Raw genomic sequence first — 144179 nt, forward strand, 5'->3', positions numbered from 1 at the left:
TCCTCCTCCTAAAGGCCCTCTCCGCTGTGAAGAGATGCGTGAATCCCAACTGCATCGGCTCAGTAGTACCTGGTGACCCAGGACCAGGAGGCATGGGAGGAGAGGGAGGCATGGGTGGGAACGAACAAGTAGGAGACAACTGAACAGGAGGCTTCCGCAAGCGCTCCTTGAAAGAGGGCCTCTTTCTCAATCTGATGTCAATTAGGATCAAAAAAGACACCAATGCCTCGAGATCCTCTGGTAAATCTCTGGCAGCAACTTTGTCTTTAATCGCATCAGAGAGCCCATGAAAGAAGGCGGCAACAAGGGCTTCATTGTTCCAACCTACCTCTGCGGCAAGCGTACGGAACTCAATAGCATACTGAGCAACAGATCTTGTACCTTGCTGAATGGACATGAGTCGTTTAGCAGCAGAGGAGGAGCGAGCCGGAACATCAAATACCCTTCGAAAGGAGGCCACAAAGTCAGGGTAATTTGAAATCACAGGTTTATTAGTCTCCCACAAGGGATTAGCTCAGGCAAGAGCTGTGTCAGAGAGTAACGAGATGAGAAATCCCACCTTAGCTCTGTCAGAGGGAAACGCCTTAGGTAACATCTCAAAGTAAATGGCCACCTGGTTCAAAAACCCTCTGCACTGAATAGGATCACCTCCATATCGCTGAGGTAGAGGTGCAGAACCGGACATGCTCCTGGTAGGACTAGGTGCAGCAGCGGAAACAGGAGCAGCCATAACTTGTGGGACACTTTGGTCCAAATGTGCATTGCTAGTCAGCAGGGTTTGCAGGGTTAGTGCAAATTGATCCAAGCGGTGATCCTGTTCATCCATCTTAGAAATTATGGCAGGTAAAGGTGGATTATTAGCACCATCAGGATTCATTGCCTTTGCGTAATGTCAGGGTGCCAGGAATCAGACTGAGACGAGAAGTGCAAAAATAATCACACCATTATTAATAACAAAAAAATAATAAAAAGTCCACAAGTCAAATAAGGAGTCAAAACCAGATCTGGTAGTCAGACGAGCCGAGTCAGGAGCCAAAGCGAATAGTCAGACGAGCCGGAATCAGGAACAAAGAAAACAGCAGAGTCAGGAACAAGCCAGGGATCAGGAACCAGGAAGGACGTCAGACAGCCAGGTAATACACAGGAACTCTCACAAACAGGTCTGAGACAACGCAAAGCATACTGAACAGAGGCCCTTTAAATAAGTGATGACATCACAATTCTGCATCCTGTCTCACACAGATGATGCACACCAGTCTGGCCATAAAAGGAAGTGCAGAAAATGAGCAGCATCCCTCACAATGCACCATAGTCAGCAAGAGGTGAGTAAAATGGCTGCCAGCAGCACATAGCAAACAAAACAGGGAAAAAACCCTGACAGCATCACACAGAGTGCTCTTTTTATCTGCCACTGGCTTATTCAGGTTTATTATGTGGATCCAATATAGTTGTAGGGTTGTGGTACGTATCTTACTAAAAAAAAAAAATGCCCATTTGAGGTTTGTTTTTATAGATGTACTTTTTAAATTAATATAGTTAAAAATAAATCACCAAACATACAAAAACCTTTATTGTAGCATTTTCAATTAAAAATATTACACACACTTGATCTAGCCCTTAATTAGTTGTTATTTTGGAAATATAACTATTTTACCTATATTTTAAATTATATTACATATTATTATCTTTGTATTGGGGAGGAAATGCTTTTGTTAATATGAAGTAAATACAAATATAAGTCTTCTTAATATATAGTATTTTAATTTTATTAGGATGTATATTTTAGCAAAACACATTAGCTGTACAAATGTTACTCTTAAATAGTGCACATCACATAATAAAGCAACTCTTAGTTCTACAGTATAAAATACATTCTTTTGCTTTTTTGTATATATTATTAATTCATGAAATCAAACATGATTAACTTCAGCAACATCAAGCACTGTTTTAACAGTACAATAAATAATTATATTAATACATATGTTACAAATAAATATCTGTATTATATATTATTTTAAAGAAAGAAAAAAAAATGCCATTCTTTTGTTTTGGATACTATACCATATCAGCCCAGATATACTATGCGTTAAAATGATGTAACATACTTAGAAAAGGCACACTTTCCCCAAGGGTCCAAAATAAAAGTTTGTATATTCAGAAAGAACAGGTGCCTCATAGACACACCTTTAGCCAATGCAAATGCTGGAAGGTATGTAAATCCACTTCATAGAAGTTAAAAGGACATGTATTTAAAAAACAATTTTGCTCTCTGGTGGGTAATGGGATATAATGAAAGTAAACGTTTTATTTAAAGGGATACTAAACCCCATTGTTTTCTTTTATGATTCAGATAGAGCATGCAATTTTAAGCAACTTGCTAATTTACTCCTAATATCAATATGTCTTCATTCTCTTTAGTGATGCACTGAAATGGAAATTCTGGACCGAATCCGAAAATCCGGGATGGCCAAAAACCGAAACCGATACCGAAAATGTATTTTTTTTTAAAAAAAATGTATTTATTTTTTTTGCATAATTAGAGCCAATACAAAAGCACACACTTTTATTGAAAGTAACACACTAAAATTGGACAAAAATATCTTAAAGCAATAATTGCTACACAATAACTTTACCAAGAAAAAAAAAAAAAAACAGGCAAAAAATAATGCCATTTTCGGCCACAATCTTTCTGCGACCAAAATTTTGGTGCATCCCTACTTAAAACAATATTAAATATCAATATACTGTATTATTCTTCATTTAGTTCTATGTAACAGAATCATATTTAACAGGTTTGTTTGTTTTTTTACCAATTATCCAAATAAAGTATAGTCCTAGAAAACTCATATGCAGAACAGTAAGTCAAGTAATGAACTTAAAGGGACACTGTACCCAAATTTATTTCTTTTGTGATTCATATAGAGCATGCAATTTTAAGAAACTTTCTAATTTACTCCTATTATCAATTTTTCTTTGTTCTCTTGCTATATTTATTTGAAAAAGAAGGCATCTAAGCTTTTTTATTAGTTCAGACCTCTGGACAGCACTTTTTTATTGGTGGATGAATTTATCCACCAATCAGCAAGAACAACCCAGGTTGTTCAACAAAAATGGGCCGGCATCTAAACTTACATTCTTGCATTTCAAATAAAGATACCAAGAGAATGAAGATAATTTGATAATAGGAGTAAATTAGAAAGTTGCTTTAAATTTCATGTTCTATCTCAATCACGAAAGAAAAAAATTGGGTTCAGTGTCCCTTTAAACAGCAGCTCTACGCTAGCATCAAATTTGAAACATGCTACACAATAATTTTACCGAAAATAACAGGCAAAAAAAACGAAATAGCCAAAAATGCAATTTTCGGACGAAACTTTTCTGCGGCCGAAATTTAGGTGCATCCCTAGTTCTCTTACTATCTTTATTTAAAAAGCAGGAATGTAAAGCTTAGGAGCTGGTCCATTTTTGGTTCAGAACCTAGGTTATGCTTGCTTATTGGTTTGCTAAATGTAGCCACCAATAAGCAAGTGCTATCCAGGGTCCTGAACCTAAAATTGTCTGACTGCAAAACAATAAAGAACAATTGATAATAGGAGTAAATTAGAAAGTTGCTTAAAATTTCATGCTCTATCTGAATCAGGAAAGAAAAAAATTTAAATAACCTTACATGTTTGAAAAACAGGAATTTAAAATATATCTTCACTTAAAAAAATGATTTCAATAGTCCAGTATTTTTATTTCAACAATAGAGAAATCAGATTGAGGTCCTATCAGTATTTTCGTATTTCTAGAAAAAGGAAGGTGATGGTATTGTGTTTTATACACAAAACATAAAAAAAAAAGTACTGAAAAGGGAGAGGGATTACTGACCTATATAATTACACAAAAAATAATTAATTAATTGCTAAATGTAACAATCAAACATGTAACAAAACTTACAATAAAATAATTATGGTAAAACTCTCAAACTCTATAAAATCTCTCATTTAATTAATGAAAACAGAATAATAAGGTCCTTATTTTAGAGTTAGACTGGAACTTTAGGACATTTTAAATTAAGTGCTTTTTGTAACTAACAAATGTACTTTTCTTTTCTAAGAATCCATATATGCCACTTTTTCCTCCAAAGTTCAGTAACACTTGCAAGGTTAATTGTTGACAATTTTTACAACCGAAATATTAAAAAGGGACATTAAACACTTCCCTCTAATTATGAGTGTCGCCATGTTGAAACTTAGATTACACTGCAATCAAAGGTAAATTTCAACATGGTGGCACACCCAAGACTAGCAGGAGGCAGGGAATAACCTCAATACACATAGTAAATGTATGTAGTGTTTAATGTCGCTTTAAGTACATTTATAAATGCCTCATTTTATTTGCTTGGATACAATACCACTTAAAAACAAAATTTATGCTTACCTGATACCTGAATTTATGCTTACCTGATAAATTTATTTCTCTTGTGGTGTATCCAGTCCACGGATTCATCCATTACTTGTGGGATATTCTCCTTCCCAACAGGAAGCTGCAAGAGGATCACCCACAGCAGAGCTGTCTATATAGCTCCTCCCCTAACTGCCACCTCCCAGTTATTCGACCGAAGACAAGCAAGAGAAAGGAGAAACTATAGGGTGCAGTGGTGACTGTTTAAAAATTAAAAAACACCTGCCTTAAAATGACAGGGTGGGCCGTGGACTGGATACACCACAAGAGAAATAAATTTATCAGGTAAGCATAAATTTTGTTTTCTCTTGTAAGGTGTATCCAGTCCACGGATTCATCCATTACTTGTGGGATACCAATACCAAAGCTATAGGACACGGATGAAGGGAGGGACAAGGTAGGCGCTTAAACGGAAGGGACCACTGCCTGCAAGACCTTTCTCCCAAAAATAGCCTCCGAAGAAGCAAAAGTATCAAATTTGTAGAATTTAGAAAAAGTATGAAGCGAAGACCAAGTCGCCGCCTTACAAATCTGTTCAACAGAAGCCTCATTTTTAAAGGCCCATGTGGAAGCCACCGCTCTAGTGGAATGAGCTGTAATTCTTACAGGAGGCTGCTGGCCAGCAGTCTCATAAGCTAAGCGGATTATACTTCTTAACCAAAAAGAAAGAGAAGTTGCTGAAGCCTTTTGGCCTTTCCTCTGTCCAAAGTAGACAACAAACAATGCAGATGTTTGACGAAAATCTTTAGTAGCTTGTAAATAAAAACTTTAAAGCACGAACCACGTCAAGATTGTGTAATAGACGTTCCTTCTTTGAAGAAGGATTAGGACACAGTGACGGAACAACAATCTCCTGATTGATATTCTTATTGGATACCACCTTAGGAAGAAACCCAGGTTTGGTACGCAAAACTACTTTATCTGCATGGAAGATCAGATAAGGGGAATCACACTGCAAGGCAAATAACTCTGAAACTCTTCGAGCCGAAGAGATAGCTACCAAGAACAGAACTTTCCAAGATAAAAGCTTGATATCTATGGAATGCAGAGGTTCAAACGGAACCCCTTGAAGAACTTTAAGAACTAAATTTAAACCCCATGGTGGAGCAACAGGTTTAAACACAGGCTTGATTCTAACTAAAGCCTGACAAAACGCCTGAACGTCTGGAACATCCGCCAGACGCTTGTGCAAAAGAATAGACAGAGCAGAAATCTGTCCCTTTAAGGAACTAGCTGACAATCCCTTCTCCAATCCTTCTTGGAGAAAAGACAATATCCTGGGAATCCTGACTTTACTCCATGAGTAACCCTTGGATTCACACCAATGAAGATATTTACACCATATCTTATGATAGATTTTCCTGGTGACAGGCTTTCGAGCCTGAATTAAGGTATCAATGACCGACTCGGAAAAACCACGTTTTGACAAAATCAAGCGTTCAATCTCCAAGCAGTCAGACGCAGAGAAATTAGATTTGGATGTTTGAAGGGACCTTGAAGTAGAAGGTCCTGCCTCAGCGGCAGAGTCCAAGGTGGAAAGGATGACATGTCCACCAGATCTGCGTACCAAGTCCTGCATGGCCACGCAGGAGCTATCAAAATCACCGAAGCTCTCTCCTGCTTGATCTTGGCAATCAGACGAGGGAGCAGAGGAAACGTTGGAAACACATAAGCCAGGTTGAAAGACCAAGGTGCTGCTAGAGCATCTATCAGCGCTGCCTTGGGATCCCTGGACCTGAACCTGTAACAAGGAAGCTTGGCGTTCTGATGAGACGCCATGAGATCCAGTTCTGGTTTGCCCCAAAGTTGAATCAACTGTGCAAACACCTCCGGATGGAGTTCCCACTCCCCCGGATGAAAAGTCTGCCGACTTAGAAAATCCGCCTCCCAGTTCTCTACTCCTGGGATATGGATAGCTGATAGATGGCAAGAGTGAACCTCTGCCCATAGAATTATTTTTGAAACCTCCAACATTGCTAGGGAACTCCTTGTTCCCCCTTGATGGTAGATGTAAGCTACAGTCGTGAGGTTGTCCAACTGAAATCTGATGAACCTGACAGCAGCTAGCTGAGGCCAAGCCTGAAGAGCATTGAATATCGCTCTTAGTTCCAGAATGTTTATCGGAAGGAGTGTCTCCTCCTGAGTCCACAAGCCCTGAGCCTTCAGGGAGTTCCAGACTGCACCCCAGCCCAGAAGGCTGGCATCTGTCATTACTATTGTCCAATCTGGCCTGCGGAAGGTCATACCCTTGGACAGATGGACCGAAATAACCACCAGAGAAGAGAATCCCTGGTCTCTTGATCCAGATTTAGTAGAGGGGACAAATCTGTGTAATCCCCATTCCACTGACTGAGAATGCAGAGTTGCAGCGGTCTGAGATGTAGGCGGGCAAACGGCACTATGTCCATTGCCGCTACCATTAAGCCGATTACTTCCATACACTGAGCCACTGAAGGGCGAGAAGTAGAATAAAGAACACGGCAGGAATTTAGAAGTTTTGACAACCTGGCCTCTGTCAGGTAAATCTTCATTTCTACAGAATCTATCAGAGTTCCTAGGAAGGAAACTCTTGTGAGAGGGGATAGAGAACTTTTTTCTCCGTTCACTTTCCACCCATGCAACCTCAGAAATGCCAGAACAATGTCCGTGTGAGACCTGGCAACTTGAAAAGTCGACGCCTGTATCAGAATGTCGTCGGGGTAAGGGGCTACTGCTATAGCCCGCAGCCTTAGGACCACTAGAAGGGACCCTAGAACCTTTGTAAAGATTCTTGGTGCCGTGGCCAACCCGAAGGGAAGAGCCACAAACTGGTAGTGCCTGTATTGACCCTCCTGGATCATAGGAAGGATGGTTCGAATAGTCTCCATCTTGAAGGATGGGACTCTGAGAAATTTGTTTAAGATCTTGAGATCTAAGATTGGTCTGAATGTTCCCTCTTTCTTGGGAACAACAAACAGATTTGAATAAAAGCCCTGTCCCTGTTCCTCCTGCGGAACTGGGTGGATCACTCCCATAACTAGGAGGTCTTGAACACAATGTGCGAATGCTTCTCTCTTTATCTGGTTTGCAGATAAAAGTGAGATATGAAATCTCCCTTTTGGGGGAGAGGTTTTGAATTCCAGAAAATAACCCTTGGACACAATTTCCAATGCCCAGGGATCCTGGACATCTCTTGCCCAAGCCTGGGCGAAGAGAGAGAGTCTGACCCCTACTAGATCCGTTTCCGGATCGGGGGCTGCTCCTTCATGCTGTCTTAGAGGCAGCAGCAGGCTTCTTGGCCTGTTTCCCCTTGTTCCAATCCTGGTTAGGTCTCCTGACCGGCTTAGACTGGGCAAAAGTTCCCTCTTGTTTTGTGTTAGAGGATATTGAAGCTGCGCCACTCTTGAAGTTTCGAAAGGGCCGAAAACTAGACTGTTTGGTCCTTAATTTGTTGGACCTGTCTTGAGGAAGGGCGTGACCTTTTCCTCCAGTGATGTCAGAAATGATCTCCTTCAGTCCAGGCCCGAATAGGATCTGTCCTTTGAAGGGAATGTTAAGAAGTTTAGACTTTGAAGTCACGTCAGCTGACCAGGATTTAAGCCATAGCGCCCTACGCGCCTGAATAGCAAAACCTGAATTTTTAGCCGTTAGCTTGGTTAAATGAACAACGGCGTCAGAAACAAATGAATTGGCTAGCTTAAGGGCCCTAAGCTTGTCAATAATATCTTCCAACGGGGTTTCAACCTGTAGAGCCTCCTCTAGGGACTCAAACCAGAAAGCCGCGGCAGCAGTGACTGGGGCAATGCATGCAAGAGGCTGGAGAATAAAACCTTGTTGAATAAAAATTTTCTTAAGGTAACCCTCTAATTTTGTATCCATTGGATCTAGAAAAGCACAACTGTCCTCGACAGGGATAGTGGTACGCTTAGCTAGAGTAGAAACTGCTCCCGCCACCTTAGGGACCGTCTGCCATAAGTCCCGTGTAGCGGCGTCTATAGGAAACATCTTTTTAAAAACAGGAGGGGGAAAGAACGGTACACCTGGTCTATCCCATTCCTTAGTAATAATTTCAGAAAACCTTTTAGGGATTGGAAAAACATCAGTGTAAGTAGGTACTGCATAGTATTTATCCAATCTACATAATTTCTCTGGGACTACAATAGTGTCACAGTCGTCCAGAGTTGCTAAAACCTCCCTGAGCAATATGCGGAGGTGTTCAAGCTTAAATTTAAATGTAGACATATCAGAATCAGACTGAAGTATCTTCCCTGAATCAGAAAAATCACCCACAGATTGAAGCTCCCCTGCTTCAGCTTCATTATATTGTGAGGGTGTATCAGAGATAGCTACTAAAGCGTCAGAGAGCTCTGTATTTATTCTAGTCCCAGAGCTATCTCGCTTTCCTTGCAATCCTGGCAGTTTAGATAATACCTCTGTAAGGGTATGATTCATAACTGCCGCCATGTCTTGCAAGGTATACGCAATGGGCGCGCTAGATGTACTTGGCGTCCCCTGAGCGGGATTTATAGGATCTGACACGTGGGGAGAGTTAGACGGCATAACTTCCTCCTTGTCAATTTCTTCTGGTGATAAATTTTTTAAAGCCAGAATATGGTCTTTGTAATCTATAGTAAAATCAGTGCATTTGGTACACATTCTAAGAGGGGGTTCCACAATGGCTTCTAAACATAATGAACAATGAGTTTCCTCTATGTCAGACATGTTTAAACAGACTAGTAATGAGACCAGCAAGCTTGGAAAACACTTTAATAACTGTGAACAAGCAAAAAATAAAAACGGTACTATGCCTTTAAGAGAAAAAAAACAATCACAGAAACTGCTAAAACAGTGAAAAAAGCAGTAAATCTTACAAAATTTTTACAGTGTGTGTAATAGGCTGAAAGAGCATTGCACCCACTTGCAAATGGATGATTAACCCCTTAGTTTCAAACCCGGATCAAAAAAACGATATAAACGTTTTTAAACAGTCACAACAAAGCTCTACTGTGGCCCTACCTGCCCATAAAACGACTTTGGAAGGCACAAAAACCCTTTAGAGAGGTCCTAAATGTTCAGGGGACTCCTTCAGGGAAGCTGGATGTCTCAAGTTGCAAAAACTAATGGAAAATAGGCCCCTCCCAACCTGTACTCACAGTGAGAGGGCCTTAAAAAACTATCCCTAGGCAAAATCTAGTCAGCCATGTGGAAAAACTGGGCCCCAGAATAAAGTTTTATCACCAATATGAAATAAATGTTTATACGCCTCAAGCAAACGTTATATCTATTCAGTAATGTGAGTAAATAATAAAAATATTACCCTTTACAGCAAGCATGATACCAGTAGTTATTAAATCACTGTAATCAGGCTTACCTTAAATAAATCAGGCACTGTCAGCATTTTCTAGCTTATCATCTCTCTAGAAAAATTTAAAACTGCACATACCTCAGAGCAGGAGACCCTGCACGCTTTTCCCCCAGCTGAAGTTACCCATCTCTTCAGTTATGTGTGAGAACAGCAATGGATCTTAGTTACAACCTGATAAGATCATCAAAGACCACAGGCAGACTCTTCTTCAACTTTCTGCCTGAGGCTAAAATAGTACAACTCTGGTACCATTTGAAAATAACAAACTTTTGATTGAAGATAAACTACATTAATGCACCACATCTCTCTAGCTGCTTCCCTTGTCGAGAGCTGCAAGAGAATGACTGGGAGGTGGCAGTTAGGGGAGGAGCTATATAGACAGCTCTGCTGTGGGTGATCCTCTTGCAGCTTTCTGTTGGGAAGAATATCCCACAAGTAATGGATGAATCAGTGGACTGGATACACCTTACAAGAGAAATTCTAATGAAAAAATAAAATGCTTTAAAACTATGGTTGAGTTTATATTGCTGGTAATAATCTTTTTCAGCCTACCTATAGTATAACTTCTGAAATCTGTCAGTTTACAATGCTGCTGGATTATTGTCTTGAGCTCACCAAAGTATGAAAGTGAGTCTATGGGAGCCCAAAAACATTTGTGCTCTGTTTACATTGGATCCATTAACGGCCTTCTGCTTATCAGATGCTGTAGTTTTATATATAATATAGACATATAGATTAAGTCAATTGATTGTAGGGCATTTACAGGACTTAACTAAATGATTTTTTATTATAAATCCATTTTATATAGTGTCGACGTTTCGGCTTCTAAATAAGCCTTTGTCAAAAAATTAAAAAAACAAACAAAGTTCTATAGCATAGGTGCTGCCATTAATGTATCTTCGACTTATCAATTTTTGTAGTCTCATATCTATATTTTATATATATATATATATATATATATATAATTCATAATATACAAATATTGTTTAGAGCCTTGAAAAAAAATATTAACTAAACATAGGATTCGAATATAGATGTATCAACAAAGAATACTATAAGAACTCAAGTGAGCGTGTAAAGCCCGCCCCCTTCTTTCACGCAACCAATCACGTGAGAGAAGGGACTGTCAATCACTCGCTCTCTGTGATTTCTCCTCGCCACCTCAGAGGTGGTGTATAGTATAAGAAGCCGCGGTCTAATGATGCATATGCGAACTTGCATTGCAAGGGCTCCGGAGCAGCTTACGCTGCTTAGTACAGAGCCCATTCTATAGATTATTTAGAATATATATATGTATATGTAGGTGTGTATGTGTATATATATATATATATATATATATATATATATATTATCAATTTTACCAAAATACCATCAGATATATGTAAAAATGTTGTATTTATGAATTACTAGAAAAACATAATTTATGTAAGAACTTACCTGATAAATTCATTTCTTTCATATTAGCAAGAGTCCATGAGCTAGTGACGTATGGGATATACATTCCTACCAGGAGGGGCAAAGTTTCCCAAACCTCAAAATGCCTATAAATACACCCCTCACCACACCCACAAATCAGTTTAACGAATAGCCAAGAAGTGGGGTGATAAGAAAAAAAGTGCGAAAGCATAAAAAATAAGGAATTGGAATAGTTGTGCTTTATACAAAAAAATCATAATCACCACAAAAAAGGGTGGGTCTCATGGACTCTTGCTAATATGAAAGAAATGAATTTATCAGGTAAGTTCTTACATAAATTATGTTTACTTTCATGTAATTAGCAAGAGTCCATGAGCTAGTGACGTATGGGATAATAAATACCCAAGATGTGGAACTTCCACGCAAGAGTCACTAGAGAGGGAGGGATAAAATAAAGACAGCCAATTCTGCTGAAAAATAATCCACACCCCAAACAAGTTTGAATCTTATAATGAAAAAAACTGAAATTATAAGCAGAAGAATCAAACTGAAACAGCTGCCTAAAGTACTTTTCTACCAAAAACTGCTTCAGAAGAAGAAAACACATCAAAATGGTAGAATTTAGTAAAAGTATGCAAAGAAGACCAAGTTGCTGCTTTGCAAATCTGATCAACCGAAGCTTCATTCCTAAATGCCCAGGAAGTAGAAACTGACCTAGTCGAATGAGCCGTAATCCTTTGAGGTGGAGTTCTACCCGACTCAACATAAGCATGATGAATCAAAGATTTTAACCAAGACGCCAAAGAAATGGCAGAGGCCTTCTAACCTTTCCTAGAACCAGAAAAGATAACAAATAGACTAGAAGTCTTTCAGAAATCTTTAGTAGCTTCAACATAATATTTCAAAGCTCTTACTACATCCAAAGAATGTAATGATCTTTCCTTAGAATTCTTAGGATTAGGACACAATGAAGGAACCACAATCTCTCTACTAATGTTGTTAGAATTCACAACCTTAGGTAAAAATTTAAATGAAATCCGAAACACTGCCTTATCCTGATGAAAAATCAGAAAAGGAGATTCACAAGAAAGAGCAGATAACTCAGAAACTCTTTTAGCAGAAGAGATGGCCAAAAGAAACAAAACTTTCCAAGAAAGTAATTTAATATCTAGAGAATGCATAGGTTCAAAGGGAGGAGCTTGTAGAGCTCCCAGAACCAAATTCAAACTCCAAGGAGGAGAAATTGACTTAATGACAGGTTTGATACGAACCAAAGCCTGTACAAAACAATGAATATCAGGAAGATTAGCAATCTTTCTGTGAAACAGCACAGAAAGAGCAGAAATTTGTCCTTTCAAGGAACTGGCAGATAAACCTTTATCCAGACCATCCTGAAGAAACTGTAAAATTCTAGGAATTCTAAAAGAATGCCAGGAAAAATGATGAGAAGAACACCAAGAAATATAAGTCTTCCAGACTCGATAATATATCTTCCTAGACACAGATTTACGAGCCTGTAACATAGTATTAATTACGGAGTCAGAGAAACCTCTATGACTAAGAATCAAGCGTTCAATCTCCATACCTTCAAATTTAATGATTTTGAGATCCTGATGGAAAAATGGGCCTTGAGATAGAAGGTCTGGTCTTAACGGAAGAGTCCACGGTTGGCAACTGGCCATCCGAACAAGATCCGCATACCAAAACCTATGAGGCCATGCTGGAGCCACCAGCAGTACAAACGAACGCTCCTTTAGAATCTTGGAAATCACTCTTTGAAGAAGAACTAGAGGCGGAAAGATATAGGCAGGATGATACTTCCAAGGAAGCGACAATGCATCCACTGCCTCTGCCTGAGGATCCCTGGATCTGGACAGATACCAGGGAAGTTTCTTGTTTAGATGAGAAGCCATCAGATCTATTTCTGGAAGACCCCAGATTTGAACAATCTGAAGAAATACCTCTGGGTGAAGAGACCATTCGCCAGGATGCAACGTCTGGCGACTGAGATAATCCGCTTCCCAATTGTCTATACCTGGGATGTGAACCGCAGAAATTAGACAGGAGCTGGATTCCGCCCATACAAGTATTCGAGATACTTCTTTCATCGCCAGAGGACTGTGAGTCCCCCCTTGATGATTGATATTTGCCACGGTTGTGACATTGTCCGTCTGAAAACAAATGAACGATTCTCTCTTCAGAAGAGGCCACGACTGAAGAGCTCTGAAAATCGCACGGAGTTCCAAAATGTTGATTGGTAATCTCGCCTCCTGAGATTCCCAAACCCCCTGCGCTGTCAGAGACCCCCATACCGCTCCCCAACCTGTCAGACTCGCATCTGTTGAGATCACAGTCCAGGTTGGAAGAACAAAAGAAGCCCCTTGAATTAAACGATGGTGATCTGTCCACCACGTCAGAGAGTGTCGTACAATCGGATTTAAAGATATTAACTGTGATATCTTTGTATAATCCCTGCACCACTGGTTCAGCATACAGAGCTGAAGAGGTCGCATGTGAAAACGAGCAAAGGGGATCGCGTCCGATGCAGCAGTCATAAGACCTAGAATTTCCATGCATAAAGCTACCGAAGGGAATGATTGAAACCGAAGGTTTCGACAGGCTGAAATCAATTTCAGACGTCTCTTGTCCGTCAGAGACAAAGTCATGGACACTGAATCTATTTGGAAACCTAAAAAGGTTACCCTTGGCTGAGGAATCAATGAACTCTTTGGTAAATTGATCCTCCAACCATGTTCTTGAAGAAACGACACAAGTCGATTCGTATGAAATTCTGCTAAATGTGAAGACTGAGCAAGTACCAAGATATCGTCCAAATAAGGAAATACCACAATACCCTGTTCTCTGATTACAGATAGAAGGGCACCGAGAACTTTTGAAAAAATCCTTGGAGCCGTTGCTAGGCCGAACGGCAGAGCCACAAATTGGTAATGCTGGTCTAGAAAAGAGAATCTCAGAAACTGAAAGTGATCTGGATGAATCGGAATATGCAGATATGCATCCTGCAAATTTATTGTGGACATATAATGCCCTTGCTGAACAAAAGGCAGAATAGTCCTTATAGTTACCATTTTGAATGTTGGTATCCTTACATAACGATTCAATATTTTTAAATCCAGAACTGGTCTGAAGGAATTCTCCTTCTTTGGTACAATGAAGAGATTTGAGTAAAACCCCAGCCCCTGTTCCAGAACTGGAACTATTACTCCAGCCAACTCTAGATCTGAAACACATTTCAGAAATGCCTGAGCCTTCACTGGATTTATTGGAATGCGAGAAAGAAAAAATCTTCTTGCAGGTGGCCTTACCTTGAAACCTATTCTGTACCCTTGTGAAACAATGTTCTGAATCCAAAGACTGTGAATCGATTTGATCCAAATTTCTTTGAAAAATCGTAATCTGCCCCCTACCAGCTGCGCTGGAATGAGGGCCGCGCCTTCATGTGGACTTGGGAGCTGGCTTTGGCTTTCTAAAAGGCTTGGATTTATTCCAGACTGGAGATGGTTTCCAAACAGAAACCGTTCCTTTAGGGGAAGGATCAGGCTTCTGTTCCTTATTCTGACGAAAGGAACGAAAACGATTAGCAGCCCTATATTTACCCTTAGATTTTTTATTCTGAGGTAAAAAAGTTCCTTTCCCCCCAGTAACAGTTGAAATAATAGAATCCAACTGAGAACCAAACAATTTATTACCTTGAAAAGAAAGGGAAAGCAAAGTTGACTTAGAAGACATATCAGCATTTCAAGTTTTAAGCCATAAAGCTCTTCTAGCTAGAATAGCTAAAGACATATACCTGACATCAACTCTGATGATATCAAAAATGGCATCACAAATAAAGTTATTAGCATGTTGAAGAAGTTTAACAATGCTATGAGAATTATGATCTGACACTTGTTGCGCTAAAGCCTCCAACCAAAAAGTGGAAGCTGCAGCAACATCAGCCAAAGAAATAGCAGGCCTAAGAAGATTACCTGAACATAAATAAGCTTTCCTTAGAAAGGAATCAATCTTCCTATCTAAAGGATCCTTAAAGGAAGTACTATCTGCCGTAGGAATAGTAGTACGCTTAGCAAGAGTAGAGATAGCCCCATCAACTTTAGGGATTTTGTCCCAAAACTCTAATCTGTCAGATGGCACAGGATATAATTTCTTAAATCTTTTAGAAGGAGTAAAAGAATTACCCAGATTATTCCATTCCCTAGAAATTACTTCAGAAATAGCATCAGGGACAGGAAAAACTTCCGGAATAACTACAGGAGGTTTAAAAACCGAATTTAAACGCTTATTAGATTTAGTATCAAGAGGACTAGAATCCTCAATTTCTAAAGCGATTAAAACTTCTTTAAGTAAAGAACGAATAAACTCCATTTTAAATAAATATGAAGATTTATCAGTGTCAATATCTGAGACAGAATCCTCTGAACCAGAAAAATCCTCATCAGAAACAGACAAATCAGAATGATGATGTTCATTTAAAAATTCATCTGAGAAATGAGAAGTTTTAAAAGACCTTTCTCTTGTTAAGTGTATCCAGTCCACGGATCATCCATTACTTGTGGGATATTCTCTTCCCAACAGGAAGTTGCAAGAGGATCACCCACAGCAGAGCTGCTATATAGCTCCTCCCCCAGCTGTCATATCCAGTCATTCTCTTGCAAGCCTCAACCAAGATGGAGGTTGTAAGAGGAGTGTGGTGTTTTATACTTAGTTTATTCTTCAATCAAAAGTTTGTTATTTTTAAATGGTGCCGGAGTGTACTGTTTATCTCAGGCAGTATTTAGAAGAATCTGCCTGCGTTTTCTATGATCTTAGCAGAAGTAACTAAGATCCATGGCTGTTCTCACATATTCTGAGGAGTGAGGTAACTTCAGAGAGGGAATGGCGTGCAGGTTTTCCTGCAATAAGGTATGTGCAGTTAAAATATTTTTCTAGGGATAGAATTTGCTAGAAAATGCTGCTGATACCGAACTAATGTAATTAAAGCCTTAAATGCAGTGAGAGCGACTGGTATCAGGCTTATTAATAGAGATACATACTCTTATAAAAATGTAATATAAAACGTTTGCTGGCATGTTTAATCGTTTTTATATGTATTTGGTGATAAAACTTATTGGGGCCTAGTTTTTTTCCACATGGCTGGTTTGAATTTTGCCTAGAAACAGTTTCCTTAGGCTTTCCACTGTTGTAATATGAGTGGGAGGGGCCTATTTTGCCGTTTTTTTGCACAGCAAAAATTACAGACACAGACATCCAGCTTCTTCCTGCATGATCCAGGACATCTCTGGAGGGCTCAAAAGGCTTCAAAGTCGTTTTTGAGGGAGGTAAAAAGCCACAGTAGGGCTGTGGCAGTTGTGACTGTTTGAAAAAACGTTTTTTGTCATTTATTATTCCTTTTTGGGTATTAAGGGGTTAATCATCCATTTGCAAGTGGGTGCAATGCTCTGCTAACTTGTTACATACACTGTAAACATTTCGTTAGTGTAACTGCCATATTTTTCACTGTTATTTCAAATTTTGACAAAATTTGTGTTTCTTAAAGGTGCAGTAACGTTTTTTATATTGCTTGTAAACTTGTTTAAAGTGTTTTCCATGCTTGCTAGTCTCATTGCTAGTCTGTTTAAACATGCCTGACACAGAGGAAACTACTTGTTCATTATGTTTGAAAGCCATGGTGGAGCCCCATAGGAGAATGTGTACTAAATGTATTGATTTCACCTTAAACAGTAAAGATCAGTCTTTAAATGTAAAAGAAATATCACCAGAAGATTCTGACGAGGGGGAAGTTATGCCGACTAACTCTCCCCACGTGTCAGACCCTTCGCCTCCCGCTCAGGGGATGCACGCTAATATGGCGCCAATTACATCAGGGACGCCCATAGCGATTACCTTGCAGGACATGGCTGCAATCATGAATAATACCCTGTCAGAGGTATTATCCAGGTTGCCTGAATTAAGAGGCAAGCGCGATTGCTCTGGGGTTAGGAGAAATACAGAGCGCGCAGATGCTGTAAGGGCCATGTCTGATACTGCGTCACAATATGCAGATCATGAGGACGGAGAGCTTCAGTCTGTGGGTGACATCTCTGATTCGGGGAAACCTGATTCAGAGATTTCTAATTTTAAATTTAAGCATTTAAGCTTGAGAACCTCCGTGTGTTGCTTGGGGAGGTATTAGCTGCTCTAAATGACTGTAACACAGTTGCAGTACCAGAGAAATTGTGTAGGCTGGATAAATACTATGCGGTGTACTGATGTTTTTCCTATACCTAAAAGGCTTACAGAAATTATTAGCAAGGAGTGGGATAGACCGGGTGTGCCTTTTTCCCCACCTCCTATATTTAGAAAAATGTTTCCAATAGACGCCACTACACAGGACTTATTGCAGACGGTCCCTAAGGTGGAGGGAGCAGTTTCTACTTTAGCAAAGCGTACTACTATCCCGGTTGAGGAAAGTTGTGCTTTTTCAGATCCAATGGATAAAAAATTGGAGGGTTACCTTAAGAAAATGTTTATTCAACAAGGTTTTATTTTACAGCCCCTTGCATGCATTGCGCCTGTCACGGCCGCGGCGGCATTCTGGTTTGAGGCCTTGGAAGAGGCCATCCATACAGCTCCATTGACTGAAATTATTGACAAGCTTAGAACACTTAAGCTAGCTAACTCATTTGTTTCTGATGCCATTGTTCATTTGACTAAACTAACGGCTAAGAATTCCGGATTCGCCATCCAAGCGCGTAGGGCGCTATGGCTTAAATCCTGGTCAGCTGACGTGACTTCGAAGTCTAAATTACTCAACATTCCTTTCAAGGGGCAGACCTTATTCGGGCCTGGTTTGAAGGAAATTATTGCTGACATTACTGGAGGTAAGGGTCACACCCTTCCTCAGGACAGGGCCAAAGCAAAGGCCAAACAGTCTAATTTTCGTGCCTTTCGAAATTTCAAGGCAGGTGCAGCATCAACTTCCTCCGCTTCAAAACAAGAGGGAACTTTTGCTCAATCTAAGCAGGCCTGGAAACCTAACCAGTCCTGGAACAAAGGCAAGCAGGCCAGAAAGCCTGCTGCTGCCTCTAAGACAGCATGAAGGAACGGCCCCCTATCTGGCGACGGATCTAGTAGGGGGCAGATTTTCTCTCTTCGCCCAGGCGTGGGCAAGAGATGTTCAGGATCCCTGGGCGTTGGAGATCATATCTCAGGGATATCTTCTGGACTTCAAAGCTTCCCCTCCACAAGGGTGATTTCATCTTTCAAGGCTATCTGCAAATCAGATAAAGAAAGAGGCATTCCTACGCTGTGTGCAAGACCTCCTAGTTATGGGAGTGATCCATCCAGTTCCGCGGACGGAACAAGGACAGGGTTTTTATTCAAATCTGTTTGTGGTTCCCAAAAAAGAGGGAACCTTCAGACCAATTTTGGATCTAAAGATCTTAAACAAATTCCTCAGAGTTCCATCTTTCAAAATGGAAACTATTCGGACCATCCTACCCATGATCCAAGAAGGTCGGTACATGACCACAGTGGACTTAAAGGATGCCTACCTTCACATACCGATTCACAAAGATCATCATCGGTTTCTAAGGTTTGCCTTTCTAGACAGGCATTACCAATTTGTAGCTCTTCCCTTCGGGTTGGCTACAGCCCCGAGAATCTTTACAAAGGTTCTGGGCTCACTTCTGGCGGTCCTAAGACCGCGAGGCATTACGGTGGCTCCGTATCTAGAAGACATCCTGATACAGGCGTCAAGCTTTCAAGTTGCCAAGTCTCATACAGAGATAGTTCTGGCATTCCTGAGGTCCCACGGGTGGAAAGTGAACGAGGAAAAAATTCTCTATCCCCACTCAAAAGAGTCTCCTTCTTAGGGACTCTTATAGAATCTGTAGAAATGAAAATTTACCTGACGGAGTCCAGGTTATCAAAACTTCTAAATGCTTGACGTGTTCTTCACTCCATTCCGCGCCCTTCGGTAGCTCAGTGTATGGAGGTAATCGGCTTAATGGTAGCGGCAATGGACATAGTGCCATTTGTGCGTCTTCATCTCAGACCGCTGCAATTATGCATGCTGAGTCGGTGGAATGGGGATTACACAGATTTGTCCCCTCTGCTAAATCTGGTTCAAGAGACCAGAGATTCTCTTCTCTGGTGGTTGTCTCGGGTATACCTGTCCAAGGGTATGACCTTTCGCAGGCCAGATTGGACAATTGTAACAACAGATGCCAGCCTTCTAGGTTGGGGTGCAGTCTGGAACTCCCTGAAGGCACAGGGATCGTGGACTCAGGAGGAGAAACTCCTTCCAATAAATATTCTGGAGTTAAGAGCGATATTCAATGCTCTTCTGGCTTGGCCTCAGTTAGCAACACTGAGGTTCATCAGATTTCAGTTGGACAACATCACGACTGTGGCTTACATCAACCATCAAGGGGAAACCAGGAGTTCCCTAGCGATGTTAGAAGTCTCAAAAATAATTCGCTGGGCAGAGTACCACTCTTGCCACCTGTCAGCAATCCATATCCCAGGCGTGGAGAACTGGGAGGCGGATTTTCTAAGTCGTCAGACTTTCCATCCGGGGGAGTGGGAACTCCATCCGGAGGTGTTTGCTCAATTGATTCATCGTTGGGGCAAACCAGAGTTGGATCTCATGGCGTCTCGCCAGAACGCCAAGCTTCCTTGTTACGGATCCAGGTCCAGGGACCCAGAAGCGACGCTGATAGATGCTCTAGCAGCAACTTGGTTCTTCAACCTGTCTTATGTGTTTCCACCGTTTCCTCTGCTCCCTCGACTGATTGCCAAAATCAAACAGGAGACAGCATCAGTGATTCTGATAGCGCCTGCGTGGCCACGCAGGACTTGGTATGCAGACCTAGTGGACATGTCATCCTTTCCACCATGGACTCTGCCTCTAAGACAGGACCTTCTGATACAAGGTCCTTTCAAACATCCAAATCTAATTTCTCTGAGACTGACTGCATGGAGATTGAACGCTTGATTCTATCAAAGCGTGGCTTCTCCGAGTCAGTCATTGATACTTTAATACAGGCACGAAAGCCTGTTACCAGGAAAATCTACCACAAGATATGGAGTAAATATCTTTATTGGTGTGAATCCAAGAATTACTCATGGAGTAAGGTTAGGATTCCTAGAATATTGTCCTTTCTCCAAGAGGGCTTGGACAAAGGATTATCAGCTAGTTCCTTAAAGGGACAGATTTCTGCTCTGTCTATTCCTTTGCACAAGCGTCTGGCAGAGGTTCCAGATGTCCAGGCATTTTGCCAGGCTTTGGTTAGAATTAAGCCTGTGTTTAAACCTGTTGCTCCCCCGTGGAGCTTAAACTTGGTTCGTAAGGTTCTTCAAGGAGTTCCGTTTGAACCCCTTCATTCCATTGATATTAAACTTTTATCTTGGAAAGTTCTGTTTTTGATGGCTATTTCCTCGGCTTGGAGAGTCTCTGAGCTATCTGCCTTACAATGTGATTCTCCTTATCTAATTTTTCATGCAGATAAGGTAGTTCTGCGTACCAAACCTGGGTTTTTACCTAAGGTGGTTTCTAACAAGAATATCAATCAAGAGATTGTTGTTCCATCATTGTGTCCTAATCCTTCTTCAAAGAAGGAACGTCTTTTACATAATCTGGACGTAGTCCGTGCCTTGAAGTTTTACTTACAAGCTACTAAGGATTTTCGTCAAACATCTTCCCTGTTTGTCGTTTACTCTGGACAGAGGAGAGGTCAAAAAGCTTCGGCAACCTCTCTTTCCTTTTGGCTTCGGAGCGTAATACGCCTAGCCTATGAGACTGCTGGACAGCAGCCCCCTGAAAGGATTACAGCTCATTCTACTAGAGCTGTGGCTTCCACCTGGGCCTTTAAAAATGAGGCCTCTGTTGAACAGATTTGCAAGGCCGCGACTTGGTCTTCGCTTCACACCTTTTCCAAATTTTACAAATTTGATACTTTTGCTTCTTCGGAGGCTGTTTTTGGGAGAAAGGTTCTTCAGGCAGTGGTTCCTTTCGCTTAATCCTGCCTTGTCCCTACCATCATCCGTGTACTTTAGCTTTGGTATTGGTATCCCACAAGTAATGGATGATCCGTGGACTGGATACACTTAAAAAGAGAAAACATAATTTATGCTTACCTGATAAATTTATTTCTCTTGTAGTGTATCCAGTCCATGGCCCGCCCTGTCCTTTTAAGGCAGGTCTAAATTTTAATTAAACTACAGTCACCACTGCACCCTATGGTTTCTCCTTTCTCTGTTTGTTTTCGGTCGAATGACTGGATATGACAGCTGGGGGAGGAGCTATATAGCAGCTCTGCTGTGGGTGATCCTCTTGCAACTTCCTGTTGGGAAGGAGAATATCCCACAAGTAATGGATGATCCGTGGACTGGATACACCTTACAAGAGAAATAAATTTATCAGGTAAGCATAAATTATGTTTTTACGCTTACTGGAAGGAGGAATAACAGACATAGCCTTCCTAATAGATTTAGAAACAAAATCTCTTATATTAACAGGAACATCCTGAGTATTAGATGTTGATGGAACAGCAACAGGTAATTGAATATTACTAATGGAAATTGAATCTGCATTAACAAGTTTATCATGACATTCATCACAAACTACAGCCGGAGGAACAGATACCACAAGTTTACAACGAATGCACTTAACTTTGGTAGAACCAGCATCAGGCAGCGTTTTTCCAGAAGTAGCTTCTGATCCAGGGTCAATCTGAGACATCTTGCAATATGTAAGAGAAAAAACAACATATAAAGCAAAATCTATCAAATTCCTTAAATGACAGTTTCAGGAATGGGAAAAAATGCCAATGAACAAGCCTCTAGTAACCAGAAGCAAAAGAAAAATGAGACTTAAATAATGAGAAAAAAAGGTGGAGACAAAAATGACGCCCACATTTTTTAGCGCCAAAAAAGACGCCCACATTATTGACGCCTAAATGCTTTTGGTGCCGAGAATGACGCCACATCCGGTGACGCCGACACTTTTGGCGCAAAACGTCAAAAAAATTACGCAATCACAAACAACTTCCGGCGACAAGTATGACGCCGGAAATGACAAAGAAATTTTTTGCGCCAAAAAAGTCCGCACCAAAAATGACGCAATAAAATGAAGCAGCCCACAGAGAAAAAAGTCAATTTAAAGGTAAGAAAAAAATTGATTATTCATATGCATTATCCCAAATAATGAAACTGTCTGTCTGAAATAAGGAATATTGATCATCCTGAATCAAGGCAAATAAATGTTTAAACACATATTTAGAACTTTTACATAAAAGTGCCCAACCATAGCTGAGAGTGTCACAAAAAATAAGATTTACTTACCCCAGGACACTCATCTACATGTAGTAGAAAGCCAAACCAGTACTGAAACGAGAATCAGTAGAGGTAATGGTATATAAGAGTATATCGTCGATCTGAAAAGGGAGGTAAGAGATGAATCTCTACGATCGATAACAGAGAACCTATGAAAAAGATCCCGTAGAAGGAGACCATTGAATTCAAATAGGCAATACTCTCCTCACATCCCTCTGAGATTCACTGCACACTGAGAGGAAAACCGGGCTCCAGCCTGCTGCGAAGCGCATATCAACGTAGAATCTAGCACAAACTTACTTCACCACCTCCATGGGAGGCAAAGTTTGTAAAACTGATTTGTGGGTGTGGTGAGGGGTGTATTTATAGGCATTTTGAGGTTTGGGAAACTTTGCCCCTCCTGGTAGGAATGTATATCCCATACGTCACTAGCTCATGGACTCTTGCTAATTACATGAAAGAAATATTCTGGTATGTGAAGAATATTGTAATGTGAAATAATTAATATTTCATGTCGGGTTAGCGCACTTGAGAAAATGAGATTGGGTTTGTGCGCGAGTATGTTAGTTTCCCCACACACACTTTTTGCACGCCATTGGAGTCTATGGGAGAATATGTTAATGCAGTCACGATATTCTATCTTCGGATTTTTGCACACAGGTTAGCGCCCAAGCAAAAACATTTTACCTTCAAATTGTAATACGCATGGTATCTGACGCACGCAAAAAATGCCAACGTTGAGCGCAATTAGCGCAGGAATGATAATTAGCGCGCCCCTTGTATACTAGTCCTAAGAGACTTATGTCTCATTATTGAGTATTAAAAGGGACAGTAAACACCTTGTAATTACAAGACATTTCTGTTGTGTTGCTATAGAAAGACATATCAGCCAAGTCTAAACCTTTTTTAAACAGAGTATACTGCAAAGTTGTTTCATTAAGCATTGCTACACAATTTATATAAAAATCTCAAGGAGTTTACCATCACTTTACCTTTCCACATTTTATTTAGGGGACACACAATTTAATCAAAATGGTTTTGTGTCCCTTTATGTATAAGCAATAATCCCCTACCTTTTACTCAAAATGTCTCAGTGGCCAAGTATGAAGCACGTTTTATGAATTGGCAGATAAAAGGGGCCAGCATTTATACATACCACTAATTTCAGGAAATGATTCATAAAAGCTTTATACAGTATCTCACAAAAGTGAGTACACCCCTCACATTTTTGTAAATATTTTATTATAATCTTTTCATGTGACAACACTGACGAAATGACACTTTGCTACAATGTAAAGTAGTGAGTGTACAGCCTGTATAATAGTGTAAATTTGCTGTCCCCTCAAAATAACTCAACACACAGCCATTAATGTCCAAACCGTTGGCAACAAAAGTGAGTATAGGGAGGGGCATTGCATAAGCATTTCAACAGAATTGCTTGTGCAATGTTACACTGTCGGCATCTAGCGAGGTCCAGCGGACATGATTTGCTACAAAGAATCATGTCTGCTCGACCTTTGCTAAATCTGCCCCTAAGGCTCTAAGTAATACTATAAAACATAATGTAGTCTTTCAATTTTGACTTAGTTTTTTTCCCTGAATCCTCATTGGCCCACTGACATAGGAACTGCACAAGAACAATTCTGCTGCCACAAGTAGTTAACTCATTAAAAAAAATAAAGAGGTATCAAGTGTGTTTCCATGAAGTACACAAGGAGCTTACTTGTGTTCTTATTTTCTTAGTAACCCGTTACGATGTTCAGTTTCATTCACATTTTTGCATAGCAATCCTTTTTTTTTGTTTTCAGGTTTTTAGCATGGGGCAAAACTAAGTTGTTCTTCTAGAATTGGTTACACGGAGAGCTAACCCTGCGACAGATCTCACTGCACAGGTTGAAACTTTGTGACACACTCCAGCATTAGATATATAGTTGGTGGCTAAATGATGAAGCCTTTCGGACCCAAAAGTATTGAAATGCCCTGGAAGCACTTTCTCCACAAGGCCTTTGTTAACCAGATCCTTGAGTCGTTCACAGGATCTGACATAGTCTGCGATACTACTGTAAGGAAGCCAATCGATCATTGAGCCATCATATGCCACATCTCCACTGAAGAGAATCTTCCTCTCTCTGTCATGTAAGCAGATGCTGCCTCTTGAGTGACCCGGCATATGCATCACTGTCAGTTGTCTATCTCCAAGACTGATTATGTCACCTGCAAAATAACAACCCAAATGTGAGTTAATAATTACTAATATTACAGAAGAAATACATTTACATGTTAGTTATTAGCTTTCAAAACTATATTTATTAATTACTATATATAATCCAACTGTAAATATAAAAGACTTTCAATACTATTTATTAAAAAAAAAAAGGCTCAGCTTAACTACATGTATATATAATTGTCATTTCTGTTTTTGGGTGCTCCCATTCTCATATATACCCCTCCCATTCCTGCTAGTATTACCTCCCAAACAACCAAGCTGGAATTATATAGTGAGATAAAGAGGAAATTATATAATCATCATATCCAGGTCATAATGAAACTATACCTCTGTTTTAAAGTGTCAACAAATCTAAACAAGGGCACACACAATGCCTGCCTACTGACTCCTATACAGACTAGGGCTAGTTATGTTGGTTTCTCTGGGACCACTGTTTGAGGCCAGACTGTAACTTTACTGCAGCACTCTTGCCTCCTCTGTGGCATGTGTAGCCACTTCTATATTTACATGCAAGAGCCCAGCTGTTGCGTCAGCTCTTTGTTTCCATCCCCATGTGCACTCGCATAATATGGAACCTTACATAAGAAAACCAATAAGAGAGCAATAGGTTCGCTGATAGAACTAGGCAGCTGTCTCCAAAGAAATATCATAAATCCTATGTATAACCGGTAGACATGCAGTTTACAGACATCTAAGGGGGGTACTCACTGTTTTGTGATACTGACAGTCAAGGGGTTAATCACAATATTATGTGTGGTAATGACTGCCAAATTGTTACTCTGGGGGCTGAATATTATGGACTGACAATAACTTAATTATATTTATAAACACATCAAAAAATTGTTCTGTTGAAATCATCTCATAAATTAAAACTTAAAGGGAGAGTAAACTCAAAATTAAACTTTCATGATTCAGATAGAACAATTTTAAACAACTTTCCAGCGTTCTTCTATTATCTAATTTACTTGGCTTTCTTAAAATCCTCAAGAGCAGCAATGCACTAATGGAAGCTAGCTGGTGATTGGTGGATAGACACATATTCCTCCTGTCATTGGCTCACCAAACATGTTCAGCTAGCTTCCAGTAGTGTACTGTTGCTCTTCTAACAAAGGATACCAAAAGAACAAGAAAATGAAGCAAATTGGAAAATAGATGTACTGTATATTGGAAAGTTGTTTAAAATGTTATGCGCTATCTGAATCATGAAAGAAAAATGTTGGGTTACATGTCCTTTTAAGCTGAACTCACAGGTATGGGTGTCAACAGAAATTTTCTAGGGGAAAATAGAAATATACCTAGACACACACATTGGGCTACATTACAAGTGAAGCGCCCGGGCAATAAGGGTTTTTTTTTGCGGCAGTTTGTGCTTGTCTGGTTTACCGCTGGTATTACAAGTTGAAGTTGAAAGTAAACACTATAGCGCAATCACGATTTATGCTAGAATGATTACCCTGACTTCAGAGCTCTGGTTAACTGTTTCGCAAAACATAAAAGTAGCACAAAACAGATAAAAAATACATTACAAAAGTATAGTTACACTCAAAATAACACCATCTGATAAAAATTATATAAAAAAAAAATATTGCACAAAAAAGTTATAAAGGCTCAAAGATATGAGCTCTCAGGTGTTAGAAAAAAAAGGCAGGCAAGGTCTTTAACATAGAGATACATTATATATATACACACACACACACATAACAGAATTTATGCTTACCTGATAAATTACTTTCTCTTGTGATGTATCGAGTCCACGGATTCATCCTTTACTTGTGGGATATTCTTCTTCCCAACAGGAAGTGGCAAAGAGAGCACACAGCAGAGCTGTCCATATAGCTCCCCCTCCAGCTCCACCCCCAAGTCATTCGACCGAAGGTTAGGAAGAAAAAAGGAGAAACCATAGGGTGCAGTGGTAACTGTAGTTAAAACAAAAAAGCTACCTGACTTAATAGCCAGGGCGGGCCGTGGACTCGATACATCACAAGAGAAAGTAATTTATCAGGTAAGCATAAATTCTGTTTTCTCTTGTAAGATGTATCGAGTCCACGGATTCATCCTTTACTTGTGGGATACCAATACCAAAGCTTTAGGACACGGATGAAGGGAGGGAACAAGACAGGTACCTTAAACGGAAGGCACCACTGCTTGTAAAACCTTTCTCCCAAAGGAACCTTCAAAATGTCTCAAAAAAAATAATTTATGCTTACCTGATAAATTTATTTCTCTTGTAGTGTATCCAGTCCACGGATAATCCATTACTTGTGGGATATTCTCCTTCCCAACAGGAAGTTGCAAGAGGATCACCCACAGCAGAGCTTATTCTCCTTCCCAACAGGAAGTTGCAAGAGGATCACCCACAGCAGAGCTGCTATATAGCTCCTCCCCTCACTGCCATATCCAGTCATTCGACCGAAACAAGCCGAGAAAGGAGAAACCATAGGGTGCAGTGGTGACTGTAGTTTAATTAAAATTTAGACCTGCCTGAAAAGGACAGGGCGGGCCGTGGACTGGATACACTACAAGAGAAATAAATTTATCAGGTAAGCATAAATTATGTTTTCTCTTGTTAAGTGTATCCAGTCCACGGATCATCCATTACTTGTGGGATACCAATACCAAAGCTAAAGTACACGGATGATGGGAGGGACAAGGCAGGAACTTAAACGGAAGGAACCACTGCCTGTAGAACCTTTCTCCCAAAAACAGCCTCCGAAGAAGCAAAAGTATCAAATTTGGAAAATTTGGAAAAGGTATGAAGCGAAGACCAAGTTGCAGCCTTGCAAATCTGTTCAACAGAGGCCTCATTTTTAAAGGCCCAGGTGGAAGCCACAGCTCTAGTAGAATGAGCTGTAATCCTTTCAGGAGGCTGCTGTCCAGCAGTCTCATAGGCTAAACGGATTATACTCCGAAGCCAAAAAGAAAGAGAGGTTGCCGAGGCCTTCTGACCTCTCCTCTGTCCAGAGTAAACAACAAACAGGTTAGATGTTTGGCGAAAATCTTTAGTAGCCTGTAAGTAAAACTTCAAGGCACGGACTACTTCTAGATTATGCAAAAGACGTTCCTTCTTTGAAGAAGGATTAGGACATAATGATGGAACAACAATCTCTTGATTGATATTCTTGTTAGAAACCACCTTAGGTAAAAACCCAGGTTTTGTACGCAGAACAACTTTATCTCAAATGAAAGATCAGATAAGGAGAATCACAATGTAAGGCAGATAACTCCGAGACTCTTCGAGCCGAGGAAATAGCCAACAGAAAAAGAACTTTCCATGAAAGAAGTTTGATATCAATAGAATGAAGAACTTTAAGAACCAAGTTTAAGCTCCATGGAGGAGCAACAGGTTTAAACACAGGCTTAATTCTAACTAAAGCCTGACAAAATGCCTGAACGTCTGGAACTTCTGCCAGACGCTTGTGTAAAAGAATAGACAGAGCAGAAATCTGTCCCTTTAAAGAACTAGCTGATAATCCTTTGTCCAAACCCTCTTGGAGGAAGGACAATATCCTAGGAATCCTAACCCTACTCCATGAGTAATTATTGGATTCACACCAATGAAGATATTTACGCCATATCTTGTGGTAAATTTTCCTGGTGACAGGCTTTCGTGCCTGTATTAAGGTATCAATTACTGACTCGGAGAAGCCACGCTTTGATAGGATCAAGCGTTCAATCTCCATGCAGTCAGTCTCAGAGAAAGTAGATTTGGATGATTAAAAGGACCTTGTATTAGAAGGTCTTGTCTCAGAGGCAGAGTCCATGGTGGAAAGGATGACATGTCCACTAGGTCTGCACACCAGGTCCTGCGTGGCCACGCAGGCGCTATCAATATCACCGATGCTCTTTCCTGTTTGATTTTGGCAATCAGACGAGGGAGCAGAGGAAACGGTGGAAACACATAAGCCAGGTTGAAGAACCAAGGCGCTGCTAGAGCATCTATCAGTGCCGCTTCTGGGTCCCTGGACCTGGATCCGTAACAAGGAAGCTTGGCGTTCTGGCGAGACGCCATGAGATCCAATTCTGGTTTGCCCCAACGGAGAACCAATTGAGCAAACACCTCCGGATGGAGTTCCCATTCCCCCGGATGAAAAGTCTGACGACTTAGAAAATCCGCCTCCCAGTTCTCTACACCTGGGATATGGATCGCTGACAGGTGGCAAGAGTGAGTCTCTGCCCAGCGAATTATCTTGGAGACTTCTGACATCGCTAGGGAACTCCTGGTTCCCCCTTGATGGTTGATGTAAGCCACAGTCGTGATGTTGTCCGAATGAAATATGATGAACCTCAGTGTTGCTAGCTGAGGCCAAGCCAGAAGAGCATTGAATATTGCTCTTAACTCCAGAATATTTATTGGGAGGAGTTTCTCCTCCTGAGTCCATGAACCCTGAGCCTTCAGGGAGTTCCAGACTGCACCCCAACCTAGAAGGCTGGCATCTGTTGTTACAATTGTCCAATCTGGTCTGCGAAAGGTCATACCCTTGGACAGATGGGCCCGAGATAACCACCAGAGAAGAGAATCTCTGGTTTCCTGATCCAGATTTAGTGGACAAATCTGTGTAATCCCCATTCCACTGACTGAGCATGCATAATTGCAGCGGTCTGAGATGCAGGCGCGCGAATGGCACTATGTCCATCGCCGCTACCATTAAGCTGATTACTTCCATGCACTGAGCCACCGTGGGGCGCGGAATGGAGTGAAGAACACGGCAAGCATTTAGAAGTTTTGATAACCTGGACTCAGTCAGGTAAATTTTCATTTCTACAGAATCAATTAGAGTCCCTAAGAAGGAAACCCTTGTGAGAGGAGATAGAGAACTCTTTTCTTCGTTCACTTTCCACCCATGCGACCTCAGGAATGCCAGAACTATCTCTGTATGAGATTTGGCAATTTGAAAGCTTGACGCCTGTATCAGGATGTCGTCCAGGTAAGGAGCCACCGCTATGCCTCGCAGTCTTAGGACCGCCAGAAGTGAGCCCAGAACCTTTGTAAAAATTCTTGGGGCTGTAGCCAACCCGAATGGAAGAGCTACAAATTGGTAATGCCTGTCTAGAAAGGCAAACCTCAGGAACTGATGATGATTCTTGTGAATCGGAATGTGAAGGTAGGCATCCTTTAAGTCCACTACTGACCCTCTTGGATCATGGGTAAAATGGGTCGAATAGTTTCCATCTTGAATGACGGAACTCTGAGGAATTTGTTTAGGATCTTTAAATCCAAAATTGGTCTGAAGGTTCCCTCTTTTTTGGGAACCACAAACAGATTTGAATAAAACCCCTGTCCTTGTTCCGTCCGCGGAACTGGATGGATCACTCCCATTACAAGGAGATCTTGTACGCAGCTTAGGAATGCCTCTTTCTTTATCTGGTTTGCAGATAATCTTGAAAGGTGAAATCTCCCTTGTGGAGGAGAAGCTTTGAAGTCCAGAAGATATCCCTGAGATATGATCTCCAACGCCCAGGGATCCTGAACATCTCTTGCCCACGCCTGGGCGAAGAGAGAGAGTCTGCCCCCTACTAGATCCGTTGTCGGATAGGGGGCCGCTCCTTCATGCTGTCTTAGAGGCAGCAGCAGGCTTTCTGGCCTGCTTGCCCTTGTTCCAGGACTGGTTAGGTTTCCAGGCCTGCTTGGATTGAGCAAAAGTTCCCTCTTGTTTTGAAGCAGAGGAAGTTGATGCTGCACCTGCCTTGAAATTTCGAAAGGCACGAAAATTAGACTGTTTGGCCCTTGATTTGGCCCTGTCCTGAGGAAGGGTATGACCCTTACCTCCAGTAATGTCAGCAATAATTTCTTTCAAACCAGGCCCGAATAAGGTCTGCCCCTTGAAAGCAATGTTGAGTAATTTAGACTTTGAAGTCACATCAGCTGACCAGGATTTGAGCCATAGCGCCCTACGCGCCTGGATGGCGAATCCGGAAATTCTTAGCCGTTAGTTTAGTCAAATGAACAATGGCATCAGAAACAAATGAGTTAGCTAGCTTAAGAGTTCTAAGCTTGTCAACAATTTCAGTCAATGGAGCTGTATGGATGGCCTCTTCCAGGGCCTCAAACCAGAATGCCGCCGCAGCAGTGACAGGCGCAATGCATGCAAGGGGCTGTAAAATAAAACCTTGTTGAATAAACATTTTCTTAAGGTAACCCTCTAATTTTTTATCCATTGGATCTGAAAAAGCACAACTGTCCTCAACCGGGATAGTGGTACGCTTTGCTAAAGTAGAAACTGCTCCCTCCACCTTAGGGACTGTCTGCCATAAGTCCCGTGTAGTGGCATCTATTGGAAACATTTTTCTAAATATAGGAGGTGGGGAAAAGGGCACACCGGGCCTATCCCACTCCTTACTAATAATTTCTGTAAGCCTTTTTAGGTATTGGAAAAACATCAGTACTCACCGGCACTGCATAGTATTTATCCAGCCTACACAATTTCTCTGGCACTGCAATTGTGTCACAGTCATTCAGAGCAGCTAATACCTCCCCAAGCAATACACGGAGGTTCTCAAGCTTAAATTTAAAATTAGAAATCTCTGAATCAGGTCTCCCCGATTCAGAGACGTCACCCACAGACTGAAGCTCTCCGTCCTCAGGTTCTGCATATTGTGACGCAGTATCAGACATGGCTCTTACAGCATCTACGTGCTCTGTATCTCGTCTAACCCCAGAGCTATCGCGCTTGCCTCTCAATTCAGGCAATCTGGATAATACCTCTGACAGGGTATTATTCATGATTGCAGCCATGTCCTGCAAAGTAATCGCTATGGGCGTCCCTGATGTACTTGGCGCCATATTAGCGTGCGTCCCTTGAGCGGGAGGCGAAGGTTCCGACACGTGGGGAGAGTTAGTCGGCATAACTTCCCCCTCGACAGACCCCTCTGGTGACAATTCTTTTATAGATATAGGGGGGTAGTTATCAAGCCGTCTACTTTTCTGCCTTCGCCGGCCCAATACGCCCGCCTAAGCTCGCCTACCTTCGCCGCCGCGGACCTTGAATAAGTTCGCCTAAGTTATCAAATAAAGCTGTCAAAAAGCCGCGGGGCGATGAGCAGCGGACTGTGAGAGTTTTCACTCATCCGATCTCGCTGCTCTTCGGCTTTTTCCCAGCTTTATTGCTAGCCTGTCACTAAGCACTCACACTAAACTACACTGTTCTATCCCTATACCGGCGCCCCCGGAGCCTCCCGCAACTCAATAAAGTTACTAACCCCTAAACCGCCGCTCCTAGACTCTGCCGCAAGTCTTATAAATGTATTAACCCCTAAACCGCCGCTCCTAGACCCTGCCGCAACTCTGATAAATGTATTAACCCCTAAACCGCCGCTCCCGGACACCGCTGCCACCTACATTATACCTAGTAACCCCTATCCTGCCCCCCCTACACCGTCGCCCTCTATAATAAAGTTATTAACCCCTATCCTGCTGATCCCGCACCTCGCCGCAACTAAATAAATAGTTTAACCCCTAAACCGCCGCTCCCTGAACCCGCCGCAACCTATATTAAATTTATTAACCCCTAATCTGCCCCCCCTACACCGTCGCCACCTATATTAAATTTATTAACCCTTATCCTGCCCCCCACTACGCCGCCGCCACTGTAATAAAATTATTAACCCCTAAACCTAAGTCTAACCCTAACCCTAACACCCCCCTAACTTAAATATTAATTAAATAAATCTAAATAATATTTCTATTATTAACTAAATTAATCCTATTTAAAACTAAATACTTACCTTTAAAATAAACCCTAATATAGCTACAATATAAATAATAATTATATTCTAGCTATCTTAGGATTTATTTTTATTTTACAGGCAACTTTCAATTTATTTTAACTAGGTACAATAGCTATTAAATAGTTATTAACTATTTAATAGCTTACCTAGCTAAAATAAACTGAAATTTACCTGTAAAATAAATCCTAACCTATAATTACACCTAACACTACACTATACTTTAATAAATTATTCCTATTTAAAACTAAATACTTACCTGTAAAATAAACCCTAAGATAGCTACAATATAAATAATAATTATATTGTAGCTATCTTAGGATTTATATTTATTTTACAGGTAACTTTGTATTTCTTTTAGCTAGTTAGAATAGTTATTAAATAGTTATTAACTATTTAATAACTACCTAGCTAAAAGAAATACAAAATTACCTGTAAAATAAATCCTAACCTAAGTTACAATTAAACCTAATACTACACTATCATTAAATTAATTAAATAAACTACCTACAAATAACTACAATTAAATACAATTACATAAACTAACTAAAGTACAAAAAATAAAAAAAGCTAAGTTACAAAAAATAAAAAAATAAGTTACAAACATTTTAAAAATATTACAACAATTTTAAGCTACTTACACCTAATCTAAGCCCCCTAATAAAATAACAAACCCCCCCAAAATAAAAAAATGCCCTACCCTATTCTAAATTAAATAAAGTTCAAAGCTCTTTTACCTTACCAGCCCTTAAAAGGGCCATTTGTGGGGGCATGCCCCAAAAAGTTCAGCTCTTTTGCCTGTAAAAGAAAAATACAACCCCCCAACATTAAAACCCACCACCCACATACCCCTAATCTAACCCAAAGCCCCCTTACAAAAACCTAACACTAATCCCCTGAAGATCATCCTACCTTGAGTCGTCTTCACTCAGCCGAGCAGCGATGGAACCGAAGTGGACATCCGGAGCGGAAGAAGTTAATCCTCCAAGCGGCGCTGAAGAAATCTTCCATCCGATGAAGTCATCATCCAGGCGGCGCTGAAGAAATCTTCCATCCGGGCGATGTCTTCTTCCAAGAGGCGCTGAAGAGGTCTTCTATCCGGGCGATGTCATCTTCCAAGCCGGGTCTTGAATCTTCCTTCCGCCGACGCGGAACCTCCTTCTTCACCGACGGACTACGAAGAATGAAGGCTCCTTTAAGGGACGTCATCCAAGATGGCGTCCCCTCAATTCCGATTGGCTGATAGGATTCTATCAGCCAATCGGAATTAAGATAGGAAAAATCAGCCAATCAGATTGAGCTCGCATTCTATTGGCTGTTCCGATCAGCCAATAGAATGCGAGCTCAATCTGATTGGCTGATTCCATCAGCCAATCAGATTTTTCCTATCTTAATTCCGATTGGCTGATAGAATCCTATCAGCCAATCGGAATTGAGGGGACGCCATCTTGGATGACGTCCCTTAAAGGAGCCTTCATTCGTCGTAGTCCGTCGGTGAAGAAGGAGGTTCCGCGTCGGTGGTAGGAAGATTCAAGACCCGGCTTGGAAGATGACATCGCCCGGATAGAAGACCTCTTCAGCGCCTCTTGGAAGATGACATCGCCCGGATGGAAGATTTCTTCAGCGCCGCCTGGATGATGACTTCATCGGATGGAAGATTTCTTCAGCGCCGCTTGGAGGATTAACTTCTTCCGCTCCGGATGTCCACTTCGGTTCCATCGCTGCTCGGCTGAGTGAAGACGACTCAAGGTAGGATGATCTTCAGGGGATTAGTGTTAGGTTTTTGTAAGGGGGGTTTGGGTTAGATTAGGGGTATGTGGGTGGTGGGTTTTAATGTTGGGGGGGGGTTCTATTTTTCTTTTACAGGCAAAAGAGCTGAACTTTTTGGGGCATGCCCCCACAAATGGCCCTTTTAAGGGCTGGTAAGGTAAAAGAGCTTTGAACTTTATTTAATTTAGAATAGGGTAGGGCATTTTTTTATTTTGGGGGGTTTGTTATTTTATTAGGGGGCTTAGATTAGGTGTAAGTAGCTTAAAATTGTTGTAATATTTTTAAAATGTTTGTAACTTATTTTTTTATTTTTTGTAACTTAGCTTTTTTTATTTTTTTGTACTTTAGTTAGTTTATGTAATTGTATTTAATTGTAGTTATTTGTAGGTAGTTTATTTAATTAATTTAATGATAGTGTAGTATTAGGTTTAATTGTAACTTAGGTAAGAATTTATTTTACAGGTAATTTTGTATTTCTTTTAGCTAGGTAGTTATTAAATAGTTAATAACTATTTAATAACTATTCTACCTAGCTAAAATAAATACAAAGTTACCTGTAAAATAAATATAAATCCTAAGATAGCTACAATATAATTATTTTTTATATTGTAGCTATATTAGGGTTTATTTTACAGGTAAGTATTTAGTTTTAAATAGGAATAATTTATTAAAGTATAGTGTAGTGTTAGGTGTAATTGTAACTTAGGTTAGGATTTATTTTACAGGTGAATTTCAGTTTATTTTAGCTAGGTAACTATTAAATAGTTAATAACTATTTAATAGCTATTGTACCTAGTTAAAATAAATTGAAAGTTGCCTGTAAAATAAAAATAAATCCTAAGATAGCTAGAATATAATTATTATTTGTATTGTAGCTATATTAGGGTTTATTTTATAGGTAAGTATTTAGTTTTAAATAGGATTAATTTAGTTAATAATAAAAATATTATTTAGATTTATTTAATTAATATTTAAGTTAGGGGGGCGTTAGGGTTAGTGTTAGACTTAGGTTTAGGGGTTAATAATTTTATTACAGTGGTGGCGGCGTAGTGGGGGGCAGGATAGGGGTTAATAAATTTATTATAGGTGGCAACGGTGTAGGGGGGGCAGATTAGGGGTTAATAAATTTATTATAGGTGGCGACGGTGTAGGGGGGGCAGATTAGGGGTTAATACATTTATTATAGGTGGCGACGGTGTAGGGGGGGCAGGATAGGGGTTAATACATTTAATATAGGTTGCGGCGGGTTCAGGGAGCGGCGGTTTAGGGGTTAATACATTTATTATAGTTGCGGTGGGCTCCGGGAGCGGAGGTTTAGGGGTTAATATGTATAGAGTAGCTTGTGGTGGGCTCCGGGAGCGGCGGTTTAGGGGGTAATAACTTTATTTAGTTGCGGCGGTGTAGGGGGGGCAGATTAATGGTGTTTAGACTCGGGGTACATGTTAGGGTGTTAGGTGTAGACAGCTCCCATAGAAATCAATGGGATGTCTGTCAGCAGCAAACTTGTACTTTCGGTATGGTCAGACTCCCATTGATTCCTATGGGATCCGCCGCCTCCAGGGGTGGCGGTTTGAAAACCAGGTACGCTGGGCCGTAAAAGTGCCGAGCGTACCTGCTAGTCATTTGATAACTAGCAAAAGTAGTGAGATTGTGCCGCACTTGTGTGCGGAACATCTGTAGTGACGTCACAAAATTCTACTTTTGCCGGTCTCGAGCCTTTGATAACTAAGGCGAATCAGCCTCACCACAAATACGCTGCGGAATTCCAGCGTATTTGAGGTTGACGGCTTGATAACTAGGCCCCAAAGACTGATCTTTACTGTTTAAGGTGAAATCAATACATTTAGTACACATTCTCCTATGGGGCTCCACCATGGCTTTTAAACATAATGAACAAGTATCCTCTGTTTCAGACATGTTTGTACAGACTAGCAATGAGACTAGCAAGCTTGGAAAACACTTTAAAGCAAGTTAACAAGCAATATAAAAAACGTTACTGTGCCTTTAAGAGAAACAAATTTTGACAAAATTTTAAATAACAGTGAAAAAAGGCAGTTACACTAACAAAATTTTTACAGTGTATGTAACAAATTGCAAATGGATGATTAACCCCTTAATAACAAAAACGGAATAATAAATGACAAAAACGTTTTTTAAACAAAGTCACAACAACTGCCACAGTCTACTGTGGTTGTTACCCTCCTCAAACACGACTTTTGAAGCCTTTTGAGCCCTTCAGAGGCTCAAAAGGCTTCTGTATCATGCAGAGGGAAGCTGAATGTCTCTGTCAGTATTTTTAGCTGCAGAGAAAAGCACTAAAATAGGCCCTTCCCACTCATATTACAACAGTGGAAAGCCTCAGGAAACTGTTTCTAGGCAAAAATCAAGCCAGCCATGTGGAAAAAAACTAGGCCCCAATAAGTTTTATCACCAAGCATATATAAAAACTATTAAACATGCCAGCAAACGTTTTATATTGCACTTTTATAAGAGTATGTATCTCTGTTAATAAGCCTGATACCAGTCGCTATCAATGCATTTAAGGCTTAACTTACATTAATCCGGTATCAGCAGCATTTTTCTAGCAAATTCGATCCCTAGAAATATGTTAACTGCACATACCTTATTGCAGGAAAACCTGCACGCCATTCCCCCTCTGAAGTTACCTCACTCCTCAGAATATGTGAGAACGGCAGTGGATCTTAGTTACTTCTGCTAAGATCATAGAAATCACAGGCAGATTCTTCTTCTAATGCTGCCTGAGATGAAACAGTACACTCCGGTACCATTTAAAAATAACAAACTTTTGATTGAAGTTAAAAAACTAACTATAATACACCACTGTCCTCTTACTACGTCCATCTTTGTTGAGAGTTGCAAGAGAATGACTGGATATGGCAGTGAGGGGAGGAGCTATATAGCAGCTCTGCTGTGGGTGATCCTCTTGCAACTTCCTGTTGGGAAGGAGAATATCCCACAAGTAATGGATGATCCGTGGACTGGATACACTTAACAAGAGAAAAACGATAATTTTAATAAAAACCGTTTGTCTTGAAAGTAGTGTCAACCAGCATAAACTAGCCCTGTTATGTAAGCTTGAAATTCCATACTTTGGCCTAGATTTAGAGTTCGGCGGTAGCCGTCAAAACCAGCGTTAGAGGCTCCTAACGCTGGTTTTGGCCGCCCGCTGGTATTTGGAGTCAGTGATTAAAGGGTCTAACGCTCACTTTACAGCCGCGACTTTTCCATACCGCAGATCCCCCTATGCCATTTGCGTAGCCTATCTTTTCAATGGGATCTTCCTAACGCCGGTATTTAGAGTCGTTTCTGCAGTGAGCGTTAGAGCTCTAACGACAAGATTCCAGCCGCCTGAAAATAGCAGGAGTTAAGAGCTTTCTGGCTAACGCCGGTTTATAAAGCTCTTAACTACTGTACCCTAAAGTACACTAACACCCATAAACTACCTATGTACCCCTAAACCGAGGTCCCCCCACATCGCCGACACTCGATTAAAAATTTTAACCCCTAATCTGCCGACCGCCACCTACGTTATACTTATGTACCCCTAATCTGCTGCCCCTAACACCGCCGACCCCTGTATTATATCTATTAACCCCTAACTTGCCCCCCACAACGTCGCCGCAAGCTACTTAAAATAATTAACCCCTAATCTTCCGACCGCAAATCGCCGCCACCTACGTTATCCCTATGTACCCCTAATCTGCTACCCCTAACATCGCCGACCCCTATGTTATATTTATTAACCCCTAATCTGCCCCCCTCAACGTCGCCGACACCTACCTACACTTATTAACCCCTAATCTGCCGAGCGGACCTGAGCGCTACTATAATAAAGTTATTAACCCCTAATCCGCCTCACTAACCCTATCATAAATAGTATTAACCCCCTAATCTGCCCTCCCTAACATCGCCGACACCTACCTTCAATTATTAACCCCTAATCTGCCGACCGGAGCTCACCGCTATTCTAATAAATGTATTAACCCCTAAAGCTAAGTCTAACCCTAACACTAACACCCCCCTAAGTTAAATATAATTTTTATCTAACGAAATAAATTAACTCTTATTAAATAAATAATTCCTATTTAAAGCTAAATACTTACCTGTAAAATACATCCTAATATAGCTACAATATAAATTATAATTATATTATAGCTATTTTAGGATTAATATTTATTTTACAGGCAACTTTGTAATTATTTTAACCAGGTACAATAGCTATTAAATAGTTAAGAACTATTTAATAGTTACCTAGTTAAAATAATAACAAATTTACCTGTAAAATAAATCCTAACCTAAGATATAATTAAACCTAACACTACCCTATCAATAAAATAATTAAATAAACTACCTACAATTACCTACAATTAACCTAACACTACACTATCAATAAATTAATTAAACACAATTGCTACAAATAAATAAAATTAAATAAACTATCTAAAGTACAAAAAATAAAAAAGAACTAAGTTACAGAAAATAATAAAATATTTACAAACATAAGAAAAATATTACAACAATTTTAAACTAATTACACCTACTCTAAGCCCCCTAATAAAATAACAAAGCCCCCCAAAATAAAAAATTCCCTACCCTATTCTAAAATACAAATATTACAAGCTCTTTTACCTTACCAGCCCTGAACAGGGCCCTTTGCGGGGCATGCCCCAAGAATTTCAGCTCTTTTGCCTGTAAAAAAAAACATACAATACCCCCCCCCCAACATTACAACCCACCACCCACATACCCCTAATCTAACCCAAACCCCCCTTAAATAAACCTAACACTACCCCCCTGATGATCTTCCTACCTTGTCTTCACCATGCCAGGTTCACCGATCCGTCCTGGCTCCAAGATCTTCATCCAACCCAAGCGGGGGCTAGACATCCACTGAAGAAGTCCAGAAGAGGGTCCAAAGTCTTCCTCCTATCCGGCAAGAAGAGGACATCCGGACCGGCAAACATCTTCTCCAAGCGGCATCTTCTATCTTCTTCCATCCGATGACGACCGGCTCCATCTTGAAGACCTCCAGCGCGGATCCATCCTCTTCTTCCGACGACTAGACGACGAATGACGGTTCCTTTAAGGGACGTCATCCAAGATGGCGTCCCTCGAATTCCGATTGGCTGATAGGATTCTATCAGCCAATCGGAATTAAGGTAGGAATTTTCTGATTGGCTGATGGAATCAGCCAATCAGAATATAGTTCAATCCGATTGGCTGATCCAATCAGCCAATCAGATTGAGCTCGCATTCTATTGGCTGTTCCGATCAGCCAATAGAATGCGAGCTCAATCTGATTGGCTGATTGGATCAGCCAATCGGATTGAACTATATTCTGATTGGCTGATTCCATCAGCCAATCAGAAAATTCCTACCTTAATTCCGATTGGCTGATAGAATCCTATCAGCCAATCGGAATTCGAGGGACGCCATCTTGGATGACGTCCCTTAAAGGAACCGTCATTCGTCGTCTAGTCGTCGGAAGAAGAGGATGGATCCGCGCTGGAGGTCTTCAAGATGGAGCCGGTCGTCATCGGATGGAAGAAGATAGAAGATGCCGCTTGGAGAAGATGTTTGCCGGTCCGGATGTCCTCTTCTTGCCGGATAGGAGGAAGACTTTGGACCCTCTTCTGGACTTCTTCAGTGGATGTCTAGCCCCCGCTTGGGTTGGATGAAGATCTTGGAGCCAGGACGGATCGGTGAACCTGGCATGGTGAAGACAAGGTAGGAAGATCATCAGGGGGGTAGTGTTAGGTTTATTTAAGGGGGGTTTGGGTTAGATTAGGGGTATGTGGGTGGTGGGTTGTAATGTTGGGGGGGGGGGTATTGTATGTTTTTTTTTACAGGCAAAAGAGCTGAAATTCTTGGGGCATGCCCCGCAAAGGGCCCTGTTCAGGGCTGGTAAGGTAAAAGAGCTTGTAATATTTGTATTTTAGAATAGGGTAGGGAATTTTTTATTTTGGGGGGCTTTGTTATTTTATTAGGGGGCTTAGAGTAGGTGTAATTAGTTTAAAATTGTTGTAATATTTTTCTTATGTTTGTAAATATTTTATTATTTTCTGTAACTTAGTTCTTTTTTATTTTTTGTACTTTAGATAGTTTATTTAATTTTATTTATTTGTAGCAATTGTGTTTAATTAATTTATTGATAGTGTAGTGTTAGGTTAATTGTAGGTAATTGTAGGTAGTTTATTTAATTATTTTATTGATAGGGTAGTGTTAGGTTTAATTATATCTTAGGTTAGGATTTATTTTACAGGTAAATTTGTTATTATTTTAACTAGGTAACTATTAAATAGTTCTTAACTATTTAATAGCTATTGTACCTGGTTAAAATAATTACAAAGTTGCCTGTAAAATAAATATTAATCCTAAAATAGCTATAATATAATTATAATTTATATTGTAGCTATATTAGGATTTATTTTACAGGTAAGTATTTAGCTTTAAATAGGAATCATTTATTTAATAAGAGTTAATTTATTTCGTTAGATAAAAATTATATTTAACTTAGGGGGGTGTTAGTGTTAGGGTTAGACTTAGCTTTAGGGGTTAATACATTTATTAGAATAGCGGTGAGCTCCGGTCGGCAGATTAGGGGTTAATAATTGAAGGTAGGTGTCGGCGATGTTAGGGAGGGCAGATTAGGGGTTAATACTATTTATGATAGGGTTAGTGAGGCGGATTAGGGGTTAATAACTTTATTATAGTAGCGCTCAGGTCCGCTCGGCAGATTAGGGGTTAATAAGTGTAGGCAGGTGTCGGCGACGTTGTGGGGGGCAGATTAGGGGTTAATAAATATAACATAGGGGTCGGCGATGTTAGGGCAGCAGATTAGGGGTACATAGGGATAACGTAGGTGGCGGCGGTTTACGGAGCGGCAGATTAGGGGTTAAAAGTGTAATGCAGGGGTCAGCGATAGCGGGGGCGGCAGATTAGGGGTTAATAAGTGTAAGGTTAGGGGTGTTTAGACTCGAGGTACATGTTAGAGTGTTAGGTGCAGACGTAGGAAGTGTTTCCCCATAGGAAACAATGGGGCTGCGTTAAGAGCTGAACGCTGCTTTTTTGCAGGTGTTAGGTTTTTTTTCAGCTCAAACAGCCCCATTGTTTCCTATGGGAGAATCGTGCACGAGCACGTTTTTGATGCCGGCCGCGTCCGTAAGCAACTCTGGTATCGAGAGTTGCATTTGCGGTAAATATGCTCTACGCTCCTTTTTTGGAGCCTAACGCAGCATTTGTTTGAACTCTCGATACCAGAGTTAAATTTATGGTGCGGCCAGAAAAAAACCCGCGGAGCGTTAACAGCCCTTTTACCGCCGAACTCCAAATCTAGGCCTTAGTCTCTGAATACAGCTTACCCTTCCCTCATGGGGATATTATCAGTCTTCTCTAGCATTATCACAGTCTTGTCTAGAAAAAAAAAAAAGACTGAACATACCTTATTGCAGCCTAACCTGCAAACCGTTCCCCCCAACTGAAGTTTTTTTGCACTCCTCAGTCCTTTATGGGAACAGCAGTGGATTTTAGTTACAACATGCTAAAATCATCTTCCTCCCTGCAGAAATCTTCGTCTCCTTTCTGCTAGAGAGTAAATAGTACACACCGGTACCATTTAAAATAACAAAATCTTGCTTGTAGAAAATAAAAACTACATTTTTTTTTTACCACATTCACTTTACCCTTCCGATTGCTTAGAGCCGGCAAAGAGAATGACTGGGGGGTGGAGCTGGAGGGGGAGCTATATGGACATCTCTGCTGTGTGCTCTCTTTGCCACTTCCTGTTGGGAAGGAGAATATCCCACAAGTAAAGGATGAATCCGTGGACTCGATACATCTTACAAGAGAAATATATATATATATATATATATATATATATATATATAAGGGCTGTGCGATATGGGGGGGGAAACGCAATTTAAAAAATAAAAACGCGATTGCAATTTAATCACGATTTTCTTATAAATATATATATATATTTCTTATTAATTACTATAACACCTTTATTTTTCATTGAAACATTTGTTTCTCATTGACCAATACAGGCTGAGAGCATTAGAATACACGCAACAAAACTATTTTAAATAAAATATAAGTGCAAACAGATTTTGTGGGTTTTAGTGCCGATCAGTGATCTCCACAAAGATGACTGTCTTTTTACATTGCTCCTTTATTTCTGCCTCAGCTCTTAAAACTTGAACAATAAGAAAGTACACTGCCATATAATTATCGCACATTAACCCAAAATAATCTGCTCAACTAAAATCATTATTTTGTCACACTAAATACCACACTTGGGGTTTAAATAATTGAAAAACAACTTTTATTGGACAACTTCTATCCCCACTCATTCAACCAATAAATTACCTCAAATAGCGGAGCACATGGCAACACTTCTGAACTTCACATATTAACATACGGGCAAAAAAAACTATCTAAGAGATATGTGCTGTTCAGCAGTGACACGGACTGTTAAGGTAACTATGGGAGCATAAAGAGGTCTCAAACTGGGGGCACAATAGGACGTGAAGCAGCTGCAGTCTGTGAGATCTCACCTTTCTTATGGGCAGCTTTCCCTCTGAACGGAACTGGCTGATTCACGGAAAGTGAGTTATTTACACTGAGCTGCCAATAGCGCGCACTGTGTTGGGTCTGGGAGAAATATTTTCAGTTATGTTGTCAATTGCACACTTTGTTCACACTACCTACATAGGCATTGCGCATCCTTGAGTGACGTCATAGTGGGCGGGGTTAAAAATTGCATACCCTCACGTTTTTTAAATCGCGACAGTTAATCGCGGTTTAAAATCGCATATGCGATTAATCGTGCAGCCCTAAAATATATATATATATATATATATACACACACACACACGTTGATTGGAGTAGCCGTGTTAGTCCAGAGATTTAGATATCAAAATAACAAGAGTATTGCATTGAGCAATGATACTTTTTTTTATTGGTCTAACTATACATTTATAAGATGACAAGCTTTTGGAAGAATGTCTTTTTCAAGTCTGAAGCAATATTGACCATATACATACACATTATTTATAGTTAGAAACAGGGATAGAAACAGATCCCAACAAGATCAAAAGAAGTGCAAAAAGGTAGCAGCACCAGTAAAGAAGTATTTCTTTATTTAGGACAAGAGAATAAAAAAACATGATGTTTCGGGGCTCACCCCTTAATCATGTGTACAATTTTTACAAGGCAGGTTCAACTCTATTTATAACCTTCAGGTGTATACATTCACAGGGGTATCTTACACTACATATCGCCACCTACTGGTAGACAAGAAAACATTACATCTTATATTATTTATTGGAACATTCTTATTATTCCCTACATATTTATATATATATTATATAATATGTTCACTGTTAACTCAATCCTATCGCTGGCAGAGAAAGGGGATAGAACCTTATAAAAACAAAGACCAATCCAGGTCCCTGTTTAGACCCCTAGGATGCAAGGTATCCAGTTTAAAAATCCAGAAAGCCTCCCATCTCTTTAAGATCAGCTCTCTATCCCCCCCCCCCTTCTGGGTCTCTTTATCCTCTCTATTATTTGAAACTTAAGTTGGGAGATTTGGTGACCTGCCTTAACAAAGTGATTAGAGACGGGGGCTTACTCATCCCCCCTCCTAATGTTGGACTTGTGTTAGCTCATATGTTCTCTAGCCATTCTAGTGGGCTTGCCAATATAAATTAAACCACAAGGACATTTAATTAGATAAATAATAAAATCCGAATTACAAGTGTAGTAATCTTTTATATCAAACTTAGCCCCAATATGATGGTGAGTGAACTGGCGACCTTTGATCATATTACCACAGCTAAAACACCCCAAACAGGGGTAAAAACCTTTGTTCTTATTAGTAATGTAGCCTGTTCTACTGGATTTAGCATTACCCACATCACTCCTGATAAGGGCATCCCTGAGAGATGGTGCTCTTCTATAGGCGGGCATGGGGAATTCTTTAAATTCTGTAACAAGAGGATTACACTCCCTAAGAATATACCAATGCTTCCTGATGATACTTGTAAAAGGAGTGACCAAAAGAGTAAAAATAAAGACCGGAGGTTTTTTGTTAGCCAGTATAATAAGCAGAGTCAGCAAATACAAAGTATCATCACTCTAAATAGATCTAAGTGATATGTGAATTAAGTAGACATATGAATCTGTAATCCATCCCATTCGATTTTAATATAAATATGTAGGGAATAATAGGAATGTTCCTATAAATAATATAAGATGAAATGTTACTTGTCTACCAGTAGGTGGCAATGTGTAGTGATTTTTTTTTTGTTAGATACACTTGTGAATGTATACACCTGAAGCGTATAAATAGAGAGAACCTGCCTTGTAAAAATTGTACACATGATTAATGGGTGAGCCCTGAAACGTCGTGTTTTTTTTTTCTCTTGTCCTAAAGAAAGAAAGACTTTTTTACTGGTGCTGCCGCCTTTTTGCACTTTTTTTTATACATACATACATACAGTTGGAAGTTTGTGAACCCTTACCTGGATTTCTGCATTGATTAAAGGGACATGAAAGCCACATTTTTTCTTTCATGATTTAGAAAGAGAAATCAATTTTAAACAGCTTTCTAATTTACTTCTATTATCCAATTTGTTTTATTATCTCGATATTCTTTGCTGAAAAGCATATCTAGATATGCTCAGTAGCTGCTGATTGGTTTCTGCACATAGAAGCCTTGTGTGATTGGCTCACCCATGTGCATTGCTTTTTCTTCAACTAAGGCTATCTAAAAAATGAAGCAAAATAAATAGAAGTAAATTGTAATGTTGTTTAAATTTGTATTCTCTATCTGAATCATGAAAGAAAGATTTTGGGTGGCCCTTTAATAATATTATGTGTTCTGATGTTAAGTTATAATCATAGACAAACACGTTTCAGACGAAACTAATAACACTCAAACATTTGTACTTTTAAATTTTTTATTAAAGACATTGGGCTAGATTTATGATAGTTCAAGCGGACATGATACGATGTAGCATATCATGTCCGCTGCACATCAATAAATACGCTGTCGGCATTTATTATTGCACCAGTAGTTCTTGTGAACTGCTGGTACAATGCTGCCCCCTGCAGATTCGGTGTCAATCAACCCGATTGTATTCGATCGGGTTGATTTCTGTCCTCGGCCTTAGAGCAGGCGAACAAGTTATGGAGCAGTAGTCTTTAGATTATTTCAGTTTAACCAGACCTGAGCTATCGAGCAGATTTCAAAGGAACACGATCTTCCTGTCTATAAATCAGTCCAGATTGGAATGCATAGAAAGAACTGTTTGCAGAAAAATGCAAGTGAAGTCTGTGTTGTGTGATTATTTTATTAGGTTTATAATGCTGTTTAGCATTTAAAGTCTTCATTTCAAAGCTTTAAAAATAATGTATTAGGTGTTACTTATGACAATTTTGAGAGGGGCCTGGAACCTATCTCCCTCACTTCCCATTGACTTACATTATAAACTGGGTTTCAATTTACAACGGTTTTGATTTACAACCATTCCTTCTGGAACCTAACCCCGGCGTAAACTGAGGGCTACCTGTATGTGTATGTATGTATATATATATATATATATATATATATATATATATATATATATATATATATATATATATATGTGTGCATTGGAGCTCTTTGCAGTCAAGTAGAGGAAAACATGTAAAAGCATATTTATGCAAAATTCAATTTAAAGGTATTAAACTATGTATTTATTGTAAATATTTCACATTCCAATGTTCTGCACATAGCAGAATATGTGGTATGTATTTATAAATAGATATTCATATCTATTTATAAGGGAATTTAAAAATGCCTGGGACAAGCATAAGGCTATCCTACAAACTAGATAAGTTTATACTTTTAGGTAATATCGGGCAGACTTGCTGGGCCTATGGCTCTTATCTGCTCTCAATGTCTATGTTTCTGTGTGTGTGTGTGTGTGTGTGTGTGTGTATATATATATAAAATTATTTTTACCAAAATACCATCAGATATATGTAGAAAACATAATTTATGCTTACCTGATAAATTCCTTTCTTCTGTAGTGTGATCAGTCCACGGGTCATCATTACTTCTGGGATATTACTCCTCCCCAACAGGAAGTGCAAGAGGATTCACCCAGCAGAGCTGCATATAGCTCCTCCCCTCTACGTCACTCCCAGTCATTCGACCAAGGACCAACGAGAAAGGAGAAGCCAAGGGTGTAGTGGTGACTGGAGTATAATTTAAAAAATATTTACCTGCCTTAAAAAAACAGGGCGGGCCGTGGACTGATCACACTACAGAAGAAAGGAATTTATCAGGTAAGCATAAATTATGTTTTCTTCTGTTAAGTGTGATCAGTCCACGGGTCATCATTACTTCTGGGATACCAATACCAAAGCAAAAGTACACGGATGACGGGAGGGATAGGCAGGCTCTTTATACAGAAGGAACCACTGCCTGAAGAACCTTTCTCCCAAAAATAGCCTCCGAGGAAGCAAAAGTGTCAAATTTGTAAAATTTGGAAAAAGTATGAAGCGAAGACCAAGTTGCAGCCTTGCAAATCTGTTCAACAGAGGCCTCATTCTTGAAGGCCCAAGTGGAAGCCACAGCTCTAGTAGAATGAGCTGTAATTCTTTCAGGAGGCTGCTGTCCAGCAGTCTCATAAGCTAAACGTATTATGCTACGAAGCCAAAAGGAAAGAGAGGTAGCAGAAGCCTTTTGACCTCTCCTCTGACCAGAGTAAACGACAAACAGAGAAGACGTTTGTCGAAATTCCTTAGTTGCCTGTAAGTAAAATTTTAGGGCACGAACTACGTCCAGATTGTGCAGTAGACGTTCCTTCTTCGAAGAAGGATTTGGACACAAAGAAGGAACAACAATCTCTTGATTGATATTCCTGTTAGTGACTACCTTAGGTAAAAACCCAGGTTTAGTACGCAGAACTACCTTATCCGAATGAAAAATCAAATAAGGAGAATCACAATGTAAGGCTGATAACTCAGAGACTCTTCGAGCCGAGGAAATAGCCATTAAAAATAGAACTTTCCAAGATAACAACTTTATATCAATGGAATGAAGGGGTTCAAACGGAACGCCCTGTAAAACGTTAAGAACAAGGTTTAAGCTCCATGGCGGAGCAACAGTTTTAAACACAGGCTTAATCCTGGCCAAAGCCTGACAAAAAGCCTAAACGTCTGGAACTTCTGACAGACGTTTGTGTAACAGAATGGACAGAGCTGAGATCTGTCCCTTTAATGAACTAGCAGATAAACCCTTTTCTAAACCTTCTTGTAGAAAAGACAATATCCTAGGAATCCTAACCTTACTCCAAGAGTAACCTTTGGATTCACACCAATATAGGTATTTACGCCATATCTTATGGTAAATCCTTCTGGTAACAGGCTTCCTAGCCTGTATTAAGGTATCAATAACTGACTCAGAAAACCCACGTCTTGATAAAATCAAGCGTTCAATTTCCAAGCAGTCAGCTTCAGAGAAGTTAGATTTTGATGTTTGAAAGGACCCTGTATCAGGAGATCCTGTTTCAGAGGTAGAGACCAAGGTGGACAGGATGACATGTCCACCAGGTCTGCATACCAAGTCCTGCGTGGCCATGCAGGTGCTATTAGAATCACTGATGCTCTCTCCTGTTTGATTCTGGCAATCAATCGAGGAAGCATCGGGAAGGGTGGAAACACGTAAGCCATCCTGAAGTCCCAAGGTGCTGTCAGGGCATCTATCAGGACTGCTCCTGGATCCCTGGATCTGGACCCGTAACGAGGAAGCTTGGCGTTCTGTCGAGACGCCATGAGATCTATCTCTGGTTTGCCCCAACGTCGAAGTATTTGGGCAAAGACCTCCGGATGAAGCTCCCACTCCCCCGGATGAAAAGTCTGACGACTTAAGAAATCCGCCTCCCAGTTCTCCACTCCCGGAATGTGGATTGCTGACAGGTGGCAAGAGTGAGACTCTGCCCAGCGAATTATCTTTGATACTTCCATCATTGCTAGGGAGCTTCTTGTCCCTCCCTGATGGTTGATGTAAGCTACCGTCGTGATGTTGTCCGACTGAAACCTGATGAACCCCCGAGTTGTCAACTGGGGCCAAGCCAGGAGGGCATTGAGAACTGCTCTCAATTCCAGAATGTTTATTGGCAGGAGACTCTCCTCCTGACTCCATTGTCCCTGAGCTTTCAGAGAATTCCAGACGGCACCCCAACCTAGAAGGCTGGCGTCTGTTGTTACAATTGTCCAGTCTGGTCTGCTGAATGGCATCCCCCTGGACAGATGTGGCCGAGAAAGCCACCATAGAAGAGAATTTCTGGTCTCTTGATCCAGATTCAGAGAAGGGGACAAATCTGAGTAATCCCCATTCCACTGACTTAGCATGCAGTTACAGTGGTCTGAGGTGTAATCGAGCAAAGGGAACTATGTCCATTGCCGCTACCATTAAGCCGATTACCTCCATGCATTGAGCCACTGACGGGTGTTGAATGGAATGAAGGGTGCGGCAAGCACTTTGAAGTCTTGTTAACCTGTCCTCTGTCAGGTAAATCTTCATTTCTACAGAATCTATAAGAGTCCCCAGGAAGGGAACTCTTGTGAGTGGAACGAGTGAACTTTTCTTTTCGTTCACCTTCCATCCATGTGACCTTAGAAAAGCCAGTACTAACTCTGTATGAGACTTGGCAGTTTGAAAGCTTGAAGCTTGTATCAGAATGTCGTCTAGGTACGGAGCTACCGAGATTCCCCGCGGTCTTAGTACCGCCAGAAGAGCACCCAGAACCTTTGTGAAGATTCTTGGAGCTGTAGCCAATCCGAATGGAAGAGCTACAAACTGGTAATGCCTGTCTAGGAAGGCAAACCTTAGATACCGGTAATGATCTTTGTGAATCGGTATGTGAAGGTAAGCATCCTTTAAATCCACTGTGGTCATGTACTGACCCTTTTGGATCACGGGTAAAATTGTCCGAATAGTCTCCATTTTGAACGATGGAACTCTTAGGAATTTGTTTAGGATCTTTAAATCCAGGATTGGTCTGAAAGTTCCCTCTTTTTTGGGAACCACAAACAGATTTGAGTAAAACCCTTGTCCCTGTTCCGACCGTGGAACTGGATGGATTACTCCCATTAACAAAAGTTCTTGTACGCAGCGTAGAAACGCCTCTTTCTTTGTTTGGTTTGTTGACAACCTTGACAGATGAAATCTCTCTCTTGGAGGAGAGAATTTGAAGTCCAGAAGGTATCCCTGAGATATTATCTCTAGCGCCCAGGGGTCCTGGACATCTCTTGCCCAAGCCTGGGCGAAGAGAGAAAGTCTGCCCCCCACTAGATCCGATCCAGGATCGGGGGCCCTCAATTCATGCTGTTTTAGGGGCAGCAGCAGGTTTCCTGGCCTGCTTGCCCTTGTTCCAAGACTGGTTAGGCCTCCAGCTTTGTCTGTAGCGAGCAACAGATCCTTCTTGTTTTGGAGCAGTGGAAGTTGATGCTGCTCCTGCTTTGAAATTCCGAAAGGAACGAAAATTAGACTGTCTAGCCTTAGGTTTGGCTCTGTCTTGAGGCAGGGCGTGGCCCTTACCTCCTGTAATGTCAGCGATAATTTCTTTCAAACCGGGCCCAAATAAGGTCTGCCCTTTGAAAGGTATATTAAGTAATTTGGACTTAGAAGTTACATCAGCTGACCAGGATTTTAGCCACAGTGCTCTGCGCGCCTGAATGGCGAATCCGGAATTCTTAGCCGTAAGTTTAGTTAAATGTACTACGGCTTCCGAAATGAATGAATTAGCTAGCTTAAGGATTCTAAGCCTGTCCGTAATGTCGTCCAGAGTAGCTGAACTAAGGTTGTCTTCCAGAGACTCAATCCAGAATGCCGCTGCAGCCGTGACCGGCGCAATGCATGCAAGGGGTTGCAATATAAAACCTTGTTGAACAAACATTTTCTTAAGGTAACCCTCTAACTTTTTATCCATTGGATCTGAAAAGGCACAGCTATCCTCCACCGGGATAGTGGTACGCTTAGCTAAAGTAGAAACTGCTCCCTCCACCTTAGGGACCGTTTGCCATAAGTCCCGTGTGGTGGTGTCTATTGGAAACATCTTTCTAAATATCGGAGGGGGTGAGAACGGCACACCGAGTCTATCCCACTCCTTAGTAATAATTTCAGTTAGTCTCTTAGGTATAGGAAAAACGTCAGTACTTGTTGGTACAGCAAAATATTTATCCAACCTACACATTTTCTCTGGTATTGCAACTGTGTTACAATCATTCAGAGCCGCTAACACCTCCCCTAGTAATACACGGAGGTTTTCCAGCTTAAATTTAAAATTTGAAATATCTGAATCCAATCTGTTTGGATCAGAACCGTCAGCCGCAGAATGAAGCTCTCCGTCCTCATGTTCTGCAAGTTGTGACGCAGTATCTGACATGGCCCTAGCATTATCAGCGCACTCTGTTCTCACCCCAGAGTGATCACGCTTGCCTCTTAGCTCTGGTAATTTAGCCAAAACCTCAGTCATAACAGTAGCCATATCTTGTAATGTTATTTGTAATGGCCGCCCAGATGTACTGGGCGCCACAATATCGCGCACCTCCCGAGCGGGAGATGCAGGTACTGTCACGTGAGGCGAGTTAGTCGGCATAACTCTCCCCTCGTTGTTTGGTGAAATTTGTTCAATTTGTACAGATTGACTTTTATTTAAAGTAGCATCAATACAGTTAGTACATAAATTTCTATTGGGCTCCACTTTGGCGTTAGCACAAATAGTACAGGTCTCATCCTCTGAATCAGACATGTTTAACACACTAGCAACTAAACTTGCAACTTGGAAATATTATTCAAGTAAAATACAATGAAAAACGTACTGTGCCTAAGAAGCACAGAAAGATATATGACAGTTGAAATCAATAAACTGAAAAGGTTACAGCATCAAACTTTGTAAAAACAAAACACAATTTTAGCAAAGGCTTGTTCCCATTAGCAAAGAATAACTAACCCTGATGGCATAAAAAAGTTAAAGAATAAACGTTTTTTTATCACAGTCAACTACAATCTCACAGCTCTGTTGTGAAGATTACTTCCCTCAAACAAGCTTTGAAGACCCCTGAGTTCTGTAAGAAGAACCGGAACATGCAGGAAAAAACAATGAGCTTCTGACTGAAATTTTTGATGCGTAGCAAAAGCACCAAAAAAAGGCCCCTCCCCCTCACACACAACAGTGAGAGAGATCAGTAAACTGTCAGAATTAGATCAAGCAACTGCCAAGTGGAAAAATAGTGCCCAAACATTTTATTCACCCAGTACCTCAGAAAATTAAAACGATTTTACATTCCAGCAAAAACGTTTAACATAAATTAAGAGTTATTAAAAAGCCTGTTGCTTGCAAATAGGCTAAAGTCTTATATACACAGTGTAATTCCAGTGAAGTACCATTCCCCAGAATACTCAAATGTAAAATATACATACATGATATTATATTGGTATGGCAGGATTTTCTCATCAATTCCATTGTCAGAAAATAAAAGCTGCTACATACCTCTTTGCAGATTAATCTGCCCGCTGTCCCCTGATCTGAAGTTTACCTCTCCTCAGATGGCCGAGAAACAGCAATATGATCTTAACTACTCCGGCTAAAATCATAGAAAAAACTCTGGTAGATTCTTCTTCAAACTCTACCAGAGAAGGAATAACACACTCCGGTGCTATTAAAAATAACAAACGTTTGATTGAAGAAATAAAACTAAATAAAATCACCATAGTCCTCTCACACATCCTATCTAGTCGTTGGGTGCAAGAGAATGACTGGGAGTGACGTAGAGGGGAGGAGCTATATGCAGCTCTGCTGGGTGAATCCTCTTGCACTTCCTGTTGGGGAGGAGTAATATCCCAGAAGTAATGATGACCCGTGGACTGATCACACTTAACAGAAGAAATATGTATTTAGGAATAAATTAAACATATTCTGCTATGGTAAGAACACTGGAATGTGATATATTCATATTTTTTATGTCGGGTTAGCACACTTGAGAATATGCAACTGGCTTTCTACGCGAGTAGGGTGACTTCTAAGGGGGGATATATTAACATGCGCAAAATATTCTAAGTTCAACTTTTTACACACGTCGGGTTAGTACAGGAGAGATAATTTTTTACTTTCAACTTGTAACACCCGTGCAACCCGACACACACAAAAATCTTACTTCTAGAGGAGTTAGCAAGCGGGAGCAATAAATACCAGCCTACTCGTAATCTAGCCCTGAATAAGTCATCAATGCAGAAAACCAGGTAATTCCAAAGGGTTCACAAACCTTTTCTTGAAATTGTATCTATATTCGGGGTTGAAAATGATCTTAAAATGCTACAAGACCAAGGATAAAGCCTACTAGTTTACTAGTACACTATACATTTTGGAGTACCAATATGTTAATACACATTTATACATTTCTTTTTTTTCTGATGTAATAATTTAATTTTATTTACTTAGCTTTTTTGTTTATTTGATCTGTTGCATTATACAATTATAAAACAAAATAAATAAGCTTCCCTTTAGTTCACATATTATGAGTTGGGGTGTACACTATTGTTATCTGAACTAACAAAAAAGAACCAACATAAATTAACACATACTTATAAGTGTTTCTCCCTTTTTAATGGGCACACTGCCTGGCTACAATTTAAGATGAAATGAGCTAATATTAAATGTTTCAACATTTGATGCAAAAATAATCATTAAATAAATGTTAAATTAAGTAATTAGTGCTTTGGATAGCAGAAATGTTATACTGTAATATTAAAAGCATTACACTGTCCACACTGGGCTACTTCATATATGATGCTGAGTTTTAGATCACTGGCACAGTGGCCTCCTACCTGTGCAGGACGTTAAAGCTCACTTACCATGTGTGTACTAGAGCAGTGTTTCTCAACCGCGGTCCTCAAGTACCCCTAACAGGACAGGTTTTTATTATAGCTGAACCAGTGCACAGGTGAAATGATCAGCTGATAATTTCACCTGTGCTCTAGTTAAGCTATAGTGAAAATCTGGCCTGCTAGGAGTACTTGAGGACTGTGGTTGAGAAACACTGTACTAGAGGCTCAAGCACAGTGCACTCACCTTTCTGTGCAGTGTCAGACTATCCCCAACTACTTTGACCAGTGTGCCAGGGGGTCATACAAACAGCGCATCCCTCCTACCTGTGCAGACGGTCAGACCACACTCCCAGCTGCCTTCTTCAGTGTGTGCCAATGGTAAAGCTCTGCATCTTTACACAGGGCGCAGCCATCTTGAAAGGTAAGTATTTTTGTACCTTGTGACAGAAGCAGTACACATTCACAGATCAGTGACATTGATGTCTTCTTGACAAGCCATTTCAGTTTAGCAGGAACAGTACAGAGTGGGAGCTGTACATTTTTGCAATGGCTGTACTTCTCTAAATTATTCCTGAGGACTTTTTATATTTGCTTTGCAATTTTAATTTGTGTAAAATAAAATTGCAAAAATTTAACTATTTTACTTTCTAGTTCAAAGTGCGATGTACAACCAACTGTCAGAACCAACTGTTTACTATAAGTAGCGTTGAGATTGCAGCTACAACTGCACTTGCGCAGTTGAAGTTGTGTTGATGCGGCTTCAAACTCCAAGCACGGGAGCGTGCTTATACTAGATTTACATAGGGCATATGGTGCAGTCCCGATTGGATGAAGCACTAGTCAATCAAATAGAGATTACTGAAATTCTCACATGGAGGCAGCCACGGCACAGGTAACGGAGCAGATTTATAATTTAATATGTTGTATGAAAAAAAGTTTATTTTTTTTTAAAAAAACACAAGCATCACTGTGCTTATATTGAGTAATACTTCCAAAATAATAACTAACGTATAGTTGAATTTACTATCACTTTAATGGTTAAGTGAAAGAAACAACATTGAAAGACATTAGGTACAGAGTAACACTATGGTACATTTATTTCCTTTTCTCTTCGAGGAAATTCAAGAACCGTTCATCGGTTACCATTAAAGAATAACCATTATGAAAGCTTTTAGTGAATATCATAAATCAGTGTAAACATTCTGGTTATGACAACCACAAATGCAGACAAGATAACTAGAATTATTTACAATAAGAAGGAACACAATAAAATCTGCATAATTAATTAATCAGCATACCTGAATAATAACAGATACAACATTTTTATGGAACTCCTCTATTCAGACACACAATGAGACCAATGTACTGTAGGGCTGGATAGCAGGGTAGTAGATAGATCAATAGCTGTACAGTGTTCTCGACAGGACCAATTTAAAAGGACAGTCTAGTCAAAACTAAACTTTCATAATTCAGATAGGGCATGCAATTTTAAACAACTTTCCAATTTAAATCAAAGAAAAATACCTGCTCTTTCTACACATAAAGTATATATTTTTCCACTTAAAATTTAACTTTTACTAGTTATAGTTAAAAAAAGGCAGCAGAAATAGAAATTGTATCTAGCGTGCCAGAAAAATAGTTAAAAACACAACTCTGTAACTGTGACTTGTATAAAGTACTTCAATGTTGCTGATTTTAGGTTGTTTATCACATATGAGGAGGAGGGGAAAAATCAATGATAGGTAAATGTAGGAGCCTCTATTTAGGAACTGTGTCCTGTATTGCCCTATATTAGGGTAGCTAAGCCACTTTATTTACACTAAATATGCTAAAAATCCCTTCCCCATCCTTCCCACAATATGTCCCACGTTACAACAACAGACCCCCTCTGAGGAAGCGTATAAGTGAAACGCGACCGCATCAGGGGCTTCGTGTTTATTTTAACTGCACTCTGTTAATTTCAGACTAATAAAGACAAACTTTTTTACTGAATCTGTGATATTGTCTTTTCATATTGGGAAGGAGCCGGTAACCTGCAATATACACTGTGAGTAGATATTCACCTTTGTATGGTGTATTGTCTGATATTTCAGCACCACTATTTTGCACCTAGAGTTATACAACCGAGGAAGGAAAGGAAGACACCAACGACTGATACAAGCTGAAGCAGCGCCTCCAGCTAGCACACCTTATCTACTAATTGATATTTTTATTTGTTGTTGTAACATTTGTTATAACATGTGGGACATATTGTGGGAAGGATGGGGAAGGGATTTATAGCATATTATCTCAGTGCATCTTGACAGTTTTTCACATTTAGACAGCGCTAGTTCATGCATGTCATATAGATAAACGTGTGCTCACTCCCGTGGAGTTATTTAGGAGTCAGCACTGACTGGCTACAATGGATTATCTTTTTAAACAATAAGTAGACTGTCCCTTTAATGGGCACTGCACCAAGCTTATTTAACTGACCACTGACTAAAATTTAAGACTATATTAGGCTAAAATTAGCAAATGTTTTTAATGTTTTTTTCAAAAAATTATCATTAAAAACATTTTTGTTAAATTATGTAATTAATTTGTGCTTTGAATATCTTAAAGGGATGGTGCCGTACAGCAAGCACGGCTATTGGCCAGAAGATGAAAAAAACGTAGCTGCTCCATGGGCGGCCAGAGGCATTTAGATTAGCGATGAAGCTGCAGCGTAATAAAGGTAACTTTGACAACATTTTTTTAAAACTGATGATTGAAGGTCACCTTTATTTTTAGTGCTGGTAAATCTTAGCGTTTTTGAAATTACATTTATAATATTTATAATAATATTTATAAAAAACAAAGAGGAAGAATACCTATATGAAGGGACTCAAGATGCTATGCAACCCACTAATGCGGGAACAACGCTGTTACAACTCAGGAGTTAATTTCAAACTATATTATCCTTTTACTCTGAAATGATCTGTTAACATTTCTATAAAATGGTCCTAAGGTTCTGTAATATTAGAAAGGCATAATGTACTGTAAGATGAGTGCTAAGTGATCCCTCAGTGATTCAGCCAGAAACACTTCAGCACTGTATCCTTCCGGTAAACTCTTATTGATAATTATAATTTCAAGACAAGATAGTAATTATGGGTTATAATATCAACTATGCACAGCAGAAAGTAACGTGTAATGCATTTTATATTTTTTATTATGGCATTGCTGTGAGTAAATGTTCCCACAAGTGCACCTTTTAAAAAAAATAATAATAATCTGACAATGCTAATTAAAGCTGTGATCACTTCTTATATTGTGATGACTAATTTCAAGTATATTTGTCATAAAAAGGAATACTTTCATATTAGCCCTATAAGTGGTCAATGCTAAAAGAGGGGAAGGGGGAGCTTAGAAAGCTACATGATGTAAAAAACAAAATGTATGCTTCGCTGATAAATTAATTTATTTACTCCTGGGACCACTAGCAGGAGGCAAGGGTTCCTAAAACTAGAGCACTCAATCCCTCCCATCTCTCTGATAAGCAAGTCTGATGTATATCCAAGCAAGGACAAGAAGAAAGGTAGGAAAGGACAGAGCAGAGGGAATGAGTTGGAAACTTAGAACTGCCACAGAAAAAAAGTTTACCAAAATTTAATGAATTTGGTCGGGTCTCATGGACTCTCACCACCATGACAGACCTGAATTTATCAGTTAAGCACACATTTTGTTTTCTTTCATAAGGTGGTGAGAGTCCACTGTCCATTACTCCTGGGAACTAATACCCAAGCTGTGGAGTCCTTGAGCTCCAAGGCAGAACACTGTGCGATCTGCGTTCTTATCGCAGAAACTGAAGGGTTTCTGCAGAAAGAACGGCAGTGGCAGTTAAATATTTTTTTTCTTTTTAAAGACACCATGAGTTCACAGATTTCATCCTTACTTGTGGGATATTCACCTCTTGGTCAGCAGGAGGAGGCAAAGAGCACCACAGCAGAGCTGCTATATATAGCTCCCCTCCCTCCCACTCCAGTCATTCTCTTTGCCTACGTTAGTGATAGGAAGAGGTAAAGTGAGGTGTTAGTTATAGATTCTTCAATCAAGAGTTTATTATTTTAAAGTAGTGCCAGAGTGTGCTGCTTTGTTCTAGGGTGTAGCCATAGTCCATATCAGTCTCTACAGTAGAGCATTTGGTGGCTTTTAAGCAATGGGAACTTGTGGGACATAATTCTCACTGCGCCTCCCATATACTGTTGCTGCCCTAACCTGGAAAAATCTGAGGGATATTTCTGAGTGTTTTCTTTTAATTCACAGGTCCATGTGAAGAATAGGACTTCACAAACCTGGGAGCTGCCTTTGCTGTCGGGCAGAATGTGAGGTTCAAAGAAGGAAGTAAACTCAGAAGAAGTTGGCCACTCACGTTGTGAATAAGACATATAAGGAAGCCCTTAGTGGAAGTTATGGGCACTTTATATTACTCAGGTATGATTTCTCCTTTATATTTAGGAGATTATAGTTGACAGCTACACGCAGGCAATCAATTGTCACGCATCTCCCGGCGGTTGCATAGTCAAACATGCTGACCGGGAGATGACTGTACTGACATCACTCTCAGCGAGCGTAATTGGGCATTAAATTACACTGCGCTTGTTATTAAGTATTTCTCCTTTTTCACTCAGGAGACTATTTGGCATTGGGACAATTTAATGATTGCATTGACCACATCTCCTGGCGGTTACATAAACAATCATGCCGACCGGGAGATGACTGTTCTGTCTTCACTTTCAATGGGCGCTTTATTTATTTAATTAGTAATTCTCCTTTCATACCCAGGAGATTATTCTTTTTAGACATTGGGGCAATGTAACATTTGCAACTTCTCCCGGCGGTTACATAAACATCATGCCGACCGGGAGCTTTCCTTTATTATTAACGCCCACGACGGGCGGTCCTTGGGGAGGCGGCATTTGCATAGCGCGCCTTTTTTCCCCTTCTCTTCCGGAGAGTTTTAAATTCCACTGCGCAAGAGGAAGTTGTGCAGTTTCCGGTCCTATTACGTGTTTTTACATACATTAAGCGTAATTAGGACCGGAGTCTGTCTTCCCTGTTGCGGTGCAGTTCCGGATCTGCATGTCCTACTCTGAGGGAGTTAGTTCTCGATTCAGACAGGCACCTCAGCAGCTTCATGCTGAGGAATACTGTTAAATTGCACTTTTAGTTAGGCTGTTTGGCCCTATTTTCACAAGCATAATAAAAGGAAAAGAGAAAAGTTTCCTTTTCAAAATAAAGAGTTACGTTTATGATTTAAAGAGACAGTAACATTTTTTATGTGTAAATTTTATTAAAAGAATTGCAGCTTTTTATTTGTTAATTCATCCTTTGTGACGTAGGATGGAACAAAAGCACACAAAAATAAGGAGTTACTTTTAAGATTTAAAGAGACAGTAACATTTTTTTCTGTGTACATTTTATTAAATGAATTTCAGCTGTTTATTTGTTAATTCATCCTTTGTGACTTAGGATGAAACAAAAGCGCACAAGAATAGAGTTACTTTTCAGATTTAAAGGAACAGTAAAGTTTTTTTATGTGAAAAATGTATTATAATGTATTCCTACTCCCTCTAAGGAGATTGCTGTTTGGGAGTCTGTTAACAATGGTCAAGTTATGCCACAAATTTCTCCTATAGTGTCCCTCGAAATTTTATGGCCCACATGCAGTGCCCTGCGTTTCCTTCACACTCCACTCTGAGTTATGATGCATTATATGTTTTTCCCACAAGGTAGAAAACATTACTAGAGGAGTTGCTATTCCGAATGGTTCCTCCGTGTTACTGAGGGAGGCAGATACTTTGAGATTATCTGAGAGAGAATTCTCAGTCTCAGATGGAATTGGTACTTTAGGGGTTTTTAACTATCCTGGGCGACCCGGACATAGTACGTCCAGTAAAGACACTTCCGGTGTAACCTATACTAGTGCGATTATAGGGATGGATGCATTTCCTATATTTACAAAACTTTTTCCTATACCCGACTCAGCTAAGGAGGCTGGACAAACATTCCCTAGGGGGGAAGGAGTAGTTTCAACTTAGCTAAGAGAACTACTATACCCTTAGAGGATAGTTCGGTTTTTTAAAGGTCCTATGGACAAAATTTAGAAATGGGATGTACACCAGGGCTTACAATGGCAACCAACTGTGTACTTTTCTACCGTCACTTGTGTGACGGCATATTGGTTTGATGCGTTGTCTAATGCTATTAAGTCAGAAACTTCCCTGGATAAAATCCAGGACTGGATAAAAGCTTTCAAATTGGCTAATTCCTTTATTTTAATTTCTTCCCTTCCAGTTATCAAACTGGGAGCCTAGGTTGCTCTATTCCAGATCATGGAACCTTATGGTTAGAGCCTTGTTCTACGGATATATGCTCTAAGCCTAAGCTTTTGGTGATTCCTTACCAGGAGCAGACCTTGTTGGGACCTGGCTTGACGGAATTTAAAAAAAAACAAAAAAAAAACACACATAGCCTGCTGTTGAATCAAAGACAGCATGGAAGACAGGCCCCGGTCTGGGATCGGATCTTGTAGGGGGCTGACTTTCCGTCTTTGCTCAGGTTGGGTTTCAAGCTCAAAAGTTTTCCTCCCAGAGGCAGGTTTCTGTTTTCAAGATTGTCTGCAGATCAGACAAAAGGAGAGGAGTTCTTACACTGCGTAGGAGAACTCTCAGAGCTGGGAGTGATTGTTCCAGTTCCAATACAGATCTCAAGAGTCTACACGAAATTCTTAGTGTACCGTCCTTCAAGATGGAAACTATTCATTCATTCCATTCTTCCCTTGATCCAAGAGGGTCAATTTATGACAACAGTGGAATTAAAGGACGAGTACCTTCATGTGCCGTTCACGAGAATCATCTCAGGTTCTAGGGTTTGCTTTTCAAGACAAATGCTTCCTGTTCGTGGCTCTTCCTCTCGGTCTTGCCACAGCTCTGAGTTTTCACAAAGGCTCTGGAATCGCTGTTGGCAGTGCTTCAGTTACGGGGCATTGCAGTGGCACCCTATCTGGATGATATCCTAGTCCAGGCGTCATCCTTACAGCAAGCAAGATTTACATGGACATGGTGTTATACTTCCCGTGATCTCACAGGTGGAAGGTGAATTTGGAAAAGTGTTCCTTAGTCCCAAGCACAAGGGTAATTTTCTTGGGAATCATAACAAATTCCATATCAATGAAGATTTTTCTGACTGAGGCCAGGAAATCAAAGTCTATCGATACTGGTCTAGTCCTTCAGTGGCTCAGTGCATGGAAGTAATCGGACTGATGGTGACGGCAATGGACATCATCCCATTTGTTCGGTTCCACCTCAGACCTCTGCAGTTAAGCATGCTCAGGCTGATCAAATAACTCTGGATCAGGAGACAAGGGACTCTCTTCTTTGATGGTTGTCTCTGGATCACCTATCCCAGGGAACATGCTCGCAGACCATCCTGGGTTATAGTGACAACGGATACCAGCCTTCTAGGGTGGGGAGCTGTGTGGGGTTCCCTAAGGGCTCAGGGAGTGTGGACTCAGACGGAGTCTGTTCTTCCTATAAACATCCTGGAATTGAGCGCAATCTTCAATGCTCTTCTGGTCTGGCCTCAGTTGACTTTGGCTCAGTTCATCAGATTTCAGAAGGACAACATAACGACAGTGGCTTACATCAATCATCAAGGAGGAACGAGGAGTTCCTTAGCGATGGCCAAGGTAGCCAAGATAATACAGTGGGCGGAGGCCTATTCTTGCCATCTGTCAGCGATCCATATCCCAGGGGTAGACAATTGGGAGGCGGATTTTCTGAGCAGACAGACTTTTGATCCGGGAGAGTGGGAACTCCATCCGGAAGTATTCTCCAACCCGATTCTCCAATGGGGTCAGCCGGAATTAGATTGCATGGCATCTCGCAGAATGCCAAGCTTCCGAGATACGGGTCGAGGTCCAGGGATCCCCAGGCAGAACTGACAGATGCTCTGGCAGTTCTTTGGTCATTCAATCTTGCATGCCTATTTCCTCCGTTTGCGCTTCTTCCTCGAGTCATTGCTCGAATCAAACAGGATAGGGCATCAGTGATCCTCATTGCTCCTGTGTGGCCTCGCAGGATTTGGTATGCAGACCTGGTGTGCCACCTTGGAAACTTCGGTTGAGGAAAGACCTTCTCATTCAAGGGCCCTTTCTTCACCTACATCTAGTTTCTTTGAAGCTTAATGCTTGGAGATTGAACGCTTAATCCTATCCAAGCGGGGGTTTTCAGATTCGGTCATATAGACCATGATCCAGGCTCGGAAGCCTGTGACTAGTAAGATTTACCATAAGATATGGCGTAGATATCTTTTTTGGTGTGAATCCAAGGGCTACTCATGGAGTGGAGTTAGGATTCCTAGAATTTTGTTTTTTCTCCAAGATGGATGGGAGAAGGATTTATCGGCAAGTTCCCTAAGGGGTCAGATCTCTGCCTTGTCTATTTTGTTATATAAACGTCTGGCGGATGTCCCAGATGTTCAATCCTTTTGTCAGGCTTTGGTTAGACTCAGGCCTGTGTTTAAACCAATTACTCCTCCATGGAGTCTGAATTTAGTTCTCAAAGTTCTTCAAGGGGTTCTGTTTGAGCTTAGATATTAAGTTGTTATCTTGGAAAGTTTTATTTCTGGTTGCCATTTCTTCAGCTCGAAGAGTGTCTGAACTTTTGGCATTACAATACAATTCTCCTTCCCTTATTTTTCATTAGAATGAGGTAGTTTTACGTACTAAACTAGGGTTCATTCCTAAGGTTGTTTCAAACAGGAACATTAATCAGGAAATTGTGGTTCCTTCCTTGTGTCCTTATCCTTCTTCTCCAAAGGATCGTCTTTTGTACTATGTGAACGTGGTCTGTGCTTTAAATTTTTTTACAAGCGACTAAGGACTTTCGTCAGTAGTCTTCTTTATTTGTCGTTTTCTATGGGAAACGTAAGGGTTAGAAAGCTACGGCTATCTCTCATTCTTTTTGGCTGAAGAGTATCATCTGTTTTGTTTATGAGAGTGCTGGACAGCAGCCTCCTGAAAGAGTTACGGCTCATTCCACTAGGGCTGTTGCTTCCTCATGGGCATTCAAAATGAAGCTTCTGTAAAGCAGATTTGCAAGGCTGCAACTTGGTCCTCTCTTCACACTTTCTAAATTTTACAAATTTGATTTTTTTGCCTCGGCCGAGGCTGTTTTTGGAAGAAAGGTTCTTCAAGCAGTGGTGTCTTCAGTTTAGGTTCTCTGTCTTGTCCCTCCCTTATCAGCCGTGTACTCTAGCTTTGGTATTGTATCCCACAAGTAAGGATGAAATCCGTGGACTCATTGTGTCTTTAAAAAGAAAATTTATGCTTACCTGATAAATGTGTTTCTTTTAAGACACGATGAGTCCACGGCCCGCCCTGTTCTATGAGACAGGTTCTTAATTTTTGTAAACTTCAGACACCTCTGCGCCTTGGCTTTTCCTTTCTCTTCCTAACTTCGGTCGAATGACTGGAGTGGGAGGGAGAGGAGGAGCTATATATAGCAGCTCTGCTGTGGTGCTCTTTGCCTCCTCCTGCTGACCAGGAGGTGAATATCCCACAAGTAAGGATGAAATCCGTGGACTCATCGTGTCTAAAAAGAAACAAATTTATCAGGTAAGCATAAATTTTCTTTTGCCTGCACTTTTAATTTCTTCCTGCAGGTGTCACTGTTCCATTCTTTCTCTATGTAAATATTTGCTACGTTCCTCTCTTTTCAATTTCCTTCCACTTCCTGAACTCCAGTGCGGTAAAGGGTAAGAGCACATTGCAGAAAAGGTAAGTCAGGGCTTAACAAAGGTATTCTAGGAGTGTAGGAGCCAACCAAGATACTTAGACATATTTTTTTTTGTTCTTTAATAAGTGTGTGTGTGTGTTGTGTGTGTATATGTTGTGTGTGTGTTTCATGGAGGAGTGGAAGAGGACTCCAGTGGCAACCTGTGAAGCTCTGGTGAACTCCATGCCCAAGAGGGTTAAGGCAGTGCTGGAAAATAATGGTGGCCACACAAAATATTGACATTTCCACTTAGGGGTGTACTCACTTTTTTTGCCAACGGTTTAGACATTAATGTTCTACAGGCTGTACACACTCTACTTTACAAGTGTCATTTCTTTAGTGTTGTCACATGAAAATATATAATAAAATATTTACAAAAATGTGAGGAGTGTACTCACTTTTGTGAGATACTGTATGTATATATATATATGTGTGTGTGTGTGTGTGTGTTTGTGTAGAGATCACAGAAGCTGAAACTTTACCAAATAGGTTAATTGGATATGCACAGTATTGGAATAATGGGGTTGTGGACACTTACCAAGGCTTTTTCAGAATACTGTGAATATCCCTTTAACTCATTTGGGAAAAGCTTCAGCCTTTGTCATGTATAATAGAATTTTATTTTTATTTTTTTAAATGGGTGTGTATTATATTATTTGTTCTTCCAGTGGGTTTTTTTTTGTTTGTTTTTTAAGATATCTTTACTGGAATCAACTCTGAGGTTGTAATGAGGTTGTGTGTGTGTGTGTATATATATATATATATATATATATATATATATATATACACGCACACTAATTTCTAAGTGCCATCCTATAGGAAGCATATATTATACATCAGCAGTACAAGCATGGAGCAGCAGCCCCTTGAGCATATAGACCCCAGCAGTACAGTAGAGCAGGTTCCCAGGCAGACTGACACTGTGGGAACGTGCAGCAGACATCAGCAAGGCTGTACATGAACCTGTCCTCATGAACACCGAGTAAGGGCAACAAACACAGCAACATCGGCTCCTTAGATACCCTGCAGAAAAAAATGTCACTAAAAAAATTCCATCGCAGAAAATGAAAAAAAGTTCTGCCTCTGGGTCCTTGAGTCATTTTGGCCTGACATAAGACTTTTTTTGTTAAAGGTAGCCACCTAGTTTCCAGGCACTGCTGCCTGGAGGACTTTCCTACCAAATGCCACTTTTGAAGAAGCAATAGAAATGGTAGAATTTAGCAAAGGTATGCAAGGATGACAATGTTGCTGCCTTGCACATTTGTTCAACAGAAAGCCCAAGAAGTGGAAACTGATCTAGTAGAATGGACAGTAATGAGTTTTGGGGGAAGCTTTCCCACAACCAAGTAAGCTTTATGAATCAAGAATTTTAGCCAAGAAGCTAAAGTAACGGCTGTGGCCTTCTGGCCTTTGCATGGACCCGAGAAATGAATAAACAAATAAGAGGATTGTCTAAAACCTCTTGTAGCTTGTAAGTGGAATTTAAAGGGACATGGAACTACAGAAGAGCATCCAACTTTCTAAATTACTTCTAATATCAATTTTGCTTCATTCTCTTGGTATCCTTTATTGAAGGAGCAACAATACACTACTGGGAGCTAGTTGAACACATCAGTAAGCCAATGACCACAGGCATTTATGTGCAGCCACCAATCAGCTGCTAGCGCCCAGCTCCTGAGCATAGCTAGGTATGTTTTTCAACAAAGGATATCAAAACAACAAAGTAAATTAGATAATAGAAGTAAACTGGGAAGTTGATTAAAATTGTATGCTCTATCTGAATCAAAGAAAGAAAAATGTGTGGTTTCACGTCCTTTTAAAAACTCTCACTACAACTAAATTACATAAGAGTCTTTCTTTTGAATTTTGAGAATTACAATTTCATGATTGAGGTTATCTAAGGAAACCACCTTGGGGGGGGGGGGGGGTCTTAAAACTGCCTTATCCTGGTGAAAATCAAGATAAGGAGTTTCACAAGATAAGGAGTTTCACAAGAAAGCAAAGACAATTCAGAAACTCTCCTGGCAGAAGATGTAGCTAAAAGAAGCAAGACCTTTCAAAACAGAAGCTGAATGCCCAAACGATACCTAGGCTCAAAATGAGAGACCTGCAAAGCTCTTAGAACCAAGTTAAGATTCCAAGGAGGAGAAATTGGTCAATCACTGTTCTTATCCTAGCTAAAGCATGAACAAAGTTCTGAATATAAGGAGGATTGTCAATTGTCTTCTGGTATAACACAGAAAACACTGTTACACCAGAAAAGAAAGAAAAACTTTCTAAATCTTGTGATACATTTTTCTTGTAACAGACTTTTGAGACCGAGTTAAGGTTTCAACTACAATAACAGAAAAGCCTCTGTGTTTCAAAATAAGGTGTTCAATCTATATGCCTTAAAGGGATACTAAATCCAAATGTCTTTCTAATGACACAGTGAGGCCACGGATCATCAGTAATTATTTTTGGGAATATCACTCCTGGCCAGCAGGAGGAGGCAAAGAGAACCACAGCAAAGCTGTTAAGTATCACTTCCCTACCCACAATCCCCAGTCATTCTCTTTGCCTGCAGTGCAAGGAAGAGGTGAAGTTTAGGTGTCTGATAGAAAGTTTTCTTCAATCAAGATTTTATTATTTTAAAGCACAGTAGGTTTGCTCTGATCTTTACTGGGGTCTAGCCGTAGTCCACGTCAGTCTCTTCAGGGCAGTGGTGGCTTTTGAGCACTTGGGAACTTGTGAGGTACAAACCTCACTGCGCTTTTTCAAGATTTTGCTGCCCCATATCAGAAAGCCTGAGTAAGCTTACTCAGATTTTTTACTTCTTCCACAGGTCCATGTGAGGTATAGGATCCTCTCAAACTAGGTGAGCTGTCCTGCTGCCGGACAGACTGTCTTGAAGTGCCATATTTATTTTTCTTAGGGAAAAGGAAAATTTGGCACTTCTGCAGCTATATGCTGTTTAACAGGGACGTTTTATTTTACCCAGTTAAGAAAGGGTTAATATTTTGGCAGTTTGTCAGGGCACTGGAGACTGTGATGGGGAGATATTTTTATTTAACCCCTTAAGGACCAGCGACGTACCCTGTATGTCGCTGGCCTTTTTTGGGACTTGATTGTTTTATAGCACGGTCTTCCCACCAGCATTGAGACTGCTCTATCCCACAAAGCCTGCTGGAGGGAGTGCATTAATAGCGTCTTCTTGCTAGACTTGTGCTATTATGTCCTGAAAAACCCCTTAACGACCAGTGACATACAGGGTACATTGTGGTCATTAAGGGGTTAATATTGGTGGCTCAGTGTTTTTAGCTCCGGTTAAGATCCAGGCTGTACTTTGTGTATCGTTTTTATTGATAATACTGTTCTGTTATGTCTGTGGGACCTCTCTTTGCAAAAGGGGGAGGATCCTTGCTGGTGGGCAGTTAATTCCGTTGGCATGCTTTCTGGGGCTCTGACGGCTGCAGAATAGTGACGCAGTTATCGGCTGCTCTGTGGAGGTTAGCGATACCGTTGCGAGTCCGGATCGGATCGTTGGAAATATTAAGCTCAGGCTGCCGGACAGGTAGGCACCTCAGTGAACTGCTGAGGTGTTTAGGTTGCCTGGGGTTTGTTGCGCTAACTTGATTTACACAGTATATTAAGGCGCAGCACTTTTTCTTCAGCGTAAAAGAAATTAAGTTTATTTTTCTCTCTTGTCACTTTTATTGAAAGTTGAACAAGAGGCCTTGCAAATTGTTGTATGTCAGCTTTGTTATGATTCCCAGGTGCAACCCCCAGTCCCTTTTTGTTCCTCTTGCATAGAGAGAACTTTAAGTTATAGGGAGAAGATTTTTGATCATGAGCCACCATTAGCTAAGGCGGATGCTGTTCAGGTTTCTCCTGAAGCAGGTATGCCGCAGCTTTCTCCTCAGGCGTCCCAAACTTTTCATTCTCCACATGCAGTGCCCTGCGTTTCCTCTCACAATCCGGTAGGATTTCTCTGCAGGATATTGCTACCCAGGTATCTATCCTTTGCGGTATCTGAAGCATTATCCACTTTTCCCATGTTGCAGAAAAGGCGTAAAAGGAAACTTAAGGAATCAGTTAGTAAGGTTTCTGATCTGGTTGTGACTACTCAGGGTGTTTCGTCTCAGAAGTCTGAGGACGAAGATACTTCAGTAGCGTCTGAGGATGAAATCTCAGATTCAGATAGTATAATTCCTTCTTCTAATACTGAAGTGGTATCCTTCAGATTTAAGCTAGAACACCTTTGCATGCTACTTAAGGAGGTTTTGGCTACCTTGGACGACTCCAACATGACGGTCGTAGTCAATCCTAAGAAGTCCAGTAAGCTGAACAAATACTTTGACGTTCTCTCTGCGGTGGTGGTTTTCCCTGTTCCAAACCGTGCAACAGAGATTATTGCACAGGAGTGGGAGAGACCTGGTATTCCCTTTTCTCCATCTCCTATTTTCGAGAAGATGTTTCCTATAGCTGATTCCATTAGGGAGTCGTGGCAAATGGTTCCTAAGGTAGAAGAAGCAATCTCCACTTTGGCTAAGAGGACTACTATTCCCATAGAGGATAGTTGTTCTTTCAAGGATCCAATGGATAAGAAATTGGAGGCTTTACTAAAGAAAATGTATGTTCACCAGGGTCTCCAATGGCAGCCTGTGGTATGTATTGCCACTGTCACCAGCGCTGCAGCTTACTGGTTTGATGCGTTGTCTGATTCTATTCGGACAGATACTCCTCTTGAGGAAATTCAGGACAGGATTAAGGCTCTTAAGTTAGCCAATTCCTTTATCACGGATGCTTCCTTACAAGTCATTAAGTTGGGAGCAAAAATATCTGGTTTTGCTGTACTAGCTTGCAGGGCCTTATGGTTGAAATCCTGGTCTGCGGACGTTTCATCTAAAGCCAAGCTTTTGGCGATTCCTTACAAGGGTAAGACCTTGTTTGGGCCGGGTTTGGCTGAAACTATTTCAGATATTACAGGACGAAAAGGGCATTTCCTCCCTCAGGATAAGAGAAATAAACAGAGAGGGTGTCAGAGTAATTTTCGTTCCTTTCGAAACTTTAAAGGTAAGCCTTCCCCCCCTCTTCCTAACAGAAACAGTCCAAGCCTTCCTGGAAGCCCAATCAGTGCTGGAGCTTGGAGGAGTTCAAGACTTTTTTTTCAAGGGGCAGATTCATCCTCTCAAGATTATTAAGAGAGGTGTTCTTAAATTGTGTCAAGGACCTTTCCGCCCTGGGAGTACTTGTTCCAGTTCCAATACAGGAACAGGGTCTGGGATTCTACTCCAATCTGTTCGTGGTTCCCATGAAAGAGGGAACTTTCAGACCAATTTTAGACCTAAAATGTCTAAACAAGTTTCTCAGAGTACCGTCCTTCAAGATGGAAACTATATGTTCCATTCTTCCCTTGGTTCAAGAGGGTCAGTTCATGACAATCATAGACCTAAAGGATGCATACCTTCATGTTCCCATCCACAAGGACCATCACAGGTTTCTGAGATTTGCTTTTCTAGACAAACACTTCCAGTATGTTGCTCTTCCATTCGGCTTTGCCACAGCTCCCAGAATATGTTCGAAGGTTCTGGGAGCTCTGTTGGCGGTGATCCGGTCTCGGGGCTTTGCAGTGGCGCCATACCTGGACGACATTCTGGTTCAGGAGCTGTCTTTTCATCATGCAAACTCTCATACAGAGATCTTGTTGTCTTTTCTTCGCTCCCATGTTTGGAAGTTGAATCTGGGAAAAAGTTCCTTGGTTCCAGCTACAAGAGTGGTGTTCTTGGGGACCATAATAGACTCCCTATCAATTAAGATTTTTCTGACAGAGGTCAGAAAGTCAAGGATCTTCGACTCTTGCCTTGCCCTTCAGTCATCTCCTCGGCCATCAGTGGCTCAATGTATGGAGGTAATTGGTCTGATGGTAGCTGCCATGGACATCATTCCGTTTGCTCGGTTCCATCTCAGACCTTTGCAGTTTTGCATGCTCAGGCAATCACTGTTCTTATCCTAGCTAAAGCATGAACAAAGTTCTGAATATAAGGAGGATTGTCAATTGTCTTCTGGTATAACACAGAAAACACTGTTACACCAGAAAAGAAAGAAAAACTTTCTAAATCTTGTGATACATTTTTCTTGTAACAGGCTTTTGAGACCGAGTTAAGGTTTCAACTACAATAACAGAAAAGCCTCTGTGTTTCAAAATAAGGTGTTCAATCTATATGCCTTAAAGGGATACTAAATCCAAATGTCTTTCTAATGACACAGTGAGGCCACGGATCATCAGTAATTATTTTTGGGAATATCACTCCTGGCCAGCAGGAGGAGGCAAAGAGAACCACAGCAAAGCTGTTAAGTATCACTTCCCTACCCACAATCCCCAGTCATTCTCTTTGCCTGCAGTGCAAGGAAGAGGTGAAGTTTAGGTGTCTGATAGAAAGTTTTCTTCAATCAAGATTTTATTATTTTAAAGCACAGTAGGTTTGCTCTGATCTTTACTGGGGTCTAGCCGTAGTCCACGTCAGTCTCTTCAGGGCAGTGGTGGCTTTTGAGCACTTGGGAACTTGTGAGGTACAAACCTCACTGCGCTTTTTCAAGATTTTGCTGCCCCATATCAGAAAGCCTGAGTAAGCTTACTCAGATTTTTTACTTCTTCCACAGGTCCATGTGAGGTATAGGATCCTCTCAAACTAGGTGAGCTGTCCTGCTGCCGGACAGACTGTCTTGAAGTGCCATATTTATTTTTCTTAGGGAAAAGGAAAATTTGGCACTTCTGCAGCTATATGCTGTTTAACAGGGACGTTTTATTTTACCCAGTTAAGAAAGGGTTAATATTTTGGCAGTTTGTCAGGGCACTGGAGACTGTGATGGGGAGATATTTTTATTTAATATTGGTGGCTCAGTGTTTTTAGCTCCGGTTAAGATCCAGGCTGTACTTTGTGTATCGTTTTTATTGATAATACTGTTCTGTTATGTCTGTGGGACCTCTCTTTGCAAAAGGGGGAGGATCCTTGCTGGTGGGCAGTTAATTCCGTTGGCACGCTTTCTGGGGCTCTGACGGCTGCAGAATAGTGACGCAGTTATCGGCTGCTCTGTGGAGGTTAGCGATACCGTTGCGAGTCCGGATCGGATCGTTGGAAATATTAAGCTCAGGCTGCCGGACAGGTAGGCACCTCAGTGAACTGCTGAGGTGTTTAGGTTGCCTGGGGTTTGTTGCGCTAACTTGATTTACACAGTATATTAAGGCGCAGCACTTTTTCTTCAGCGTAAAAGAAATTAAGTTTATTTTTCTCTCTTGTCACTTTTATTGAAAGTAGAACAAGAGGCCTTGCAAATTGTTGTATGTCAGCTTTGTTATGATTCCCAGGTGGAACCCCCAGTCCCTTTTTGTTCCTCTTGCATAGAGAGAACTTTAAGTTATAGGGAGAAGATTTTTGATCATGAGCCACCATTAGCTAAGGCGGATGCTGTTCAGGTTTCTCCTGAAGCAGGTATGCCGCAGCTTTCTCTTCAGGCGTCCCAAACTTTTCATTCTCCACATGCAGTGCCCTGCGTTTCCTCTCACAATCCGGTAGGATTTCTCTGCAGGATATTGCTACCCAGGTATCTATCCTTTGCGGTATCTGAAGCATTATCCACTTTTCCCATGTTGCAGAAAAGGCGTAAAAGGAAACTTAAGGAATCAGTTAGTAAGGTTTCTGATCTGGTTGTGACTACTCAGGGTGTTTCGTCTCAGAAGTCTGAGGACGAAGATACTTCAGTAGCGTCTGAGGATGAAATCTCAGATTCAGATAGTATAATTCCTTCTTCTAATACTGAAGTGGTATCCTTCAGATTTAAGCTAGAACACCTTTGCATGCTACTTAAGGAGGTTTTGGCTACCTTGGACGACTCCAACATGACGGTCGTAGTCAATCCTAAGAAGTCCAGTAAGCTGAACAAATACTTTGACGTTCTCTCTGCGGTGGTGGTTTTCCCTGTTCCAGACCGTGCAACAGAGATTATTGCACAGGAGTGGGAGAGACCTGGTATTCCCTTTTCTCCATCTCCTATTTTCGAGAAGATGTTTCCTATAGCTGATTCCATTAGGGAGTCGTGGCAAATGGTTCCTAAGGTAGAAGAAGCAATCTCCACTTTGGCTAAGAGGACTACTATTCCCATAGAGGATAGTTGTTCTTTCAAGGATCCAATGGATAAGAAATTGGAGGCTTTACTAAAGAAAATGTATGTTCACCAGGGTCTCCAATGGCAGCCTGTGGTATGTATTGCCACTGTCACCAGAGCTGCAGCTTACTGGTTTGATGCGTTGTCTGATTCTATTCGGACAGATACTCCTCTTGAGGAAATTCAGGACAGGATTAAGGCTCTTAAGTTAGCCAATTCCTTTATCACGGATGCTTCCTTACAAGTCATTAAGTTGGGAGCAAAAATATCTGGTTTTGCTGTACTAGCTTGCAGGGCCTTATGGTTGAAATCCTGGTCTGCGGACGTTTCATCTAAAGCCAAGCTTTTGGCGATTCCTTACAAGGGTAAGACCTTGTTTGGGCCGGGTTTGGCTGAAACTATTTCAGATATTACAGGACGAAAAGGGCATTTCCTCCCTCAGGATAAGAGAAATAAACAGAGAGGGTGTCAGAGTAATTTTCGTTCCTTTCGAAACTTTAAAGGTAAGCCTTCCCCCCCTCTTCCTAACAGAAACAGTCCAAGCCTTCCTGGAAGCCCAATCAGTGCTGGAGCTTGGAGGAGTTCAAGACTTTTTTTTCAAGGGGCAGATTCATCCTCTCAAGATTATTAAGAGAGGTGTTCTTAAATTGTGTCAAGGACCTTTCCGCCCTGGGAGTACTTGTTCCAGTTCCAATACAGGAACAGGGTCTGGGATTCTACTCCAATCTGTTTGTGGTTCCCATGAAAGAGGGAACTTTCAGACCAATTTTAGACCTAAAATGTCTAAACAAGTTTCTCAGAGTACCGTCCTTCAAGATGGAAACTATACGTTCCATTCTTCCCTTGGTTCAAGAGGGTCAGTTCATGACAATCATAGACCTAAAGGATGCATACCTTCATGTTCCCATCCACAAGGACCATCACAGGTTTCTGAGATTTGCTTTTCTAGACAAACACTTCCAGTATGTTGCTCTTCCATTCGGCTTTGCCACAGCTCCCAGAATATGTTCGAAGGTTCTGGGAGCTCTGTTGGCGGTGATCCGGTCTCGGGGCTTTGCAGTGGCGCCATACCTGGACGACATTCTGGTTCAGGAGCTGTCTTTTCATCATGCAAACTCTCATACAGAGATCTTGTTGTCTTTTCTTCGCTCCCATGTTTGGAAGTTGAATCTGGGAAAAAGTTCCTTGGTTCCAGCTACAAGAGTGGTGTTCTTGGGGACCATAATAGACTCCCTATCAATTAAGATTTTTCTGACAGAGGTCAGAAAGTCAAGGATCTTCGACTCTTGCCTTGCCCTTCAGTCATCTCCTCGGCCATCAGTGGCTCAATGTATGGAGGTAATTGGTCTGATGGTAGCTGCCATGGACATCATTCCGTTTGCTCGGTTCCATCTCAGACCTTTGCAGTTTTCCAAGCTCAGGCAATGAAACGGGGACTATGTGGATCTGTCTCTGCGAATAGATCTGGATCAGGCAACATGAGAATCTCTTCCGTGGTGGTTGTCTCAGGAATACCTCTCCCAGGGAACCTGCTTTCGCAGACCAACCTGGGTGATTGTGACCACTGATGCCAGCTTGCTGGTATGGGGAGCAGTCTGGGGCCCGTTGAAGGCCCAGGGTCTATGGACTCGGGATGAGTCAGTTCTTCCCATAAACATCCTAGAGCTGAGGGTGATCTTCAATGCTCTACAGGCCTGGCCTCAGTTAGCTTCAGCCCAGTGTATCAGGTTCCAGTCGGACAACATAACTTCGGTGGCTTACATCAACCACCAGGGAGAAACTCAGAGGGGGCGGAGACCCTCTGAGCAGACAGACCTTTCACCCGGGGGAGTGGGAACTCCATCCGGAGGTTTCTTCATGGCGTCTTGGCTGAACGCCAAGCTCCCGAGGTACAGTTCGAGGTCAAGGGATCCACAGGCTGCCCTGATAGATGTGCTGGCTTTGCCGTGGAATTTCAGTCTAGCATACCTGTTTCCTCTGTTCGCTCTCCTTCCTTGAGTCATTGTTCGGATCAAACAGGAGAGGGCGTTGGTGATTCTCATAGCACCGGCGTGGCCTCGCAGGATATGGTATGCAGACCTTGTGGAAATGTCATCTCTTCCACCTTGGAGGCTTCCTCTGAGGAAGGACCTTCTACTTCAGGGTCCCTTCCTTCATCCAAATCTCGTTTCTCTGAAGCCGATTGCTTGGATATTGGGTTTTCGAAGTCGGTCATTAAGACTTTGATTCAGGCCCGTAAGCCTGTGACTAGAAAGATTTTCCATAAAATATGGCGTAAATATCTGTACTGGTGTGAATCCAAAGGTTTCTCATGGAGTAGAGTCAGGATTACTAGGATTTTGTCTTTTCTCCAGGAAGGTCTGGAGAAGGGTTTGTCAGCGAGTACTTTGAAGGGTCAAATATCTGCCTTATCTATTTTGTTACATAAACAGTCTTTGTCAGGCCTTGGCCAGAATTAGGCTTGTGTTTAAACCGCTTACTCCTCCCTGGAGTCTTAACCTTGTTCTTAAAGTTCTTCAGCAGGCTTCCGTTTGAGCCTATGCATTCCTTAGATATTAAGATGTTATCTTGGAAAGTTTTGTTACTTGTTACTATTTCATCTGCTCGGAAAATTTCGGAACTCTCAGCGTTGCAGTGTGACTTCCCTTATCTTATCTTTTATTCTGATAAGGTGGTTTTATGTTCTATGTTAGGTTTCCTTCCTAAAAGTGGTTTCGGATAGGAATATTATTCAAGAAATAGTTATTCCTGCTTTGTGTCCTAATCCTTCTTCTCATAAGGAACGTTTGTTGCACAACCAAGATGATGTGCGTGCATTGAAATTCTATTTACAGGCGACTAAGGATTTCCGCCAGTCCTCTGCCTTGTTTCTCTGGGAAACGTAAGGATCAGAAAGCTACAGCTACTTTTCTTTCTGTCTGTCTGAAGAGTATAATTCGCTTAGCCTATGAATCTGCTGGACAGCAGCCTCCTGAGAGAATCACAGCTCATTCCACAAGGACTGTTTCTTCCTCCTGGGCCTTCAAAAATGAAGCTTCTGTCGAACAGATTTGCAAGGCTGCAACTTGGTCCTCTCTACATACTTTTTCAAAATGTTATCAATTTGACACTTTTGCCTCAGCTGCGTTTCTTTTGGGAGAAAGGTTCTTTAAGCGGTGGTGCCTTTTGATTAGGTTACCTGTCTCGCCCCTCCCTTATCATCTGTGTCCTCTAGCTTGGGTATTGATTCTCAACAGTAATTACTGATCATCCGTGGACTCACCGTGTCATTAGAAAGAAAACAAAATTGATGCTGATAAATTTATTTATTTCCGGATACGGTGAGTCCACGGAATCATCAATTACTAGTGGGAATATCACTCCTGGTCAGCAGGAGGAGGCAAAGAGCACTAAAGCAAAGTTGCTATATATATCACTTCCCTTACCCATAATCCCCAGTCATTCGTCCGAAAGAAAAAATGGATAAAGATGATAACACAAAAGAGTAGAGGTGCCTGAGGTTTTAGAAAAAATAACTGTCTAAAATAAAGGGTGGGCCGTGGACTCATCAGATCCGAAAATAAATACATTTATCAGGTAAGCATAAATGATGTTTTCTTTCCTAAGATATGGCGAGTCCACGGAATCATCAATTACTAGTGGGAATCAATACCCAAGCTAGAGGGCACAGATGATAAGGGAGGGACAAGAAAGGTAGACCTAAACAGAAGGCACCACTGCCTTCTCCCAAAAGAAGCCTCAGCCGAGGCAAAAGTATCAAATTTATAAAACTTTGAAAAAGTAAGCAAAGAGGACCAAGTTGCAGTCTTGCAAATCTGTTCCACAGAAGTTTCATTTTTAAATGCCCAGGAAGAAGAAACAGCCCTTGTGGAATGAGCAGTGATTCTCTCTGGAGGTTGCTGTCCAGCAGTCTCATATGCCAAACGAATAATACTCCTTAGCCAAAGAGAAAGAAGTAGCTGTACCTTTCTGACCCTTGTGTTTCCCAGAAAAACAAACAAACAAAGCAGAAGACTGACGAACATCCTTAGTTGCCTGAAGATAAAACTTCAAAGTATGCACAACATCTAGGTTGTGCAGCAAACGCTCCTTAGGAGGAGGAGGATTAGGACACAAAGAAGGAACCACGATCTCCTGATTAATATTCTTGTTTGAAACCTAATTGAGTACGTAGAACCACCTTATCAGAATGAAAAATCAGATAAGTAGAAACAAACTGCAGAGCCGAGAGTTTCGAAACTCTCCAAGCAGAAAAAATTGCAACAAGAAACAAAACCTTCCAAGATAACATCTTAATATCTAAGGAATGCATAGGTTCAAACGGAGCCCGCTGTAAAACTCTAAGAACAAGGTTAAGACTCCAGGGAGGAGTAACGGACTTAAACACAGGCCTGATCCTAACCAAGGCCTGACAAAAGGATTGAACGTCTGGCGCATCCGCCAAACGCTTATTCAATAAAATAGACAACGCAGAAATCTGACCTTTCAGAGTACTAGCTGACAAACCCTTCTCCAGATCCTCCTGGAGAAGAGACAAAATCCTGACTCTACTCCAAGAGTAGCCTCTGGGTTCACACAAATTCATATATTTACACCATATCTTATAGTAAATCTTTCTTGTCACAGGCTTACGAGCCTGAATCATGGTCTCAATGACCGACTCTGAAACCCTACACTTAGATCAAATCAAGCGTTCAATTTCCAAGCAAGCAGTCAGCTTCAGAGAAACAAGATTTGGATGAAGAAAAGGACCCTGAAGTAGAAGGTAGAGACTACATTTCCACTAGATCTGCATACCAGATCCTGCGAGGCCACGCCTGCACTATGAGAATCACCGACGCCCTCTCCTGCTTGATCCGAGCAATGACTCTTGGCAAGGGACCGCCAAAGCATCTATCAAGAAAGCCTGTAGATCCCTGACCTCGAACTGTACCTCAGAAGCTTGGCATTCTGCCGAGAAGTCATGAGATCCAGTTCTGGCTGCCCCCAATTGAGGATTAAACTGGAAAATACTTCCAGATGGAGTTCCCACTCCCCCGGATGAAAGGTCTGTCAGCTCTAGTGGGCTAAGGCTAACTGAGGCCAGGCCAGTAGAGCATAGAAAATCACTCTCAGTTCTAGAATGTTTATAGGGAGAACTGACTTCTCTCGATTCCAAAGACGCTAAATCTTCAATGACCCTTAAATTGCTCCCCAAGGCTGGCATCCGTGGTTACGATCACCCAGGAAGGTCTGCGAAAGCAAGTTCCCTGGGAGATGTGTTCCCGAGACAACCAACACATAATTGAGTCCCTTGTCGCCTGATCCAGAACTATTTGTGGAGACAGATCCGCATAGTCCCCGTTCCATTGCCTTAACATGCATAACTGCAGAGGTCTGAGTTGGAACTGAGCAAACGCAATGATGTCCATGGAAGCTACCATCAGACCAATTACCTCCATACATAGAGCCACTGACGGACGAAAAGAGGACTGAAGGACAAGACAAGAGCGGAAGATCTTTGTTTTTCTGACCTGTCAGAAATATCTTCATTAGTAGGGAGTCTATTATGGTCCCTAAAAACACTACTCTTGTGGCTGGAGTCAGAGAACTCTTTCCCAGATTCACCTTCCAACCGTGGGAGCGAAGAAAAGACAAGATCTCTGTATGAGAGTTTGCTTGATGAAAAGACGGCATCTGAACCAGAATGTCATCCAGATAAGGTGCTACTGCAATGCCCCGAGACTGGATCACTGCCAAAAGAGCCCCCAGGACCTTTGAGAAAACTCTGGGAGATGTGGCAAGGCTGAATGGAAAAGCCACAAACTGAAAGTGCTTGTCTAGAAAAGCAAATCTCAAAAACCTGTGATGATACCTGTGGATGGGAACATGAAGGTATGCATCCTTTAGGTCTATGGTTGTCATGAACTGACCCTCTTAAACCAAAGGAAGAATGGAACGTATAGTCTCCGTCTTGAAGGACGGTACTCCGAGGAACTTGTTTAAAAAGGTCTAAAATAGGTCTGAAAGTTTCCTCTTTCTTGGGAACCACAAACAGATTTGAATAAAATCCCAGACCCTGTTCCTGCGGAGGAACTGGAACTATAACTCCCAGGGCAAAAAGATCCTTGATAAAATTTAAGTACGCCTCTCTCTTCATCTGGTCTACAGATAATCTTGAGAGAAGAAACCTGCCTCTGGGAGGAAACGTCTTGAATTCTATCTTGTACCCCTGAGATACAATTTCCACGGCCCACAGGTCTGGGACATCTCGTATCCAAGCCTGAGCAAATTGAGAAAGCCTGTCCCCTACTAGATCCGTTCCTGGATCTGGGGCCGACCCTTCATGATGACTTGGAGTCAGCCTCAGGTTTCATAGACTGTTTCCCATTGTTCCAAGACTGACCAGACCTCCAGGAAGACTTGGATAGTTCCTTATTAGAAGAGGAAGCGGAGGGTTTACCTCCTAAAGTTAATAACGGAACGAAAATTACTGCTTATTCTTCTTATCCTGAGGAAGAAAAGATCCCTTTCCTCCTGCGATATCTGAAATAATTTCAGCCAAACCAGGCCCAAACAAGGTCTTACCCTTGTAGGGAATAGCTAATAACTTAGATTTAGAAGAAACATCCGCAGACCAGGATTTTAACCAAAGGGCTCTGCGAGCTAGGACCGCAAAAACAGACATTTTTGCTCCTAGTTTAATAACCTGTAAGGAAGCATCCATAATAAAGGAATTGGCTAACTTAAGAGCCTTAATCTAGTCCTGGATCTCCTCAAGAGGAGTATCTGTCTGAATAGAATCAGACAAGGCATCAAACCAGTAAGCTGCAGCGCTGGTAACAGTAGCAATACACACCGCAGGCTGCCATTGAAGACCTCAGTGAACATACATTTTCTTTAATAATGCCTCCAATTTCTTATCCATTGGATCCTTAAATGAACAACTATCCTCTATGGGAATAGTGATCCTCTTAGCCAAAGTGGAAATAGCTCCTTCCACCTTAGGAACCATTTGCCACCACTCTTTAAAAGCTATAGGAAACATCTTCTTAAAAATAGGAGATGAAGAAAAAACAGAATTTATGCTTACCTGATAAATTACTTTCTCCAACGGTGTGTCCGGTCCACGGCGTCATCCTTACTTGTGGGATATTCTCTTCCCCAACAGGAAATGGCAAAGAGTCCCAGCAAAGCTGGTCACATGATCCCTCCTAGGCTCCGCCCACCCCAGTCATTCGACCGACGGACAGGAGGAAATATATATAGGAGAAACCATATGGTACCGTGGTGACTGTAGTTAGAGAAAATAATTCATCAGACCTGATTAAAAAACCAGGGCGGGCCGTGGACCGGACACACCGTTGGAGAAAGTAATTTATCAGGTAAGCATAAATTCTGTTTTCTCCAACATTGGTGTGTCCGGTCCACGGCGTCATCCTTACTTGTGGGAACCAATACCAAAGCTTTAGGACACGGATGAAGGGAGGGAGCAAATCAGGTCACCTAAACGGAAGGCACCACAGCTTGCAAAACCTTTCTCCCAAAAATAGTCTCCGAAGAAGCAAAAGTATCAAATTTGTAAAATTTGGCAAAAGTGTGCAGTGAAGACCAAGTCGCTGCCTTACATATCTGGTCAACAGAAGCCTCGTTCTTGAAGGCCCATGTGGAAGCCACAGCCCTAGTGGAGTGAGCTGTGATTCTTTCAGGAGGTTGCCGTCCGGCAGTCTCATAAGCCAATCGGATAATACTTTTAAGCCAAAAGGAAAGAGAGGTAGAAGTCGCTTTTTGACCTCTCCTTTTACCAGAATAAACAACAAACAAGGAAGATGTTTGTCTGAAATCTTTAGTAGCCTCTAAATAGAACTTTAGAGCACGGACAACGTCCAAATTGTGTAACAAACGTTCCTTCTTTGAAACTGGATTCGGACACAAAGAAGGTACAACTATCTCCTGGTTAATATTTTTGTTAGAAACAACTTTAGGAAGAAAACCAGGCTTAGTACGCAAAACCACCTTATCTGCATGGAAAACCAGATAGGGCGGAGAACACTGCAGAGCAGATAACTCTGAAACTCTTCTAGCAGAAGAAATTGCAACTAAAAACAAAACTTTCCAAGATAGTAACTTAATATCTATGGAATGTAAAGGTTCAAACAGAACCCCTTGAAGAACTGAAAGAACTAGATTTAGACTCCAGGGAGGAGTCAAAGGTCTGTAAACAGGCTTGATCCTAACCAGAGCCTGAACAAAAGCTTGAACATCTGGCACAGCAGCCAGTCTTTTGTGTAGTAAGACAGATAAAGCAGAGATCTGTCCCTTTAGAGAACTTGCAGATAATCCTTTCTCCAAACCTTCTTGTAGAAAGGAGAGAATCTTAGGAATTTTTATCTTATTCCATGGGAATCCTTTGGATTCACACCAACAGATATATTTTTTCCATATTTTATGGTAAATTTTTCTAGTCACAGGTTTTCTGGCCTGAACCAGAGTATCTATAACAGAATCTGAAACCCCACGCTTTGATAGAATCAAGCGTTCAATCTCCAAGCTTATCTGAAGGTACAGACATGTTAAACAGGCTTAAACTTGTCAACAAAGCACAAAAAACGTTTTAAAATAAAACCGTTACTGTCACTTTAAATTTCAAACAGAAAACACTTTATTACTGAATATGTGAAAAAGTATGAAGGAATCGTTCAAAATTTACCAAAATTTCACCACAGTGTCTTAAAGCCTTAAAAGTATTGCACATCAAATTTCAGAGCTTTAACCCTTAAAATAACGGAACCGGAGCCATTTTTAAATTTAACCCCTATACAGTCCCAGCTATAGTCTTTGCTAAGACCCAACCAAGCCCTGAGGGGAATACGATACCAAATGACGCCTTCTAGAAGCTTTTTCAGAGATTTTTAGACCCTCACACATGCATCTGCATGCCCTGTTCTCAAAAAACAACTGTGCATTAATGGCGCGAAAATGAGGCTCACTCTATAACTAGAAAGGCCCCCTGACTGAAAAAGGTGTCCAACACAGTGCCTGCCGTTTTATAAGCGTTCCCCAAGATTATAAATGCCAATTGTTAGCCTAAATCTGAATAATATGCCCAAATAAAGCAATCGATTTAGCCCATAAAAATGTCTACCAGTTTTTTAGCCCATATTAAGCCCTTTATTCTGTTTGTTTGACTAAGAAAATGGCTTACCGGTCCCCATGAGGGGAAATGACAGCCTTCCAGCATTACACAGTCTTGTTAGAAATATGGCTAGTCATACCTTAAGCAGAAAAGTCTGCTAACTGTTTCCCCCAACTGAAGTTACTTCATCTCAACAGTCCTATGTGGAAACAGCAATCGATTTTAGTTACTGTCTGCTAAAATCATCTTCCTCTTACAAACAGAAATCTTCATCCTTTTCTGTTTCAGAGTAAATAGTACATACCAGCACTATTTTAAAATAACAAACACTTGATAGAAGAATAAAAACTACATTTAAACACCAAAAAACTCTTAACCATCTCCGTGGAGATGTTGCCTGTGCAACGGCAAAGAGAATGACTGGGGTGGGCGGAGCCTAGGAGGGATCATGTGACCAGCTTTGCTGGGACTCTTTGCCATTTCCTGTTGGGGAAGAGAATATCCCACAAGTAAGGATGACGCCGTGGACCGGACACACCAATGTTGGAGAAAAGAATACCAGGTCTCTCCCACTCCTGTGCAATAATCTCATAAGCACGGTCTGGAACAGGAAATACCTCCACCGCAGAGGGAACATCAAAATACTTATTCAGCTTAGACTTCTTAGGGTTAACAACGATAGTAGTATTGGAGTCATCCAAGGTAGCCAAGTAACAAGCGGAGGTGTTCCAGCTTAAATCTGAAGGACACAACTTCAGCAGATGGAATTATACTGCCTGAATCTTAGATTTTACCCTCAGATGCACCCGAAGAATCTTCATCCTCAGAATTCTGAGAGGAAATACTTTGATGAGCCACTTCAGGATCAGAAACCTTAGTTACTGTTTCTTTAAATTTCCTTTTGCGTTTTCCCTGCAGCATAAAAAAAAACTCCACCTGCACCACAGGCAAAGAGAATGACTGGGGATTATGGGTAAGGGAAGTGGCATATATAGCAGCTTTGCTGTAGTGCTCTTTGCCTCCTCCTGCTGGCCAGGAGTGATATTCCCACTAATAATTGCTGATTCCGTGTACTCACCATATTTTAGGAAAGAAATACAGGTATGCGCTACATAACATATGTTCGAGTTCAGAAATCCAGATCTGAGAATGGGATGTAGCGGACGTAGCAAAAGCAAAACAGTACAAAGCAATTACGATGCCAGGCGTATAATGGTACAGTACATATATAACCTATAATACAAGACATATGACAGTAGGCTTCAAATCATAGGGAGCAGCATCAAACAGTCACCTTACAGTCAGATTACGAGTTTTGCGTTAGAGGCTGTGCGGTGCTAACGAGCAGTTTATGCTCACCGCTCACTTACAGACAGCGCTGGTATTACGGGTTTTTACAAACCAGACAAGAAGTGAGCGTTCAGCAAAATTTTGCTCATTACCGCACTCCAATACCAGTGCTGCTTACGTTAGCGGTGAGCTGGTGTAACGTGCTTGTGCACCATTTCCCCATAAGAATCAACGGGGAGAGCCGGCTGAAAAAAAGTCTAACACCTGCAAAAAAGTAGCGTAAAACTCCTTAATGCAGCCCCATTGATTCCTATGGGGAAATACATTTTATGTCTACACCTAACACCCTAACATGAACCCCGAGTCTAAACACCCCTAATCTTACACTTATTAACCCATAATCTGCCGCCCCCGACATCGCCGACACCTACATTATAATTATTAACCCCTAATCTGCCGCCCCAACGTCGCTGCCACAATAATAAACATATTAACCCCTAAACCGCCGCACTCCCGCCTCGCAAACATTAGTTAAATATTATTAACCCCTAATCTGCTGGCCCTAACATCGCCGCCACCTACCTACATTTATTAACCCCTAATCTGCCGCCCCCAACATCGCCGCCACTATATTAAAGTTATTAACCCCTAAACCTAACCTTAACCCTAAAACCCCCTAACTTAAATATAATTAAAAGAAATCTAAATAAATATTCCTATCATTAACTAAATTATTCTTATTTAAAACTAAATACTTACCTATAAAATAAACCCTAAGATAGCTACAATATAAATAATAGTTACATTGTATCTAGCTTAGGGTTTATTTTTATTTTACAGGCAAGTTTGTATTTATTTTAACTAGGTAGAATAGTTACTAAACAGTTATTAACTATTTACTAGCTACCTAGCTAAAATAAATACAAAAGTACAGTACCTGTAAAATAAAACCTAACCTAAGTTACAATTACACCTAACACTACACTATAATTAAATGAATTCCCTAAATTAAATACAATTAAATAAAATTAGCTAAAGTACAAAAAAAAACCCACTAAATTACAGAAAATAATAAACAAATTACAAGATTTTTAAACTAATTACACCTAATCTAATCCCCCTAACAAAATAATAATAAAAAAAAAAAATAAAAACCCTACCCTACACTAAATTACAAATAGCCCTTAAAAAGGGCCTTTTGCGGGGTATTGCCCCAAAGTAATAAGCTCTTTTACCTGTAAAAAAAAAAAATTACAAATCCCCCCCAACATTAAAACCCACCACCCACACAACCAACCCTACTCTAAAACCCACCCAATACCCCCTTAAAAAACCTAACACTAACCCCTTGAAGATCACCTTACCTGGAGAAGTCTTCATCCAAGCCGGGCGAAATGGTCCTCCAGACGGGCAGAAGTCTTCATCCAGACGGCATCTTCTATCTTCATCCATCCGGCGCGGGTCCATCTTCAAGACATCCGACGAGGAGCATCCTCTTCCTTCCGAAGGCTAACACTGAATGAAGGTTACTTTAAATGACGTCATCCAAGATGGCGTGCCTTCAATTCCGATTGGCTGATAGAATTCTATCAGCCAATCGGAATTAAGGTAGAAAAAATCATATTGGCTGATGCAATCAGCCAATAGGATTGCGCTGGCATTCTATTGGTTGATTGGAACAGCCAACAGAATACCAGCGCAATCATATTGGCTGATTGGATCAGCCAATAGGATTGAACTTCAATCCTATTGGCTGATTGCATCAGCCAATAGAAGTTTTTTCTACCTTAATTCCGATTGGCTGATAGAATTCTATTAGCCAATCGGAATTGAAGAGAAGTCATCTTGGATGACGTCATTTAAAGGAACCTTCATTCAGTGTTAGCCGTCGGAAGGAAGAGGATGCTCCACATCGGATGTCTTGAAGATGGACCCGCTCCGTGCCAGATGGATGAAGATAGAAGATGCCGTCTGGATGAAGACTTCTGCCCGTCTGGAGGACCACTTCGCCCGACTTGGATGAAGACTTCTCCCGGCTTCGTTGAGGACTTCGGCCCGGTTGGATGAAGACTTCTCCCGGTAAGGTGATCTTCAAGGGGTTAGTGTTAGTTTTTTTTTAAGGGGGTATTGGGTGGGTTTTAGAGTAGGGTTGGTTGTGTGAGTTTTAATGTTGGGGGGGGGAAATTGTAATTTTTTTTTACAGGTAAAAGAGCTGATTACTTTGGGGCAATGTCCCGCAAAAGGCCCTTTAAAGGGCTATTTGTAATTTAGTGTAGGGTAGGGCTTTTTTTTATTTTGGGGGGGCTTTTTTATTTTGTATTGGGGGGTTAGATTAGGTGTAATTAGTTTAAAAATCTTGTGATTTTTTTATTTTCTGTAATTTAGTGGGTTTTTTTTTTTGTACTTTAGCTAATTTTATTTAATTGTATTTAATTGTATTTAATTTAGGAAATTAATTTAATTATAGTGTAGTGTTAGGTGTTAGTGTAACTTAGGTTAGGTTTTATTTTAGAAGTAAATTTGTCTTTATTTTAGCTAGGTAGTTATTAAATAGTTAATAACTATTTAATAACTATTTTACCTAGTTAAAATAAATACAAACTTGCCTGTAAAATAAAAATAAATTCTAAACTAGATACAATGTAACTATTAGTTATATTATAGCTAGCTTAGGGTTTATTTTATAGGTAAGTATTTAGTTTTAAATAGGAATAATTTAGTTAATGATAGTAATTTTTATTTCGATTTCTTTTAATTATATTTAAGTTAGGGGGTATTAGGGTTAGACTTAGATTTAGGGGTTAATAACTATAGTATAGTGGCGGCGACGTTGGGGGCGGCAGATTAGGGGTTAACAAATGTAGGTAGGTGTCGGCGATGTTATGGACGGCAGATTAGGGGTTAATAATTAACTAATGTTTGTGAGGCGGGAGTGCGGCGGTTTAGGGGTTAAAATTTTTATTTTAGTGTTTGCGATGCGGGAGGGCCTTGTTTTAGGGGTTAATAGGTAGTTTATGGGTGTTAGTGTACTTTTTAGCACTTTAGTTAAGAGTTTTATGCTACGGCGTTGTAGTGTAAAACTCTTAACTACTGACTTTTAAATGCGGTACCAGTCTTGACAGGAGAGGGTCTACCGCTCACTTTTTGGCAGACTCGTAATACCGGCGCTATGCAAGTCCCATTGAAAAAGGAGGATACGCAATTTACGTAAGTGGATTTGCGGTATTTCCAAGTCTGGCCAAAAAAGTGAGCGGTGAGCCTGTAACATCAAGACTCGTAATACCAGCGGGCGTAAAAAAGAAGCGTTAGGACCTTTTAACGCTGCTTTTTAAGCCTAACGCACAACTCGTAATCTAGCCGTTAGTGACTTGCACATCTCTTAGGCGTTGTAGCGTTATCTCTGTGTAATTTATTTTGGAAAATACACTACAGTGAAGTACATCATGGCTCCCAAACACAGCCATACTAGTATTTAGTCAATAAAGGTACAATATTTTTAACAAGCTGGACTCACTGATTCGTCTCTCCAACTGTATGCAGATGAAGTTTGATTAAAATTCACAATACACTTATTTAAACTAACAGAAAAGTAATATATACTAAAATACAGACAAAAGCAAGTTAAATTGTAATGAAAAGATTTCAGTTCAATTTGGAATTGATGCAAACTAAGCCTTTATATCAGCCCCAGGGGTTATCGAGTTACCTTCTCTCTCCCATGTGAAATTTTGTATCCCAGAGAGCTCCATTGCTTTCTATGGAAGGCGTCTCTCATCTCTCTGGGTTTTCCAGGTTCCTCCTCTTTTCTTAGAAAATTCAGTGAGTTCTGCCCCTGTGAAGTCAGCACTATACTATCTCTATAAACTAGAGAATGTGTGATTATCTGGTTTTAAAGGGACAGTCAACACCAGAATTTTTGTTGTTTAAAAAGATAATCCCTTTATTACCCATTCCCCAGTTTTGCATAACCAACACAGTTATATAAATACACTTTTTACCTCTGTGATTACCTTGTATCTAAGTCTTTGCAAACTGCCCCCTTATTTCAGTTCTTTTGACAGACTTGCTTTTTACCCAATCAGTGCTCACTCCAGGGTAAATTCACGTGCATGAGCTCAATGTTATCTATATGAAACACATGAACTAATGCCCTCTAGTGGTCAAAATGCATTCAGATTAGAGGCAGTCTTCAACGTCCAAGAAATTAGCAAATGAACCTTCTAGAATTAGATTTCAACTAAGAATACCAAGAGAACAAAGCAAAATTGGTGATAAAAGTAAATTGGAAAGTTGTTTAAAATTACATTCCCTATTTAAATTATGTAAGTTTTTTTTGGACTTGACTGTCCATTTAAATTTAAAAATACAATACATGCAAAGTGCAATTTTATTAGTAAAAGATACACATAAAACAATGCAAGCCTAACCTTGCCACATATGGTTAACTAATTTGCAGTGTGCCATCTTATTTGTTGAGGAGTAGGCTCATTAGTATAAATTCACTACTGGGAGCTAGCTGAACACATAGGTTGATCCAATAACAAGAGGTGTATATGTGTAGCCACCAAACACCAATTAGGTCCTAGCAGTGCATTGCTGCTCCTGAGCATACCTTGGTATGCTTTCCAATGAAGGACACCAAGAGAAAGAAGCAAAATGGAAAGTTTTTTTAAATTGCATTCTCTATCTCAATCATTAAAGTTTCATTTTTACGTTACTGTCCCATTAATATAGAAGTATTACATGGATAGACAAAAGTGTGTGCTAGCCCAAAAAGTCCATAAATGTTTCACTTTGCATGAGGTTAGTAATGTAATCCCAGTACAATTTACAATTTCAGAGTGCAGTCTATTTCTGCAGTTTCTCTACTTACACACACACTATATATATATATATATACACACACATACATACACAATATATAATATATACACACATACATATACATACAGTATCTCACAAAAGTGAGTACACCCCTCACATTTTTGTAAATATGTTATTATATCTTTTCATGTGACAGCACTGAAGAAATGACAATTTGCTACAATGTAAAGTAGTGAGTGTACAGCCTGCATAACAGTGTAAATTTGCTGTCCCCTCAAATAACTCGGCACACAGCCATTAATGTCTAAACCGTTGGCAACAAAAGTAGGTACACCCCTAAGTGGAAATGTCCAAATTGGGCCCAATCAGCCATTTTTCCTCCCCGGTGTCATGTGACTCGTTAGTGTTGCAAGGTATCAGGTGTGAATGGGGAGCAGGTGTGTTAAATTTGGTGTTATTGCTCTCACACTCTCTCATACTGGCCACTGGAAGTTTAACATGGCACCTCATGGCAAACAACTCTCTGAGGATCTGAAAAAAATAATTGTTGCTCTACATAAAGGTGGCCTAGGCTATAAGAAGATTGCCAAGACCCTGAAACTGAGCTGCAGCACGGTGGGCAAGACCATACAGCGGTTTTCACAGGACAGATTCCACTCAGAACAGGCCTCGCCATGGTCGACCAAAGAGTTTGAGTACACATGCTCAGCGTCATATCCAGAGGTTGTCTTTAGGAAATAGACGCATGAGTGCTGCCAGCATTGCTGCAGAGGTTGAAGGGGTGGGGGGTCAGTGCTCTGACCATACACCGCATCAAATTGGTCTGTAAGAAAGCCCACAAACAGTTTGCTGAAGACAAGCAGACTAAGGACATGGATTACTGGAACCATGTCCTGTGGTCCGATGAGACCAAGATAAACTTATCTGGTTCAGATGGTGTTAAGCGTGTGTGGCGGCAACCAGGTGAGGAGTACAAAGACAAGTCTGTCTTGCCTACAGTCAAGCATGGTGGTGGGAGTGTCATGGTCTGGGTCTGCATGAGTGCTGCCGGCACTGGGGAGCTACAGTTCATTGAAGGAACCATGAATGACAACATGTACTGTTACATACTGAAGCAGAGCATGATTCCCCTCCCTTCAGAGACTGGGCCGCAGGGCAGTATTCCAACATGATAATGACCCCAAACACACCTCCAAGATGACCACTGCCTTGCTAAAGAAGCTAAGGGTAAAGGTGATGGACTGGCCAAGCATGTCTCCAGACCTAAACCCTATTGAGCATCTGTGGGGCATCCATAAACGGAAGGTGGGGGAGCACAAGGTGTGATCTGATTAAGCCAGTACAAAACAGACATACTAAGGAATACATATAAATCTATAATGAACGTCTATTTTATCATAATATATCCATATTAAATTAGTCCTGTACAAGGACACAATACGATTCCTCTAAGTATTTTTAACTATAGCGTGTACAACATCATGCAGATTTTATCTATCACAGACTTAGTGTATCCTTATAGTCAACCATAGCAGTAGTGGTTTGTGTTATAGATCTCCGTGCTCTAATACTAAACATCAACTATTCTTAGGTTTAAACAGGACATTTCTCACCTGCACTATTATAATCTGCCCCTAACAACTATATTAGATATATGTTATTCTCTTGTGCCCAATCATTCATTAGGTATAAATTGGTTGATAGTAACATTGAATCAATATTTTATTCTTATAGTCCAGTCCGATTGGATGGTCCAATATGATGCACTCATAAACCTTGAACAAGATAAAATTTAGAAATAGAGTCTATCACCACACTGTCTAAACCTAGAATATCTCTGCCTATTACTATTCATACTGTGAATACTAGTGATTAATATGACCATCTAATAATGGCAACAGATTATACGTCACAATTGTTAAAAACATCTTTCTCTTGTAAGGTGTATCCAGTCCACGGATCATCCATTACTTGTGGGATATTCTCCTTCCCAACAGGAAGTTGCAAGAGGATCACCAACAGCAGAGCTGCTATATAGCTCCTCCCCTAACTGCCATATCCAGTCATTCTCTTGCAACTCTCAACATAGCTGGAGGTAGTAAGAGGAAAGTGGTGTAATATAGTTAGTTTTTTCTTCAATCAAAAGTTTATTGTTTTTAAATGGTACCGGAGTTGTACTATTTTATCTCAGGCAGCATTTAGAAGAAGAATCTGCCTGCGTTTTTCTATGATCTTAGCAGAAGTAACTAAGATCCACTGCTGTTCTCACATATGTCTGAGGAGTGAGGTAACTTCAGAGGGAGAATGGTGTGCAGGTTATCCTGCAATAAGGTATGTGCAGTTTAAGTTTTTCTAGGGATGGAATTTGCTAGAAAATGCTGCTGATACCGGATTAATGTAAGTTAAGCCTAAATACAGTGATTTAATAGCGACTAGTATCAGGCTTGCTATCAGAGGTATATACTCTGATTAATGTGCAATATAAAACGTTTGCTGGCATGTTTAATCGTTTTTATATATGCTTTGGTGATAAAACTTATTGGGGCCTAGTTTTTTCCACATGGCTGGCTTGATTTTTGCCTAGAAACAGTTTCCTGAGGCTTTCCACTGTTGTAATATGAGTGGGAGGGGCCTATTTTATTGCTTTTTTGCGCAGTTAAAATTACAGACAGAGACATTCAGCTTCCCTCAGCAGTCCCCTGCATGCTTTAGGACATCTCTGAAGGGCTCAAAAGGCTTCAAAAGTCGTATATTGAGGAAGGTAAAGCCACAGTGGAGCTGTGGCAGTTGTTGTGACTGTTTAAAAACGTTTTTTTCAATTTGTTAACCCGTTTTTTTTATTAAGGGGTTAATCATCCATTTGCAAGTGGGTGCAATGCTCTGCTAACTTGTTACATACACTGTAAAAATTTCGTTAGTTTAACTGCCTTTTTTCACTGTTATTTCAAATTTTAACAAAATTTGTTTCCCTTAAAGGCACAGTAACGTTTTTTATATTGCTTGTTTAACTTGATTTAAAGTGTTTTCCAAGCTTGCTAGTCTCATTGCTAGTCTGTATAAACATGTCTGACATAGAGGAAACTCCTTGTTCATTATGTTTAAAAGCCATGGTGGAACCCCATATGAGAATGTGTACTAAATGTATTGATTTCACTTTAAACAATAAAGATCAGCTTTTATCTTTAAAAAATTTATCACCAGAGGATTCTGGCGAGGGGGAAGTTATGCCGACTAACTCTCCCCACGTGTCAGACCCTTTGACTCCCGCTCAAGGGACTCACGATAAAATGGCGCCAAGTACATCAAAGACGTCCATAGTGATTACTTTGCAGGACATGGCGGCAATCATGGATAATACCCTGTCAGCGGTATTAGCCAGACTGCCTGAATTCAGAGGAAAGCGCAATAGCTCTGGGGTTAGACGTAGTACAGAGCGCGCAGATGCCTTAAGGCCCATGTCTGATACTGCGTCACAATATGCAGAAGCTGAGGAAGGAGAGCTTCAGTCTGTGGGTGACATTTCTGATTCGGGGAAACCCGATTCAGATATTTCTACTTTTAAATTTAAGCTTGAGAACCTCCGTGTATTGCTTGGGGAGGTGTTAGCTGCTCTGAATGACTGTGACACAATTGCAGTACCAGAGAAATTGTGTAGACTGGATAAATACTATGCAGTGCCGGTGTGTACTGATGTTTTTCCAATACCTAAAAGGTTTACAGAAATTATTAATAAGGAGTGGGATAGACCCGGTGTGCCGTTTTCCCCCCCTCCTATTTTTAGAAAAATGTTTCCAATAGACGCCACCACACGGGACTTATGGCAGATGGTCCCTAAGGTGGAGGGAGCAGTTTCTACTTTAGCAAAGCGTACCACTATCCCTGTCGAGGACAGTTGTGCTTTTTCAGATCCAATGGATAAAAAATTAGAAGGTTACCTTAAGAAAATGTTTATTCAACAAGGTTTTATCCTGCAGCCCCTTGCATGCATTGCGCCTGTCACTGCTGCTGCGGCGTTCTGGTTTGAGTCTCTGGAAGAGGCCTTTCAGACAGCTACTCCATTGACTGAAATACTTGACAAGCTTAGAACACTTAAGCTAGCTAATTCTTTTGTTTCTGATGCCATTGTTCATTTGACTAAACTAACGGCTAAGAATTCTGGATTCGCCATCCAGGCGCGTAGGGCGCTATGGCTTAAATCTTGGTCAGCTGACGTGACTTCAAAGTCTAAATTACTTAACATTCCCTTCAAGGGGCAGACCCTATTCGGGCCTGGTTTGAAGGAAATTATTGCTGACATTACTGGAGGTAAGGGTCATGCCCTTCCTCAGGACAGGGCCAAATCAAAGGCCAAACAGTCTAATTTTCGTGCCTTTCGAAACTTCAAGGCAGGTGCAGCATCAACTTCCTCTGCTACAAGACAAGAGGGAACTTTTGCTCAATCCAAACCGGGCTGGAAACCTAACCAGTCCTGGAACAAGGGCAAGCAGGCCAGAAAGCCTGCTGCTGCCTCGAAGACAGCATGAAGGAACGGCCCCCTATCCGGTAACGGATTTAGTAGGGGGCAGACTTTCTCTCTTCGCCCAGGCGTGGGCAAGAGATGTTCAAGATCCCTGGGCGTTGGAGATCATATCTCAGGGATATCTTCTGGGCTTCAAAGCTTCCCCCCCTCAAGGGAGATTTCACCTTTCGAGATTATCTGTAAACCAGATAAAGAAAGAGGCATTCTTACGCTGTGTGCAAGACCTCCTAAATTTGGGAGTGATCTGTCCAGTTCCACAGACGGAACAGGGACAGGGTTTTTATTCAAATCTGTTTGTGGTTCCCAAAAAAGAGGGAACCTTCAGACCCATTTTGGATCTAAAGATCTTAAACAAATTCCTCAGAGTTCCATCGTTCAAAATGGAAACTATTCGGACCATCCTACCTATGATCCAGGAGGGTCAATACATGACCACAGTGGATTTGAAGGATGCTTACCTTCACATACCGATTCACAAAGATCATCATCGGTTCCTAAGGTTTGCCTTTCTGGACAGGCATTACCAATTTGTGTCTCTTCCCTTCGGGTTAGCTACAGCTCCAAGAATCTTTACAAAGGTTCTGGGATCGCTTCTGGCGGTTCTAAGACCGCGAGGTATATCAGTGACCCCTTATCTGGACGCCATCCTGATACAGGCGTCAAGCTTTCAGATTGCCAAGTCACATACGGACATAGTTCTGGCATTTCTCAGGTCACATGGGTGGAAGGTGAACGAGGAAAAGAGTTCTCTATCCCCACTCACAAGAGTCTCCTTCCTAGGGACTCTGATAGATTCTGTAGAAATGAAGATTTACCTGACAGAGTCCAGGTTATCAAAGCTTCTAAAATCTTGCCGTGTTCTTCATTCTATTCCGCGCCCTTCGGTGGCTCAGTGTATGGAAGTAATCGGCTTGATGGTAGCGGCGATGGACATAGTGCCATTTGCGCACCTACATCTCAGACCGCTACAACTATGCATGCTCAGTCAGTGGAATGGGGATTACACAGATTTGTCCCCTCTGCTAAATCTGGATCAAGAGACCAGAGATTCTCTTATCTGGTGGCTATCTCGGGTCCATCTGTCCAAAGGTATGACCTTTCGCAGGCCAGATTGGACAATTGTAACAATAGATGCCAGCCTTCTAGGTTGGGGTGCAGTCTGGAATTCCCTGAAGGCTCAGGAAACGTGGACTCAGGAGGAGAGACTCCTCCCAATAAATATTCTGGAGTTAAGAGCAATATTCAATGCTCTTCTAGCTTGGCCTCAGTTAGCAACCCTGAGGTTCATCAGATTTCAGTCGGACAACATCACGACTGTGGCTTACATCAACCATCAAGGGGGAACCAGGAGTTCCCTAGCGATGCTGGAAGTCTCAAAGATAATTCGCTGGGCAGAGACTCACTCTTGCCACCTATCAGCAATCCATATCCCAGGTGTAGAGAACTGGGAGGCGGATTTTCTAAGTCGTCAGACTTTTCATCCGGGGGAGTGGGAACTCCATCCGGAGGTGTTTGCTCAATTGGTTCATCGTTGGGGCAGAACTGGATCTCATGGCGTCTCGCCAGAATGCCAAACTTCCTTGTTACGGATCCAGGTCCAGGGACCCAGAAGCGGCACTGATAGATGCTCTAGCAGCGCCTTGGTTCTTCAACCTGGCTTATGTGTTTCCACCGTTTCCTCTGCTCCCTCGACTGATTGCCAAAATCAAACAGGAGAGAGCATCGGTGATCTTGATAGCGCCTGCGTGGCCACGCAGGACCTGGTATGCAGACCTAGTGGACATGTCATCCTTTCCACCATGGACCCTGCCTCTGAGACAAGACCTTCTACTACAAGGTCCTTTCAATCATCCGAATCTAATTTCTCTGAGACTGACTGCATGGAGATTGAAAGCTTGATTTTATCAAAGCGTGGCTTCTCCGAGTCAGTCATTGATACCCAAATACAGGCACGAAAGCCTGTCACCAGGAAAATATACCATAAGATATGGCGTAAATACCTTTATTGGTGTGAATCCAAGAATTACTCATGGAGTAAGGTTAGGATTCCTAGGATATTGTCCTTTCTCCAAGAGGGTTTGGAAAAAGGATTATCAGCTAGTTCTTTAAAGGGACAGATTTCTGCTCTGTCTATTCTTTTGCACAAGCGTCTGGCTGAAGTTCCAGACGTTCAAGCTCTTTGTCAGGCTTTGGTTAGAATCAAGCCTGTGTTTAAACCTGTTGCTCCCCCATGGAGCTTAAACTTGGTTCTTAAAGTTCTTCAAGGGGTTCCGTTTAAACCCCTTCATTCCATTGATATTAAACTTTTGTCTTGGAAAGTTCTGTTTTTGATGGCTATTTCCTCGGGTCGGAGAGTCTCTGAGTTATCTGCCTTACAATGTGATTCTCCTTATCTGATTTTCCATTCAGATAAAGTAGTTCTGCGTACAAAACCTGGGTTTTTACCTAAGGTAGTTTCTAACAAGAATATCAATCAAGAGATTGTTGTTCCATCATTGTGTCCTAATCCTTCTTCAAAGAAGGAACGTCTTTTACATAATCTGGACGTGGTCCGTTCTTTGAAGTTTTACTTACAAGCTACTAAGGATTTTCGCCAAACATCTACACTGTTTGTTGTTTACTCTGGACAGAGGAGAGGTCAAAAAGCTTTGTCAACCTCTTTCTTTTTGGCTTCGGAGCGTAATACGCTTAGCCTATGAGACTGCTGGACAGCAGCCCCCTGAAAGGATTACAGCTCATTCTACTAGAGCTGTGGCTTCCACCTGGGCCTTTAAAAATGAGCCTTCTGTTGAACAGATTTGCAAGGCGGCGACTTGGTCTTCGCTTCATACCTTTTCAAAATTTTACAAATTTGATACTTTTGCTTCTTTGGAGGCTATTTTTGGGAGAAAGGTTCTTCAGGCAGTGGTTCCTTCCATTTAAGCCTACCTTGTCCCTCCCTTCATCCGTGTACTTGAGCTTTGGTATTGGTATCCCACAAGTAATGGAAGATCCGTGGACTGGATACACCTTACAAGAGAAAACATAATTTATGCTTACCTGATAAATTTATTTCTCTTGTGGTGTATCCAGTCCACGGCCCGCCCTGTCCTTTTAAGGCAGGTCTAAATTTTAATTTAAACTACAGTCACCACTGCACCCTATGGTTTCTCCTTTCTCGGCTTGTTTCGGTCGAATGACTGGATATGGCAGTTAGGGGAGGAGCTATATAGCAGCTCTGCTGTGGGTGATCCTCTTGCAACTTCCTGTTGGGAAGGAGAATATCCCACAAGTAATGGATGATCCGTGGACTGGATACACCACAAGAGAAATAAATTTATCAGGTAAGCATAAATTATGTTTTTTATGACATTAGGTTAAGAGCATTCTCTGATTCCATTATTCCGTTTTATATATCAGTTCTATGTGCAAATGTTTATAATGAATATTACTAAGACACATATACATGACCATATATCGGTAGTTTGTATTTTATTATTATATACCTTACAGTGTTATAGTGCATTTGATCACGGACAGGCTGAAGATAACAAACATGATTCAATAGACTCTTTTACTTCTCATATATAATAATATTCATGCCGTTAACACAACTTTGATATACTTGTATTTATGGTAAGAGTCTCCGTTTGTAAACATGATCAGCCAATAATCCTAACAGCACGATATGCTGTCATTCAATAAACACATCTTCCTATGACGTTAGGACTTAAGTCCGTTTGGATTAGTTGACGGACCCATATGATCCCGCCTCACATCTCACGCCTACAATGACGTCGTGTATCAGACGTATTACTTTTCCACACTTGACTATGTCGCTGTCTGTCATATCTTAGAACCCATAGCAAGGCAGCATTATACCATATGGCTCCTATCACGTTCTGAGGGGGGACTTACGTAGTCATAAATAACTTACACTAGCAGCGGCCGCACCCCCTCCGAGGAAGCGTTTTTTGCGAAACGCGCGTTAGGGGTCCTAGGAGTAGCTCTGTCTCTCCTTGTTTCTTTTAAATTGCTTACCAAGGTTATGTAAAATAAGTCGCTGTTACCTATTTATGTTAGTCTCAGCCCAGCAGCTAAAATATAGAAGTAATTTTAAAATCAGCCCTCGGATTGTAAGGGCTTAGTTTACCTGTGACAATATTTTGCTGGCTGACTATATTAGTATATTATTTTAACAGACACGCTATTATTACCTCTTGGTTTAAATGTTTTTAATTTAGTCTAAGTTAATGTATGAATGACTATTCCTAGTTCTTTCAATAAAGATTATTAGTATGAATGGTATGGAATAATATCCTTTCTAAATCTATATCAGTTCTGCAGGGTTTACCAACAATTATTTTCGCAGAGCCTACCTCCTTTTTACTAAGTTGTACACTTTCTTACAATTAGGCTCTAGGTATCTGTTCTCATTTGGGGCCTCTGTGACAGGTTTAATTCTTATTATTACAAATATTATAACTGTATAATTTACACCCTAATACAGGGAAATAATTTAATAGAATTACCTATCTAATATAACTCTGCTCCCCCTACCTATTGTGCAGCCTTACCAAGATAAACTTATCTGGTTCAGATGGTGTCAAGTGTGTGTGGCGGCAACCAGGTGAGGAGTACAAAGACAAGGGTGTCTTGCCTACAGTCAAGCATGGTGGTGGGAGTGTCATGGTCTGAGCCTGCAGGAGAGCTGCCGGCACTGGGGAGCTACAGTTCATTGAAAGAACCATGAATGACAATATGTACTGTGACATACTGAAGCAGAGCATGATCCCCTCCCTTCAGAGATGACCACTGCCCTGCTAAAGAAGCTGAGGGTAAAGGTGATGGACTAGCCAAGCATGTCCCCAGGTAGTGCTGGAAAATTTTGGTCGCCACACAAAATATTGACACTTTAGGCCAAATTTGGACATTTCCACTTAGGGGTATACTCACTTTTTTTGCCAACAGTTTAGATATTAATGGCTGTGTGTGAAGTTATTTTGAGGGGACAGCAAATTTACACTGTTATACAGGCTGTACACTCACTACTTTACATTGTAGCAAAGTGTCATATCTTCAGTGTTGTCACATGAAAAGATATAATAAAATATTTACAAAAAACTGAGGGGTGTACTTACTTTTGTGAGATACTGTGTGTGTGTGTGTGTGTGTGTGTGTGTGTGTGTGTGTGTGTGTGTGTGTGTGTGTGATACCACTACAAAATTGTAGGTATGTGTTTGAGTAAAATTAACATTTTTGTTTTATATAAACTACTAACATTTCTCCCAAATTCCAAATAAATATATTGTCATTTACAGCATGTCTTTGCAGAAAATGAAAACTGGTCAAAATAACAAAAAAAGGTGCTGTGTTTTCAGACCTTGAATAATGCAAAGAAAACAAGTTCATATTCATTTTTAAACACAATACTAATGATTTAACTTAGCAAGAGATTGGAAATTAATATTTGTTGGAATAACCCTGATTTTCAATCACAGCTTTCATGCGTCTTGGCATGCTCTCCACCAGTTTTCACATTTCTGTTGGGTGACTTCTGCCACTCCTGACGCAAAAATGCAAGCATCTCGAGTCTATATGATGGCTTGTGACCATCTATCTTCCTATTGATCACATTCCAGAGGTTTTTAATGGGGTTCAGTTCTGAAGAGTGGGCTTGCCATAGCAAAGTCTTGATCTGGTGGTCCTCCATCCACACCTTGATGGACCTGGCTGTGTAGCATGGAGCATTGTCCTGCTGGAAAACTAATTCTCTGAACTGGGGAACATTGTCTGAGCAGAAGGAAGCAAGTGTTCTTCCAGGATTATCTTCTATGTGGCTTGATTTTTGTGTCCCCCACAAAGATAAATCTACCTGATTCCAAGTCATTTTCTCTGATGAGTCCAATTTTCAGCTTTGTCCAACACCTGGCCATCTAATGGTTAGACGAAGAGCTGGAGAGGCCTTCAAGCCACAATTTCTCACACACCCAAAGTGAAATTTGGTGGAGGATTGGTGATGATCTGGGGTGTTACAGCAAGGCTGGATTCGGGCAAGTTTATCTTAGTGAAGGATGCATGAATCAAGCCACATACAAGGTTATCCTGGAAGAAAACTTGCTTGCTTCTGATCTGACAATGCCCCCCAACTTTGAGTATTTTTTTTTGTCCAGCAGGACAATGCTCTTTGCCACACAGCCAGGTCAATCAAGGTGTGGATGTAGGACCACCAAATCAAGACCCTGTCATAGCCAGCACCATGAACACCACCTGAACCCCATTGAAGACCTCTGGAATGTGATTGAGAAAGATAGGTGGTCACAAGCCATTAAACAAAGTCGAGCTGCTTGAATTTTTGCACCGGGAGTGGCATAAAGTCACCCAACAGCAATGTGAAAGATTGGTAGAGAGCATGCCAAGACGCATGAAAGCTGTGATTGAAAATCAGGGATATTCCACCAAATATTGATTTGCAAACTCTTTGTTTTCTTTGCATTATTCGATGTCTGAAAACTCTGCAGAAAATGAAATCTGGTCAAAATAACAAAAAAGATGCAAACAAATGCTCTAGATTACAATATTTGTATTTCAAACTTGGGAAAACTGATTTCAGTAGTTTATAGAATAAAACAACTGTTAATTTAACCCATTGGTTAAACACAACAGTGAATTACCATCTTGCCAGTTAAAAAGGCAGCTATGTAACCCTTTGATTTACAAAAAACCCTGCATGCAGAATGTAAAATTATAAGAGATGGAGAGGGGAGATACATAGTAGTCATAGGCTTATTATATGGACGACCAATCACCATCATATCCTTATACGCCCCACAATCGAAACATATATTCATGAAAGAAATAGCTAATATTATTTTATAACACCAAAAAGGAACACTTATTATGGGGGGGACCTCAATATACCTTTACAACCCGACTTAGATTGCTCAGCTAGGCACTCTTCCACACCAACCTCAGTGATAACTAAAACCAACTCCCTGTTGAAACACATAGCCGTCAAAGACATATGGAGAACTCTACATCCGGCCCACAGAGACTATACCTTCTACTCTTACCCACATAAGTTATACACCAGAATAGACTACATTTTCACAGATATCACAGGGATGTGTATGTTTGGGGCAGCGGGTATTTCCCCAGTTTCATGGTCTGACCATGCACTAGTTCACACTACTTTCAGGTGGCCTAATAAACCTATTACAAACTATATATGGAGACTTGATGACAGACTACTCGCTGACCCAGACTTACAACAGAAATTGTCAGAACGCATTACAGAATATTTTCATATTAATAATAAAAATGAAACATCCCCACAGAATAATTGGGAAGCACATAAATGTGTTATAAGGGGAGATTTAATAGCACATAAAGCAAGACTTAAACTCAAAAGAGAAAGAACAACAGAACTTATTAAAACCATAGACAAGCTAGACCAACAACACAAATCTAGTCCTTCTGCACTATTCTTCGAGATTTACTATCTAAAAAGCGTCGCAACCTAGCATCCATACTAAAAAGAATTCAGACGTCAAAACATCTTCCTTAAACAACAAAATTATGTCACCCATAACAAACCAAGCCGCGCCCTAGCTAGATACCTTAGGAAAAAAAACTAAATCAACATACATCCTCCAAATTAAAGATAAACACAATCAACGCACCACTCATCCCATTCCATAGCTAACACATTCCGGAAATACTACAAGAACCTTTACAACTTACATACCACACAAATTACCCATAGGCCTAACTTGACCCAGCATCAAGTACAGATAGACCTCTTCCTTTCCAAGCTAAACTTGACGAAACTATCAAAAGAACAAAGAGACAGCCTAGAAGAACCTATATCAGCGGAAGAAATGAAGAAGGTTATAAAAAACCTACCAACAGGAAAATCTCCTGGCACGGACGGCTTTACATACGCATATTATAAAAAAAATTCAAGAATTATTAATTCCGCATTTATTAACATACTTCAATGCCATAGATGAGACACACGGATTCCCTAAAACAGCATTAGAAGCTCACATTATAGTGCTTCCCAAACCAGGCAAATCTTTAGAAAACCCAGCTAATTACCGACCCATATCTCTCCTTAGTTCAGATATTAAGCTATATGCCAAAACACTAGCTAGGAGATTGAATTCCATATTGCCAGACCTTATATCCCCGGACCAAGTTGGATTTGTCACAGGCAGGGAGGCAAAGGACAATACGGTAAGCACTTTAAATATCATACATCATGCACAAGAATGAAAGATACCCCTGGTTGTCCTTTCAACAGACACCGAAAAGGCCTTTGACCGGGTGGCCTAGGACTATCTTAAAAGCACACTAACACATATGGGTTTCGGGGACTTAATAATACAACGCATCTTAGCGTTATACATACAACCCAGCGCAAAAGTCCTTCTTAACGGTATACTTTCAAACCCCTTTACTATCACAAATGGCACTAAGCAAGGCTGCCCCTTATCCCCTATTCTCTTCGCCTGTGTCATAGTGAAACTAGCAACAAAAATGTGTCAAAATCCTCACATAGAAGGGGTCAGGATAGGAAAACGTCAATACACCATATCACTATACGCGGATGACATACTATTTACACTGACGAATCCAGGGAAAGCAATACCATTACTCAGGGAATTCCAAACCTTCCACACGCTCTCCAACTTCCTAATAAACCCCTCTAAATCAGAATGACTAAATATTACACTTAACACAGAAGCAAGTAACCAAGTAAAAAAAAAATAGCTCCCTTCACATGGTGTCCATTATACTTAAAATATCTGGGTATTTATATCACTCCTTCCATAGATTCTTTATTTAAATATAACTATATCCCTCTAAAGAAGAACATAATAAAATGACTTATCTAGTTGGAAAAATAAAAAAATATCCTGGCTTGGCTGGATCAACGCGATAAAAATGAAGGTATTACCACGTATCCTCTATTTATTGCAAACCCTACCAATACCTGTCCCAGAAAAATACCTGGTCTTTTTACAGAAAAGTTACAGCGACTTTACGTGGCATAAAAAACATCCCAAAATACAAAAAAACATAATGATGACACTCAAATCACAGGGAGGCCTAGGGTTACCGAATCTTAAATCTTATAGACATGCAATCTTTTTACAGCGCATCTTGGATTGGTATAAAAAATGGGTCACCATAGAACTAGATATGATGCACACAAATCATGCTAGCATCCTTTGCTGGTCATTCAAACAGCGAAACGTCGCCACAATTACATCTAATCCAATACGAATAGAAAGTTTGGGAAAAGTCTCTTGTACAATTCCCTTTCCTTTCATCCAGACCTTCACCACTCACTTCATTAATATAAAATGGAAAGTTAGACCTTGGTCCCCAGGTAGGATCAGACCTTATTACATTGAACATTAATGACATACCCATGCATCTCCTTACTGAAAATGAACAAATTAAATGACAGGAGACTCTTACTAACCATGGACTAACATGCTTTACAGTTTACACAATGGTTTACGTACCACATAGTTCACAATTTTTTGAGTAAACATCCACAAGCAAGAAACATGATCAGACCACTCACCAATTTTGAACACCTATTCATAAGAACTTCCACACCAAGACACACTATCTCAAACTCAACCAGGCTACACACAACCCTACATAGAAAGTTGGGAAAAAGATTTAAGACTTATCATATTACCACAAACAAGCCAACATTTTTTTCAATCCACATTAAAAACTTCAACTTCCTCCTCGATAGTAGAACTAAACATAAAAATCTTACATAGATGGTATTATATCCCTCGCAGAATTCATTGAATGTATTCTAAAGCTAACAACGCTTGTTGGCGCTGTGGTCATGTGGGGAGCGGAATGGCCCACATATGGTGGTGGTGTTCTGCTATCCAAGACTTCTGGATAGAGGTGATAAAAGAGACTGAGAAAATCCTAGAAACACAGCTACCACTAGACCCCTTAATTTGGCTTTTGAACAAACACCCTAAGATTAAATTTAAACCCTACCTTAAACTAAACAGAAAAATGAAGTAGTCACAGTGAGAATGGAACTCGTCAGTTTGTTTTTCAGGTGTGACTTATAAATACAATTGTATAATAATAAGAATAATAATAATAATATGTGACTGAAAATCTCTGCTCCCACAGTTGTATCCACATCCCTACTTCCCATACTCAGGTTAGTAATAACAATCAGAAATAAGAACACTCACAGTATTGGGGTTGCAATCAGTTGTCTAAACTCCTCAAATTTAATTTCATGTAACTCCTTCATTTTTAGGTGTAATATAGCTTTCCCACTTTGTGGTCATTTCCACATGCATTTCCATTTTGTCTTGTTTTAAATAATGAAGTTCTTCCAGTTCCAGGAACTCAGAAACTATCTTGGTCCACATTGTTAGATGTGGGGTCTCTTTGCTTTTCCAATTAGCTTTTGTATATATACTGATGGAGCTATGTATCCGAAATTTGTAAACTTCTCTTGACATGAATAAACCGGATTCAAAAAAAGAAAATTAAAAAAAAAAATTGTATGTCATGGAGGGGGATCTACCCTGTATATATTCATAGTGAAATCAGCGGCCCAATGGTTATTAACCCTTTTAAAATATATGTTACTTATTCAAAAATGGTAATTACAGCACCAATGCCAGTGTTTACATCAATTTCTGTGCCCAAAATACCATTGGGCAAGGCTAAAAACAATTGCATGTCATGGAGAGGGATCTACCCTGTATATATTCATAGTGAAATCAGTGGCCCAATGGTTATTAACCCTTTGAAAATATCAGTTACTTATTAATAAATGAGAATTACAGTACCTATGCCAGGGTTGGCATCAATTTCTGTGCCCAAAACGCAATTGGGCCAGGCTAAAAAAACAATTGCATGTCATGGAGGGGGATATACCCTGTATATATTCATAGTGAAATCTGTGGCCCAATTGTTATTATCCCTTGGAAAATATCTGTGACTTGTTTAAAAATGAGAATTACAGTACCTATGCCAGGGTTGGCATCAATTTCTGTGCCCTAAACGCAATTGGGCCAGGCTAAAAAACAATTGCATGTCATGGAGGGGGATATACCCTGTATATATTCATAGTGAAATCTGTGGCCCAATTGTTATTATCCCTTTGAAAATATCTGTGACTTGTTTAAAAATGAGAATTACAGCACCTATGCCAGGGTTGGCATCAATTTCTGTGTCCAAAACACCATTGGGCCAGGCTACAAACTATTGCATGTCATGGAGTGGGATCTACCCTGTATATATTCATAGTGAAATCATTGGCCCAATGGTCATTAACCCTTTGAAAATATCAGTTACTTATTCAAAATAGTAATATTAGGGATTCCACCTTGCTGTAACTACATTATATGAATCATATTATTATTTAAATAAAACCTATATTTTTATTTTAAAGTCAATTTAAAGCAGTCTGACAAAAAATTTGAATAAGAAACCAACTTCCATGAATAAGAAACAGAATTTGACAAATAAGAAACAGCTTGATTAAGAAACCAACTTCCTTGTCGTCATGCAGCTATGATTTAATTACCTATATAACTCAAGAGCCTGGACTATATATACATAGGCTTACCAGAAGTCCCACTTTTACTGGGATTGTCCCTGTTTGGAGGTGCTGTCCCAGTGTCCCACCCGGTTGTTCATTCGGTCCCAGTAGGGTTGCCACCTCCGGGTTTCAAATCATGTGTCCGGGTTTCAGACCTTCTAAAACCGGGACACTTTATTCAAAATAACTGGACTGTGGCTCTCCAGCATAGTTAGATGCTGGTACTTTGTTACATACAGCCCTGCTTAGCTCAACGTTCATGTCCTTCAAAGTTTACATTTAGTAATACAGACTGAGTGAGCAGCATAGGGTTTTTTAATTTTGTAGTACCACTTGGTTTATTTTTCTAAGAATTTAACACTCCCCCGACCCCTGGTGACATCACCGGTGATACACGTTTAGGGGAATCATATGGGTATGACCAGGAAGTGAAGACAGGCAGGATTTTTGGCGTGGATCTTGCTTTACTTCATGCTAGCGTTTTGGCTGTAATCTTCCTGCATTATGGTATAGCGTAGCCTCTTAAACAGCTTTAGCAGGCACTTATGTGTTTCTTTTTTACTTATTTCATTCAATGTTGTATTTATGCCTTATCAGTATTTGGCTCTGTTCCTTAATTAGACACATAAAACACTGCAGATATTAAATTGTGTGATGTATACGTTTCTCACTATTTTATTAAATTGATCATTATGCTTGATGTTTGGCATTATTTAGAATCTGAACTTTAGCTGAATGATTTATTTGCTCATGTTGTGTATGGGTTGCCATGACAACGTAATGGTGCCTTTTTTACTAGGGGGTGATGTTATGGTCTATTTAAACTGTATGATGCACTTGTCAGACTGAGGAAGGGTAGAGTATCCACGAAACATTACACACATAAAAGCTACTACTTTAAAAGGCCCTGAAATCGCCACGCCCCCTTGACCATGCCCCTGACCACAACCCCCACTGGCACCGCACCAGCTGGTCCCAGTTTCACCTCTAAAAATTATGGTATATATATATATATATACACAATAGGTCACAAGATCTACCAAACATGCACATCAGCTGGTACTTACTCAGCATTTGGACCATGCACTAGTGGTTGCATATTTACAGTATAAATGCATATGCTAGGCTTGTACACGCCTGCTGAGAAAAAACACCCCCAATATTTTATACTGCACTTCCACTATGCTCTAGGGTGGTAGGTGTGAGATAGATAGATAGATAGATAGATAGATAGATAGATAGATAGATAGACACCTACCTCCAGTGTATCATAGCTTCCTAAGACATAGAAGATCTAACCCTACTGTTTTACAGAACCCCAAAACTGCAGTGCGATCCTTGAACAGTAAAACAAATTTAAGTAGTATTTTAGTACACAAATAACATTCATGTGTTCTGTTTTTATATGCATAATACAATATTGTATTTCAATTGCCTTAGTACTTCATATACAAGCACTTTCTCCTTAGCCTAAGATTTACCATCTTCCAGGACGTGAGTGGGTTTCACTGCTTGCACCTTGAATTGACTGGCGCTCCATCCCGGAGTAGGCGGTTTAACCACTTCGCTGTCCGACAACCAAGTGACCGTCTCAAAGTTATCCCCTCTGATCAGTGCTTCAGCTTCCTCACGGTGAACTGCAACCTGCTCGAACTGGTGCAGTCCCCCTGCGTGATCAAAGTGGATATGTGTAGCTACAGCCATCAACGGCCTGCGCCCCGACCCCCCTTCACTGCCCTGCGGGAGCAAACCAGCTGAGCACAGGTAGTCTGGCAGGCTACGCAAACCAAGCCCTGTATCTATTACTAGGTCCTGGTGAGAGCCACGCACCAGCCAGATGTTGGCTCGGTTACCAGACTCATAATAGCGTTCCTGTATCCAGAAAATGCCATCACCCAGGGACTTGTGAGCGTACCAATCCAAGGCGGACATGGTTACTAGTTGCGGGAATCCCAGTCCCGGTACGAGGAGCCTGTTGCAGTCAGCACCTTGGGCAGTGCCCACAGATCTGTCACCCAAAGCTCCAGAGCCCGTCTTACCCAATAAGAAATCGATTCGAGATGATGTCTCTAGGCTGGCGACCAATTAGAATGGAAATCAACTAGAACGTAGTTTGTTTTCCTGCAGTAGCTCCACCTTTTCAGTGAGAGTGTGGTGGGTGTATGAATCTTATGCATTTAAAGAAATGTATTATATAGTTATGCAAAAGTGTTGTATTAAACGACTGTAACGATATTATTTCTGCAGTGCTGTATACAATGCAAGAGATGTCAGCTACTTTGGAAAATGCTTTTTACTTGGTAGAGAGAGAGTGCTGCAACCGAGCGCAGCTTAGCTTACTATAATACACTGAAAAACAGTCAGCAGTTTTACGCCATTCAAAGCTAGCAAGGCACGGAGTTATGTAGCTCAGTTTTTTTTTTTTTTTTAGCGAGAACAAAAACCTCTAATAAGGTTTCAGATGCAACTAAATCTGCTGGTTCTGAACAAGTAGCTGGATTTCAAGATTTTTTTAGGGGGGTTGATAACCAGAAACATTGGAAATGTTGCTGTTTTTAAGCTAATGTTGGTGGATACATTGTGCAACATTTAGGGCTATATAATTCATATTACATACACTTAATATATAGTATGTAGCACATAAAGCCTAATATTTAAATTATACCCAATATGACAGTATCAGTAATTTTAGAGAAATCAGAAAATCTTGCCCATAGAGCCAGAGACTTTTGTTTTTTAGCATTTTTGCTATCACTCCAAAGAGCCTTGCATTGATCTAGGCCCATTTTGGTATATTTCATGCCACCGTTTCACGGCCAAATGCTATCATATTCAAAAAACTTTTTCACAAACGTTGGGTTTCAAATGGAAATTTACACACAATTACTGCAGTCATAAGATTAATGGTTTTAAAAGCTTCTCTAGGGTGCCATTGGTATGCATAGCTCTGCTATTGTTTTTGTTAATCAGAAGGCCACTATCTGCAGCTGTGAACCACAAGTCTAAAATTTGTCACAGTGAAGGGGTTAATCAGGTAGCTTGTAAAGTTAATTTTAGCTGTAGTGTAGAAATTACCCTCCTACCTGATACCTCCCATCCCCTGATCCCCCCACTGGTCACCACCATTTTAGGTACTGACAGATAGTCTGCCAGTATGCAGTTTAGGGATAGTTATTTATTTTTATATATATATATATATATATATATATATATATATATATATATATATATATATATATATATATATATATATATATATATAAATAAATCAAAAAGTGAACAGAATTGGCATCAGCACTATTTCTTCATATAAAAGGTTTCTTTATTTAAAGGGACACTGAACCCAATTTTTCTCTCTCATGATTTAGAAAGAGCATGCAATTTTAAACAACTTTCTAATTTACTTCAATTATCTATTTTGCTTCATTCTCTTGATATCCTTTGCTGAAAAGCATATCTAGATAGGCTCAGAAGCTGCTGATTGGTAGCTGCACATAGATGCCTTGTGTGATTGGCTCTCCCATGTGCATTGCAAAAGATATCTAAAACATGAAGCAAATTAGATAATAGAAGTAAATTGGAATGATGTTTAAAATTGTATTCTCTACTTAAAGGACCAGTCAACACAGTAGTTTTGCATAATCAACAAATGCAAGATAACAAGACAATGCAATAGCACTTAGTCTGAAATTCAAATGAGTAGTAGATTTTTTTCTGACAATTTTAAAAGTTATGTCTTTTTCCACTCCCCCTGTACCATGTGACAGCCATCAGCTAATCACAAATGCATACACGTACCATGTGACAGCCATCAGCCATTCACAAATGCATATACACTTATTCTTGCACATGCTCAGTAGGAGCTGGTGGTGACTCAAAAAGTTTAAATATAAAAAGACTGTGCACATTTTGTTAATGGAAGTAAATTGGAAAGTTGTTTAAAATAGCCTGCTCTATCTGAATAATGAAAGTTTAATTTTTATTGAGTGTCCCTTTAAATCATGAAAGGAAATTTTGGGGTTTAGTGTTCCTTTAAAGGGATACTAAACCAATTTTTTTTCTTTCATGGTTCAGATAGCGCATGCAATTTTAAGCAACTTTCTAATTTACTCCTATTGTCACATTTTCTTCATACTCTTGCTATCTTTATTTGAAAAAGCAGTAATGTAAGGTTTGGAGCTTGCCCATTTTTGGTTCAGCACCTTGGTAGCGCTTGCTGATTAGTTTGCTACATTTAGCCACCAATCAGCAAGCGCTACCCAGGTGCCAAAAATGGGACGGCTCTTAAGCTTACAGTCCTGCTTTTTCAAATCAAGATAGCATGAGAACGAAAAATTGACAATAGGAGTAAATTAGAAAGTTGCTTAAATTGCATGCTCCATCTGAACCGTGGAAGAAAAAATTTGGGTTTAGTATCCCTATAAGTAACATAAAGGTAAATTATACTTTTAAAAGATACCTTTTATATGAAGAATTAGTGCTGACGCCAATTCTGTTCACTTTTTGATTATATTTGAGAGGAACTGCAGGACCCTCTGGCATGCGTGCACTTCACTTGAAAAAACTGACTGTTTACTTACAGATTGGTGCTGGACCTATCACCACTTTTTTATATATATTTATATTTAAAAACATAATTTATGTAAGAACTTACCTGATAAATTCATTTCTTTCATATTGGCAAGAGTCCATGAGCTAGTGACGTATGGGATATACATTCCTACCAGGAGGGGCAAAGTTTCCCAAACCTCAAAATGCCTATAAATACACCCCCCCCCCACCACACCCACAATTCAGTTTAACGAATAGCCAAGAAGTGGGGTGATAAGAAAGGAGCGAAAGCATCAACAAGGAATTGGAATAATTGTGCTTTATACAAAAATCATAACCACCACAAAAAGGGTGGGCCTCATGGACTCTTGCCAATATGAAAGAAATGAATTTATCAGGTAAGTTCTTACATAAATTATGTTTTCTTTCATGTAATTGGCAAGAGTCCATGAGCTAGTGACGTATGGGATAGCAAATACCCAAGATGTGGAACTCCACGCAAGAGTCACTAGAGAGGGAGGGATAAAAATAAAGACAGCCAATTCCGCTGAAAAAAGAATCCACAACCCAAATCAAAAGTTTCAATCTTTATAATGAAGAAAACTGAAATTATAAGCAGAAGAATCAAACCGAACTTTTTTTTCTACCAAAAACTGCTTCTGAAGAAGAGAAAACATCAAAATGGTAGAATTTAGTAAAAGTATGCAAAGAAGACCAAGTTGCTGCTTTGCAAATCTGATCAACAGAAGCTTCATTCTTAAAAGCCCAGGAAGTAGAAACTGACCTAGTAGAATGAGCCGTAATCCTCTGAGGCAGGGATTTACCCGACTCCAAATAAGCATGATGAATCAAAAGCTTTAACCAAGATGCCAAAGAAATGGCAGAAGCCTTCTGACCTTTCCTAGAACCAGAAAAGATAACAAATAGACTAGAAGTCTTTCTGAAATCTTTAGTAGCTTCAAAATAATATTTCAAAGCTCTTACCACATCCAAAGAATGTAAAGATCTTTCTAAAGAATTCTTAGGATTAGGACACAACGAAGGAACAACAATTTCTCTACTAATGTTGTTGGAATTCACAACTTTAGGTAAAAATTTAAATGAAGTCCTCAAAACCGCCTTATCCTGATGAAAAATCAGAAAAGGAGACTCACAAGAAAGAGCAGATAATTCAGAAACTCTTCTAGCAGAAGAGATGGCCAAAAGGAACAATACTTTCCAAGAAAGTCATTTAATGTCCAGAGAATGCATAGGCTCAAACGGAGGAGCCTGTAAAGCCCTCAAAACCAAATTAAGACTCCAAGGAGGAGAAATTGGCTTAATGACAGGCTTGATACGAACCAAGACCTGAACAAAACAATAAATAGCAGGAAGATTAGCAATTTTTCTGTGGAACAGAACAGAAAGAGCAGATATTTGTCCTTTCAAGGAACTTGCAGACAAACACTTATCCAAACCATCCAGAAGAATCTGTAAAATTCTAGGAATTCTAAAAGAATGCCAAGAGAATTTATGAGAAGAACACCATGAAATGTAAGTCTTCCAAACTCGGTAATAAATCTTTCTAGACACAGATTTGCGAGCCTGCAACATAGTATTAATCACTGAGTCAGAGAAACCTCTATGACTAAGCACTAGGCGTTCAATCTCCATACCTTCAAATTTAATGATTTGAGATCCTGATGGAAAAATGGACCTTGAAACAGTAGGTCCGGCCTTAACGGAAGTGGCCAAGGTTGGCAACTGGACATCCGAACAAGATCCGCATACCAGATACCTGGGAAGTTTCCTGTTTAGATGAGAAGCCATCAGATCTATTTCTGGAAGCCCCCACATCTGAACAATCTGAAGAAACACATCTGGGTGAAGAGACCATTCTCCCGGATGTAAAGTCTGGCAACTGAGATAATCTGCTTCGCATTTGTCTATACCTGGGATATGGACCGCAGAGATTAGACAGGAGCTGGATTCCGCCCATGCAAGTATCTGAGATACTTCTTTCATAGCTTGAGGACAGTGAGTCCCACCTTGATGCTCTGAGAATCGCACGGAGTTCCAAAATATTGATTGGTAATCTCGCCTCTTGAGATTTCCAAACTCCCTGCGCTGTCAGAGATCCCCAGACAGCTCGCCAACCTGAAATACTTGCATCTGTTGTAATCACAGTCCAGGTTGGACGAACAAAAGAAGCCCCCTGAACTAAACGATGGTGATCTAACCACCAAAATTAAGTAGTTTTCCAGCCTCCAGTCAAGTTAAAAAGACCTTTATTAATTTCTTACAGGGTCCATCACATTAACCCTGTAAGAAATTAATAAAGGTCTTTTTAACTTGACTGGAGGCTGGAAAACTACGTAATTTTGAATACATATTGGGGTTTGGCTAACCCTTTCCTGTGCCCCAGAAAGGAAAAGAGAGGTGCTGTCTTTCACCACTCTCATACAAGATCTAACCACCAAGTCAGAGATAGTCGAATATTGGGATTTAAGGATATTAATTGTGATATCTTTGTATAATCCCTGCACCATTGGCTCAGCATACAAAGCTGAAGCGGTCTCATGTGAAAACGAGCAAAGGGGATCGCGTCCGATGCTGCAGTCATGAGACCTAAAACCTCCATGCACATAGCTACTGAAGGGAATGATTGAGACTGAAGGTTCTGACAAGCTGAAACCAATTTCAGACGTCTTTTGTCTGTTAGAGACAAAGTCATGGATACTGAATCTGTTTGGAATCCTAAAAAGGTTACTCTTGTCTGAGGAATCAAGGAACTTTTTGGTAAATTGATCCTCCAACCATGTCTTTGAAGAAACAACACTAGTTGATTTGTGTGAGATTCTGCAGAACGTAAAGACTGAGCAAGTACCAAGATATCGTCCAAATAAGGAAACACTGCAATACCCCGCTCTCTGATTACAGAGAGTAGGGCACCGAGAACCTTTGAAAAGATCCTTGGAGCTGTTGCTAGACCAAAAGGAAGAGCAACAAATTGGTAATGCTTGTCTAGAAAAGAGAATCTCAGGAACTGATAGTGATCTGGATTAATCGGAATATGAAGATATGCATCCTGTAAGTCTATTGTGGACATATAATGCCCTTGCTGAACAAAAGGCAGAATAGTTCTTATAGTCACCATTTTGAATGTTGGTATTCTTACATAATGATTCAAAATTTTTAGATCCAGAACTGGTCTGAAAGAATTCTCCTTCTTTGGAACAATGAATTTGAATAACACCCCAGACCCCGTTCCGGAAAGGGAACTGGCACAATTACCCCGGATAACTCCAGGTCTGAAACACACTTCAGGAAAGCCTGAGCCTTTACTGGGTTCACTGGAATGCGTGAGAGAAAGAAACTTCTCACAGGCGGTCTTACCTTGAAACCTATTCTGTACCCTTGAGAAACAATGTTCTGGATCCAATGATTTTGGATTGAATTGATCCAAACATCTTTGAAAAATCTTAGTCTGCCCCCTACCAGCTGCACTGGAATGAGGGCCGCACCTTCATGCGGACTTGGAGGCTGATTTTGATTTTCTAAAATGCTTGGATTTATTCCAGACTGGAGAAGGCTTCCAACTGGAAACCGTTCCTTTAGGGGAAGGGTCAGGTTTCTGTTCCTTATTCTGACGAAAGGAACGAAAACGATTAGCAGCCCTATATTTACCCTTAAACTTTTTATCCTGAGGCAAAAAGGCTCCCTTCCCCCCAGTAACAGTTGAAATAATAGAATCCAACTGAGAACCAAATAATTTATTACCTTGGAAAGAAAGAGATAGCAGCGTTGACTTAGAAGTCATATCTGCATTCCAAGTTTTAAGCCATAAAGCTCTTCTAGCTAAAATAGCTAAATACATATACCTGACATCAATTCTAATTATATCAAAAATGGTATCACAAATGAAATTGTTAGCATGTTGAATTAGTTTAACAATGCTATACACATTAGGATCTGGTACTTGTTGCGCTAAAGTTTCCAACCAAAAAGTTGAAGCAGCAGCAATATCAACCAAAGAAATAGCAGGCCTAAGAAGATGACCTGAACATAAATAAGCCTTCCTTAGATAAGATTCAAACCTCCTATCTAAAGGATCTTTAAAAGAAGTACTATCTGCCGTAGGAATAGTAGTACGCTTTGCAAGAGTAGAGATAGCCCCATCAACTTTGGGGCTCTTTTCCCAAAACTCCAATCAGTCGGATTGGTACAGTTTCTTAAACTTTGAAGAAGCATTAAATGAAGTACCCAGACTATTCCATTCCCTAGAAATTACATCTGAAATAGCATCAGGAACTGGAAAAACCTCTGGAATAACTACACGAGATTTAAAAACCGGATTTAAACGTTTACTGGTTTTAATATCAAGAGGACTAGTCTCCTCCATATCTAATGCAATCAACACCTCTTTTAATAAAGAACGAATATACTCCATTTTAAATAAATATGAAGTTTTGTCAGTGTTAATATCTGAGGCAGAATCTTCTGAACCAGATAGATCCTCATCAGAGATAGATAAATCAGAATGCTGTTGGTCATTTAAAAATTCATCGAATTTATGAGAAGTTTTAAAAGACCTTTTACGTTTATTAGAAGGTGGTATAACAGACAGGGCCTTCTGAATAGAATTAGAAACAAATTCTCTCACATTAACAGGAATATCCTGAACATTAGATGTTGAAGGAACAACAACAGGTAATGGATTACTACTAATGGAAATATTGTCTGCTTTTGAAAGTTTATCATGACAACTAAACACAAACTACAGCCGGAGGAACAGTTACCACAAGTTTACAACAAATGCACTTAGCTTTGGTAGAACCGACATCAGGCAGCAGGATTCCAGTAGTAGATTCTGAAACAGGGTCAGCTTGAGACATCTTGCAATATGTAATAGAAAAAACAACATATAAAGCAAAATTATCAATTTCCTTATATGACAGTTTCAGGAATGGGAAAAAATGCAAACAGAATAAGCCTCTGGAAACCAGAAGCAAAAATAAATAATGACTTAAATAATGTAAAAAAATCTGGCGCCAAGAATGACGCCCAAACTGAAAAATATTTTTTGGTGCCAAAAACGTCTGCAACAAACACGAGCGCCATAGATGACGCAACTATGTGAAAACTCTCGGCGCCAAATAAGACGCCGGAAATGACGTCATAACGTCGACAAACGTAATTCTCGCGCCAAAAATGACGCAATAAATTATAGCATTTTGCGCTCCCGCGAGCCTAACAGCCCACAATTTAAAAAGAAAGTCAATTTGAAAAATTTTTAGGTAAGAAAAAATGTTTTCATATGCATTTCCCAAAAATGAAACTGACAGTCTGTAAGAAGGAAATATACTGATTAACCTGAATCATGGCAAATATAAGTATAAAACATATATTTAGAACTTTACATATAAAGTGCCAAACCATAGCTGAGAGTGTCATAAATAAAAGGAAACATACTTACCAAAAGACATTCATCTACATAAAGTAGATAGCCAAACCAGTACTGAAACGAGAATCGGTAGAGTAGAGGTAATGGTATATAAGAGTATATCGTCGATCTGAAAAGGTAGGTAGGAGATGAATTTCTACGACCGATAAAAGAGAACTTATTAAATAGATCCCCGTTAGGATGACCTTTGCATTCGATAGGTAATACTTCCTTCACATCCCTCTGTCATTCACTGCACTCTGAGAGGAACCGGGCTTCAGCATGCTGAGAAGCGCATATCAACGTAGAAATCTAGCACAAACTTACTTCACCACCTCCATAGGAGGCAAAGTTTGTAAAACTGAATTGTGGGTGTGGTGGGGGGTGTATTTATAGGCATTTTGAGGTTTGGGAAACTTTGCCCCTCCTGGTAGAAATGTATATCCCATACGTCACTAGCTCATGGACTCTTGCCAATTACATGATAGAAATTTCTGTAGTGTAGGGAACCCTCCTCACCCACCCACCTCCCTGATCCCCCAAACAGCTCTGCAACCCAACACTATCCAATAGCTTCCATCTAAAAGGGTTACTAAACCCACATTTCTCTTTAATGATTCAGATAAAGCATGCCATTTTAAGCGACTTTCTATTTTACTCATATTATCAATTTTTCTTCATTCTCTTGCTATCTTTATTTAAAAAAAGCAGGAATGTAAAGCTTAGGAGCCAGCCCATTTTTGGTTCACAACCTGGAATATGCTTGCTTATTGGTGGCTAAATGTAGCCACCAATAAGCAAGCACTATCCAGGGTGCTGAACCTAAAATGGAAATCCATGAAGCTATTTATACTTCATAACAAGTCCCCTTTCTTTATAGCACTGGTAAATCCTAGTCTTCCAAAAATACTAGGATTTACCATCACTTTAAGGGTATTACAAGATTGTTATCATACATAAAGACAGCAGTCTTTATGTATGGGCATTATTTACCCAGGAACAAAAGTATTTTGTATCAACCATTTCTAAGTGACCTGTTTCTGGGTGCATTATTGGTGATGGAGGTTATTGAGCTCAAAAGGACGCTGAGCCCAAAATATTTTCTTTTCATGATTCAGAATTTTACTCCTATTATCAATTTTTCTTGTTCTCTTGCTATCTTTATTTGAAAAAGAAGGCATCTAAGCTAAGGAGCCCGACCATTTTTGGTTCAGACCATGGACAGCACTTGTTTATTGGTGGGTGAATTTATCCACCAATCAGCAAGAACAACCCAGGTTGTTCACCAAAAATGGGCCGGCATCTAAACTTACATTCTTGCTTTTCAAATAAAGATACCAAGAGAATAAAAAATATTTGATAATATGAGTAAATTAGAAAGTTGCTTAAAATTGCATGCTCTATCTGAATCACAAAATATTTTTTTTGGGGTTCAGTGTCCCTTTAGGCTTGGCTGCAAATAGCTTTATAACAAAGACAGTTACCTGCATGGCTATACATCCCTTTACAGAGTTGATAAACCAGCCTTTTGTAGATACCAAATTAAATGATAACAGTTAAACTGTTCTTGACCTCGTTCCCAGGCTATCTGCTAAGTCCTATATTGCTGAGCTTATTAAGTTCACCATGGTGACCAAGAAATCTGACTTGATGCCCAGAAAAGGTCTGTCTGCTATATTTTTTGGAAGTGACCCAAGCAGGCACTTCATTATAGATCCTGAACTAGGCCTAAGGTACAGCTCTATCAGCACCAAAGCCCACTATCATTGAAATGTCATACACCCATGTACATCATTTAAAAAACATAATTTATGTAAGAATTTACCTGATAAATTCATTTCTTTCATATTGGCAAGAGTCCATGAGTTAGTGACGTATGGGATATACATTCCTACCAGGAGGGGCAAAGTTTCCCAAACCTCAAAATGCCTATAAATACACCCCCCCCCCACCACACCTGCAATTCAGTTTAACAAATAGCCAAGAAGTGGGGTGATAAGAAAGGTGCGAAAGCATCAACAAGGCATTGGAATAATTGTGCTTTATACAAAAAAATCATAACCACCATAAAAAGGGTGGGTCTCATGGACTCTTGCCAATATGAAAGAAATTAATTTATCAGGTAAATTCTTACATAAATTATGTTTTCTTTCATGTAATTGGGAAGAGTCCAGGAGCTAGTGACGTATGGGATAGCAAATACCCAAGATGTGGAACTCCACGCAAGAGTCACTAGAGAGGGAGGGATAAAAATAAAGACAGCCAATTCCGCTGAAAAATTAATCCACAACCCAAATCAAAAGTTTTAATCTTTATAATGAAAAAAACTAAAATTATAAGCAGAAGAATCAAACTGAAACAGCTGCCTGAAGTACTTTTCTACCAAAAACTGCTTCTGAAGAAGAGAAAACATCAAAATGGTAGAATTTAGTAAAAGTATGCAAAGAAGACCAAGTTGCTGCTTTGCAAATCTGATCAACTGAAGCTTCATTCTTAAAAGCCCAGGAAGTAGAAACTGACCTAGTAGAATGAGCCGTAATCCTCTGAGGCGGGGATTTACCCGACTTCAAATAAGCATGATGAATCAAAAGCTTTAACCAAGATGCCAAAGAAATGGCAGAAGCCTTCTGACCTTTCCTAGGACCAGAAATTATAAAAAAAAAGTCTTTTTGAAATCTTTAGTAGCTTCAACATAATATTTCAAAGCTCTTACCACATCCAAAGAATGTAAAGGTCTCTCCAGAGAATTCTTAGGATTAGGACACAACAATTTCTCTACTAATGTTGTTGGAATTCACAACTTTAGGTAAAAATTTAAATGAAGTCCGCAAAACCGCCTTATCCTGATGAAAAATCAGAAAAGGAGACTGTTAGGGGTAATATGAACCTGACGGCAGCCATCTTGTTCCTCGCAGCCATCTTGTGATGATTAGCATCCATTTTGTAATGATTAGACTTTTATTATACTGGGTTATTATGTAGTGAGAACTATGTGCATGTTATGATAGTTTCCTTAGCTGTTCGGCCTTGTCAATGTACCCTGGCCCTACGCCCAGAATAAGATGGTTCAGAAACCTTGTTGTCTCCGCAGATGGTAGTTTATTATGACTCTGTAAGTATTGTTATGAGAAACTCATATTCCAGCTTTTCCTTGTATTTTGCTCTGTATAACTGTGTAAGATGACGCGGTCCTAACGTGTCATCCCCTTAACCCTGTATGCTGTTATAAGAAAGGCTTGCATTGTGCAATAAACAGAATTGGCTTTCGATCATAATGCTGCGTGGTCTGAGTCATTCTAAGGGGCCCTTATCAGATAATCTACATATGCCTCAGGTGGTACACTGGCCCGGTGGCTTCGGCCTGACCTGACACTTACCCCCCTGGGGGGACACCTAACAATTTTGGCGTCAGTTTGTGGGATTCGCAGTGAGTAAGTATGAGTGCTTTTACCATTCTTTCCTTCTGTGAATCTGAACCTAAATTTAGTCTGGTAATAGGTGTTGATAATATATGATAAAGGGTTAAAGGGGTTCCTGTGGTTGAAGCACAGGTTTGCGGAGGTTATAGTCCTGCCGGCAGTTGTGATACCCCTCCAGACAGGTGTAGAGTCCTGTGCTGGGATACGACAGGTATTGTGAGTCCTGTCTGTGATAAGCGCGCAAGAAATATATGAATGCCAGTTGACGGAGAGCTTTTAAGATAAGCTCCTCCGGGCAAAGGTGGCAGTGAGTGAGTCTCACGTATGTTAAAGTTTCCCATATTCATTCCCATAATAGAGTTTTGTTACCCACCTGAAGCTCATGTTGATATCTGATGCTTGCTTTGCTTTGTTTTGTTTGTGTTTTTTTGATGCTGTGCGTAGAAAATATTAAGTGGCTATGCATGTTATTATTGTGGCTATTATTGTGTTGAGAAATGGGATCTGCTTATAGATAAGAATGCACAGAGAAAATTACATGTATAAGGTAAAAGAAAAGGAGAGTTAATAGTTTCTGCAAAAGACAGAAATATTTTTTTAAAAACACTGTCAGTGAGTACTGCTGTGTGATAAATAGAGAAATCTCTGTGTTAAAGAATGTAGCAGGCAAAGAAGGGGGGCCACCACTGAGCGCGCACATAGATCATAAAAAAAAAAAAAAAAAAAAAAGAGGAAAGAAACTGTTACAGCAGCTCCGTTTGTAAGACCTTTTTGTTTGCTTGCAGTAAGGAAAATTTGTATATTGAGATGCATAATGTGTGATGGTCTGTAGGTTCTCACTGTGGTATGTGTGTAACAGATTTGCTTTAAACCAAAAACAGAATGTATTATTTGAAAATGATTGTCCCAAGCCGTGCAAAAATGGCCATTTTGTGGGGTTTCGGAAAAAAAAAATACATTTTGGACTTGGTGGCAAGTTAATCTAGTGTTTTTTTTATATATATATATATATATATATATATATATATATATATATATATATATATATGTGTATGTCGTACGCTATGAAATAGATGCTTTTCTGAGAAAGGAAAAAAGGGAGTGAATCTCTGGTATGCGAGATGAAATGAGCTTGTCTGTATCGCTGTACAAATGTAAAACTGTTTCTTTCTGTTTCTATGCTGGGAAATCAGACGTTTTTAGAAGATATTCGGAAATGTTATTTTATATACCTGTATTTTAAAGTCACCAGCATGTTTTAAGTAGGTGGTATTCGTATGCAGTTTTAGTTTTAAGTGATAATTGTTTTTCGGCATGTAAAGATATGATATTGTTTTTGCAAGTGAAGTAACGGCTTTGAAAGTGGCTTTGAAAGTGCGATGGTGTGTGTGATTTTTTGTCACGCTCTGGTAAATATGAAACTGTTTCGGGTATGATTAATGGGTTAACATATGTTGTATTTGTAAGGTCTGTGCACAGAGTTGGTGCACCCAATGACATATAGTTATAAGCTGTAATTGAAAGTTTATCTAAAAGTGCGTCCGTTTTTGTTGCAAGTAAATTAATCTGCAGGTCATGCTACAGTACAGAGGTGAAATTTGTGTGGTAAATCATACAAGCAGCCTAAATTATGGTTGGAATATACATATGTAATTTACGTGATGAATTGTTAGTCCTTAAAGGGACAGTCCACTGTAACAAGGTGTTGCTATTAATGTATTGTCCATGACTTGTTATACAAGCTGCATAGTATAACATATAGGAGAGATTGCATTTGCAAGTTTATTTGTATATTTATGAAGTAGCTGGTTTTATGCTTTCAAAACACAGTTGATTGCAATGGGTTGAATTTTAGATAATAAGAATATCTCATTATCTTATATTTGTCTGTAAAATCAGAGCTCAGTGCGTAGACGGAGCAATAGAAAATTGTCATTTTCTTATTTAAAGGACCAGTGCAATAACACTGTATTAGTAGTTTGCTAAATATATTTTAAGAGACCTTTCTTTGTATATATTTATTTTAAATCTGCTGTTCAGATAGCAGATATTTCTTTTTGCAGCATAACTTAATTTTCTCTGTAATGCAAACTGAAGTGATAAGTTGTCTACAATTTTAGTGTAGGGATCCGGGAGACTAGCGGACAGAAAAGAAAAAAACGAGAAAAAACAGAGGAGTGAAAATATTTAAAGGGATACAGGAAAACTGATATAACATCTGAGAATTTAAGGGAATATTTACATAAAAGACAATGAGGTTTACTGTAAGCCTAACACTAGTATATTTCACTGTGTTAGCAGTTTCAATTAAAGATTATTTTTAGTTTGGGTAAAATGTCCCTTTAACTAGCCTGCATCCCACTGTGAGTGTGTTCTTATGCTGCTTATGCTTGTTTAGGCTATTTAATGAACGTCAGTATGCATTTTTTATTATAAGGATCATTGGGAATAATTTAAAAGGGAAATTGTATTAGTATTCTTTTGTAGAAAGCTTATTTTTTGTGTTATATATGGTTGTTATATTTGGCTGGACAACTGCAGAATGGTGAATATCAATTTATACACAATATTAAATCCAATAATTTTGTTGTGGTTAAACTAATTAGCATTTATCAAGTTTTAGTGTGAATTTTATATTTTTAAGCAGTAAACAGTGTTTCTCCTTTAAGTAGAAATGAAACTTTGAGCTTGCCTCACTATCTTTGAGAAGAATGATAACACTGTGCATGTTTTGCTTTTCTTTAAAAAAAAAAAGTTTCTCTGTTTGGCTTTGTTGCAGAGAGAACGATTTGCAATTTACATTTAAAGCGGCAGTACTGGTGTTCTATGTTATAAAAAATGATAACTATAAATTGCTCACTACAAAGAAACAAGTATTTATGTTATATTCTGTCACAGAATATATCTTAAAAATGATAATTTTATTTCTGTGGCTGTCAAACTGTATCTCACAGTTATAACTCTTTGTTATTTAAAATAACCCCCACTGCGTTCAATAAATAAATGAGATATTATTTAATGAAGTGATTTCAGTGACACTTTAAAATATATATAGTTATTTGGTTATTAACTAGTCTACCACTATTATTGCAATGACTTTGATTGCTGCTTAACAGCTAAGCCGTGGTCTATAAGGTGTCTACAAATAAACACCCCTAAAACAAATGATGCACATTTTATCTGATTCTACTGCATTTATATAACTTGCTAATTTATCTGATCACAGTTTTAGTTTTATTTATATGGCTTACGTGTATTTTGTCTCTTGGTGTTGTAATGAGATTTATACAGCCTGTGATAAGAGGCAGTCCTCAAAGGCTTAAAAATTAGCATATGAGCCTACCTATGTTTGGTTTAATCTAGGAAGGTTGGTTAACATTAAAAGTCCTATCTGAATAATGAAATTTTCATTTATCCTACAATGTCCCTTTAACAGTGGCTACCGTGGTTATCTGATCGTTCCCAAATAAGCGCAATTTTATTTGTGCAATCTGCAACTGAAGTTTCTTGGGCATCTGCTGTGATTGTTTTCTTTGTGTGATATCAAAGTTTTGTACATAGTGGATGTTTTTAATTGTTTGTAGTGTTCTGAGAGTGTTGCATTCCAGTGAATGTCAGAATATGTGTTGCATTCTAAGTTAATTGTGGTTGTTTGAAATTTGTGTCAGCAGCTAATGTTTTGTTTTGTGAAAGACAAGAACGATTGTTTTTCACTGTTTGTTTGTTATGTTTTTCTCTTTTGTGACTACGTGTGGAAGCGTGTGTATGGACAGCATAGTGAATAGTGAAGTGTATTTCATTTTTGCTTGCTATTGAGAATTGTCTCTGCATGAGTGGAGTGCATGATTTGCCGTTTAGTTTCTTGTTATCTTGTGTTTGCGTGTCACATGAGATGTTTCACGCAAACATGGGGGAAGTATTGTTGAGCATTGATGAATATCTTTATGTAATGGGGGTGATTGTTTTTAGGAGGTGAACCTAAAACGTTTTGAATCTCCTCGTACAATGTTATTGTCTAACCACCAGCTGTGCCCTAAATTTCCTTGTCTTACCCCTATGCAGGATGCACTACGTCCCTAGGATTGTCTAGAACTTTCCTTCATTGGGAATCTGGCCACGGAAAAGCATCTACCTTGCTGGCCACCCCGGTCGTAGCCTGTACACCCACACCCCACTCCTTTTTTTTTTTCCCTCCCTGGTGGATTAGATCTTTTTATTGTCTTTCTGTGTTAATTTCAGATGCCTAAAATGTTTTATTTTTCTATTTGGTTCTTAACACTATATTTGTATTTGCAGGATGAGAATATGCAGCTGTCTTCAGAGATTGAAACACACTAACTGAATTATTTTTGAGTTTCCATATTTAGGTAAAATCTGTACAGGCAAAATTCCATAAGTGCACTCTTCAAAAGATTAAAGATTGAAAGCAAGTAAACCTTTAAAGAAAGAAAAGAAGAAAATGAAAGACCTTTTGTCAAGCTTGTTTTAACCACCATACTGCAGTAAAAAAAGTTGCTGAACTATCTTTGGATCCATTCTTGCTTTGCATGCTGGTACCAGCCCCAGAACTGGACTCTGGGTAATCCATGACTGTTTCCTCTGATGTGTGTCTTCAGGACATAAAGACTATCCTTCTCTGGACTGTGCCTTACCGCTCGATATGGAGGTCCTGTTATGCTGTTACAGGGTCAACCAATTAAATTAGGGGAGTATTGTTTTAACTCAATTCCTTATATTGCTTGTTTTGTTTTCTCTTGTATTTGTTTTATTTTTATTGATCATATTGGGTATAAGACATCATATGCTTCATTGGTATTAGTGCACATGGTAGTTTATGTGCTTAACAAAGTAACCCTTTAGATAAATGTAACTGTGAACTTCACAGTATTGTACCCTATTGAATGGCCCACTGAGTATAAAAATATGTTTAAGGAAAATGTTACAATATATAATAATATTTTAGACCCTTCACCCTTTAGAAGTTTATAGTAAATATACAGAGAAATGTTTGTTCAGGGAATAGCATAATTATAGTTTATGAAAGCAAATGTATTTTTCCCTTTTATTAATTAGTATGGTATCTGCAAAGTGAATTTGGTCATTCCTGATGTTTGTCAAACAGAGTAATTCTTACCATAAAGTTGTGTTTACCTTTAAAAGAACTTGTAGTTTTAAATGATGTTCTGTTTGTATGCTTTCCTCATACAGGGGTGTGAGAGAATTTAGGTTGGAGAATTATAAACATTATAGATAGCAGCCATCCAGAATAAAGCAACACAAGGTTCTTTTATTTTTAGAAGTTCAAAGTGACAGTGTAAAGAAATTCATTTATTTTCATTGACTGTTTTCTTTTTCTTCTGTTATGTGTGATCAGTCCACGGGTCATCATTACTTCTGGGATATAACTCCTCCCCAACAGGAAATGCAAGAGGATTCACCCAGCAGAGCTGCATATAGCTCCTCCCCTCTACGTCACTCCCAGTCATTCTCTTGCACCCAACGACTAGATAGGATGTGTGAGAGGACTATGGTGATTATACTTAGTTTTTATAACTTCAATCAAAAGTTTGTTATTTTACAATAGCACCGGAGCGTGTTATTGCCTCTCTGGCAGAGTTTGAAGAAGAATCTACCAGAGTTTTTACTATGATTTTAACCGGAGTAGTTAAGATCATATTGCTGTTTCTCGGCCATCTGAGGGAGGTAAAAGCTTCAGATCAGGGGACAGCGGGCAGATGAATCTGCATTGAGGTATGTAGCAGTTTTTATTTTCTGAATGGAATTGATGAGAAAATCCTGCCATACCGTTATAATGACATGTATGTATACTCTACACTTCAGTATTCTGGGGATGGTACTTCACTGGAATTACTCTGTAAAAAGTACATTAAACCTTTTAATAGGTATTTATTATGTTAAACGTTTTTGCTGGAATGTAGAATCGTTTGCATTTTCTGAGGTACTGAGTGAATAAATGTTTGGGCATTATTTTTCCACTTGGCAGTTGCTTGTTTTAATTGTGACAGTTTCGTTTCTCTCTCACTGCTGTGTGTGAGGGGGAGGGGCCGTTTTTGGCGCTCTTTGCTACGCATCAAAAATTTCCAGTCAGTTACTCTTGTATTTCCTGCATGATCCGGTTCATCTCTACAGAACTCAGGGGTCTTCAAACTTCTTTGAAGGGAGGTAGATTCTCTCAGCAGAGCTGTGAGACTTATATATTGACTGTGATTAAAAACGTTGCTCTCTTATTTTTACGTTTCAAATTTAATTATTGTTACTTTACTAATGGGAACAAACCTTTGCTAAAAGTTGTGTTGTTTTCAAGGATTGATGCTATAACAGTTTTTCAGTTCATTATTTCAACTGTCATTTAATCGTTTAGTGCTTCTTTGAGGCACAGTACGTTTTTATTAAATAAGATTGTAACCAAGTTGCAAGTTTATTTGCTAGTGTGTTAAACATGTCTGATTCAGAGGAAGATACCTGTGTCATTTGTTCCAATGCCAAGGTGGAGCCCAATAGAAATTTATGTACTAACTGTATTGATGCTACTTTAAATAAAAGCCAATCTGTACAAATTGAACAAATTTCACCAAACAGCGAGGGGAGAGTTATGCCGACTAACTCGCCTCACGTGTCAGTACCTGCATCTCCCGTCCGGGAGGTGCGTGATATTGTGACGCCTAGTACATCTGGGCGGCCATTACAGATAACATTACAAGATATGGCTACTGTTATGACTGAAGTTTTGGCTAAATTACCAGAACTAAGGGGCAAGCGTGATCACTCTGGGGTGAGAACAGAGTGCGCTGATAATACTAGAGCCATGTCTGATACTGCGTCACAGCTTGCAGAGCATGAGGACGGAGAGCTTCATTCTGTGGGTGACGGTTCTGATCCAAACAGATTGGATTCAGATATTTCAAATTTTAAATTTAAATTGGAGAACCTCCGTGTATTACTAGGGGAGGTTTTAGCGGCTCTTAATGATTGTAACACTGTTGCAATACCAGAGAAATTGTGTAGGTTGGATAAATACTTTGCGGTACCGGCGAGTACTGACGTTTTTCCTATACCTAAGAGACTAACTGAAATTGTTACTAAGGAGTGGGATAGACCCGGTGTGCCGTTCTCACCCCCTCCAATATTTAGAAAGATGTTTCCAATAGACGCCACCACACGGGACTTATGGCAAACGGTCCCTAAGGTGGAGGGAGCAGTTTCTACTTTAGCTAAGCGTACCACTATCCCGGTGGAGGATAGCTGTGCTTTTTCAGATCCAATGGATAAAAAATTAGAGGGTTACCTTAAGAAAATGTTTGTTCAACAAGGTTTTATATTGCAACCCCTTGCATGCATCGCGCCGATTACGGCTGCGGCAGCATTTTGGATGGAGTCTCTGGAAGAGAACCTTAGTTCAGCTACGCTGGACGACATTACGGACAGGCTTAGAGTCCTTAAACTAGCTAATTCATTCATTTCGGAGGCCGTAGTACATTTAACCAAACTTACGGCTAAGAACTCAGGATTCGCCATTCAGGCACGTAGGGCGCTGTGGCTAAAATCCTGGTCAGCTGATGTAACTTCTAAGTCCAAATTACTTAATATACCTTTCAAAGGGCAAACTTTATTTGGGCCCGGTTTGAAAGAAATTATCGCTGACATTACAGGAGGTAAGGGCCACGCCCTGCCTCAAGACAAAGCCAAAGCTAAGGCTAGACAGTCTAATTTTCGTCCCTTTCGGAATTTCAAAGCAGGAGCAGCACCAACTTCCACTGCACCAAAACAGGAAGGAGCCGTTGCTCGTTACAGACAAGGCTGGAAACCTAACCAGTCCTGGAACAAGGGCAAGCAGGCCAGGAAACCTGCTGCTGCCCCTAAGACAGCATGAATCGAGGGCCCCCGATCCGGGACCGGATCTAGTGGGGGGCAGACTCTCTCTCTTCGCCCAGGCTTGGGCAAGAGATGTTCAGGATCCCTGGGCGCTAGAGATCATATCTCAGGGATACCTTCTAGACTTCAAATTCTCTCCCCCAAGAGGGAGATTTCATCTGTCAAGGTTGTCAACAAACCAGATAAAGAAAGAAGCGTTTCTACGCTGTGTACAAGATCTGTTATTAATGGGAGTGATCCATCCGGTTCCGCGGTCGGAACAGGGACAAGGGTTTTACTCAAACCTGTTTGTGGTTCCCAAAAAAGAGGGAACTTTCAGGCCAATCTTGGATTTAAAGATCCTAAACAAATTCCTAAGAGTTCCATCGTTCAAAATGGAAACTATTCGGACAATCTTACCCATGATCCAAAAGGGTCAGTACATGACCACAGTGGATTTAAAGGATGCTTACCTTCACATACCGATTCACAAAGATCATTACCGGTATCTAAGGTTTGCCTTCTTAGACAGGCATTACCAGTTTGTAGCTCTTCCATTCGGATTGGCTACGGCTCCAAGAATCTTCACAAAGGTTCTGGGTGCCCTTCTGGCGGTACTAAGACCGCGAGGAATTTCGGTAGCTCCGTACCTAGACGACATTCTGATACAAGCTTCAAGCTTTCAAACTGCCAAGTCTCATACAGAGTTAGTTCTGGCATTTCTAAGGTCGCATGGATGGAAAGTGAACGAAAAGAAGAGTTCTCTCTTTCCTCTCACAAGAGTTCCATTCTTGGGGACTCTTATAGATTCTGTAGAAATGAAGATTTATCTGACAGAAGACAGATTAACAAAGCTTCTAAATGCATGCCGTGTCCTTCATTCCATTCAACTCCCGTCAGTAGCTCAATGCATGGAGGTGATCGGCTTAATGGTAGCAGCAATGGACATAGTACCCTTTGCACGTCTACATCTCAGACCGCTGCAATTGTGCATGCTGAGTCAGTGGAATGGGGATTACTCAGACTTGTCCCCTACTCTGAATCTGGATCAAGAGACCAGAAACTCTCTTCTATGGTGGCTTTCTCGGCCACATCTGTCCAGGGGGATGCCATTCAGCAGGCCGGACTGGACAATTGTAACAACAGACGCCAGCCTACTAGGTTGGGGCGCTGTCTGGAATTCTCTGAAGGCTCAGGGACAATGGAATCAGGAGGAAAGTCTCCTACCAATAAACATTCTGGAATTGAGAGCAGTTCTCAATGCCCTTCTGGCTTGGCCCCAGTTAAAAACTCGGGGGTTCATCAGGTTTCAGTCGGACAACATCACGACTGTAGCTTACATCAACCATCAAGGAGGGACAAGAAGCTCCCTAGCAATGATGGAAGTATCAAAGATAATTCGCTGGGCAGAGTCTCACTCTTGCCACCTGTCAGCAATCCACATCCCGGGAGTGGAGAACTGGGAGGCGGATTTCTTGAGTCGCCAGACTTTTCATCCGGGGGAGTGGGAACTTCATCCGGAGGTCTTTGCCCAAATACTTCGACGTTGGGGCAAACCAGAGATAGATCTCATGGCGTCTCGCCAGAACGCCAAACTTCCTCGCTACGGGTCCAGATCCAGGGATCCGGGAGCGGTTCTGATAGATGCTTTGACAGCACCTTGGAACTTCGGGATGGCTTATGTGTTTCCACCCTTCCCGCTGCTTCCTCGATTGATTGCCAAAATCAAACAGGAGAGAGCATCAGTGATTCTAATAGCGCCTGCATGGCCACGCAGGACTTGGTATGCAGATCTAGTGGACATGTCATCCTGTCCGCCTTGGTCTCTACCTCTAAGACAGGACCTTCTGATACAGGGTCCATTCAAACATCAAAATCTAACTTCTCTGAAGCTGACTGCTTGGAAATTGAACGCTTGATTTTATCAAAACGTGGTTTTTCTGAGTCGGTTATTGATACCCTGATACAGGCTAGGAAGCCTGTTACCAGAAGGATTTACCATAAGATATGGCGTAAATACCTATACTGGTGCGAATCCAAAGGTTACTCCTGGAGTAAGGTTAGGATTCCTAGGATATTGTCTTTTCTACAAGAAGGTTTAGAAAAGGGTTTATCGGCTAGTTCATTAAAGGGACAGATCTCAGCTCTGTCCATCTTGTTGCACAGGCGTCTGTCAGAAAATCCAGACGTCCAGGCTTTTTGTCAGGCTTTAGCTAGAATCAAGCCTGTGTTTAAAACTGTTGCTCCGCCATGGAGTTTAAACCTTGTTCTTAACGTTCTACAAGGAGTTCCGTTTGAACCCCTTCATTCCATTGATATAAAGTTGTTATCTTGGAAAGTGTTATTTTTAATGGCTATTTCTTCGGCTCGGAGAGTCTCTGAGTTATCAGCTTTACATTGTGATTCTCCTTATTTGATTTTTCATTCAGATAAGGTAGTTCTGCGTACTAAACCTGGGTTCTTACCTAAGGTAGTCACTAACAGGAACATCAATCAAGAGATCGTGGTTCCTTCCCTGTGCCCGAATCCTTCTTCAAAGAAGGAACGTCTTCTACACAATCTGGATGTAGTTCGTGCCCTCAAGTTCTACTTGCAGGCAACTAAGGATTTTCGACAAACGTCTTCCCTGTTTGTCGTGTACTCTGGTCAGAGGAGAGGTCATAAGGCTTCGGCTACCTCTCTCTCCTTCTGGCTTCGTAGCATAATTCGTTTAGCCTATGAGACTGCTGGTCAGCAGCCTCCTGAAAGAATTACAGCTCATTCTACTAGAGCTGTGGCTTCCACTTGGGCCTTTAAGAATGAGGCCTCTGTTGAACAGATTTGCAAGGCTGCAACTTGGTCTTCGCTTCATACTTTTTCCAAATTTTACAAATTTGACACTTTTGCTTCTTCGGAGGCTATTTTTGGGAGAAAGGTTCTTCAGGCAGTGGTTCCTTCTGTATAATGAGCCTGCCTATCCCTCCCGTCATCCGTGTACTTTTGCTTTGGTATTGGTATCCCAGAAGTAATGATGACCCGTGGACTGATCACACATAACAGAAGAAAACATAATTTATGCTTACCTGATAAATTCCTTTCTTCTGTTGTGTGATCAGTCCACGGCCCGCCCTGTTTTTTAAGGCAGGTAAATATTTTTTAAATTATACTCCAGTCACCACTTCACCCTTGGTTTCTCCTTTCTCGTTGATTCTTGGTCGAATGACTGGGAGTGACGTAGAGGGGAGGAGCTATATGCAGCTCTGCTGGGTGAATCCTCTTGCATTTCCTGTTGGGGAGGAGTTATATCCCAGAAGTAATGATGACCCGTGGACTGATCACACAACAGAAGAAAGGAATTTATCAGGTAAGCATAAATTATGTTTTTCCATTCTTACTACAGGGCAGGCCTTAGCATAAGTTTTAGCATAACCATTCAGGCCCTTGATGAAGTCTGACAGGTTTTCACTTGCGTAGTATTCATGAAGTATCATTTAGAAGTGTATAGGGAAGTTGTAAATTATTATCTGAGAAATATCAATGTATTTAGTTTGTATTATATATCAACAATGTTTTGTTTGATTTTAAATGACATAGGATGAAAGTGACGTTTTATTTGGACATAATTGTGATTGTATTGCGGTGTGTACTCATCCTGTACTGTTTCTGTTTGCTTCCTAGACTCCCTGTGACTCAAGTGTTTGCTTGCCATGGGTATCCACTGGTTGCCTTGTCTACCCCATGAACAAACCATCAGATTTCCTGTATCTCCCTGCGGAAGAACCGTGGATAAGCACCCCTACTGCAAATGAACTGTTGGAGAACTGTATTATAGCAAAGTGTCAAGGTGCTGTGCTCTCAAATGGACAAAGACTGTTCTTAAAGTGATCAGAGGCCACCTAGAGACAGTTGTGCTGTTGCTATGTCATGCTTTACTGTGGAAAAGGAACTGTTGGACATATTGGGGGGTGCTAGCAATGCAGGTGGAGAGATAGAAGATGCAGCATTGTTTGGGGGTAGATGGGGGGCTGGTTGGGTCTCTGTGCCGGTGGACCGGTAGTTTTGGGAAGGCTGGAGGATAGATGGAGGTATTGGAGGGGCTGTACCTATATGCAGTGACAATTAGCCTATAAAAGTATATCACGACATAGGAATATTTTTCTTTTTAGTATTCTTATAGAGTTCTGTTACCATAATATAAGGCTTTACTAACTTTCTATGCCAGTCTATTTTTATGTTATTCTGTTAGAATAAAAGGATGGTAGGTTAGGGGTAATATGAACCTGACGGCAGCCATCTTGTTCCTCGCAGCCATCTTGTGATGATTAGCATCCATTTTGTAATGATTAGACTTTTATTATACTGGGTTATTATGTAGTGAGAACTATGTGCATGTTATGATAGTTTCCTTAGCTGTTCGGCCTTGTCAATGTACCCTGGCCCTACGCCCAGAATAAGATGGTTCAGAAACCTTGTTGTCTCCGCAAATGGTAGTTTATTATGACTCTGTAAGTATTGTTATGAGAAACTCATATTCCAGCTTTTCCTTGTATTTTGCTCTGTATAACTGTGTAAGATGATGCGGTCCTAACGTGTCATCCCCTTAACCCTGTATGCTGTTATAAGAAAGGCTTGCACTGTGCAATAAACAGAATTGGCTTTCGATCATAATGCTGCGTGGTCTGAGTCATTCTAAGGGGCCCTTATCAGATAATCTACATATGCCTCAGGTGGTACACTGGCCCCGTGGCTTCGGCCTGACCTGACACTTACCCCCCTGGGGGGACACCTAACAGAGACTCACAAGAAAGAGCAGATAATTCAGAAACTCTTCTAGCAGAAGAGATGGCCAAAAGGAACAATACTTTCCAAGAAAGTAATTTAATGTCCAGAGAATGCATAGGCTCAAACGGAGGAGCCTGTAAAGCCCTCAAAACCAAATTAAGCCTCCAAGGAGGAGAGATTGACTTAATGACAGGCTTGATACAAACCAAAGCCTGTACAAAACAATGCATATCAGGAAGATTAGCAATTTTTCTGTGGAACAGAACAGAAAGAGCAGAGATTTGTCCTTTCAAGGAACTTGCAGACAAACCCTTATCTAAACCATCCTGAAGAAACTGTAAAATTCTAGGAATTCTAAAAGAATGCCAAGAGAATTTATGAGAAGAACACCATGAAATGTAAGTCTTCCAAACTCGGTAATAAATCTTTCTAGACACAGATTTGCGAGCCTGCAACATAGTATTAATCACTGAGTCAGAGAAACCTCTATGACTAAGCACTAGGCGTTCAATCTCCATACCTTCAAATTTAATGATTTGAGATCCTGATGGAAAAATGGGCCTTGAAATAGAAGGTCTGGCCTTAACGGAAGTGGCCAAGGTTTGCAACTGGACATCCGAACAAGATCCACATACCAAAACCTGTGTGGCCATGCTGGAGCCACCAGCAGTACAAATGAACGCTCCATTATGATTTTGGAAATCACTCTTGGAAGAAGAACTAGAGGCGGAAAGATATAAGCAGGTTGATAACTCCAAGGAAGTGTCAACGCATCCACTGCTTCCGCCTGAGGATCCCTGGACCTGGACAGATACCTGGGAAGTTTCCTGTTTAGATGAGAAGCCATCAGATCTATTTCTGGAAGCCCCCACATCTGAACAATCTGAAAAAACACATCTGGGTGAAGAGACCACTCTCCCGGATGTAAAGTCTGGCGACTGAGATAATCCGCTTCCCAATTGTCTATACCTGGGATATGGACCGCAGAAATTAGACAGGAGCTGGATTCCGCCCATGCAAGTATCCGAGATTCTTCTTTCATAGCTTGAGGACTGTGAGTCCCACCTTGATGATTGACATACACCACGGTTGTGACATTGTCTGTCTGAAAACAAATAAACGGTTCTCTCTTCAGAAGAGGCCAAAACTGAAGAGCTCTGAAAATCCAAAAATATTTTGTTCCAAAATATTGATTGGTAATCTCACCTCTTGAGATTTCCAAACCCCCTGCGCTGTCAGAGATCCCTAGACAGCTCCCCAACCTGAAAGACTCGCATCTGTTGTGATCACAGTCCAGGCTGGACGAACAAAAGAGACCCCTTGAACTAAACGATGGGGATCTAACCACCAAGTCAGAGATAGTCGAACATTGGGATTTAAGGATATTAATTGTGATATCTTTGTATAATCCCTGCACCATTGGCTCAGCATACAAAGCTGAAGAGGTCTCATGTGAAAACGAGCAAAGGGGATCGCGTCCGATGCTGCAGTCATGAGACCTAAAACCTCCAAGCACATAGCTACTGAAGGGAATGATTGAAACTGAAGGTTCCGACAAGCTGAAATCAATTTCAGACGTCTTTTGTCTGTTAGAGACAAAGTCATGGATACTGAATCTATTTGGAATCCTAAAAAGGTTGCTCTTGTCTGAGGAATCAAGGAACTTTTTGGTAAATTGATCCTCCAACCATGTCTTTGAAGAAACAACACTAGTTGATTCACGTGAGATTCTGCAGAATGTAAAGACTGAGCAAGTACCAAGATATCGTCCAAATAAGGAAACACCGCAAAACCCCGCTCTCTGATTACAGAGAGTAGGGCACCGAGAACCTTTGAAAAGATCCTTGGAGCTGTTGCTAGGCCAAAAGGAAGAGCAACAAATTGGTAATGCTTGTCTAGAAAAGAGAATCTCAGGAACTGATAGTGATCTGGATTAATTGGAATATGAAGATATGCATCCTGTAAGTCTATTGTGGACATATTATGCCCTTGCTGAACAAAAGGCAGAATAGTCCTTATAGTCACCATCTTGAATGTTGGTATTCTTACATAACGATTCAAAATTTTTAGATCCAGAACTGGTCTGAAAGAATTCTCCTTCTTTGGAACAATGAACAGATTTGAATAAAACCCCAGACCCCGTTCCTGAAAAGGAACTGGCACAATTACCCTAGCTAACTCCAGGTCTGAAACACACTTCAGGAAAGCCTGAGCCTTTACTGGGTTCACTGGAATGCGTGAGAGAAAGAAACTTCTCACAGGCGGTCTTACTTTGAAACCTATTCTGTACCCTTGAGAAACAATGTTCTGAATCCAATGATTTTGGATTGAATTGATCCAAACATCCTTGTAAAATCTTAGTCTGCCCCCTACCAGCTGCTCTGGAATGAGGGCCGCACCTTCATGCAGACTTGGGGGCTGATTTTGATTTTTTAAATGGCTTGGATTTATTCCAGACTGGAGAAGGCTTCCAATTGGAAACCGTTCCCTTAGGGGAAGGGTCAGGTTTCTGTTCCTTATTTTGACGAAAGGAACGAAAATGGTTAGCAGCCCAAAATTTACCCTTAGATTTTTTATCCTGAGGCAAAAAAGCTCCCTTCACCCCAGTGACAGTTGAAATAATAGAATCCAACTGAGAACCAAATAATTTATTACCTTGGAAAGAGAAAGATAGCAACATTGATTTAGAAGTCATATCAGCATTCCAAAATTTAAGCCATAAAGCTCTTCTAGCTAAAATAGCTAAAGACATATATCTGACATCAATTCTAACAATATCAAAAATGGCAACACAAATGAAATTATTAGCATGTTGAATTAGCTTAACAATGCTATACACATAATGATCTGGTACTTGTTGTGCTAAAGTTTCCAACCAAAAGGTTGAAGCAGCAGCAACATCAGCCAAAGAAATAGCAGGCCTAAGAAGATGACCTGAACATAAATAAGCCTTCCTTAGATAAGATTCAAGTTTCCTATCAAAAGGATCTTTAAAAGAAGTACTATCTGCCGTAGGAATAGTAGTACGTTTAGCAAGAGTAGAGATGGCCCCATCAACTTTGGGGATCTTTTCCCAAAACTCCAATCTATCAGTCGGCAAAGGATACAGTTTCTTAAACCTTGAAGAAGGAGTAAAAGAAGTACCCAGTCTATTCCATTCCCTAGAAATTACATCTGAAATAGCATCAGGAACTGGAAAAACCTCTGGAATAACTACATGAGGTTTAAAAAGACGAATTTAAATGTTTACTGGTTTTAATATCAAGAGGACTAGTCTCCTCCATATCTAATGCAATCAACACCTCTTTTAATAAGGAACAAATATACTCCATTTTAAATAAGTATGACGATTTGTCAGTGTCAATATCTGAGGTAGAATCTTCTGAACCAGATAGATCCTCATCAGAGATAGATAAATCAGAATGCTGTCGTCATTTAAAAATTCATTGAATTTATGAGAAGTTTTAGAAGACCTTTTACGTTTATTAGAAGGTGGTATGACAGACAAAGCCTTCTGAATGGAATTAGAAACAAATTCTCTCACATTAACAACAGGAATATCCTGAACATTAGATGTTGAAGGAACAACAACAGGTAATGGATTACTACTAATGGAAATATTGTCTGCATTTGAAAGTTTATCATGACAACTAACACAAACTACAGCCGGAGGAACAGTTACCACAAGTTTACAACAAATGCACTTAGCTTTGGTAGAACCGACATCAGGCACAAGGATTCCAGTAGTAGATTCTGAGACAGGGTCAGATTGAGACATCTTGCAATATGAAATAGAAAAAATAACATATAAAGCAAAATTATCAATTTCCTTATATGACAGTTTCAGGAATGGGAAAAAATGCAAACAAAATAAGCCTCTGGAAACCAGAAGCAAAATGAAATAAGGACTTAAATAATGTCAAAAATCTGGCGTCAAGTATGACGCCCACAACTGACAAAATATTTTTTGGCGTCAAGAACGTCTGCAACAAACACGAGCGTCATAGATGACGCAACTACGTGAAAACTCTCGGCTACAACTAAGACGCCGGAAATGACAAAATTACGTCAACAAACGTAATTCTTGCGCCAAAAAAGTCTCGCTCCAAGAATGACGCAATAAATTATAGCATTTTGCGCTCCTGCGAGCCTAACAGCCCGCAATTTAGAAAAGAGAGTCAAATTGAACATTTTCAGATAAGAATTTTTTTTTTTTATTATATATATATTTTTTTTTATATATATGCATTTCCCAAAATGAAACTGACAGTCTGTATGAAGGAAATATACTGATTAACCTGAATCATGGCAAATATAAGTACAAACATATATTTAGAACTTTACATATAAAGTGCCAAACCATAGCTGAGAGTGTCTTAAATAAAAGAAAACATACTTACCAAAAGACACTCATCTACATAAAGTAGATAGCCAAACCAGTACTGAAACGAGAATCAGTAGAGGTAATGGTATATAAGAGTATATCGTCGATCTGAAAAGGGAGGTAGGAGATGAATCTCTACGACCGATAACAGAGAACCTATGAAATAGATCCCCATTAGGATGACCATTGTATTCAATAGGTTATACTCCCTTCACATCCCTCTGTCATTCACTGCACTCTGAAAGTAACCGGGCTTCAGCATGCTGAGAAGCGCATATCAACGTAGAAATCTAGCACAAACTTACTTCACCACCTCCATAGGAGGCAAAGTTTGTAAAACTGAGTTGTGGGTGTGGTGAGGGGTGTATTTATAGGCATTTTGAGGTTTGGGAAACTTTGCCCCTCCTGGTAGGAATGTATATCCCATACGTAACTAGCTCATGGACTCTTGCCAATTACATGAAAGAAATGGCAGATTTAGCTCTGTATGCAGCCATCCCCAGGGTCACATAGTGTGGCTTCACATACCACTGTCTCTCCTCATATCTCTGCATTAGAGCAGGGCAGCACAGTTAAAAGTATGATTTAAAGTTTAGTTTGGCATCAAACTGGCAGAATGGGGCTCAGAAATAAATAATGAAAGCATATTGCAATGTTTTTTTATATTATAATCATACATGTTTTGCATCCCTTTAACTTAGCAATACTTTAATGTGGTGATATTGATTAAAAAATAATGTGTGATAACCTAACCAATGTATTATAAACTGTAGGATTAAAATAAAATAATTGAGATCACTTTCAACTTCCTTGTCTAACAAGCACAATATACAGTATATGTAATATGTCTAATCAATTATATTGTCACTATCACAACATCCACTATTACTTTACCTGGTGGTTATAAAACTTGAAAATTGGTGGTGCAAATAAATGTTGTCACTTAGCTCTATATCAACAGTAGAAAGCGGTACTTGGGGGTCATTATTTCATACTACTTGTTACTGTTTATGTCATTTAAATCCCTCTTCCCCCAATTTACCTCTCTCCTCTTGAATAAACCAAAGGACATGTATAAAGGGGCTCCTTTGCAAATATATGGTCGTTGATAAATTTGAGAATTGGGAGTGCTACACTAATGCCTGTGTTGCTTAGCAACCTTCTGGAACTAAGTTAAGCATTATGACGAATGGAACTCCTACATGCTGTAGAAGTACATTCATTTATCATCACTACTTGCTGATTATATACTAAACCCAAAACATATGGTTCACTTATTTTAGTGTATGTTTTATAGTCAAACCTCACATATTTATTCCAGCAACAGTGACAGAAAACCACGAAAAAGGCTTCAGTGTCCATGATAACTTGTATTGTTAAAGTTCCCTAAATTGTTTAAAAACCCTCATACAGATTATTTTTGGAAGATTTAGTATGCTATTGAATTCAATAAAAAAAACAACACATAAACGTCCCTACAACATAAGGATTTATAAGCAATTTGCAGTGTGGGGTAACAGGTTGCTAGCCAATGCAGAGCCGTTATTGCCACTTGTTTTTATTGTGGGTAGAAAAAGCAACTGATGACGCCAAAACGCCGAAACGCGTAATACCATTTTTTCTTGTGCTTGCAAGCCATTTTATGGTTCATATTTTTGTTTTATCCAGTTGCTAAAATAAACGACTATATTCTAAAGTGCTTTCCTGTGCACCGCGATCTTTTGTTTTTTTCAGAAAAAGCAACTTCGCCTTTTGTATTTTCAAATACTCTGAAAATTATTTTCAGTTAGGTGCTTTTACTTATTTACAATGTTTTCTTTATATTAAACATTATTTAAAGGAACATTGTAATGCATAAAATTACATTTTGTAATTCCTTAAAGTGATGGTAAATTTGATATGTTTTAAAATCAGGTCAAGAAACTAAGCAATATTTTACAGGGACTTTAATTGATCACTTCTAATGAAGATACGCTGTAACTTACTTTTTAATCTAGCCGTGCCATTCTAATACCCCGCTCTCCGGCTGTCCACTTCAAAACTTTTTTTTTTGGTGAGCTAATGGTTTGAACTGTTCTCCAATCTGTGCTCTATCTACAAAAAAATGCCGTACCGCTAGTGCGCCAATTGAAGAACAGTTCAACTGTTAGCTCACCAAAAAATGGAGTTTTGAAGTAGGTGGTCGGAGTGCGGGGTATTAGAAGGGCACAGCTAGATTTAAAGGGACACTCAAGTCAAAATTAAACTTCATGATTCAGATACAGCATGACATTTTAAACAACTTTCCAATTTACTTCCATTAACAAAATTTGCACAGTCTTTTAATATTTACACTTTTTGAGTCACCAGCTCCTACTGAGCATGTGCAAGAATTCACAGCATATACGTATATGCATTTGTGTTTGGATGGTGGCTGTCACATGATACAGGGGGAGTGGAAATAGACATAACTTTGCAATTTATTTAAAAAAAAATCTACTACTCATTTGAAGTTCAGACTAAGTGCTATTGCATTGTCTTGTTATCATGCATTTGTTAATTATGCAAATCTATTGTATTGATTGGTCCTTTAAAAGTAAGCTACAGCGCGTCTTCATTAAAAGTAATCAAAGGCTATCTAAACTATTGATTAGATTCTGCATCTACTCCAAGGCAAGACATTTTGTAAATAAGATTGTTGTGTGGGACAGTGTCAAATGCTTTGGTAAAATCTAGATATGCAAAATCTACTGTCTATTAATTTAGTTACATGGTAAAACAAATCAATTAGATTAGTCTGGCATGATCTTTCAACAGTGAAACCATGCTGTCCTTTGTCTTTTAAGTTGTCACAAGGCAAGACACAAGCCTTTCCTTTAAAAGAGTTTCCAAGAATTTCCCCACAATTGAAGTCCCTACTACCCATTTTTATAAAGTGGAACAATATTAGCAATTTTCCAGTCATGTAGAACAATTCTTTTTAGCAGTGACTGATTTAATAAGTCAGCTAATGGAGTAGCTATCACAGATCTAAGTTTCCTTAAAACTCTTGGATGAATATTATCTGAACCACAGATGTATTTAATTTTATTTCTGATAAAGTCATGAAAAACTCTTTCTGCAAAAAGAGAAGTGCTACCCCCATTATCATTTACTGTGCTATTTTCTATTTTCCATCAGTTTTAGCATTTCTGATCCTTTTCTGAGCCAGTATATTTGAATTTTTTTTATAAACTCTCTTTGTCTTTACCTCATGTGCTACTTCTCTTGAAAACTATATTGTATTTATTTTCCTTTTACAAATAAGCCTAATACAGTATGTATTAGCATCTTAAATAGCAAATCAGGATAGAAAGCAAAAATGCTTCTATTAAAATGTATTACTGTTTTTTCAGAGGCATATGCACATATCCTGCGAAGTCCTGTGCCAGTATTCAACAACACACCTTTTCAGAGAGTCAGCAGTGGCCTGCATGACATAAATAATGTATTTAGAAGTAATACTTTCTGACCAGGCATGGGGTTTGAATACTGGTGCGCAGCCCTCACAGGGGGCGCGATCCGATATACGGCGCAGGTTTTGGCACAAGCGTGGAAACCTGCGCCGCCCGTAGTTTCACCTCGCACATCGAGCTATCACATATACGGCGCCGGCAGTTGCTAAAGTGCTGTAAGTCGGACAAACTAGCGATATCCAGAAATAAGCGTAAGTGCAAATTTATGGAGTCGCCAGTGACTTACAGCACTTTAGAAACTGCCGCCGCATAAAAAAACTAACTAAAGTATAAAATCTCCCGTAACTGTCTAACACGCCACCCAAACATCATCCCGACACGTATACCCCTCTATCCGCAATCCCCCCTCTCACTCCTAATAATAAATATATTAACCCCTAAACCGCCGCTACCGGACCCCGCCGCCAGCTGACCCCCCTACACCGCCGCCACCTATATTAAATATAGTAACCCCTAATATGATCTCCCTACACCGCCGCCACCTATATTAAATATAGTAACCCCTAATATGATCCCCCTACACCGCCGCCACCTATTTTAAATATAGTAACCTCTAATATGATCCCCCTACACCGCCACCACCTATTTTAAATATATTAACCCCTAATCTGAGCCCCCTACACCGCCGCCACCTATATTAACTCTATTACCCCCTAATCTAATCCCCCTACACCGCCGCCACCTATATTAACCCCTAATCTGAGCCCCCTACACCGCCGCCACCTATATTAACTCTATTACCCCCTAATCTAATCCCCCTACACCGCCGCCACCTATATTACCCCCTAATCTGAGCCCCCTACACCGCCGCCACCTATATTAACCCCTAATCTGAGCCCCCTACACCGCCGCCACCTATTTTAAATATATTAACCCCTAAACCTAGTCTAACCCTAACACCCCCTAACTTAATTATTATTTAAATAAATCTAAATAATATTAATATTAACTAAATTATTCCTATTTAAAACTAAATACTTACCTATAAAATAAACCCTAAGATAGCTACAATATAATTAATAATTACATTGTAGCTATTTTAGGGTTTATATTTATTTTACAGGTAACTTTGTATTTATTTTAACTAAGTACAATAGCTATTAAATAGTTAATAACTATTTAATAGCTACCTAGTTAAAATAATTACATAATTACCTGTAAAATAAATCCTAACCTAATCAATAAATTAATTAAATAAACTAGAATTATCTCAACTATAATACAATTAAATACACTAAACTATATTACAAAAACAAACACTAAATTACAAAAAAATAAAAAAAAGATTACAAGAATTTTAAGCTAATTACACCTAATCTAAGCCCCCTAATAAAATAAAAAAGACCCCCAAAATAATAAAATTTCCCTACCCTAAACTAAATTAAAAAAGTAATCAGCTCTATTACCAGCCCTTAAAATGGCCTTTTGTGGGGCATTGCCCCAAAGTAATCAGCTCTTTTACCTGTAAAAAAAAGAACACCCCCCATTACAACCCCCCACCCACACACCCCTACACTAAAACCCACCCGATCCCCCCTTAAAAAAACCTAAGTCTAACCCCCAAGCCATGGAGCGTGGAGGATCATATGAAGATCGTATGAAGAGGATCCTCCACGCTCCATGGCTCCGGTCTTCAGTTCCAGCGTCGCCGATCTTCAGTTCCAGCATCGCCGGTCTTCAGCTCCGCGGTCATCAGTCTTCAACTCCTCCACTCCGCGCCGGCTGGTTCCTGGAAGAAGAAGATGTCGCCACTTGGAAGAAGACTTCTCCGCCTGGAACAGGACCTTCTCCGCCGTTCTTCAGGACAGGTAAGGACCACTTGGGGGTTAGACTTAGGTTTTTTTAAGGGGGGATCGGGTGGGTTTTAGAGTAGGGGTGTGTGGTGGGTTGTAATGGGGGGGAGTTGTTCTTTTTTTTACAGGTAAAAGAGCTGATAACTTTGGGCCAATGCCCCACAAAAGGCCCTTTTAAGGGCTGGTAATAGAGCTGATTACTTTTTTAATTTAGTTTAGGGTAGGGAAATTTTATTATTTTGGGGGGCTTTTTATTTTATTAGGGGGCTTAGATTAGGTGTAATTAGCTTAAAATTCTTGTAATTTTTTTATTTTTTTGTAATTTAGTGTTTGTTTTTTTGTAATATAGTTTAGTGTATTTAATGGTAACTTAGGTTAGGATTTATTTTACAGGTAATTTTGTAATTATTTTAACTAGGTAGCTATTAAATAGTTATTAACTATTTAATAGCTATTGTACCTAGTTAAAATAAATACAAAGTTACCTGTAAAATAAATATAAACCCTAAAATAGCTACAATGTAATTATTAATTATATTGTAGCTATCTTAGGCCTAGATTTGGAGTTCGGCGTTAGCCGTGAAAACCAGCGTTAGAGGCTCCTAACGCGGGTTTCTTACGCACTCCGGTATTTAGAGTTTATTTACCGCCACTCAAAATACACCTAACGCTCACCTTTCTACCGCCACCTCAGACCCAGTAGTAAACATATACCGACAAAAAAAACATCCACGAATCACAAAACAAATATTACACAAAGTACACTTACACTCATACAAACACTACACTATCTTTATTTTTCATATTTATTTTGTTTTCGGTAAAATACAAAGGATTAAAGTTGCGAGATCTCGGGTGTTTGAAAAAAATCCACAAAAATCCATTTTCCCATTGACTTACATGGACATACGGGAAAAGACCCTCATATACCTACATCTAACTAATAACATTATCACAAACATACACTCATCGATGCATACAAACAATATACACCACATGACATACACAAAATATTTATTTATTACAAAAAGAACACGATTTAGTTACTTTTTCACACAAGCTCATGACGTCACTCACTTTACGAGGAAAACCAGTCTTAGAAAAAAAAATTAGAAATCTTTAGAGCCTCCATTGACATCTATTGGGAAGACGTGCTCGTGCACGCGAAACCCTCATTTCCCTAACGCACGCAAATAGCGTAGACTGAAAAACTCCAAATACCAGCGTGTGATATGTGTGAATAAATTTGTCTCACAAACTTTAGAGAAAAATAAAATAAAGGGAATGTAGCTCTATTCTTGTAAACAGCAAATATATATAACTTAATATACTCGCATGCACAAGGTGAGCATTTACTTTAGTAATTGAAATGAAAGTATGGACTATACCTCTATGAATGTTAATAATAATTCTTATGTGAGAAGCTTATATAGCTTCTACTATATAAACAATGATTCGTTTATGATCAAAGAAAAAATGAGAAAAAATTCCTTTAAATTCAGGATATGAAATAAGTTGATAAAGTTCAAATCTTAGTAAAGTAATGTTCAAATAACTTTCCTTTAGTTTCACGCACTCACACAAACACTCTAAAATATATATACAATGATCCAACACACACGCAATATTGAGCAGCAAGGAGGAGGTTAATTCAGTGAAAATACAGCTCAGGTAAGTAATGACACTTAGCGTTATATTTGTAAACCTTAAACTTTGTATACAATACGATACCAATACCAGCGTGGTGATAAGACCAGATTTCCCCAGAAACGATGGTGAAGCGTGGAGAGCGGTATTAGCAGCAGAGTATATACTAAACCGGAGAATATTAGAAAGCGGCGTCCGGTAGCAGCATGTGTGAGTGCGGCTTCAGCTGTGAGTGATAGAGTTCCGGAAGCGTAGGAATATGATTAGAAGTAACGGTCCCAAAAAAGGAATCAGGAAAGAAGTGCAGCAAACTTTGAGTACAAACAGCCTTCAAAAATTATTAAATACTTTAGACCTGAAAGGGAAAATAAATTGCTTGAAATGAGCAATAGCAAAGGATGAGAGAATCCACTTTAATTTTCAGGCACTGAGTAATGGAGAAGCACTTCCTTAAATAGGAGGAAGTGCTGATAGTCAGAAAGTCTTAAAGGGATATCACATCCCCCCCTTCTCAGGGAATCACCCCCGGGGATTCCAGACCAGATTTAAGGGGGTAACGATGATGGAATGACTTCACCAGACGAGGGGCATGAACTTCCGAATGAAGATGCCAGGAATCATCCTCTGGACCATAACCCTTCCATCTGATAAGATATTCTAATCTTTGTCGTCGAATCCTAGAATCCAATATAGATTCAACTTCAAATTCCTCTGGAAGATCCACTGAGATAGGAGGTGGAAGATCAACTGTCGTACGTGTCATTGAATCAAAAGGTTTTAGTAATGAAATATGAAAAGTGGGATGAAACTTGTAGTCCTTGGGTAACGTGAGTTTGACCACATTGGGATTTATTACCTGCTCCACAGGGTAAGGTCCCAGAAATTGGTTAGCCAATTTCTTGCTAGGGACCTGAAGTTTGAGGTTTTTAGTAGAGAGTAATACTAGGTCACCTATTTTATATTCAGGTCCAATTGAATGTTTCCGATCATAGTATTTCTTTTGGTATTCCTTAGCTTCAGCTAGATGTTTTTTCAATACTCTTAATCGATCTTGAAGCTTGGAAGAAAAATCTAAAGCTGAAGGGGAATTTACTGTTTTGTGGGACAAGGTTATAGTATTAGGATGGTACCCATAAGTTGCGAAGAAGGGGGATGTTTTGGTTGAGGAACAGAATGAATTATTATGAGTAAATTCAGCCATAGGAAGGTAAATTAGCCAGTCATCTTGTAAATGTGAAATATAAGAACGTAAAAAGTGTTCAATAGTCTGGTTGAGTCTTTCTGTCAAGCCATTTGTCTGAGGATGAAAAGCAGTAGTGTAGCGATGATCAATTTTCAGTAATTTACACAAAGATCTCCAGAACGAAGAGGTGAATTGGGTACCCCTGTCAGTAATAATATTAGAGGGTAAACCATGTAGTCTTACAACCTGATCAAGAAATACTTTAGCTGTAGTCATGGCAGTTGGTAATCCCTTAAGTGGAATAAAATGAGCCAGTCTTGTTAAATGGTCGACTACTACCATGATAGTGTTATATTGTTGTGATGCAGGTAACTCAACTATAAAATCCATGGCAATAGTACTCCATGGTTTATCTGGAATGGGCAGAGGCCTAAGTAACCCTATGGGTTTTTTATGTTCAATTTTATTTCTAGCACAATTCTCACACCTAGAGACATAATCATAAATGTATTTATTCATTCCTGGCCACCAAAACTTACGACGGGTAAGTTCAATGGTTTTCTGTATCCCTGGGTGACCAGATATGGTGTCATCATGGGTATGTGTGAGAATGGAAGATCTTATTTTCTCAGGTATGTATAACTTTTCTTCATGATAAAAAAGACCTGTAGTAGGATCTTTGGAACAATTTTGTAATGGTATTGAATCATGTTTTAGAGCGTTGTAAATCTCTTCTTCTAAAGGTGTTAAAGTACCTATTATCTTTTCTGGTGGAATAGTGAAGTTAGGTTGTTCATGTGGAAGTAACTCATAAATACGTGAAAGTGCATCTGCCTTTGTGTTTTGACTCCCAGGTTTATAAGTTATTAGAAAGTTAAAGCGATCTAGAAAGAGTGACCATCTTGCTTGCCTTGCTGTTAAAGTCTTATTCTTTTTTAAGTATTCTAAATTTTTATGATCAGTATATATAAGGAATGGAATTACTGATCCTTCTAGTAGGTGTCTCCATTGTTCTAGAGAACACTTAATAGCAAGGAGTTCTTTGTCTCCAACACTATAGTTAGCTTCAGCACAAGTTAACGTTCTTGAATAGAACGCAATGGGATGAACTTCACCTGTCTCCTTATTTTGTTGGGAAAGAACAGCCCCTATGCCTGTATTAGATGCATCAACTTCCAACAGGAACTGTTGATCAAATTTAGGCAGTGTTAGTATTGGAGCTGTTGTGAACATTTCCTTAAGACTATCAAAAGTCTTCTGGGCTTGTTCAGACCACTTAAATCGCTGTTTTATGCTAGTTAATTGTGTTAATGGTTTTATCACTGAGGAGAAGTTTTTTATAAATTTACGGTAATAATTTGCGAAACCAATAAATCGCTGTAATGCTTTTACTGTAGTGGGTTTAGGCCAGTCTTTAATAGCGGATACTTTTTCAGGATCCATTTCTATTTTGTTTGGGGTAATTATATAACCCAAAAATTTTATTTTTGAGACATGAAAAACACATTTTTCTAGCTTAGCATATAACTTATGCTCCTTGAGTCGAGTAAGAACCCACCTAACATGTTTTTCATGTTCTATGGGAGATTTCGAATAAATCAGAATATCATCTAGATATATGATGACACAGATATCCATTAGATCATGAAAAATCTCGTTGATAAAATGTTGGAAGGTTGCGGGAGCATTGCTCAAACCAAAGGGCATTACGTTATACTGGAAAAGACCATAGCGGGTTCTGAACGCGGTTTTCCATTCGTGCCCTTCCTTTATGCGAATAAGATTATAAGCGCCCTTTAGATCTAATTTCGAGTAGATCGTGGCCTCATTTAATCTTTCGAGTAACTCTGGTATGAGAGGTAAAGGATACCTATTTTTAATTGTTATTTCATTCAATGCCCTGTAGTCTATAATGGGTCTTATTGTCCCATCTTTGTTGCGTACTAAAAATAATCCTGCAGCAGCAGGGGATGTTGAGTGTGAGATGAACCCTTTTCGCAAGTTTTCATCTAAATATGATCTTAGATATACCAATTCTTCTTGCGAAAGAGGGTAAATCTTACCATGTGGTATCTGAGATCCCGGTATTAAATCAATGGGACAGTCAAATTCCCTATGTGGTGGGAGGTTTTCTGCCTCCTTGAGGTCAAATACCTCTGCCAGGTCCTGATAAATTTGTGGTAGCTCATGTTCTATAGTAGAGATTACCTGATAGGGAAAACAAGTCTTTATACAATAATCAGAGTCAAATTTTATTTGTTGTGATGACCAGTCAATATGAGGATTATGTATTTGTAACCAGTTGAAACCTAAGATAATAATATGCATGTAGATAGGTATGAGGTCAAAAGTAATATATTCAGAATGTCCTTGGTCAGTTGTTATGAGTAAAGGGATTGTCTGATGAGTAATGGGGCCCTGTTGTATAATAGAACCATCAATAAGTTTAACAGAAACAGGATGTGTCTTGACAACAGTTGGAATTTTATTGAGCTTAACATATGCTATGTCTATATAGTTTCCTGACGCCCCAGAATCAATCAAAGCGTTAGAGCGCACGTTTTTCTGATCCCACTGTAAAGAAAAAGTGAGAGTGAGATGGGGGTTTTGAGAAATGTGAAAAATATTGTTTTTGAAACTACCCTTACCCTTTTTCTGTCTCAATAGAGATGGACAATTTGTGATGGAATGGTCTTTTTGTCCACAATAAAGACAGAGATTTTCTAATCTACGTCTAATTTTTTCCTCTGGGGTTAGAGGACCCCTTATAGTTCCAATTTCCATAGGAACCTGGTTTGAAACAGCTTTTTCCATGGTTGTAAAACAGGGATATGAACGTCTGGGTACCACTTCATAGGAAGCTTTTTCAGCCTTTCTTTCACGTAACCTTCGGTCCAAGGTGGTGCTTAATTTCATCAACCCATTCAGTGTGTCAGGCATCTCTAGACATGACAATTCATCTTTAGGGGATTCAGAGAGATCCAATCTGAATTGATTCTTTAAACTGATCTCGTTCCATTGAGAGTCATCTATCCACATTTGAAATTCAGTAATATATTCTTCAATGTTTCTTTTCCCTTGTTTCATAGATCTTAATTTGTTTTCAGCTGTTATTTGAGTGTGGGAATCCTCATACAAGGCAGTCATAGCTAAAAAAAATTCTTCAAGCGAATCCAATATTGAATGTTCACTTTCAAAAAATCT

The 144179-nt window shown here is 40.0% G+C and overlaps 1 protein-coding gene across 1 annotated transcript; it reads right to left on the reverse strand.

Moving 5' to 3' along the window:
- Positions 1-23766: 23766 nt before the first annotated feature.
- On the reverse strand, positions 23767-104470 carry MBLAC2 (metallo-beta-lactamase domain containing 2). Its single transcript, XM_053700471.1, has 2 exons — positions 103931-104470; positions 23767-24757 (listed from the first exon to the last, which is right to left on the reverse strand). The coding sequence occupies exons 1-2, from the start codon at positions 104379-104381 to the stop codon at positions 24372-24374; spliced, it is 837 nt and encodes a 278-aa protein (XP_053556446.1). The 5' UTR covers positions 104382-104470; the 3' UTR covers positions 23767-24371.
- Positions 104471-144179: the final 39709 nt, after the last annotated feature.

The sequence above is a fragment of the Bombina bombina genome, chromosome 2 (genome assembly GCF_027579735.1).
Source record: "Bombina bombina isolate aBomBom1 chromosome 2, aBomBom1.pri, whole genome shotgun sequence".
Taxonomy (NCBI): Eukaryota; Metazoa; Chordata; class Amphibia; order Anura; family Bombinatoridae; genus Bombina; species Bombina bombina.

What these genes read in the sequence shown, in the direction of transcription:
- MBLAC2 (XM_053700471.1), bottom strand. Translation starts at nt 104,381, where the DNA reads ATGTCCGCCTTGGATTGGTACGCTCACAAGTCCCTGGGTGATGGCATT. An exon ending in CACTCACGTCCTGGAAGATG is followed by an intron (nt 24,758 to 103,930) that starts GTAAATCTTAGG and finishes GTTATTTTGCAG; the next exon opens with GTGACATAATCAGTCTTGGA.